The following is a 144,179-nucleotide window of genomic DNA, read 5'->3' as shown; positions in this document are numbered from 1 at the left end:
AAGCCAGACGAAAGTGGTATCACATGCTGCTTCAGTGATATAATCGTGACTACATACTTTATAGGTGTAGTTTATTGGATTTCAACTTTGTGTAGGTAGAACTGTCACCCCAAAAAACATTAATCATACGAAGTACGTTACACGATTCCCGGTTGACCATGAGTTTGTAAACAGGGCCCGTATTCTCGAAACGTTCGTAGCCCTACGAATTCTTATCTTTGATCGTAGCCAATGTGTTAATAATGTGTTTAAGAAGTTCGTAGGGCTACGAACGTTTCGAGAATGGCTAGCCTGCTATCAAAAGTAATGATATCAGGTGTTCGCGAAATACCTGCCACTCTCCACAAACGCATGCAAAGGCAAAGCAACTGTTAGCCTAAATTCATAAAGTACAAGTCTAAATAAGGAAATGTCTACAAACGTGTTATGAAGTAAATATAACGATCAGTTGCAAGCCGTAAAGGGAGAGTCTAATGGTATACAAAAATACGCTGAATAAATACGGACGAATAACAATTAATATCATCTACTGGCTGGAGTTATAGATGCGATGTGTGGTAAATATCAGTACTTGAGATATGTAAACTAATAATGTCCAATGTCTAGACCCACAATGAAAATAGTAAGGAAAACCTGGAACGTTCCTTTTGATAGTCAGAGAAGAAAATGATGACCACAAAACGGAACCAGCAATATTTCCTCCCCTGAGAACGAGCCTCTGTTGAAAAATAGATTGCGGGAAGCCGAACAATATATTTACACGATGCCCAAGCGTTTTCAGCGAATGTTTTTCAAATATAAAATAATATAAACCTTATAAAATCAATATAGGGTTTACCAATTGTAGCTCGTGTGGAGGGTTAGCCAGATGATCAGCAGACCAAGGCTTAGTCTCTGAATATATATAATTTTGATAGTAACAAACACACCCATTTTAGGTGAAAAGGAGACCCAGGGAGACCAGAGATTATAACCTGAAGAAATCTAGACTTGCTTCATTTAAGGCTTTAGCACTGCAGAGAAGGCTTGGCATTTGGCAAAAATAATGTGGTTCAGGGGCTGTGAGACAGACTAGGTGATTAGTTGCTCATAAAGAAGACCCGTGTTCGATTCCTAACGCGGGTACAATGTTCCAGTGTCCCATGCCGTTATTTTGAGGGAATATTGTTTCAAGCAGCGTACAAGCATGTAGTCAATCACCCGCAAGTTGCAGTTCTCGTTTGGTTGCAGGCGTTGCCTATAATGGTACGATCGATCTTCTTGAGAGACGTATACAGGTTGCTGGGGGCGGTGGGGTAATCTGGTGTTTGCTCGTCTCGCTGAAGACCGGGTTCGATTCCCCACGTGGTAACAATGTGCTATGCCCATTCCTGGTGTTCCCCGTTGTGATATAACTGGAATATTGCTTAAAGCGGCGTAAAACCCAACTCAGTCAGTTACAGGTTACTGAACAGAGACCTTATTGTTCGGTGGAGCGAATTCTTTATTCCAACATTGTTTTTTCTTTGTTGTTGAACGACGCATTCAGCGATATTCCAAATGCAATGCTGCGATCGGTGCCAGATAATCCAGGGATCAACAGCATGAGCATTGATATATTCAAGTGGAGTACGGTGACATAAATTTAACATGATTCTTACAGTGAGGGTAGCTAAACGCTGCTTCAAACAATATGTCAGTCTCATGGTGTGTCAGGTTACTATGGGAGGACAGCCCGAAGTTTACAGTTTTGCTTCAATGAGTTTGGTACAGACAAATCAAGAAACATTAATGCAAATTAGGGATTCAAACCAGCGACAATTGTGTGCTTTGAGGAGAGTGTCGGCGCATTTGTACTCGTTTACAAGATGCTAGACTTCAAGCTATTTCGACCCTATTTTGGCCCAGTGCTCCGACGATTTCATCGAGGTCGACGGGTCCCGTGGTGCAATAACGTTCGATTCTGGAATCTCCAACACGGACGACGTATATGGTTTAGTGACGAATCACGCTGACGCCTTCACTTATTGAACAGGCAGTCTGCGACTCATCCAGAATGTGTTATCAGTTAAAGTTGGCAGAATGAATTCATGTAAATACAAGTATGCGTTTCTTTGATCAGAAAGTATATCTGTAAAAGTCAATGAAAGTTTCAACAACTCCAATCTTTGCTGACGACTTTTATGCCTATCTTGAGGTGTGTTTTTACATTTGATGTCAAATCATCAGTACACAAGCTGAAATTCTATTTATCATCAAAGATCATTCTTCCAACCGTTGCATTTTGTATACGTCAGTAAGAAATGCATTAAACGTGAGAATGCTGCTATCTGATTTCGATAACAGAGACATTGGTAGTGTTATTATTTGTTTGTTTGTTTCTTGTTTCTTGTTTAACTCAGCAGTGTTTTACCTATATTCCAGCTACATGATCGAGTCTGGACCAGATAGAATTGAGAGAACAGCAATCCCATCGATCAACGTTACTGGGATTTGGATGACATGTGTCAACCAAGTCAGCAGCATGTCTATGCCGTTAGTCGCCTCTTGTAGGCAGATCACTAATGTATTTTATTCTGACGTCATTGTTACAGTGACGCGACAGTGGATTGAAAAGTGTTGTGTTTCCTTGCAACACGGGCACAGTAGTGATGCCTTAGCATGAACCTCTGGTTTGAAAGAGGTGCAGCGACATATCTTATGGTGGAACACCCCCAAGCAATATACACGGTGTTGACCACAGTGTGTGTGACAATAAATTTGAGTTGCTTTTCTGTCTACTAGTCCATAGCTCAAGCACACATAATGTATCGTATCTAGAATATCGAATATCGAATGTGCACACATATCACTTTTGCCAAGCAACCATTGTGCCTGTATTTCGTCGCCTGTGACGTAATTAAACAATTGAACGTGACGTCAATGAAAAAGGCCGTCACAGTTTCTTACCGTGCTCATAATGTGCATGAATAAAATGGATAATGATGAAATTATTACACTCGCGTAGACGTGTCATGTGATGCTCACTCACACACAGCGATGGCTAAGTATGAAACGTGTGCAGCGACATCTCCAATGCGAGGTGCTTGAACTCCCCAAGCAAAATCCACGGTTGAAACCAACACGTGATGATATGTTTGTGGAGTTTTTCTGAGCACAAGTCCATAGCTCCAGCTTATATATAGACTATCGTAATTTACCCTTAGAATAATCACTTTCAGCAACGAGTATTCTTTACTTGATATGACGGATGTATACTCAACCACTACGGAGCGCTTGTAACACTGAGCTCGAGGCCTAGACAAATAAATATCCTATACACTCATCTAACGTATATTGTATGTCTTTATTATTGATTGATTCTTGAGTAATATACACTGAAACTGGAGTTTCATTCATGTCACCATTCTAATATTACTCAAAAGGCCAATACTGGAAATCAATCTGAAATATCATAAATGTTTTGGTAACAGCGCGGATTGAAACATATTACAGAAACAAATTAATTTCGTTTGGGTAGTTGTTTCAGGACGTATAGTCTACCACCAAACAAATGTATCTTCTTGATTGAGATAACAAAACGGAGTTGTTCCCCTTCAACCAAACACCAAATGTAATCAACGGCTGATAGCTATTGAGGTTAGTTATCTTTTTTATCCCTTTATGATAATGGAAGAAATCCGATCGTAATGTTTGAGGTAAAATCAGCTAAGAAATCTATCGATGTGAAAATCTTGGTCGACTCCAAACATCTGCATGGAAATATCAGCGGCACTAGAGGGCACTTGTTGTGACGTCATCTTTACATATGGAGGCCAATCGCACCTGGGGATCAGATGTGACAAAATAAGTGGCGAGCACAACACAGGTGAATATTTTCTGTGCATCTACGTTTGGAATGTGAGAAGCTTTGTTGAAAGTTAGTTCAGTGTTTAGTGTGTCTTAGAAGGATTTACGGTACACGCAAATAGAGTGGATTGGTATATAAACAAATCTCTTGCGCAAACTGTCAAGGAAGCTCATGTCCTGCACAGTGTCATTCGAAGCTTCATTGTAGACTTTGTATTTCCGAGTCTTTTGATCATTGTATTTTTTATGTCACCTGTCAGGTTAGCTTCTTCGCACTGCTAAGAAAGACATAAACTATTGATGTTGATGACGTACTCAGTAGTGTTAAATTTCAGGAATATTTAGCTCTTGTCATAAATGTGAAAACAAAACAGATTTCTAACAGCGGCCAGAATGCAGAATGTATTTAGAGGCAATGAACCTTATACGATCCTTAGAGAGCTGACACTTCTGTAGAGGAACAAAATACATGTCAATCGTTGGGGGGTTATAGTTAGGTTTGCCTTTTCAAACAACCATTTAGGATTCTTAGAATTGAGGCTTACCGGTTAGGGTTTTTATCCAATTTGAAACCTGTTACGTACCACCAGAACTCATTAGTGCAGTCCCAAAACATTGCTCTAAAAGATGAATTGGTCAGGTATAATGTTGTGCAAATGACCCTTCAAGCACATATTAACAAGTGTTGTTGTTTACAAGACAAAATATCCTCTTTATGTATGATCTATATCATTGTGAATGGTTGAATTACTTAACCAACCCCTTTAACACAGTGATGGTTGATCTTACTTCATAAAAGAGAACAAGATTCAACAGGACAAATCTTTTATGTTCAGCCTGCATTATAAAATGTCGAGTGATAACATTGTTACGTTTCATATTTTTGTGTGTGCATATTATATACAGTATTATGTTTTGATTAAGAAGTTGACTGCCTGATGTTGTGTGGTCTGACATTGTGTGTGATGTTACAGGAACGCTGTATTGTTAGTTGACACCATAGAAGTCATAACTAGAGATGGTAGTTCATTTCTTGTGTACATAAAGATCACTATTCATAGTTTCTTCAATAAATAGAGACATATTTTCAGTGTAGTTTTCATAAGAAAGTCAGTTCAGTGATACTTTCATCTTTCATTGTGTTCAGAAACAAGACAAGAAGAAAATTTGATGTCACCTGAATTCAGATAAATGCAACAATCTTAATCTCTGAAAATGTAGCTGTTCATGTAATTAATATGCATCATGTTGTAACAAGCAAACATTATTCATTGAGGGATGTTAAAAAACTTAAAAGCAGGTTTCTGTTATGGCCAGCATATACAATGTACAACATTGTACCAAGTAATGCAGTATTTGAAGTAAAGTTAGAAAGATCTCTGTTGCTACATTAATGTCAAAATTTAAAAGGGTCTCAAGATTCAGATACTGTTCATATTAAAAATCACAGGTCCCCATCTGACATTTTAAAAATGTGGAGGTAAATATGTCCTAGTTAACTGTAATTTGGTTTTATCATGTTGGTAGCAAGATTAAAATACCTAATCCATTTCCTCGTTTTCAGACTACTGAAGATCCAGCTGTGATCCTCAGTATGTAGGGCATCTAGAAAAGACATACATGAGTATAGCCACTTGGAAGGACCGTAAAGTTAGTATCTGGATCACCAAACTGGAACAGATGTATACCATAGAGAGTACAGCAGTATGCCAATACAACAAATAGCAGTTAGACCACTCGGAGTTATGAAAGACAGGAAAAACAATGTGTCTGGCCCCAACAAGGGGAAAGAGAGTACACGGGTAAGTATTTCATTGCACATGCAGCGTATGGTCCCTGATATGGATGTCACCGTACATAAGTTTCAGGAATTGATGATACTGATATCACGATACCTATTTACGCAGAATTATTGCATCAATTTTGTTACGTTTTTTAACATAACTATTTCATATTTTTAATAATTGTTCATGAAAAGATAAACATTCTTTTTCTCTTAGAGATTAAAAATTTCTGAATTCTCAACTTTATGCATGAAAAATAATCATCTGAAAAACCAAAATATCAAAAATACATGATACAATTGTAAAATGTAAGTGATGCATAAACATATTTAAACAGATACTTTCAAAACAATATATTGAAACAATTTTGAATGTTTTGTTAATTGGAATCAAACCCGGGTCTTCCATGTGGTGACCAATCTGTGTATTACCCTTTTTAACAGTTGGTAAGCAAAGGTGAACCTTTTACAATGTTTTTTCACACTTCAGTTTTGTGTAGATGTTATCATGTATACTTTTTAGAGTACATGAATTATTGTAATACCTGATTGATGGTGTGGAAGTATCAAAATGTCTACTCTGCCAGGTTATTGACACCAGTTCATGTATTCATTTCACAAAATCTGTTGGTTATTTCGTGGTGGTGGTGGTTGTGGATTTCTGAAAAACATAACTTTATACGATAAGTTAGTTTCATGGGGCAGAGGTCAACCAGATAGAGCTTTTGTTTTCAAGATTCCTGCTGATTTTTAATTTATTTTTCAAAATGCTGACATCAATATCCCATGGTTATGATCCTGATGTGTAAAGTATTGTTTTGTACTGCATTACCTCAACTTGTTTTTCAACAGTAGTTTATTCATGTACTGTTTAACACCTGCTACCCTTTTTGTTTCAGTGAAATATTTTCACTCATTGAATAGATTATTCTTGTTTTGTGTAGTAGACACTGTGGCAGTTGTAATAATGTGTTATGCATTGATGTAAATAGGGTTGTTTCGTTCAGCTGTTCAGCATTAGTTGAGCAGCAGATATTGCTTTTGTTCATATCATTAAGTTGTTTGTGAATACATGGTGCAAATGCATACCTTTCAAGATGCCAAGACTTACTATCCTTTCCTTCTTTCAATTCCAAACTGAGTAAGTAAATGTAGTAAGTTTTTCTCAGCTTTAACCAATATTCCTGCACTATCATGGCAAGTTACAACCAAAATAGACTTTACACATTGTACCCATGTAGGGAATCAAACCCAGGTCTTCAGTGTAACAGGGGTGAAGGCTTAATGATTAATGTGCGGGTTTGTCACACCAAAGACACAGGTTTGATTCCAGACTTTGGGCACAATGTGTGAAGCCCATTTCTGGTGTCCCTTGCCATGATATTGCTGGAATATTGCTACAACCAGTCACTCACTCACTCAAATGCTTCAACCACGAGGCTACCCCACTACCCCCTTTGCTTCAAAGGGTCACCAGGTGTGTTAGTACTGCAGGACATGCTTAGATTGTTCACCAACACCTGGTGTTATCTGAACTTGATTGGTCAGCAGAGTAGGGGAAATATATGAATCATGATTGTTCTGATGAATATTGATCAAACCCATCTTTGATTAATTTGGCTTACAAACACTGAATATTGTTCCAGTTAAGATAAAAAAGAAGATGCTTTCAAGTATTCTTTCACAATGAAAAATGGGAAAGAGTTTTGTATCAAATGTTGATATGTTTCAAGAAGATTATGGCACATACTTACATTCATTTTGGAAAGCATACAAAATATAATTATAAAGGGTGCTTATTTGAAAACATTTTATATGTTAAGAGCATGCCTTGCTGTGTACTGTGACATTCAGTTTACTGTGACCTTTTTGTCAGAAGAAATTCAGGTCATAAAAGTAATGTAGAAACATCTCAAAGATCAGTTCAACAGGTGAACAATTTTCAGAATGCTAATATGCCATCTTCCCTACCCAGTTTTGTTGCCACTTAGTGATTAGTTATGGTACAGTGTTTCTTTCTCAAGGCAAGTATCATCAGGACATTTTCATCATGTTAGTCAATTCTTAAGAACACATGCTGGCATCACCTTGTTACTTGTGATACAATTCATCATATAATATGGACTGAATATACACAACAAACAGTAGGAAGTGATAAGACACTAACATCCAAGTTAAATCTCTTCTTAAATGTATATGGGGCGGTGGAGTAGCCAAGTAGCTAAAGCGTTCGCTCGTCACGCCTACGACCCGGGTTCTATTCCCCACATGGGTACAATATGTGAAGCCCATTTTCTGGTGTCCCCTGCAGTGATATTGCTGGAATATTTGCTCACACACTCACTCACTCTTAATACATGTATTGTCTTATCAAATTTCAACCCTTCCTGACCTCAACCCCCACCCCCATCTCATTCTGTCCCATATTAATGATTTAATGAGGAATAGTAACTTATGATATATATGATGTTAAGAAACTAGAACTGAGCAGTTTTAGTGAAGGAACTTTTATTAGCACTAGGTCCTCGTATTCTGCTGTAGTTAAAACGACATTTTCTGCTTCTGTGTTTGCGGGAGGTACCCGTGTCAGTTCCTTTTGATAAGCCGACAGTTCAAATATTTGTGTAGGTAAGCAGCAAAGATATTGTAGGTATAAGACAATCGTTATGATCATATACACCGTAGGTTAACTGATCAGGGCCTAGATTTTCGAATCTCTCTTAGCTCTAAGATAGTTGTTAAGTTAATGTTTATGTATGGCACTTACAACTATCTTTATGCTAAGAGAGCTTCGAAAATCTAGGCCCTGATGGGTAATCAGTATGTCTAAGAGATAAGTCAGACCTGGGGCCCGTTTCACGAAACTCTCGTAAGCCTAAGATCTCGTAACTTTTCTCGTAGCATCCGTAGCTCCTTTGTTACAGTATAGGAGGTACAATGGCTACGAGAAAACTTACGAGATCTTAGGCTACGAGCGTTTTGTGAAACGGGCCCCAGCAATCTGCGTACTTCTTATCATGACCATCACAAACAGAGTATCAGCAAATCTGTATTGAATGACACAGCGTTAATCCTGGTATCTGGACTTAAGTTTGTAGTCCAGTTTATTTTACTCAAAATCGAAATTGTGTGTCCCGATAGTTACAACATTTGTTTACATCATTCACTCTAAGAACTGTCACATGTGTTGAAACAAAGTGTTGTTGACAGAAAATACACAAGTAATATTATTTGCTTTGTGAAAGTCATGTTTCTTGTAACTTGACATTCACTTGTCAAACTGACAAACTGTTTTCAAGATCACATGAACCATATGGTGACAGGTCAGCTGATATCTGACAAAACACCAAAGTGCTCCCAAGTTACGATTATCTTTATTTTACATTTATAGATCAAAACCTGCAATTGAAATAATGTAACGTCAAAATATATTTCTCTGTTGGTAAATTAACTGTCAGATACAGATACTATTTTCCTGATTTTATCAAAATGAAAATTCATTCTGTATTATTAAGGTTGTTTAAACAAAATTACCAATAAAAAGGGATAACATGCATAGTTGATTGCCATTTAGACACATATAAGTATAAATACAATGCCTAGCCAAAACAAATTGGAACTTCACAAGGAACAAAACTAAATCATATGTTTAATAGCAGAAAAAAGTGTCTATAAGCCAACACCTTTCTACAAAATGCTTTTTCAGCCCTCACCATGCTCACAGTTTGGCTTATCTGCAGTCACACAGTTCTTGAATGGTCAATGCGGTGAAGTGAGCAATACTGAGTGTAGGAAGACAAACATACAAATCCAATCAAACTTATCAATTATGTAATCATGGTCAAATGACTCTATCAAACTTGATTGAGATATACCCAAGATTTATTTGATATTTCTGTTCTGATGGTGATAAATACAATCAATGTACGGTCAGTCTATGTCAGGTTTTCTTCATACTGAGTTTCAATTCAAATAGGGATTCACCTTCTGTGAACCACCACGTTAAAAACTTGTACATTACTTGCTTTTGACATAATGGTCCCCGTGGTAGCCTTATTTTAATACCTGCAGACAAGCTGTTTGGGGTGGCGTGGTGGTTAAAGCTTTTGGTCATCATGCTGAAGTCCCATGTGCGATTCCCTACATGGGCACAAAGTGTGAAGCCCATTTCCGGTGTACTCAGCCACGATGTTGCGTGAATATTGCTAAATGCAGCATAAAACTAAACTCACTCACTCACTAATACTTAATACCCTCAAAATATGTTACTGTGGGTCCCCTGAACTAACAAATGTATAGACAGTATAACTTTCAGTCGTGTATTATCATGTGAGAATTAATGGGTATTATGCTTCTCATTCCCCTGTGAAGATTTGGTCAGAATGTTTGTTGTTACAGCAAATAAATTTGATTTGGAGGTCAGACATGATAACCTTATTGATGCATGTCATGAAATCCTAATGGTGCTCATTGATGTTCTTGATGTCTGTTACAAGATTGTTTTGTCTAGACTTGATTAGTAAAATTAAAGACCTCTTTCATCTGGAGTATTGCTGGGTGCAGAAAAAGCAGACAGCATTACTTACCACTGCAGAAGTCAATGATTGTTTTGTGTTTGTAGAAAGAAGGTGAACCCAATAGTACTCCTACACACTGTGTGAGAGTGTGCGGTTTAGTGTCATGTTTTGCAGTATTCCACCAATATCACAATGGGGACATCATAAATGGGATTCAGAGATGGTAACCATGTGAGGACTTGAACCCAGGTCTTTGCCATGATGAGCAAACACTTAAACCACTAGGCCACTTCACAGCCACCACCACTACACACAGGATGTTGTGACTTTGTTACTGTCCAGACAGTGGGTCAGTAAATGTTTATGTTTAGTGCCCTATCACGCTCTGACCGTCATGGTTATAGTGCAGGCATGCACCAGAATAAGTACATAGAGACGCACATGCCTTTTATGTGTCTTTTAAATCAACATGTATTTATGAAAATGGGATGTGCATGGTGAGTATGAAAAATCATTAGCAGCTTAGATGCATGCCTGTCCCACAAAGCCTACAAATTTCAGGACATAAAATTCCTACAATGGTAGTCCTCTTACTATCTTAGACGACACTTTTAAGAACTATCATTATAAACCAGTTCACAGAGATTCATGTTTGCAGCAAACTGAAAATGAATATTTAGAATGTTTAATCAGTAAAAGCATAAATGGTTTTAAACTTTGGACAAGCCTTAAATGAATTCCTAAGTATTAAGCACTAAATGAACGTTTTATGAACTTAGTTTTTACTTTTTGTGTATAAAGCATTTAGGTACAATGAGTCTGTTGTTTTCACTTTCTGTACATGTAAGTGAATGTTAGCATTATATTAGGCAATAGCTTGTAGATAATCAAGTTAAAAACAAGTGTATAAAAATATATGATACCATTGTGGTGTTTTGTGCTTGCATGTTTCAAAGTCTATGACCTATGCCACTTCCTCCAACATACAGCTGGCATGTTGTAATATAATATAATTACTGTTCATTATGATGCTCGACCATGTCACACACAGTGAGTGTTTCCTGCTGGACCGGCTGCTCCAATGAAATGTTTTCTATCAGTTTCCCATGGTAACATAGATATTTTGAGATGCACGTTACGACTGTCATACACTACAAATGTAGACTTTGTTACCGCTAGTGTGTGGAATTGTGTCATTTGTCGAATATTCCTGTTATGTTTGTTAATGTGTAAAGGTTTTTGGTTACTTTTTGCAAATTACATAATATGCACACAATTTTCAAAAGATGAAATCTCATCAGAGTAAACTTTCATTTTCTATTCATAAACTTGACAAAAAGCCAGGGTTGTTTTTCTTTTGCTGTTCAGTTTCATCACTAAATCAGCAGTTAACTGCTGAAAGTAGGCACTATCAGAATGTGTTGAGAACTAACTGTATCTGTAGAACCTGTTCAGAAATATTATTGGTCAAGTTTACCCAATTTGTTCTGAACATATGTTTAATGATGCGTATCAGATTGTAACTTAGGTATATCGAGATATGCTGTGTAGCACAACATTTGTTATAATGGTCACTTTACACAGGGTTTATCATCAAAGAGCTGGTTTGACCATAATATTTGCAAGCAAAGTAAGAATGGGCCCATTCTGCTAGAATGTAAGTCATATTGTTTTGTGTTCCTTCCTGCATATTTTATGTAACTATGTACATGTATATCTATATTCATAAATACATAATAGGTAGCATATGACAGTGCCATTGATTGAACGAGCTCTTGGATTTGGACTGAATGGATCATTGAACTGTGGCAAATATGTTTGCTTGTCTGACAGTTGGTATTTTAGACCATCCATAGTATATGGCAGGGGCCATATAGGGCTGCCCTCCGTCTGTCCATCTGTCCGAAACCAGGATTGTACTCTACCCACTACTCCTTAAAAAAACTTTCTGTGGAATTCAGGGAACTTATAGATGGGGTTTCTTGGGACTCTAATTGTGTGCATCTCGAATTTTGTTTTTGTACTTTATTGTTTGTTTTGGTTTTTTTTAAGTTTAGAGACATTTGAACTTAAATACGTTTTGCTGAATTTCTGAATTTTTTATGATAGTGTATTGGGGACGAAGGAGTGGATGTACGTTATCCACTTCTGCTCAGAAACTACTTTATGGAATTCATATAGATTGTGCATGTGCTTTATAGAGACTCTAAAATTGTGCATCTCATATTTTCATTTTGTCTTTTATTTATTGTTCCAATTTTAATGGCATTTGGACTTACATATATTTTGTTGAATTTTCCTCTGAAAAAAGTGTTATAGGGGATGAGGTCTATCCATAAAAGCTGCTCAACAGAATTGATTAAATCTTTAATTGGGACTCTAAAGATGTGCCTCTCATACCTTGTTCATCCAGTTTCTTAATTTTGTCACTTCTACAGATGTTTCAGTTGAATTTTATTCTATTCATCCTGTACATCCAATACAACAAGAGGTATTGTTTATCCACTTCTCCTCAAAAACCATGGCTCAAAACTCAGTTTGCTTACATATGTATTTTATACAGACTTTAAATAAAGGTTTGTATCTCATATTTTGTTTTTGTATGTTATAGATTTTTGTATGTTTAGAGACATTTGAACTTACATACATTTTGTGGAATTTCTCTCTGATGATAGTGAAATAGAGGATTGAGTCTATCCACTTTTCGGCAAAAAATGCTCAAGAGAAATGATTAAGCTTATACATGTGTTTTATAGGGACTTGAAAGTTGTGCATCTCATAGTTGGATAGATGTTTATTGAACTTGCTGAGTAGAAATTAATCACCAGAGCACGCTAAGTGTATTGAACGCTTCCTACAGCAGTGGGAGACACTGGACACAGTTTTCTCTTGTTTTTGTATAAGTTAATGATGTATTAATCTTTTACTGTCAACAAGCTCAACTTACGGAAATGATTTTTGTTTTGGATGCTTAGTCATGTTTTTTTCGCACTTCCTTGTTTTACTGGATCTGTAAGACACTGGGTATGAACATTTGGACACTGAATACACACAAAGGAACTTGGACAATGAATTATGTTACTTGTATTCCACCAGCTTGATACAAACACCTTGTGACAGAAGCCACCTGGAGTTAAATGAACTGTACAAGCTGTGAACTCTGACCTGTACCACACAGGAAACTACAACATGTCCATTACAGTCTGTGACTATGTATGTGGATCTTGACCAGGGCAAGTCTCTATTTTGTGAGTGCAGTTAATGAAGGAGGGAAGCCTTTATCAGCTTTAGCATGTTTAATCGTGACAGTCGAAGGTTTGTTTGTTTGTTTTCTGCCACACTTTGCAAGTCCAATAGTATGATGGCGGTCAGTTAATATTTTTGTGTGAACCAGACAGTGATTGACATCATGAGCATTATAATGCACTGCATCCAACCAAGTGTCAGAGCTTCTCTACCACGTCTCATTTGATCTCCTTCTTAACAACCATTGATGACTTAGGTCTTATGTGTCACCCAGAATCCTTACAAGTCAGTGTATTTCCCATTAATTCTCCAGGCACACCTGCTGTCTACTGAACACAGAAACTGTGTGTCAGAGGATATTATTTGAAAACCAACTGAGCACTAACTCATTGTGCGGCACAGTACTGAACAGAGTGAACATGCGAATATAATGTACTTACAGCCCCAATAAATGCAGTTAAGGTCCGTCTGTGGCTTAGTCAATCTGTATTGAGAAGTTCGATAGCCTGTGTTAATGCTAGCTAGTTGTTCGCTTGTGACAGCTGTGTAGAGAAGTTTTTAAACCTAGGGTATCAAATTACTCTGCACATTATTGTATGAAATGTTGATGGATAAGTTTGATTTGCACTTACTGCATGAATGTATGCAGCCTGATATGGTGACCTGCTTCTATACATGTAAACGAATGCTTAGTCTCTTAAAATAAATAGTTTTGATGGCAACAAATCTCTGTTTAAATTGAGAGGGATCCTTGAAATAGGAGATTCAGAACATGGGGAAAATCTAGTAAGGACTTGGCTGAAGCTAAAATGATATGGTTCAGGGACTCTGAGATAAAGCACAACATAAGCTTCTGCTTTAGTTCCAGAGATTGTAAACAACCAACCCACTGAATTATTGCATATTCTTCATTTTTAAAACATCTACAATTTATGTACAAGTATAATGCTGAAGGTGTATCCTAGTTTTTTACTATACTGACCAGCAAAAGAAACAATTTTCGTCAAAATGAAATCTCATTAAGTAAGCAAGAACGTGTCATGTATTTAGGCTGTCCAACATGGTGTAAGTTTTTGTTTGCCAAACTTCTTAATGTCTTTCAAGAGCCTCGGATGACAAACACTGGGTAATGCCACGGCTAAACTTACGCAGGGATGTGACAGAGTATTCTCTACAACCGTGTACAGCTAACACATAACTTATGTGTTTGTGGTCAAATAAACCTGAGTGACACCAGGAAATAAATATCACCTTGACATGTTTGACCTTTAGCCTTTAAGGGTGATCCATTTAACAATACTCCTTCATCATTAATCAGCACCACTATACTATGCTATGCCATGTGTATATGTTCATGACCATTGCCTACAGGCAGAATAGTTGAGTGAGTGACCTTGACCTTGACCTTGACCTTGACTACTGAGTGTTCGTTGGGTTTATGTCATGGCCCAAATTGACGTGCATTTAGTGTCCTCAGTGCCAAGTGACATTGTATCAAATGTGCTTTTGTTCGCCCAGCAGTAAATGGGTACCAGATAGGTTTATGATGTGACTCTATACCTTTTCGTATGTCTCACAGGCGACTTGGTTTGTATATTCCCAGGGAAATTGAAATTCGATTTTACTGTTTCATTGACTAGGGAATTATTTGTTCATCATAATGAGCATTCATTTACTCAATTTACTTTGGCATATCTTGGACATGTACAAACAAGGTTTGAACCAGAAGTTCCGTGTTGTGAATAGCAATCATGATTCTGGTGAACCTGTGGAATAATTATGTAAAAGCCCAGTTACGAATGATCACTAGTGAAATCTACTGTAATTTGTGGCAGGTGTAGGATCAACTGACAGTATCTTCTCTTATAAACTTCATTTTGGCAGGGTAAAAACATCAGTATCAGGATGTTTCTTTCTTAAAGAATGGCCACCTTCTTAAAGGTGGGTAATGTGACAGTTCCAGTCTGTTTTATTTATGTCATGAGAATTACATTTAATTTCAAAGCAAATTTCCCAGTGGATAATAGTGAAATAATGGCTGAGAGACAGCAGTCTGCATCAAACACTTTTAAGTCTGCAAGTGCAAACACACCACTGGACATAATTTATTTGTTGTGTTAATACCTCTAGTATTTAGTACTAGTAATATTAGGAAAGGTCAGTTGACTGTAAGACAGTTTACTAGAACCTGCCTTTGGTTGAGTAGCAATCTCCAGACTGAACCAATGTTTCACACTGGACTGTTACGTGTTCCTTAGATGTCTCTGTGTGATGACCGTTTGTGGTGTCCCCTACTGTGATATTGCTGGAATATTGCTGAAAGCAGCTAAAGCTAAACTAACCCACTGTTCAGTGTATATGTCTATCTGTGTATGACGTTGTTTTGAGGCATAATATCAGGAAATTCATAATGTTTCAGGAAACAATGCATGCAGATGCAGTGACAACACGTGGAACCGAGCGATGTGAGTCACAGCTTTCAACAACCTCAGCTGGCATGGATATCTGTCGAATATGCCACTGTGAAGCTGAGCCCAACAACCCACTTATCTCCCCTTGCCTCTGTTCAGGCAGCCTCAAATTTGTCCACTCATCATGTTTACAAAAGTGGATCAAAAGCTCAGAGAAAAATGTCTGTGAACTTTGTAAGTTCCAGTACGTCATGACAACGAAGACCAAACCATTCAAAGAGGTGAGAGTTTTCATGTGACAATGTCATTAATGTTGAAGTTTCTGTCTGACAAAGAACACAATCCTTCTGATTTTTTTCTTTGTGTGAAGATACAGGCTCATTTAAGTATTATGAAGAAATGATGGAATCATGTATCAAAAGTTTTCGCCATGGTTTTATCGAAGGGTGAAACCGAACTTGAGACCTTCAGACCCACTCAGTTGCCTGCTGTGGCAGAGGAGCGATGGGGTAACCTTGGAATTAAAGCATTTGCTCATCATGCGGAAGACCAAGGTTAGATTCCCCACTTTGGTACACCGTGAAGCCCATTTCTGGTATCCCCTGCCACTATATTCCTGCTATATTGCTAAAAGAACATAAAATACTCATTCATTCATTCATTCACTCACTCACTCACTCACTCACTCACTCACTCACTCACTCACTCACTCACTCACTCACTCACTCACTCACTCACTCACTCACTCCAGCGGGTAGGAAGCATAGGATTGGGCACTGTAATATCTACCTTGTTTGAGTCATTGTTTTCAGCATAAGCGTTTTCATCATAAATGAGTCAACGTCTTACTGCCTATGATTGTGACCCAGGTTTTGTGTAACAACTGAGTAAATAAGAAAGTAATATTGATTTATGAGGGCATAAAGTTATCTTGGCAATGTGAATATATTTCTCTATTTGTAAGCCAAACATTCCACAATGTGTTGAGATACAACTTGGGTGTGGTTTGGGCCCCCCCCCCCCCCCCCGCTAGCTTCAGTACTGTATGGATCTAAGGAGACCTAAATTCTATTTGGTGTGAGACCTTGGCAAGGGCCCTTCGGATTTTGAACTCTGAACAAGACTCTTTTTGTAGCAGCTTGTGGAAGGAGGATCTGATCACCCAACCATTGCCATGACAACATAACTGCGCTATTACTGTTTACAGTTTGTTATTTGTTCTACCATTTTGGAAGTGCACCTTACTCCCTGTCCATGTATACAATATGTATAATGTATAGAGCAGAGGGAATGTAACACTGAACTCACACTTACCACTTTCAATTCATGTGTTGGAAAAAAAGGATTACCCTGGAAGTTTTAGTATTAAGTACTTTTGATTACACGATGCCATTTAGAAAGTGGTCAAATGCAACATATGTCATATTTGGGATTTCACTTTCTTAGTAAAGTACAAATTCTAGTACTTTTTTTCGGTTGAGTCCCATCCGGGATTCGAACCCGCACCCTCAGAGTCAGGCACCTAATCACCAGCACACAAAGTCAGCCGCCTAGCCCGCTCAGCCACCGCGACTTCCACAAAAATGAAAGTCGGACAACTGGTAGTCTAGACTGCGTACTTTGTGTACCCCTCTGATGAGTGTAAATTGGCACGGCTCCCACGGCCGAAAGCTATGATTACACGATGCCATTTAGGCGGCTGACTTTGTGTGCTGGCGATTAGGTGCCTGACTCTGAGGGTGCGGGTTCGAATCCCGGATGGGACTCAACCGAAAAAAAGTACTAGAATTTGTACTTTACTAAGAAAGTGAAATCCCAAATATGACATATGTTAAGTACTTTTATCGGTATATCAGCACATAAGGACTGTCTACAGGCATTGTTGGGAGTGAGGGGGTATTTTAGCAATATCCAGAAATACCACACAACTATTGTAAATGAGGGAGAGTTGCACATAACTCTGAAAGCATCACTGTATTCCCTGTGCTGAGTAGAAAAAGACACAGTCTCAGAATATTTGTTTGATTGTAATATATAACTCAGTTTGTATTGAAATGGAATTGTAGTTAGCTCTGAGATTCACACTGATTTCCTAAAACAGAGTGGTTGAGTTTTGGGCTGCTTTTAGCAATATTCCAGCCATATCATGGCAGGGGACACCAGAAATGGCCTTCACACATTGTACCTATATCGGAAATCAAACTTATGATTTCAGTATGACGAGCAAATGCATTAAATAATAGGCTACCATGCATAATAAAGCCTGAACTACATGATAAGGTTGCAATACGCTATATTGCAGTTATGGTAAAACTATTGTTATGATATGATGATATTGCTTTTAATTGAGCCAATTGCTGAAGTGCCCCTCTAACAGCTACTGGTAATTTTGAATATATTACATTGTAGAATAGCCCTGTATTATCAAACATAGACTTTGTTATTATTGTCGAATGAAGGGTTGTTACATCATGTTTTTTGTGCATAGTATGCACTTGAGTATATTTCTTTGTTTTGATTGGTGTTGACACTGTTGTGCCCTTTATAAACTTACATTTTGAAGTTATAGAATTACTTGCCCCTTATCGAACATCTTCATGTCATTAGAAATAAACATGACCAAATGAGCACAAGATAATCCTGTTATGATAATTAACTTGTCTAATGTACAAATAGTAAGTGTTCATTGTATATGCCTGGATTTGGGACTTGCATTTGTAGTTTATTTGATCATTTTTAGTCATATTTTCATCCATAAATACTTGTTGACATTGATGTGGGTGAAGTCATATGCAAACGACCTGCTTATTTTTCACTTTGTTCCCTCTAATGTAGTCTGTGATACAGACCCTGACACAAATGTATCCAAGAAAGCCCATGCTAGTCAGGAATATGTGTCAAGCCTAGTTAACTGTAGTTTTTGAAAATGAAGAATGTCTCTGGGCTCCTTTTCATAATATCTCAGGATATAAATTATATGCACCATTTTCTCTGTGAAATATGTTCATTTAAAAAAAAATAGATGTTAAATTACCTCTGATATGACCCTGTTCACCACAGTCCTGCTTTATCACATACAGTGACAGCACACACATTATTCACCACTAACATGGTCAGATTTTTTTTGTGAACTCTCTGAATGAACAAATATAATGCCATGCTTCAAGTTAAACAACTTTATAGTAGTTTCACTATTATGTATCAGACTTTTGTTTTTGTGACATATTTTGTATATCAACACAAGAGGTTAAACTCCATTGGTTCCAATACAGAATTGTCAACAGAATATTATCAAAAAATACTTTTCTTTTTAACTCAAATATTCACTGAGTGATCAATGTGAGTTCTGTAATAAACAGAGATAAACTATCGTGCACTTGTTATTGGAATGTAACTTAGTAAGTTTTGGAATGACTTCCTTCACTGGATACAAAAGTGTACACATGTTTCTAATTTGAATCTGTGGAATTGGTCTTGTTTGGTGTCAAGGAGAATGTTATTAGAGATAAGATATTTGATTTCATTTTATTGCTTGCCAAGGTTTTGGTTTACAAAATACAAGTTTCTTAAAGTTAAACCTCTTTTTTGTGTCTTCAAAAAAGATGCCTTTGCCAGATTTAAAATTGAAAAGACCATGGCACTTATCAATTGCTCTTCAGCAAACTTCCAAAATCTGGATGCTTTACCACACTCTGTTTTCTGAACTGGAAACAACAGAGCAGTATTTTTTGCCAAATTTCAACCTGAATCAAACTGTTTGTTTTTTGTATGTAACTATCTTGATCACATATCAAACTAAATCCTTTTTGTATCTGCCTGGTCTTGTAATAGTCATTATGCTACAAATGTGTGAATGGTGATGTGTGTATGTGAATTTTTGTGCATGTGCATGTTCAACTCTGAAAAACAGATATTCACTAGTACAATATACTGCCTAAGATCATCTGGATCTTTGATGTATCATGTAAGAATTTGATCTGGAATTTTAAAAAAAACAAAAACAAAAAAACAACATATTTTGTGTATTGCGCCCAGTCAAAAACTACTTCCTATCATGTGAACAAGCAAGAGAAAACAAACTTTATTACTGATATGTGGAATTTATCATACAATGGGTAGTGTTCTCAGCAGGATAAAACCAACGGATATTTTCGGTATCCGTAGGGGTCATATGCAGATACCAACGCAAACGATGGAGGTCATATGCAAATTGTAGGGACTACTTTCACACTTTAAACAAACATGACGTAATGCTCATCTATCAGCAGTCATGTCCAGATTGACAGCCGTGGTTATGGTACTGTGAGTACCTTGATGAGAGAAAATTGTTGTCTTGTAATGATAGATGGGACTGATTACACTAGCACCGAAATGCAGGCGTCTTGCAATCATTGACTCTCGAAAATCTCGAATCAACTGTTCGACACTTTGTCAGTTGACAAGTGTGCTTGCAAAATGCCTCACGAACATTATAATTATTGTTGGGAAATTTTCCCAAATTCCATATGTGATTTTTGTAATTTTTCAAACTAAGTTAATATTTGTTGACAACAATACGCTCTTTAACATAAAAGCTGACTGGGAACGACATGACGTAACATAGTTAAATGAGTGATCAGTAGAAAACTGTGTCACCGACCATGTGACGTCACGTATTACTACGCACATATTTGTGACGTCATAGATATGTGGGCACATCTCAGGAAGTTTAGTTTCATGATCTGTGGCAAATGAAATCACATTTTTTAAAATTTTAAAGTAAGAATGACATTGTATGATAAATAGGTTATCACACTCTTGTCTTTTTCAATGGTTAATATCCTGCATTAGGAATAAACACTATGTATTCAGCTCATCAAGGCTCCCTAAATACAACGTTTATACATTTATTCTCAATGCAGGATATTAACCATTACAAAACACACTCGCGTGATAGCCTATATATATGATTCAAAACTGCTAGATATGATGATTCAGCATTTCAGTTGTATTTTCAGTTGTGCTAGGCATTGTGTTACAAAAACAAAAATAACCAAGTACATTTGTACCAGCAAGTAACAGGAAGTAGCAACCAGCTGTTTTCGTACAGAGCTAACCAGGATTCAGTTAGAAAAGGAAGCATCATAAAATTTATGGCGCAAGTAAATTCTGTGTGATTTACAATCATGACTTACAGGTAAGACCTGCAGTAGTTTTGAAGGCCAGTAAAGGTTGTTCCAATAGTTTGGTGGTTGGATAGCCCTGTGGTTCAGGGTTTGATTTCCATCATGGGAACAGTGTGTTGAGCCCATTTCTGGTGTCTCTGGCTGTGATATTGTTTGAACATTGCTTTAAAGTGACATAAGACAATAATCAGTCTCTCCAGTAGAGGGGTTTTGGGTAGCCTAGTGGTGAAATTGTTAGCTTGTCCGAAAAGAAAAGGCAAAGGCCCAGATTTGATTCCCCACGTGGGTGCAATATGTGGAGTGCTTTTCTGTCCCCTGCGGTATATTTCTACATTATTGCTAATATCAGCGTAAAAACCCAGCCTACTCACTCACTCCAGTGGAATCGAAATGAGTCATATGTCATAACATCTAATACAGCCATTCTCATGACAGTAAAGTTCGGACTGCATCGTTTATGGGGATTGTCATAAAATATTCAAAAGATTTAAGTTCAAATACAGACATGACCACTAATCATCATGTTGTTTTTTTCATATTTTTCGTTTGGAACTGTACTGTAGGAAAAACTCTTACTGACCTAGACGTTTTGTTGGAACTTTGTGGGTGTGTTAAAAATATTTATGTAATAGCCTTATGATTTGTGTGATTTTCTATCTAAAGTTATCCCAGTTTGGTAGAGTGTCACAAATGACGTCAAGTCACTGAGAATAAATATTTTTATCTACATAACAGTTTTGAGCTGTTCCCTAGGTCTTATTGCCTTACCATGACCATCCAAGACAGCTCTTACGCATGCTTAATGTAAAGTATCCTTGCTGTTTATGAGATTAGCCAAGGACCTATTTTTTAAAGATGGGTTTGTGAGAAACCATAGTAGAACATGTTTGACTCATTATACATTGTCCTTGGTGCATTCTACCTACTCAGTGGCAGAACGACCTTACTATGACATGTCACCTAAATACGTCACAATGCTGTCCAAAAGTTAAATAGGACACCATTAAATACAGTTACTGTGAATTACCTAGACTTAGCTAAACCTATCAAAACTTGATTTTTGACAGAGGCAAGCAACTACGTTAAAACTGAAAAGAGTGCCAATGAGATTGGAGATTCAGAACCTTCAGAGAATCTAGACTCTTTTCATTTTGGGATGAACAGAATGGAAAAGCAATTATGTACAAACTTTGGCAGTTTGGTAGCTGTGAAGCAATATGTGAGGCCTTGCATATGTGTTTTGTATTTTCAGTTGTGTTTTTCTAATGCTGTTACCTTTGCACTTCAACCATTCTGAAAGTTGACACTGCCAGTACATTGTAAACCTATTTATGGCCATGGCTATGGTATTTCTGCAGCCGTGCTGTAAGTCTGGCGATAAGTCCATGTATGTGTTGTTTGTCTGTCCTTATAACAGACTAGCCTGGAAAATGGGACATTTACATCAGTCGTATATGAGGACCACATGGTTTAATTATGTATATATATGTATGGATGGATTTAAATATGTATGGAATTATGATTTATACCAACACATACTGGCTTGTACAAGTGTACAGTTTCTACCATTATACAGTTTAGGTTCTGCTGGATTTGTATGTTTGTTGTTTGTTGTCAGTGATATTTCATTTATCTGTAAATATTTGTGTCTGCATTAGACAATCCAGTCAGGTTGTAGTTATAAGCATCAGTCTATATAACTGGTATACAATGACATGTAACAGGCAAGTCAACTAGCCTGACCACCAGAGCCCCCAAGTCTTCTCTTACAAGCAGATGTTACTGATGAACTTCACAGGTATTTCTGGAGTAGCTGGACGTTCTATGGATGTCATATTTTGTTCATATCATACCAGTCTAAGTAAACTTAGTCTCTGTGTATTTCGTTACACTCCACCACTGATTCTAACAAAACCTAGTAGAAGGTAGCGTCTGGTAACCTTTGAGCGACCAATGACCGTCCAATCAAATGCGAGACGGCTAAATAGATTTAACCAATCAGACAACGCCTACTATTTATTGATCAGTCACTGACACAGATCTCTCCACAAACAAAAATCTGCATATAACACAATTATTTGACCTGCAGTATATACACTTTGGGGTTTCTGTTGACATGGTTTTCCATGAGCTAATATTTCCGCAAGATGACATCCTTGAATATTGCCCAAAACACCATTTTCAGCGACTGTTTACTCACCGTTTTCAGGGTTGTACGTATGTCGTGTGCATCACCCGGAAGCGAGCGTACGCTAAATAGCATTCAGAATCGTTCGGGTACAAACCTTTACGAGATAAAAATTCAAAAGGTATGTGCTGATGTCGACTTTTGTGGTTTGGTAAGCTGTGTTCTGATTGGCCAATCTCAGAGGTTGCCTGATGCGACCTCCCATATGGTTTTGTTGGACTCAGTAGTGGAGTGTAACGAAAAGTACTGAGGATAAGTTTACTTAGACTGATATCATACAAGTTTTGGCTTATTTTTGTTCAACATTTGTGAAAGTTGTGTGATATTTTGAGCTGTTACTAAAATTTCTTAGCAGCTATTACTAGTATTAGTATTGGCTATTGACTACATTTTACATAAGTGTATCATGATCTAAGTTAATAGTTATCTTTGTGGCCATTTTGAATTGGTTCGTACGAGATGGAGCTACAGTACACTAGATTTTGATTCATATTAAGGCTAGCAATTAGCTAACTAACTACTGCTTGACAAGTATTAGATGAGCCACAACCTTACAAATAACCCCAAATTGCATATATGGGAACGCCCTCCAGAACAATCCATTTGAAGAGGGAAACAGGTTGTTGTATAAATATTGAAAAGTTCAATTTCCTAGTGCGAATCATGTCGTGATGGGCTTTTGCTGAACTGAATTGCTCCAAGAGACACATGTTGAACAGCAGCAGGATTGATTTCACACCATGGTCAGCATGTATTACATGTGCTTAATTGCCAATCTACTTGCAGCAGCCAAATGTATTTGTCCAGATTACTTGCCCCGCCTGCTTGTCACAAATGCATTCAGTGCGCCGGCTTATCTAATACTTGTCAGTAGCAGCATTCATTCATAACCATGCTTCTTAATTTACTGTGTCTATATTTTCTTTTTGAATCTTTTTAAAAACTTTATGCATATGTGATACAGAATTTTTGGTCTTGGAAGTCTCTTAATTCCAATGCTTGTAGGGTTGAAAACTAGTACTGAGTAGCTTATTGTTATGTGGCCACAACCCATGGAAAAATCTATCCCTTACACCTAACTGATTTTCCCCTTATAAACCCTTGATTAAAGTGGTCCCATTATATATTATGATATAGTATTAAGCTCCGTCAGTCCGTGTGTACGTAGGTACGAATGTACATCCATACATATGGATTGGAATATCTTAAGAACTGTTGAATAGATTGTTTCCATATTTGGTATCTAGGTTTATCACAGTACAAGAAAGACCTCAGGTTTGGTGACCTTGACCTTCATCTCAAGGTCACAAGGGGACTTTAGCATTTTACCCTGTCAGTGAAATATCTCAAGAACCGTTCATTAGAGTGTCTTCATATTCAAAACAAAACTTTATCTAGGGGAGGTGCAGGACCCAGTCGATTATGGTGACCTTCAGTTAATTTTCAAGGTCACAGAGACTGTGTTTTTCAGTAGTTTCATACACTGGTCAAGGTTTAAGTGACTCTTCAAAATATTTTTGTGTTTGAACAACTACAGTGCTTACAGCCTTACTTATTGCGCTACTTTGTGGATAAAATTAATACAATCAACCTTTTTTAATGAAGGAGAATGGACCAGTACTCTGAGGTATCACAGGTATCTGTGCAAGTAGACTAACTCTTACTCTTTGAATATTTGTAACTTTGATTGAAACAAATAACTATTTGAATTGAAAAGGAACCATTCAGATTCCTGAACTTGCTGAATTCTAGCTTTGCTTCAATCAGATTTTGCATTGCCAAAAGCTTTGAATCCAAGTGTAAATAATGCGTGCAACAGACATGCATGTGAGTTTGAATATCTTATCAAAACGTAATCCATACTTTTTTCATCATCTGTTAAGAAACTTAAATGCACTTGAAATCGTCTTCATTTGAGGTTGTAGGCTGTGTTTTCAGGCCCAATTTTCGGTGGAGTCTTCAATGTAAACATCAAATCTAGACAAGTGGGAAGTCCAAGCCGACATGAACAGGCGTCACTGGCATTCTGCGCAGAGTGTGTCCGTGTTATTTACAGTAACTCGTCCCCCGATAAAGAACATTAAGCTCAACTATTTGAGACATACAGTTCCCTGTTATTCACAATCATCCTGGCAGTTGTTTGTGCCACTCCTAATTAAATGCTCCTTGTTAGTTCTATAGGAAAGCAAAATATTGCTTTATTTTAATGATATTTTCATTTTTTAGAACGTGGGTAATAAAGAGGCTACAAAACTCGTTCCCCTTTCATATCAAGTTTATGTCCCTCGCTAAAGCTAGTGACAAACCAAAATTATTTCACTTGGGACCTAAACTTGATATGAAAAGGGTAACTTGTTTCATATCCTGTAAATATCACACCATACCAATTTCAGACAAGTCATAAGGAATAATATCTCTTGCTTTAGTAGGAACCCAAATTATATGCATATGACCCAATATAAATAATGTGGGCCAAAGTATTGTTGAAAATGTGTGACATTGTTCCTTCAAAATCTGCAACAACCTGCCATCAGGCTGCCATGCCATGATACAATAGAATTTTTTTTGATGGCCTTATTTGAAGATCACTGTAATTCTAACTGACATTTTTTTAGACAGCTCTTAAACAAGCCGTCATTGTGGTATGATGTTGAGGGAGACGTTTTGCTAATTATTTGTAGAAGATAATGAAATCTGTGAGTTCTGTGAGCAGAATGAAAACAGTAAGTTGCTTAGCCCTTCGAGTGATCAGCAAACATTAGATCAGTGTAAATAGGAGATAATTTGCTGATGATCTCCATGCCTGCCACTGTCATGGAAAACTTGCTATGTTAAATTCACAGAAGACTGACAACTGTTTGAAATCACATTAATGCGAGTAAACAAAGTCAGTGTAGAACTGAAGAGAGATGGTTGCTGTTTGTTGTATGTCAATCGAATTTGGCCTTGAATTAAGAAGTTTTGGCATGGGGACTGTGTCACAAACCATCTTGTTCATTATTAGGTAGTACTTAATGTCTATATTTGAGCTGCTTAACTCTCCTGGGATTCGCCCACTATGTTTTTCGTCAAGTTTGTGTTTAAGAATTGTTCTGATTTATCGTTTAGTGAATTCATTCTTGGGCCAGATTGGTTTTATGTCTTGTTTTATGGATCTGCTGCTCGTATTTTTACAAGAATAAGACAACCAACAAAAATTTATTTTCCCTCTCAAAAAACAAAAAAAATTTTTTTTGGCACAAAATATTTTGGATTTTTTTACCCTATAAAAACTTCATAAATTGCCAAAAGAAAATAACTTTTAGTATTTCAAAGGAATATTAATTTGACTGGTGATTTAAAAAAAAAATGCCTCCTGCCTTTCGGTTTTCGGAGGAAAATAATCCGTAAAACAAGAATTACAATTGGTATGGCCTTACATAGGTTTGATGTCAGTAAAGTGTAATTTTACCCCGAGCCCATAGTTCATATTTCAAATTTAGTTCACATTACTTGACATGTGTTCATCAAATTAATTAAAAAATATATCTCATGTCGTAACATAACGTAAATCTAATTATCTGGTCTCTCTTCTGAATGAATATGATTAACCTTTTTCATCATTCCGTATGTTTATGATTTTCGGATTTGTAATGGACAAATAAAGAATGTGGATAACATGAATTCTCACAAGATATAGATCTTGAACTGTTTATTATATATGCGAAGCGATTTAGGACTGGTAAGAAGTGTTGTTAGGTAGAACCAAGTATTTGGTTTCAGGTCTCTTAGAAATGACTTAGCATTGTGACAGAAATTTGATTTGTTAAATGTTTCATGGTACAGGACACTGCCCAGACATGATCAAGCAGAAGGATGAGAAATTCTCTGTACAAATAACTACGTATATGGGTTAATGATATTTATACGTGTCACCCAGTTCCTCATCAGCTCTTGTGTTGTTAATTTCAGACATTTGTATAGATGCTGCCATGGTTACCTTAACGTCAGTAAGATTAGGACAAACTTTAGTGATGAACGACTTCTTTATTCAGATGATATGACGTTTTGTTACAAAATCTTGTACTGTTGTCAAGCATGTGTCTCAAAGAAGTTAACGTTAGTGACTCTAAGCAATAGCTTTCACAATGGCTTTTACATAGGTCAGAGACAGGAAAGCACATTCAGTCTGTTGAGGCAAGGTGTGTCTTTCATAATAACATTCTGTAATTGATTAACTGAGGCTATAAGGGTTTAGATTCCTAATTAAGAATATAAAATGTCTATCTTCAGATTCTGGTCAATGTTTATTCATTCAAATGAAATAATAATTTTGTCTATCATTGGTTTAGGTAAGTTGTCTTTAAACTAAAAGTAATTCATTAGAAGAATCAGGAGATAATATTGGTTCATTGGTAGCCAAAGAGTTGAAGTGCAAGCACATCACAAGCAAGAATTTGGACACTTTTCAAGAAAGTGATTATTTGATGATACTTACCTAAACTATGACTTCAGACAATTTAAGAATGCTTTATGTAATGGAGTCAGGCTTGACCACCTGATTTGTTACAGCATGTGAAGTTGGTTCATGAAGTCTCATGTGAGGAAAGGTTGGCATATTGTGAGAATCAGCTCACTGTGAAACGTGATCACTAGTTAAAAGGGACTGAGGGTAACCTAGGGGTTAAAGTGGTCGCTGGTCATACCAAAGACCTGGGTTCGAATCCCCACATGGGTATAATGTTTTAAAATTATTCATGGTGTTACATCCGAGATATTGTTGGAATATTGTTAGAAGGTGCTTAAGACCCTTAAGGTGCTGACTCGATGACTCACTAGTTAGATGTTACTCCGTGATTTGTCTTGTACTCCTCCAGTTTGCTTAACAGAATTTTATGAGTCACACTTTCTTTGACACAACCCCCCAGTGCAATATTTATATAAAGCCCACTGCCAGGATGTATTATCACAGGCTGTGACAGCACTTTGTCATTGCTGCACAAAATTCAAATACTTACGAAAGGCCTGTTTCACCAGTTGGTATTTGACAATAATTCACTGTGTTCATGTATATCTAATGAGGTAAATGTTCTTTAAGACACGGTGAATAAATCATGGATTAGCAGCTTGATTCCATGCCACACCATACCAATGGAATGGGTGGCGGCAATGTTTCAGTACACTTGGTGTTATAATACACCTACCCAAGTATCGATTTGTTTTTCTCTATTGTTTTGATTTTCATATGTTATAATTTGCCATGTAAGCCAGTAAATATTCCATGTGTTTTAGTAATAATAATAATAGTAATAAAACTATGTGATAGGCAAAATTCAGGAAAAACATGATAAATATGCTGACCTCGCCTTTGAAATGTCTCTCTTGCATCCCAAGTACACTGTCGTCAGGCTCCCCATTGTTCTCGGTTCCCTTGGTTTGGTACCTCCTGAACTCTTGGCGCAGACCAAAAGAGTGCCCGGGATCTCCACCGGGTGCACAGCCCTTCTCACAATTTGGGTAATGCAGAAGGCTGCAGTGTTGGAGAGCCTTCATCTTCTCCGGGGGGTTCTTGGTGGGTTCGACAAAGCAGCATTTCCTGGGAGAGTCCCATTCGTTGTCTGGACTGCGTGTAGAGGGAGCGAGGGCTCTGAGCTGATGATGAGCTTTACCGGCCTGACTGTGTCAGGATCACCCAAACCCTCTCCGCTGCACTTCTATCTCAGTCTGCAAAACATAATAATAATAACAATAACTAGGATTGCCTCATGGGTAATACTTACAGTCTTCAGACTTCCCCCATATACCCACTGTGGCTCTCTTCAGTTGAAAAGTTTCTCTGGACACCAGCTGGACTGTACATTACAGTGTTTTTGAGATTTATGACATTTTTATGAATCCTACGAAAATGCATTTTGGAAAATTTGACCAACTTTCAAGGGCGATAACTTCAAAACCATTTAAGAAATCCACATCCCATGAGTAAACTTTGTAGTCCTGAATGTTGGCTTTACAACAATATGTCAAACAAGATTGTAGCATTTACTGTTCTGGAGAAGAAGATTTTCAAAGACAGGCATCATCAAAATGTGAAAATTGGGGAAAATTTCAGTTTTTTCAAAATGGTGGAATATCTGTTGCATAACTTCCATTATGCATTGAATCAATGGACAAAGATGTTGTCTACATTGAGTGAAAATTGGGTTAATTTATCTCTTATAGTTTTGGAGATATTCAGATTTTCACATTTTGGGTTATCTGCCCTTACCAGAAGCCGGGAGTTGGAATTTTGTAAACTGTGTATCAGTTTCAGCATACAGGCTATCATCCCTGAAAGTTACACCAAAAACGACCAAGTGGTTAGGTCAGGAGAGCTGGGACAATATAATAATAAAAAATAATAATAATATACTCATAATAACAATAGGTCTTCCAGACTTTCATCTGAAGACCTTATAATAACATTAAGATTATACTTTACAATCTATCCTAAACCTAATGGTATTATGAGATAACTCAGTGTAACTTGTTGATCCTTCATGTGATGCTTCATGCTGGTTGATTGGTTGCGATCTTTTATATTTTTGAATGTTACCACACGGAATAATCTTTAAATGATTTCTATTGCACCCTGAAATATGTGTTTTACTCTGAACTCTGTGTCACTTTGCAACTCTAGAAACAAAGAAAACAGTTATAAACACAACCCAAAACATAATACTGGTAACTAATGAGCAGCTATGTTGACTTGGACTTAAGCTTTCACTCTGTGTATTCAGTAGCTCAAGATTTAACTAGATCTTGCATTGAATTATTGAATGGTATCCAACCAATTTATTTCAATATCTGTCAAACTTCCCCTGAGTGTTTTTGGTTAGGTTATCTCCCATGAAGCTTTCACAAGCTTTACAGGAATTAGAAGTATGACTGAGAGGTGTACAATTTTGATTGAGAGGGTCAGGTGTGGGTGAACTCTGAAGGTCAAGTTGTGGGGACTGGGCTGAAAAGAGAAGCATATGGAGGTAGACAGGAGGGATCAGGTGTGGGTGAACTGCATGTTGGGCCTGCACTGAAAGGAAGAGGGTGTGGGTGAACTAAGAGGGTCAAGGTGGTCGGACTATATTGAAAGGAGGAGGGTGTAGGTGAACTGAGTGGGTCAGGGTGATGGGACTGCACTGAAGGGAGGGTGTGGAGGTAGGAAGAAAGGATCGGGTGTGGGTGAACTGAGAGGGTCAAGGTGTTGGGACTATACTGAAACCAGGGTGTGGGTGAACACAGAGGGTCAGGGTTTTGGGACTGTGCTGAAAGGAGGAAGGTGTGGAGGAAGGCAGAAAGGGTCAGGTGTGGGTGAAATGAGAGGGTCAGGTTTAGGGACTGCACTGAGAGGATGAGGATGTAGGTTGAGAGGGTCAGGGTGGAGGGATGGACTCAGAGGTCAGGGCGTTCGGACTGCACTGAGAGGAAGAGGGTGAGGATGTAGACTGAGGGGTCAGGGTGGAGGGGTGGACTGAAAGGTCAGGGTGTTCAGACTGGGAGTGGGAGTTGGGGTGGGGTTTGGGGTGTGGAAGTGGACAGACAGGTGAGACCTCCTGTTTCATGTGCTTCATTGTGGGACAGGAGTAAAGTACACTCTTTCTGCCATCATTCTCACCATGTCTGTCTCACATGGGATCAAAAGTTCTAAAGCTCAGCATTTGATGTGCAGGCAAGACGTCTTAGACTCAGTGTCTGGTATTTTCTCTCTTTCTCTCTCTTTCTCTGTGTGTCTCTTTCTTACTTTTTCTCTCATTCTCATTTTTTGTTTTCTCTCTCTCAAGCACACATAATAGTTTATAACTATATCACCACTCAGTCACTCACTCACTGTGATGTGGGTTGATTCCTTAGTAATATACCTACACAATGATTAGATGCAAATAGGCAGATTTCCCTCATTAAGGCCAGAACCTGTACAGGTGTGTTGTGACATGTGGCCTCATTAAAAGAGCTTTAGGTATGTAAATGATGGAAAACAATCCATAATTCTGTTATTTCTTACCGACTTCCCGCACTGTGAATCCTTGGTAGGTCAGGCAATGCACATCACCAGTAGATGGTGGCTTGGCCCAGGCTGAGATTGATCATTAGGAAGATCTATAATGACTTGTGGATATACATAGCTCACAGGGCAGTGTGAGATAATAAGGTATATTTAGCTCACCTTGGAGAAGGTGGACACATAGTATTGCATTGCCAGAGAATGACACTAAACCTTGTTACGCCAGTAGGTAGAGAACAAGGTACTTCAGCAGCTTGAGCACCTTTTACCCCAACAGGTAGAGAACCCTCATTGAAATGTAAATGGGTCTGACAAAATTCTTTGCTAAGAACACTCTCTAGTTGACTGACATTGAAAATCACAGAGATGTGATCAATATTGCTGTTTGCAATATTTTATCAATATCATGACAGTGGACACCATAAATGGACTGGCATATGTGGGGAATCAAACATGGATTTTTGACAAATGACAAAATAACCACTAGGCAACCAGGGATTAAATGATGTGTATGCAGTGATATATGTCAGGACCATCACTGACCAGCACCATGCACATGCTCATGGTTTTTATCAAAGCTGTGAAAGTTACAACATGCTTGGTTACCATAATACAAGTTTGCATACAGTTTTCAAAAATATTGAAAGAGCTATTTATTCCCGATCTGTTTTCCTTTGAAATCTAATTAGATGTAGTGCACATACTGTTAGTAATGTTCAAAAGTGGTTTTAGTGGTTTTGACTGATATGTGATCCTTGCACTTTGACAATGCGATATTTGAAAAGGGATTTACTGTAAACATCATCTTAGAAAGTATATTTATGTGCCTATAACTACCAATGATAAAACAGGAATTTGTTCTTGAGATTCAAATACCCTTTTCAAAATGGCCCCCATGGCAACCATATTGAAGAAGTTTTCTTCTCCCCAGCTGCAGTGTGGAATGGGGGACTATATATTCATCCATGTCCGTACGTATCCCCCGTTTCTTGTTGACGCAATATCTCATAAAATGTTGTGCCGAATGTCTTCAAATTTGGTGACAGCCTACATAGGGGGATTACACAGACACCAGTCAATTTGGTTGACCTTGACCTTATTTTCAAGGTCACCACGACTCTTTGACAACTATTCAAACTCTTATTGACGCAATATTTTATGAATTGTTGTACCCAATGTCTTCAAATATGGTCACAGCCAACATTGGAAATTATGCAGACACAGGATATGTTGGGTTACCTTGATCTTATTTTCAGTATAATCCCCAACACTTTGTCCACTTTTTGAACTTATGTTTAGGTGATATCCCATAAACATTGCAATCAATATCCTTGATTTTGTTGACAGCCTACATTGGGTGATTATTGCAGACACCTATCATTTCACACATCTTGTGTGGGAGCACTATGTAAAAAGTAGTGAATATGTATAAATATTTCATTCTTCTTTAGCGGCGGGGGAAATTGCCATGTTAGTGGCACTCACTTGTATTACCTAAACTCAATCATCCTTGTTCATAATGTAATGATGTTTTGTTCCAGTGGAGATAGTAGTTCTAGATATATGTGTCCAGTTTTTGTGTGATTTATTTTTGACCTTGGTTAATCATGCTCTGAAATTCTCAGAACATACATATCAGCTCCATAGACAACTTGGCATACTGAGGAAAATGAGCTTTTGTCACATACATAATGACTACATGTCATGACAGCAATAAATCACTGAATGTTAGTATTACTATTACTATGTATCCAAAATATACTCAATTATAAATGGTGATGCCCTTTTAGTCAATTACCCATTTGATCATTTAGAAGCAGGTTTCTGTTATCATGAATATCATATATACATTAATGCATGCTTTTTTCCCATGGTCAGTACCTTTCTTGTTGATAGGTCTATAATACAATGTATCTTTCAGTACACATTAAGGTATACAGCACACCTGTTCTTTGCTAGCATATACTCTCTACTGATTCCTGATCCCATCTGTGCAGAATGCATGGCTCATGTATTTGTATACGTAAGGTTTATCCTGATTGTAGGTAGATCACCTTACCTGTGGCTGTGGGTCTAACATTATGTCCAGTATTTCATGTTATCAAACAAAGAAATCATTATTCAGTGTTTCCAGATACGACTTGATATACATTAGATTTCTCATCAGATAATATACTCCATTTTCCATGTCTAATTTTGGTCCATTATTTAGGTATCCAATCTTGTAGCATCAACTGTATAAATGTATCTATACGTATCTGTCTCATAATGGATTTCTAAATACACAAATAGTGTGAATTACGGTACTGAGATGGTGTTGTTACATTTCCTAATGAGAACAATGGATCCCTGGTGTATGTCTCACCAAAGAATTATGATGTGAAGGCAACTGCTGTGATAGCTGTATCTTCATTACCTGGCTCCACTCAGTGGCATTGTATGTAGCTGTGTGACATAACTTTCTTTTACCTGCCCTTGTTATAGTCTTTATTAAATTTTTAAATAAGGATGCAAAATATGGCCATTAATCTTGAAACCTTGACTTAAGTGTCATAGAGCTAAGGAGAAATCACATGCACACACCTGTAATGCTACTGAAAGTTTAAAGTTTGGAAGATAGCATCATTAGCTCCTGGACACTACGTTGTGGAGTCCGGTACAAATGTAGAATAATTAGGCTAGACAAGATTGCTTCATTTTAGCTCCTGACTTGCTCCGGACCCCTTTTATTTTGGGGTTTTAGGTAGATATTTTTTTAAAAAAGATTTTCTACCTGGGACTAAATGTCAGTATCTGTGTCATCATTACTCGTTGCTTAATGATATTTCCAAGAAAGTATTTAAGAGATGTGTAATTGGTTGCACAGATGAATAAAAAAAAATTAGATTATGCAACTCTCGAAATCAAAGATATATCTGCAGAACTCAATTCATCCTGTTATCAGTCCACACTAGATTATTTACTATAACCACTGTGATATAGCTGGAATATTGCTGAATGCTGTATTAAACAACAAACGAATTTGCTCAGGTGTAGCTATTTGCTGGTCACACCTCCTTTATGTTTTGGCAAAGTGTATAAGACCTGTATCACTCAAGTCATTCTTTCCACATGAAGCAGCCATACATCTGACTGTCATAATTTTCAAAGTAGCATTAAGCCAAACTCACTCAAACATTCATTTTAATTTGTGTAAAATAAACTTATTAATTACTCACCCGTTGAAGATACTGCAGTGTAATATTTTCACTTCATTATTACACTAGTGTAATACCGCTTGACGTATGACGTCAAAATGGTTCAAAGTTGTGACGTCACAATGCTAATGTTGATGTCACGATTTTACTAGACCTTGCTTGACTTGAAAGCTGAGTGTCCTTACACTATAGGCAATTTCGCCGCTGTTTCTGTCAATTTATGTTGGCGAGTAATAAACAGAATACTAAACTCGCTTCCGCGAAATACCATTTTCAATAAACTCTTTAAAGATTTCGTATCAAACTCGCTTTCGCTCGTTTGATACCAAATCATAAACTTGTTTAAAAAAAATGGTATTACACGGAAGGTCGTTTAGTATCCTCTATTGACGTCATAAAAGCAAACATGCACTGCTGATGAGATCTCACATGACATATCTCACTTTTGAAAAAATGATGTTCTGAAATAAATCTAATAAAATGATAAAAATGAGTTCTGTGGGTTCTGATGACAAAACGGACTAGTTAAGATACTGTACAGATCAATGATAAACCCAGCTCATTCTTTAACTGCATCTGTAACTACATCCATTGATGAAATGGCCCTCAAACCAGGTAGTCTTGCACCAAAATTTACAAGGGTCATGTAGAAAATCGTAACAAATATTAAGAGAAACATGAATGATGTTTTCAGATTAATTTATTTTTTTCTGCCAACTGATGTACTAATTGATCTTTTCAATTCTTTCAAGGGCTAAAGTAATAGAAATCAATTTGATTTGGGAAAAACAATGCTTTCACACACCTGTGTATCCCTTGAAGGAAGACCACATCAGAGTAATTATTGCAGCTTGTACTTACACCTTGTTAAATACACAGTGTGATCAACTTTTATAAGCCACATGTTAAGGAAGTTCGGTTAGCTGGAGGAGACTGATTTCCTATATTTCCTGGCTATTTATTTAAAGTTGTCTTAACATGAGACACTGTCACTAACTTTAGCCACTACCCGAAACTTCTTGAGCTTGCTGCAAGTAATTTTCACAGCATCTGCCACAAGCTAAATAAATGATGCTGTGATAAAGGTGTATGCATGTATCTTTTCAATTCCGAAGGAAACAAGGTAAACCAACTGTTGATTTGGCTATTTCTCTGAGCTTACACAGCAAATATTATTTATTATAATTAGGCTGATGCAATTGTAGAACATGCAATGTGCAGAATAAACAGTATCACTATCAGATCCACTGAGTTATCTTGATGATTCATTATAAATTTCAAGCTCTAGTTGATCTGGTTAGATCATTTGCAGGTCACCCTCATATATCAGGAAAATTACCAATAGCAACAAACAAACAACACAAATATACTGCTTTGGCCATGGGAACAGTTAGGACAATGCTTATTTTCTAACACAAAATAATCAGAAAACGTAGCAGATATGCACCAGAGCAGTGGTGTCCGTGAATCATTTACGGATGTATCCCAGTGTTAGGGATTTTTGACGATGTAAGACAAAAACATAATTTTTGTCTTTAATATCATTTAAAGTTTTGATTTTGCTAACCTTGAGTGATAAAGATATGTTCATCTATTTCACACAAAAATATCATGTGTCTCCTACAAAAATAACGTTGATGACATTGTATTGGTGAAACTGTAGCCTCGTGCCGCATCCGGGTATTTTGTATGCGTTTTCGACGATGAGCCTTATGTTTCCCTGTGCACTGCGAGAGAGTGTTTTGATCACATGGCTTCTTGTTTTATACATAACCTGTAATTAGCAGACGACTGATCTTGATTAATTTTTATCGCTATTTTTTGTTATAGATGTAATTGATTTTGCATCTGAGGTGGTATTAACGATCTCGGGTAAATAACATTGATGTATATTTGTACTTTAGACAACGTAACTTCTGGAATTCACTTGTCAATAAAACGTCTCATTTTGAAACTGGGTATCTGCCCTACCGATGAAACTGTTTGTGTACTCCGACCGCGTATGTACTTCCCGGATATAGCACTAGCAATGCAATCGTTAAAATCACCAGAACGTCGAATTCAGCTAACTTTGGGATATATGTCTGAAAAAGTATTGCTTTATTGTTTATTGACCTGTTTACACAAGAGTAGCAATGTTGTGCATATATGAAACGAAACACGAGATTCTGTACTCTGTCTTTTCCCAATTTTATCTTATATCGAAAAAATAAGGCATAGGTACTCATGTTTGAAAATTATCTAGAGCCCTGTGAACAGTATTGTTATTATTAGCTTTATTGAGATAAATTTCTCTCTGTTTCAGTGGGAGAAGCTAGATATGTCATCAGCAGAAAGAAGGAAAATCATCTGCTCAGTCACATTCCACATGATCGCCATCACATGTGTCATTTGGTCTTTGTACGTCCTCATCGACCGCACCACAGAAGAAGTGGCCAATGGCAATCTGAACTGGCCCTTCTGGACCAAACTGATAGTGGTTGCTATCGGTTTCACTGGTGGACTTGTTTTTATGTATGTACAGTGTAAGATGTATGTACAGTTGTGTTTAAGATGGAGGACCTTCAACCGTGTCATCCATATTGAAAATGCTCCTGAAGATGAAGAAGTCAGAGCTCAACTCGCAGCACGTATCAAGGAAAGTACATCGGAGCAAGAAGAAGGTGGGCTCACTAATACTGCAGCCTTCAATGATTTGGAGATGTTTTGAGGGTGTTGTGACCTTCGGGTCCTACTTTGAAAGATAGGACATGCTCAGTGAAGCACTTTGGATCATAACTAGAATTGATCATTCTCACACGGGTCTTGTCCTTTTCTCTGAAAGACTTCCCAAACAATTTGCAATGGGACCACAGATTTTGTTTATTTTCAAATTTTCTGTGTTTTTACAAACTTTTGTATATATGATGCTATTAGAATAACAAGTCCAAACTTTCGTACAGTCTGTGATATTGAATGCTAAGTGTAAGTCTTTATAGTGAGATATGAGAATCAAATGTTGCAGGTGACAACGCATTGATGCTACCGTGGTGATGTACATATGTCCTTATTGTACAAGTTTACAATATCTGAAGTCAATTGATGAGAAGTGAAGTCACAGAATTTTCCTGCTTTTCCCCAAATGAAGTTAGGAATCCCCCAGCATTGTTTCAGAATATTTCATTAAGGATGTGGATAAGATTCAACCCACCTTGAAAGTCTCACTACAGTCACCAGCTGAAGATCATCCTTGATTATCTGCAGTATCTTTGTTCTGGTATGATAAATGGCCACATATCTTTGTTTTGAGTTTGGCTCTAATAACTGCACGTTCCGTCAAGATTGAAATATCTTAATTGTTAAACTGTTCTCTGAAAATCATGCTGAAGAGCTTTGTTCAATTCCCAACACGCTTACAGAGTGTGAAGCCAATTTCTGGTGTCCCCCCACTTTGATACTGCAAGAATAATGCTAAATGCATAGACAAATCACGCTCACTCACTCACTGCAAATCTTTAGTGACAAATGGGTATAGGATTTTTATCATAATAGAAAAGAGAGACAATAACCTGCATATTCGAGGATGTCTGAAGTTTGGGGGAAGCAATAACTGGTAATAAACTATACATGTACAATGATGAAATAATATTTTTGTAAGATTGTTCCACATGATGTGTACATTTAATTGTAAACAATCCTGTTCTTTATTTATGTGTTTGTACCATGTATTTATTCCTGAGAGTTCAATGCAGGATGAATGACACCTGGGTGACCGCCATGTTTTTATCCCGGAAGACTGACTATAGGGCACAGTTGGAAGCAAGGGCTCATGGGAAACTGGACTGGTATTGTCTGTCATACAGACCCCGAAACAAATATAGCCAGTACATCCCATGCAAAGTTTTTACATTCAGCTAATTTGAATTATGTTTAAGATTGAAATATTTTCTTAATTTATTTGAATTACTGGTGTTGAGTTTATATCGTGTTAAACAGATTTTAATTTTTTCTCACAGTGTGCACACTGCACAAGCACGGTTTCGTTTTCCATTGTTGAAGGTATCGTGAAGGCATGTAGAAGTTGAGCTTTAAGGAGAGTCGTTATTTGGTATTCACTGATCGTGATAATACCTGTATTTACTTCTGTCAGCACATCACAGCGTCACAAACATATGTCCAGAATACTACTTGAAATAACTGGGGTAAGATCAAAGAGGTACATATGCATATCTAGCTAGATAGTGTGATCCTTGGTTCATAAACATGGTACATGTATTGATAATAATAGGTCTGTCTGCAATGTGCTACACTCCATTCTCTAGGTGAATGCTCATAGTTGTAACAAGCTGAACTCCCAGTCTCATGTGTACCACAGATAACACTCAAGCTGCAGGTGCCCTTTTTTTCTGGGTGAACAGGGGCAGTTTTATATAAAAAACGAAACATCCAGTTTGATGGATGACAATTTCTTGTTTATTGCATAAAGCACTTAACACAATAAACAAGAAGTTGTTACCTATGAAGTTGAATGTTTCATTTTTGACTCCCAACTTCTGGAATGCTGATCAAAATTTTAGCCAACTCCCTTGCCTAAGATGAGACCACATGTATCATTGTAGTGCTTCGTTGTAGGTCAGGACTGACATTCTAGAAACTCTCAGGAGTCAAGCTGCCAAACACCCTCACCCTCCTTCTTAGAAACTGCAGGGTTTACCTTTGTCTACAAATCTTCGGGTACAGAGGACTCTCACTGCTTCTATAAAGTATCTTTGCAGGACATATAAGGGTACTGTAAAAAAGGATGTGTACTGTAAGATGTTATTACATTTATAAAGGAAACTATATATTTAGTATATGACATTATGCATCCATGTTGGCGTGGTATGCAGTTATTATGCATCCATTCTTTACATGTATTTTCTGCGTCACGCTGAACCCTGAACTTCTGCTACATGTGTTGGTACATGTGTACTCCGGGACTGCATGACCTGTACTTGAGACAAAGGACACATGCCCTCTGTTGTTGACATCAAATCAGTTCATCACCAGGAGTCCATATGATACAAACATGTTCTTATGAAGTAGGTTCGAGTGACAATAACATATATGTAGATTAGCATCTGACTCAAAGTTGGAACTTTAGAAGGGGAATTTTGAATAGCAAGTGATATCATATCCGACATGAAATCACAACGTCATCACACCGAGGACCCAGTTCTATACCCCACATAGGTACAACATGTAAAGGCCATTTCTGGTGTATCCATCATGATATTGCTGTCACTCTCTCTCACTCACTCACTCACTCACTCACTCACTCACTCACTCACTCACTCACTCATTCTCACTCAGTCACTCACTCACTCACTGTTTTGGGCCCAAAATTAACACTAGACCAACAGTTCAACCTTTATTTTATTTCCTAGACCTAAATACATATGCAAGACACTGACAAGGGGACTAGTATTGGTGTTAAAACCTGGCTGCCATACATAACCTAAATCTTCATGCATATGTTTGCTCTGAGTTGAACCAACAACTGTGTACACAGCTCTACACATAGGACAAAACAGTTGACATGAGAGGCATTGAGGTAGCCAAGCAGTTAAAGTGTTTGTCATGCTGACAACCTGGTTTTGATTTCCTCCATGTGAATTTTGACTGTCATACCAGATGTTAAAAGATGGTGTTTGTTGTTTCTTTTCCTGGCACTATGGGGATCAAACAAGAGCTGGTCAGGCTGGGGATCAAACAAGTACTGGTCAGGCTGGGGATCAAACAAGGAATGAGCAGGCTGGGGATCAAACAAGGACTAGGCAGGCTGGGGATCAAACAAGGAATGAGCAGGCTGGGGATCAAACAAGGACTAGGCAGGCTGGGGATCAAACAAGGACTGTTCAGGCTGGGGATCACACAAGGGCTGTTCAGGCTGGGGATCAAACACGGAATGTTCAGCCTGGGAATCAAACAATTGCTGGGCAGGCTAGGGATCCAGCAAGGACTGGGATCAGTACCATATGACAAAGTAGTATGGACACAACACTTCCATGATGTAAAATATAGTCTGGTTCAAGCATCAAGACTTGGAAGCCACTTACATTTACACACATCACTGTGTAGGTATATCATCCTTATCATCAGTGTTTGTTTACAATTTTCTTTCACTTATAACATATTTTTTTCTTTCTATAATTCAGATATAAATTTGCTCAAAAGATGTATTCCTTGCTCCTTGAGTGTTCTCAGGTATTTGATAAGGTCTGTGTCTCACCCATGTGTCATTACGTCTTGGCTTAAAGTTACTATGTTAATACGTATGTGTGTAACCAAGGTGAGGATTACGTGAGTGAGCAGGATGCCTTGTACATAGCAACCTCTGTATATACACAATGAAGTCTCACTCGGTGAGAAGTCCGTAACCATGGCAACACAAGGAGTACCATGACAGGGCTCAAAAGCAGTTGGAAAGAGGAAAGCAATGCCATGTGAACAACAATGGTCATACGTCATCGTTTCGATGTTATGTTGGATGATGGACGAATATGATTACATCCATGCAGTTAATGGTATTTAGGGGTTTTTAATTTCGATTTTTTGTTATTAAAATTGTTCCTGAAGTGAATTTGTATGTATGTGTCAAGGACAAATTGACATCAGAAATCTTGCTTTAAAGAGGTTAGTGTATGTTAGGAGAAAGTGTGTCCACAGATGATGGACCTCGACTTATAGGATGTCATAACTGTGGTGTAATTTGGTGCCCATTTGAAATGTAGTTCAAGGGCTGTTTTATTTGTGCCTTGTCTAAGATTGAAACATTGTGTTTGTGCATCAGTCTAATCTTGTTATCATGAAACATTAAAGCAGATAAGTCCCCACTCATAATCATGGTAAACAAAATGTTGTGTTTATTGATGTGTACTAGTTTGCTGTCATCTGTAGCAGTGCTGTGTCAACTTTGTATCATCTTCAGTTAAAAAATCGGTGACATGTCAGTGGTAGTATGTTGAACAATATTGCCACTAAAATATTTTTATCTCTGTAATCCTCCTTTCGTAAATGAAAGCTTGGACAGCTGTGCATTGATTAACACTGACATTGTTTTAACTGTGGCACAATTTCACCAAGATCAATATGTCTGACATAGTCTTCAGATCAATGGTAACTGAACCCACTTAGGCCTGTTTTACGTATTGAATGTACCGAGTTAATTACCTTTGTGTGATAAGATTGTATGGCCAGTATTGTAAAACATCAAGTTGTATCTTTTCAGAATTAGACACCACTTCTCGTGTGTTGGTCATGAGCTTTAGTGAAAGTAGTAGAGGATGCTCTATTAATCTCGACTGATGTTGTGAAGCTCTTATCACCAAGATAGTTGTAAGTGCCATACACTAACAATAACTTATGACTCTCTTAGCATTAAGAGAGCTTCAGAAATCTAGGCCAAAGTGGCTATGTATACTCTTCAAAAAAAGTTTCTGCTACACCCAGTTCCAAATAATCTCCCAGCAACTGGGAGAAATAGCAACATTTTTGAGGATGTTCATTGCTGTACAAGATGAACACATGGGTAAGTAATCAAACACAATAAGGCATGAATAGTTCAGTACTAATAATGACCTGTTGGTGCAGATGATGGCAATGTAACGATGGCAGTCCGCTGGGTTCTGGACAGTGCGTTGTCGGATGTTCTGCCACTCATCCTGCAATGCCTAGAAGAGTTCTTGCAATGTATGCTGCAGTGGAAACCTATTGCATATAATGATGTTGAAATTTTGTCGGCGTTGCCTAAGCCACTAAAGGCTCCTGCTTGGTGTACTGATACTGTAAAGCCACCATGATGAAGGTCCCTTCCCACACCATAACACTTCTGCACCAAATCTGTAATATTGTTACACAAGGTATGCAGTATTACATGTATTTCAACGACAGTACATGCTCATCCATCTGCTAGCAGTGAAACTTCACTCAAAACAACTGATCTCCTTTGGGCATGATGACACATCTGGTGCTACATGACATGACTTATGCCATGCATTGTACTGTGTTAGGTAATGGAAGAGAAATCTGCTTACTGTGGCAATGGAAGCACCTGTTTGCCTGGCAACTTTGGCTTGCAGAATACCAATATGCAAATGTCCATTGAGACTCTTGCATTGTTCATGCTTCAATTTTGGCATTTCACCTGTGACAGTGCGGTCATCAGTGTGAGTGATCCATTGATGTTTGCCTCTGAAATCCTGCTGACGTCACAGCATGCATGACGGATCGTTCACATTTTGATCATGCTGATTGCTTTTTTACCAGTTTGCATTTCCAAATTACATCAGTCTGGTGGCAATGTTTTGGTGCTTTCCTCATTTTCTTGTTCCAGCTCTCTCAGCTTGCATTTTGTTGTTCTTTTTGAGTGCATCAGGATGCGTATCTCGTATCAGAAATTTCAATTATTATGTGTGTAGCAGACATTTTTTTCTGAGAGTATTTATATCCCAGATGTCGCATATGGCTGTTGTCTTACATAATTTGCCATACTGAATATTGCATGATGGTATGTTATGTTTATTACACAGTAACATCATGGTTGAAATGTATGCATATTTTCATATTTGACATAATACATCATGTAATCATGTACATCTGACATAATGTGATTGTTTTGGATGTCTTACTTCATTTCATGCCAGGTTTCATGTGATATGATGTCACATGGTGCATTGTGTCAGATGTCTCGTGGTGCATTTGTTTTGGATGTTTTGTGATGCATTGGGTTGGACATCACATGATGCATTGTGTCAGATGTCTCATGGTGCATTGGTTTGGATGTTTTGTGATGCATTGGGTTGGACATCACATGGTGCATTGTGTCAGATGTCACATGGTGCATTGTTTTGGATGATGTGTGATGCATTGGGTTGGACATCACATGGTGCATTGTGTCAGATGTCACATGGTGCATTGTTTTGGATGTTGTGTGATGCATTGGGTTGGACATCACATGGTGCATTGTGTCAGATGTCACATGGTGCATTGTTTCAGATGTCACTTAGTGCATTGGGTGAATATCATGATGCATAGGGTCAGATGTCATTGGGTCACATATTGCTGGATTTTGTGTGTGAGATAGTGGGATACTGATATCAAGGGAAGTAGAGTGGAGTATTTACTTACTCTGGGAAATTTGAGGCTATACATATCACTTTGGCATGGTGTTGCCATGGTTACGGACGTCACATTATCAGTGGAATAGTTACTTTTGTGACTGTGATATAACCTGTGCTTTTGGTAGATTTTCTGAGTTATTTACTTGTGTTGTTGCATAATGAGTGTGTTGAACTTTAAAGCAAGTCATGTACAGAAATGTGAAAAAATAATGTACATATGGATTATTGTTGAACATTGATAGATTGGTATTTACACAGCAGATGAGGTTGAAGTATAAATCCTGATTGATGCTTTAAGAATAAATAGGATTAACTAGGCATTATGTGTGGAACAACACAGATACTGGACAATTTGACTGGAACCAGTATTATAGTGAGAATATGCATAAAAATTGCCAATGATGGTTGGTAGGGTATTAGGATGTATTAAACTAGTTTTTTGTTGATGGCTGATTGGAATCTTTCTTTGATATTTCTTATGTGTAGTTTCCCGATTTTGCAGTAGAAATTATTTCTGTTAAGTATTGTTATAGTCTGGATGTGTTTGGATATGATCAGAGGTACAGTGTTAATACACAGTTAGAAATACACCATTTCGAAACTGGTCAAATGTAACATATGTTAAATTTGAGTTTTATGTTTTCTCAGTAAAGTTCAGACTTTAGTACAGTTTAAAGTTGAGTCCTATCTGGGATTCATCCCCACACCCTCAGAACCTGGCTCATAATCACTACCACACAAAGTCAGCCGCTAAACCAGCTCAGCCATCATGCTGTAGAAATGCATATGTTGCAGAGATAGTGTTCTGGAGAAGAAAACCCATCCAGAACATTCTGAAAGCCAGTGGCAGACGGCCACGCCAGATGACCACATAAATGCAGGGTATCACATTGTATCTGATTGCGACATTCACACAGTAAACTAAAGTTTGACAACACATGTTGTGGAATTCAAGTTTGAAAGTGTGAACATTCCAACAACAAACTGTTAACAAGAAAAAAGATAAAATCTCTATTTTCACCAACCTTTCCATCAAACTTTTGGTGTTGTTTGAAGTGATGTGAAACTGGTGGTGTTTAGAAACAACCAATCACAGTCATCGAAATTGTGACATGACATGACCCTCAAAATGACACAAAAATGTGACAACCTGTGTTTGATGTGTGAAAATGTGAGTTTGACAAGTTTTAGCCATGTATTTCCAGACTTGCTGTGTGGAGGTTGCTTTATGGTGGAAAAAACATCTCCTCTCTCAGTGAGAATTAAGGAAGAATACAGTAGAAAGAATCCAAATTGGGCATCTGCATCAGTTTTCTGTATATTACTTTCTTCATAATGTTGTTAGTATCAACACTTGAATTGCCAGTCTTAGTACTAGCTAAGTACCAACTTCATTTGTACTACACCTAAAATATTAAGTCCATGTCAAGTATCAAAGGTGTTAGTATTGTCATCAGTTTGTACAAGTGGGCCCAGATATACAGCCGCTGTTGAACATATTTTGACATGTTTTAGTGATTTTCAGCAGCGTTCAAACCCCATTCCAAATTCATACTCAACTCATTTGCATACTGTTGCTGTCATTCTTTGCTACAGAACAACTGCAGGTTCAGAGGTCACTCTCTGGAAGAAGGTTCCGATTTCCACTTCACAGTGCAGCCTTAGTGCTATGACTGTCTTGCCATCATTCTCTAACACAGCATTATGACAGTCATAGCTGTAAGATCACAGAAAGTTTTCCGGTTCCTTTTCTGTGTGAAGCCCATTTCTGGTGTCCCTAGCTGTGATATTGCTGGAATATTGCTAAAAGGGTCATAAAACCATACCCACTCACAGACTGACAATTCCTTTTCACAATGCAGCCTTAATACTATGACTGCCTTAGCTCTCATTCTTTAGCACAACCCAAGGCAGTTGTAGTTTTAAAGTCACATTGTGGACTGAGCCCTAGCTCCAACTCACAGAGGCTACTGCTGTTGGGATAGGTAAGAGAATATTCTTGGATCACACTAGACCTAGTTTGAAGCCAATTATGGGAAAAGCTGTTTGGTTCCAAGTGGATTTGGTATTTCTGAACCCTATTGGGATGAACGTATTATGAGATAAATGCCACTTATTAATACCTTTTTTAGATGGTTTACAAATAAATAGGCTTAAAATTCAGTGAAAGTGGTCAGTTATGTATTTTAAAGAAATGGTACAGAAACTAGTGAAGGAAAAGTAAGATTCTAAGCCATATCATCACAGTATTACAATTGATAATTCATTGTATTTTAATTAATGATTATACAAGCCTGATAAGCCATATGTTGTTAACAACAGTCCTTTTTCCACCCATGATATTGGAATATTGCTACAAGCGAAAAACTAAACCAAATCTTATTTGTTAAATGTTTTGTTTTTATTTATGTGAAACAGTGTTGTAAACTCTCTAAAAAGAAATAAAAGGTTTAAGCTGCTAACATTTCTATTACTGATGTCTTAATCTAATATTACAGATTCCTTTTCCTCGAGATAAGTGTGTACTTTTTGTGTAGAATATGCCTTGAATCATTGTACATAAAACAGGGTTGTGGGGCTGTAAGAGATTTGGACCATGTTGACTGTTTGCGTTGGCTGGTATATTTATTTATAGTATCTTGTCTTTCATAATAGTAAGTTGTGTTCATTACTGTTCTTTCTGTACAATTTTGATGTATTGGCAGTGTTTTATTAACATGATACCCATAAATGATCGTATTACACGTTCAGTTTATATGAACTCTTATTCTTTGCCTGAATTCCTCTGATCTTGTGGGGAGGTTTAGCTTAAATTTTACAATCTGTCGTACAAAGACTTGAATTCATTAATTTTACATTTATGAATTATATTGGCACAGTTTTGTGTATTTGATATACGAGGTGTAAATATTTGTGTACATGCAACTAAACAGAAATGTGTGGCCATAGACCTGAAGATTATGTAAATATGCTATGGTAGGTTTCATGTATTTACTGCGTGGATATTGATAAACAGGAATATTCATTTTCTGAAAAATAGAAATTAATAGAAAATTTAGTATAGAAAATTTAAAACAATAATTTTGTAGAGACAGGTATGAGGAACAAGTTTTATTGATAGGCAACTTCTATCTTGTTGCTTGACAATGGCCTGAAGTTGTCTATGCATAAAAATTGTTCCTCTTCAATTTTAGTGCCGTTTATATTTTTTTTCTTTTTTGTAATATAGTTGTTAATAATATTAAACAAATGGACTGAATCATCTACAGTCCATTTGGGTTCAAATGACAACAATGAATGAATAAGTATCTGCAGATAGGGATAAGTGAACACAACATAAATAGACACGTGGTCCTGAAACAGAACATCTCCACCTAACAGGATCTGAAATCTGATGTTTTATGATCGATCATAGAAATAGTCACTGAACTATCATATAACATTGATCTATTTTCACTCTTTATATCAAGGAGTGACAATCAGCTGGTGGAACAACGCCTGCGCGCATTTCAGGTGCAGCTCAGCACAGCCCTTTCCTGGTGAGGAGATGGCCATAGCTGTTCCACCAGCCATTTGTCAACCCTTGGTGTTCAGCATGAAAAACAAATAATGTCACATGACAGATTCTTTAACAACTCTTTCTGTGATTAGGAATGAGGACTATTTTTATGAATATACAACCTCTTTATTTTGTATAGGTGGCGTTTCTATATAGATTCTAATGTCATCAAGCAAGTTATACATGAGAAGTAATTCTATGATTTTTAAATCTGTCGAAACATTGCATATGGAGGAAAAAGAAGTTGTATATCCATAAAAATAGTCCTCATTCTTTATCTACCAAACTTTTAGAATGCAAGTCAAAGAAACATTTTCTGTGATTGATCATAAAGTGAGTGAGTGAGTGAGTTAAGTTTTACGCCGCACTCAGCAATATTCCAGCTATATGGCGGCGGATTGATCATAAAGCATCAGATTTCAGATCGTGTTGGGTATAGCAGTTTCAGGATCATCTGTCTCATGTATATTTTGTGCACTTATTCCTGTTTCAGGTTATTTAATCATTGATCATTCTATTTGAACCCAAACAGGCTATATACACATAATTATATGTTAGCTGACTGACATGTGACAATTTAGCCTCAACTGTATATTACATTTTACCACTGTCTATTCAAGAATGTATTTGAACAGAGTATCTCAGTCATGTTATCTAAAGCTTATGTGACACAGGCATGGCTGTGGTTTAATTTAGATGTTTTTTTACATACTGAGGGACAAAAGATAAAGGATCACATAAAAGCACATGTGTTCCCTTATTTGTTTCCAGGTTTTCCACAAGCTATGCGATACACAAGCTTTTGAAGACTTAGGAGAAAATAAAGGAACGCTTTTGCTTTCATGTGATCCCTTATTTTTTCCCTCAGTATATATATGATATAGTAGTATTAACTATTTTAATGATTTTGCTGTGTTTCATTAAATATTTCATCTCTCTTTTAATAATAATGTTTGCCAATGGTAACCCAAATATATAATATTATGCTGTAATGTTTTCACTTCATATTGAATGACAGGTCTGATAACTCAACATACACTTCATGTTACCATTTGAAATATGAACTTATGTTGTATCAATGCCGTGATACTTACACAATCAGGATAAGACTAACCCTAGTGTTGTGTTGATTGTTGATGGGGAATATATCCCAAATATAATATGGATGACTGGGCCATATCCATATCCTTCGTTCAGTCTTGAGGCTTGTGTTCTCTGGAGTATGTTTTTCGCCTTAATGGGTTGTTCATAACCAACAATGATCTCTTTCACTTGACGTTATTTGCATGAGCTCTGGGAGGTTGGGATTTTTCTATTTATTTTTCTTGGCATGTGGAGATTGTTTTATCTGCGCACTACATTATTATTCAACACAAACACAAAAATATGTTAATTATCAGGAGACAAAATGCCTGCTTTAATTAATGTAATACTTTGTTACTTTCATTCCGTAATTCTGAATTCAGTTCTGTAGTTTTATGTTGATAAGATTTTGTATACATGTTAGTAAAATGTCTGATGCAAGATGACCACTGGTGGGAAGAGCTTTAGGTGAGTCTGCAAGAGTTGTCTCCCTTCCTCTGTACTAGCTACTTTTGCAGTGAACTTTAACATTTTTGCAGTTAATCGAAATGCTGTGAGACTCTAAAAACAACACTGAAATAGAGATGTTTTAAATCTGTTAAGTGTATTTAATATTGTTGTTAGTTAGGAATAGTTTTCTTCAGTTTCGGTTGTGAAACATGTCAAGCTCAATTCAAAGTAAAGGGTCTTGTGTCCCCAACACCTTGTCAAGCACTGACTATTTGAATGCCAGTTCCTTGCCTTATATCCGTCCATTCCATTGAAGATATTTTACATTTACACTCTTTTCCGTTCACAACATATAAAAATGTAAGTGATTGTTCTCCTCCTCATAACCTTTCCTATTTTCCAAAAACTCTTTGTAGCAGAAGCTCAGCTTTTGGTTTTGGAGTCTCATAGTATGTTTGGTTTCATTTAAGTAAATTTACAGAGATAGTTTTATCATTACTTTTGTTGACTGAAACAATGGCTTATTTTGTCAATAATATGAAATATTTAACATGGGATATATTGGAAGAAATATGTATTTCAGATGTCATACCAGAACATTTCTCAGCAAATATGTTTTGTGATTGCCTGGTATAATTCCTTAAATTGTATTATTAGTGCACTATACCAAATACTTACTGGTAAATCATGCTTGTATTGGATTAATGTTCACATACATTTGTAAATCGTGTTAAATATTTCAAGGTTGTGACTGAATCATGGATTCTTTGCACAATTTAGGCCAAACAATTTGTTCGTTTCTTTGTTCATGAGTAATTAAGGTTTTGAAAAGTCAACACTATGTTCAAAGTACTGCTGAAAACCTATTTCAAATGAATATATATATTTATTCACAATATTCTGAAACAAGTTTAATGACCTACTGAGAATGCATGATGATTTTGTAAGCATCTGATGTGATGTGTTTTTTGTGCTCAAGTTCATGTCGAAACATCGAATGTGATTCAGACCCACACAATCACATTGTTGTGTTTGATCACCTCATGCTTAAATAGGTCCAAATTAATTTCATTTTTGTGGCCATTTTGCCAAATAGTGCAAAATTCTGAACATACATTTTTGAAGTGTTTCAGCAGAGACCAAATACTGATGAGGTTGTCTCTGGTTGTTGTGTATTATGAAACCTGCACAGTGTGTAAATAGCCATGCATGTATATGCAACATGTTATTTTGTCAGCTAAGCTAGATTTGTCAACTGGTTTATTCCACTGAATTGATTTCAATTCTACACATCTGTAAATCCAGGAAATAAAAATTGTGGTATGTCGATTACATTTTGCATTTCTAGAAAGATTTCAATTTTAAAATCAGATATGGTTTCATAACTGTAATTTTATTTGTCACTTTATAGGAAACTGTCTTGGAATGTATGGAGTGTTAATCGCACAGACAGATAGGGTCACAAATGTTGCTGTTGAGTAGTGGCTGTCACAGTTACATGACAAGTTGTGTACTAACACTCTGCTGTTGTAATTGTATAAGAACACACAAGTGGCATCAGGAGCAGAGTTGTGGCCCCTAATCATGCCAGGATCCTCTGAGCATTTGAGTCCCATTACTAATAATCTGTTGCAGTCATCACCATAATTGCTTGTGGGTTTCATGTTAGGGATAATAATCTCAGGACTGCATCACTTCACCCACAAAGAACAAAGCCGTGACGACCAGAATTCTCAGAGTCCACACTTGCCCTCATACTGATCTGTCAACTTATTGAAGTCAGTTCCTGTTCTGTGGACAAAGGCATGCTATTTGTTACCAACTTGTTATTGATTTATAAGTGCTAGATGCTGTCAATATTATATTAATAATGCACTCTTGTTCAAATGTAAATTGTAGACAGTTTTGAGTTGGATGCATGTGTTAACCTTCTGAATGAATGTTTCACTGCTGTACTGAAAGCTCTCACCCTGTCCACAATACAGGCATCTAACAGCCGGGCTGGTGGTCTTGTTCAAAAAGGCATTGTTCACAAACCTTTTTCTGCAAAATAAAAACAGGAAAAAAAGAACAAAGCATTGACTTATTTGTCAAGTTGTACAAGTGTTTCTTTTAGCCATATCCCGGATAGGTTTCTGGAATAAAATGTTACTTAACCCAGAAAGTCCAGGGCCTTGTTTCACAAAGCTCTTGTAAGACTAAGATCTCATAGCTTGACACATGGCGTTCCTACCTCCTGTACTGTAACACTGACTTAGCATAGTTGTAGCACTATGAGAGCTTTGTGGTATGTTCCTTTTGTGGCAGGAAACTATCCTCACACAGAGTTACTCACAGTTTTGTTGAACATATCTCCACATATGTATGTGTATGTGTTTTGCACTCCTCCAAACAATGTTTCAGTTATATGTTAGTAGTCTGTCTCATCCACAACTGATTATTTACATTCAGTGATTGACATAATGAGTATCGATCTATGCAGAAATAATATGTCACATTCATGAACCAAATCAGTGAGTCTGTGCATCCGATCCCATTTGATTCATCTCATAACAAGCATTGGCTGCTGAAGACTTTGATAAGGGCAGTGGGGTAGCCTTGTTGTGGTCCCACCAAACACCCGGATTCGATTCCACACATGGGCACAATATGTGAAACCCACTTCTGGTGTCCCCTGCTGTGATATTGCTGGAATATTGCTTAAACCGGCATAAAACCATACTTGAATACTCAAACCTTGGTCTGTATATGTTTATCTTTGTGTGCAGTTGCAGTTTAGCATGGTTTTGTATGATATTGGGGGACAGGAGAACAGAACTTTCTCCAGGCAAACACTCTGGACCCACAAAACAGTCAAATGTGTCTGGCATGTACCTGTATTTACACAGATATAGTTATTTAGGTTTCACATGCATTCTGTCCACTCAAGGTTTCTTCTGTTCTGCATAAGAGTAACTGAGACACTGGCACTAGAAACTTTGTGACATTCATGAGGTATGAGACGGGAAATTGTGTTGAGGGAAAGCCATGTTAGGAAACTGGAAGCAGTATTGACTATTCAAGGCATCGTTACATGGCTCTCTGGGGTGGTTGGGTCTTCACTCGTCATTCGGAAGACCCGGGTTCGACTCCCCACATTGGCACATTGTGTGAAGTCCATTTCTGGTGTCCCCTGACATGATATAGCTGGAATATTGCTAAAAGCATCAAACTAAACTAAACTCACTCACTCACTCACTCAATGACTTTCTGCCCTTGTTTGGATAAGTTATATTTGAGGTCTCCATGTCCTCTTAATGTCCTAAGGGCGCTTCAGGTGGGGAAAGGTTCCCGGCAGTCTATGTATGTTTATTAGAGGTAACTTTAACCAGTAATGGAACTCTTGTCATATTTTGTGACTGATTGGCTGGTTGATGGTGTGTCTTCATGCCTAATGTTGTGAACCTATGCTCATATCAACAATCACTTGATTGTCTAGTCCAGACGCCATTATTATAAGCACCATGAATAATTCATGAGGGTGAGTGCATAGCAAACCACACAATTAATGAAACTGTTGGTAACACACAGACATGCTGCTGCAAATTGAAGAAGATGAAGAAAAACGTTTTGGTCAAAGGTTGAAAAAGCCAGGTAGATTTCGGCCAAAATGCAAAGACCGCAGAAGAGACTTTGGAAGGACATCAGAGACTTTCAAACCTGTTACTTAATAATAATAATAAAGGTTATTTCTAAAACACCTGTGTCCACACACCTGTGCATGCTCAAGGCGCTACCTAACAGACGCGTGAAGGTCCGGGGTACAAGAACATACCTTCAGCAACCCATGCTTGTAAAAGGTGACTATGCTTGTCGTAAGAGGCGAATAACAGGATCGCGTGGTCAGACTCGCTGACTTGGTTGACACATGTCATCGGTTCACAATCGATGAAGATCGATGCTCATCCAGACTCGATTATTTACAGACCGCGGTCATATAGCTGGAATATTGTTGAGTGTGGCGTAAAACTAAACTCACTCACTACCTAACACATTATTGCCATGGGTAACCCAAGATGTGTGTAAGGTGCTGGAAGGTTCGTCATATCATATACCCAAGCAATTTATGAACAAACCCATTAGCTTAAGGTGACACCACATGTGACCTGTGCTTTGTTGTAGGGCAGGACTGAGTGCTGGAAACACAGCAGTCAAGCTGCGATAGTCGCCCACCCAAGGAGTCTTTTCGACTAAGTTTGCTTATTTTCAACTGTTTTGTGACCTGAGCTCTAAGCACAGGACCACACCACCAGTTTACCATAAAATACAAAATGTGTCTTCAGTAACCCATGCTTGTCGTAAGAGGCGATAAAGGGGATCGGATAGTCAGGTTCGAAACGTCATCGCATCCCAATTGTGTAGATTGATACTTATGCTATTGATTACTGGAATGTCTGCAGCAGGCACCGCCATTTAGATGGAATATTGATGAGTGGGGCGTAAAACAACACACCAAGCTAATCCCTTAAGAACTCTTCGCGCAGTATTCCAGTTATATCACAGCGCCAGCGTATGTAGCAGTACCTGTTGCAGGTCTTTGACATTTTGTTTGACATGAAACCTCCCCTCCTACCCCCCACCCCACCCCTGCATCTATAACATATGCCCACATATGAATCTGGGCTCTTATTCTCGAAACGTTCGTAGCCCTAAGAATTCGTAACTTCGATCGTAGCCAATGTGTTGAGAATGTGCTTAAGAAGTTCGTCAGGCTACGAATTTTTCGAGAGTAGCTAGTCTGGGCATCATTTCTCGAAACGTTCGTAGCCCTTGGATTTCTATACTTTCTTCAGAATGGAACTTCTAAACGCCTTTCAAAAAACTTCGTGTTAGGAATGGGCTTAAGAAGTTCGTGGGGCTACGGTCGTTTCGAGAATCGCTAACATACGTCCTTATTGTCGAAACGCTCTTAACCTCACAAAGCCCCTTCTTAACACATTGCCTACGATCAAAGATAAGATAGATAGGGATACGAACATTTAGCTAGCTAGAATAGCTAGCTTGGACCCCGTTCCTCAAAACGATCGTAGAGCTACGATAGTCGTAGGTGTATGTTAAAGTATGAGAGTTACGATCATCTTAACTCGACGATCACTTTGTGGAAGGGGTCCCAGATACGCTTGACATCACTTACGAAAACTGTCTCATCTTCATTATTGACGAATGAATAAAAACTCACTGAATTCCGCTGACTGATATGTAATATGCCATACAACCAGCTACTGATGGCGGTTCTGATCTGCCTCTTCCTCAGATCCACTACCATGTCGGACCACGGTATCATCACATAGATTCACATCAATGAGTCATGCTGTAGATTCGAGTCACGAAGGACGGTTTTATGTCATTAATTAGCTAGTCATCTCTGACTGAATATCGCGGCCTGCTGCAGTTGAGCGAGCGTGTGGCGTCCGTCCTGGGAAATTACAACGAAACCGACGCCATGGGCAGTTGAGCCTATAAGGGCTGACGGCATGGTGCACTGGAACAGGTCTGACGTTGTCACTTTAATTAGACAGATACACCGTCGTCTGAGGGGTGTATATACTCTAAAAAATGCCCAAGCGTATTAGATTATTAACGCGGGCAATGGTAAACTTTCTGCATCTATAATGCAGAAACCGTGCGTACTATTTTCTCATATGTTCTTCATAGTCAGTTGTGGTTACCGCGTTTCTTCATCCATTTCGGAACATCAGTTTGTCTGTATTTTAGTTTTGTTGCGATGGGCGTTACGTCACGTCGGCATTATTCCAGCTATATAGTGACGAGCATGTCTGTACATCACTACTGGGGACTACGCAGAGTACAGCAGGAAATCTAGCATCTATGATATGAACAAATCCTACAAATTATACGAGACGGTGGGGTAGCCTAGTGGTTAAAGCGTTCAATAGTCACGGTGAAGACCTGGGTTCATTTCCCACATGGGTACAATGTGTGAAGCCCATTCAGGTGTCTCCCGCCGTGACAATGCTGGAATGTTGCTAAAAGCGGCGTAAAACCATACTTACTACAAATTACGCACGGTTTCTTAAAAAAAGACCACTTACCATTCTCCTTTTGATTAGTTACCTTCAAATGAGAATGCTTCGTAACATAAAGGTAACTTTATAGGCGGATTCCTTATTAAAAACCAGCTTGCTTCCCCGCGTTCTGTTCGCGATTCCTTGCTCAGTTCACGTTTAATGACATACTAAATACGTATTTTCATAGGTTATAAAAAAGATATAAGTAAATAATTTAAATAGTTTATGGTTTGTAGAATATCAGAGATGTATAAATGCAGAGCACGTATGCAGAGTTTTCGGAGGATCATCGCGACATTCCAAACAATATACAGTAAACTATGAATATACGGTAACCGCAGCGAATTTCCTTGAGTACAGACATTTCAAATTCAATAAGGACTTCTGAACTACATTCATACAGACCTACACATGTGGAACAAATTGATTTATTGTGTTATTAGCGTGGACATGCTTTGAAAGCATATTGCACTCTCCCACATTGACAAGAACACTGTTCAGTGGGTGCAACAACTGTTGGTCCTGTACCGAGGACACTGGTCATTTGTTCTAGATGAGGACAATCGACTGTAACCGAAAAGCTTGCGGAGTTATGAAATTACTTTCTTTTAGTGTTACGTAATGTCAACAAATGACAAACATTTGGGATGCTACTTATAAAACATTTGAGACATTTTAGGATACTTCTAAAATATTTGAGACATTTTAGGATACTTCTAAAATATTTGAGACATTTTAGGATACTTCTAAAATATTTGAGACATTTTAGGATACTTCTAAAATATTTGAGACATTTTAGGGATGTTTCTTCGATAAAATTTGAAACATTTCTGAGACATTTGTCCTACTGTTTTATTACAGGCACTTTAAATGTATTGACCACAGATCACACTGAAAGCTTCCTTAAACAAAATGTTGTACATGACCTTGGCTAAACGACGCATACTTTCTCATTTCTTTCTCAAAAATTGCTTCGGATATAAACATTTCGTAGCTCTCTTTGAAATCACAACGTGGACCGCCCATGACATAGTTCCTTCCAAACTGGCATCAAAGGAAGGTGTCTGAAACAGTTTACTAATGGATGTCTTTTGTTTACTATTTGTGCAAAATGGTTCCATGTATCATATGTAATACGTATATGCATCTCTTTTGTTTTGGAATATCTAACAGACATACCTGAACTAACAACATCATATTGGTTTGATATTACCAATCAATCCATGCATAACCTCTTTCGCAAATTATTTTCATCAGATTTTAAAGGTCAAGGTCTGCAGAATTCAGAAAAGGCAATCATCAAATATATGGTTTGAAATGTGAACAAATGACAGCTCGAACATTCCCTTTAAGAGAACATCGACTCGCCCAGCAACGTGTATACGCTGAACTGGGGTAGATCCAAATTATCGCTTGAATTAATATATAATGGTGTATACAAGATTAACAGGCTATTGTTATCCGAGGCCACTGTTTTAGTAAGATCTTATCTCGTTACATCACGCGGCCTGGTAAATCTGGAAGTTTCAGCCGAATGTATTAAAAATGCATCCGGCATCGCCTATGATGGACACCGCCTACACCCCATGGGAATTTAAAACCTACACGTGTTTAAATATGTTCTTGAAATATTGCCATCGAGGCGCTCTCACAACTGTCGAGTTTTACGGGATTGAATGTTGCATCAACCCATCTACACCTCTGCTGTTACCACGGTACCAATCCGTTACCAAGGATCCAATATGTAGGTGGTAACAAAATGATTTTGGATTTGTTATTGAGCACTTGGTACAAAGAAAGTTAGGGGGTTAAACAATGCAGGCATCAATTTTGAAATGTTTAAATGTTTGCCGACATTATAAAATGAAAAAGGTAATGAGAAGTTGGCATCCAAAAATCTCTCTTCCTTCTGTGTACCACTTCTAGATGCCATTCAAAGAACTAAACGTAATCTGTCAGCCATGTCTTTGATGAAGTTAGGAGTGCGTGAGTGAGTTCAGTTTTACGCCTCTTGTAGCAATATTCCAGCAATATCTAGACAGCGGACACCATAAATGGGCTTCACACATTTTACCCACGTGGAGTATCGAACCCGGGTATTCGGCGTGACGGTCTGACAATTTAACCACTGGACTACCCCGATGAAGTGATGAACAGACAGATATTCGGTATCGTTATCAGAAAGGTCTTTTCCTTCCCCTATCTCTTTCTTTGTAATCGATTGGAAAATATTTTTTACACGTGAAACCAATCCATTATTTAATTTACATAGCCTACAATGGAGAAAAGACAGGCATGCTGACGTGCACGAATGACATATCCTGTGCCGTCAGTACTGTTTTCTCTGTTTGTTTCAGCTGTGTAATGGCCACCTTGAAGAGCTAGAGATAACTAAGGTTCCGGCGTTTGATTTAGTGTTTTAAACTGTTCGCAAACCATGCTGGTCGTTCTGAAAATAATGTGCCGTTAAAAACAGTAGATATATTGGCCCGATTTTCATCAAAGAGAGAGTGAGCGAGTATGGTTTTATGCCTCTTTAGCAATATCAATGTATTGCTAGTTGCAATGTTTTATTAATAACATGACAGTGGACACAAGAAATTGGCTTCACACTGCACCCATATGAGGAATCGAACCTGGGTCTTCGGCGTGACGAGCAAACGCTTTAACCGCTAGCCTACACTATTAGCTATCTCCCTCCCCACATCCCACCGTTAAAACTGTCTTTGAACCACTAATAAAACAAACCATGGTTAGTGATAGTTATTTCGGTTATCGCAGTTGCACGTTGACAAGAAGTGAGTGAATTCAGTTTTACGCCACACCCAGCAACATTCAAGCTACATGGCGGCGGTCTGTAAAGACTTTATGTGAACCAGACAATCCAGAGATCAACAGCATGAACATATATCTATGCAATTGGCCAACCCAGTCAGCCAGCCTGACCACCCGATTCCGTTAGTCGCCTCTTCAATTCTAACCCCGGATTCTTACAAGTACGTTGACAGGGAAGTTATGGTGAATATGACCAGAGGAAGTGAAATATAGTTCACTTTTCTCAATATTCCCAGCCACTATGAAATGTAATACTCTCAGTCTTATCCTTGCACACTCACAAATATCCCAGGTCGCTTTGGACTTTCTTCATGAACTTTTATCATTTTTTTTAAAAAGAATTTACATGTTTTTAATTTTTTGCAACAATCTCTAAAAAATAGTTACCTACTTGGAAAAACGTGGTTTTTAGCTTTTGATACTTTCACACGCCCGCTCTTGTACTGGATAGGTTAAAGATGAGAAACACACAGACAAACTGAGCTAAGCCTTATAGCATGAATGACAGAACACTTTCATAAAGTCCAAGAAATCTCAGTCCTTTATATGGAGTATGTGATTCGAACTACATCACGAGCAAGTGTTTATGAATAGCTGTCAATAAGTAATGATACTAGGTGTTCGTACTCTTTGTTTCACACATTAAGTTAGTAACACAAATACCATCAAAGGGACAGGACAGTCACCTGCTTCTGCGCATGCTCCAGTCAATCATCATAACGCCCTTTAAGTTCCCACTGATCAAATGAACATCGTGCGTCTATCCATGACTTAATGATGAAGGCAACATCTGGAATCTAGGTACATTTAAATGCTGAAACAGAATACCTTGCCCTCCGGATCAACACATAGTCATTAGCATATTGGCTGGCGATGTAATTTGTTAAAGAACCACCAAGTTGAACGTATTCCGTTTGTTCCTATCACGAATGTGGAGCTAATATCATTAATGCTGGAGACTAATTTTGCCATGATGCAGTAATGTGTGTAACAAATGTGTAACAAGTGCGGAGGGGGGTTGCACGGGAAGTTACAAATGTTCTGTAGCTCAGTCGAGGGATTCTTCATATGATGAACAGAATCGTACCTTGTAAAGGGCAGGTAATTATGATACTGCGTGCCCTATGTTGCAAGGATGTGAGTGAGTACAATTCATCTATGTGGAGAATCGAACCCGTGTCTTCGCCGTGACGAGCAAACCCTTTAACCTCTAGGCCACCGCACCCTATTTTGTAAGGAGCATGTTAGGGGTATGGTGGTGACAGCGGTGGTGGTGCGGTGGAGTTTGTCAGGAAAGTTGTTGATTTGGATGGGGGAGTCTTGGGGCTTGGTGCGCGGGGCGGTCTGGTAGGTTAGTCAAAATGAATGTTTGGCTTCTCCTCTTGTAGATAAAGGTAGTATGTCAAAATGCAGAAGTAGGATGAAATCCACCCTAATACAGCTATTGCCGAGAGCCACAGGTAGCTTTGTTTATTTGCTGAAAATGAATCTCGAAATTATAGTAGTGTTTAGCAACACTGATGCTTCAGTTACCAAATGTATATATGTGTTTAAAATACTTCAACTAACACCTTTGACTATGTTATTAACTCGACCGTAAGTTCATCAAAGACTCTTGGCGAGGTCGGCCCTGTCATCAAAGACGTCCAGTGCTTATTGGTCATGAAACAATAATCGCAGGTTTGAATCCAGATTCACTCGGCTTATATTCTCGGTTTGTCGGCGCCAAAACAGTGTTCGTGGTTTCACAAAAGTAAGAAACGCCTGAGACCTTCTCCCTTTCTTTTCTTTTTCCCCAACATAAGTGAGTGACTGGGTTTAGACTTCCGCCGCTTCTAGCAATATTCCAGCAGTATCACGGCGGGAGATACCAGAAATGAGCTTCAAACATTGTACCCATGTGGGGAATCGAACCAGGCTCATCGGGGTGACGGGCGAACGCTTTCACCACCGCCCTTTTCCCATATTACTGACGACCATGTTATGAAAGAAATATTGTTCAGAGAGCATTAAACCCAGTTTACAAACTCACTGGCACTTTGCTAGTGTTGCTGTTGTTGCAGCCTGTCACGGGATGTGGTGGGCTGACCTTTATCACCAAGGATCCATTATCAATTAACTCAGAAATAAAATCAACAAAGCCTAATGATGAATTGTGCATGACTCACACCTGTCCCTCGTCGATTCAAAGGTTAACAGAGCGGTCGGTAAAGTGTTGTCACGTCAAAGAGCCTGTTAAGTTACCCACACGGTCACACTGTCGTAAACCCATTGATACAGTCGCCTGCGTGACTCAACAGAATACTCCTACTTATTACCAAACACCTAATCTTTTCAAAGGTTAACTTGGCATCCGCTTGGAGTAGAAGGTGGGGTAGCCTAATGGTTAATGCGCTTGCTCGTCACACTGAAGACCCGGGTTCGATTCCTCACACGGTTACATTGTGTGAAGATTCCAATGATTCCAGTTGTGTATCCATGTAAATCAGCCACATGTTATTTCAGCTGGCTGGCACTTGGAATCAAAGTCTGTATATTTCATACACGTTCTATTAAACGACATCTAAACACACTGTTCTAAAAAGGCTATCTAAGGAGTAGGGGTGGTGAGAAAGCCTGGTAGTTAAAGCGTTTGCTCGTCATGCTAAAGATCCGGGTTCGATTCCCCACATGACCACAGAGTGTGAAGCTATTTTCTTGGGTCCCCGTCGTGGAATATTGCCGCAAACGGCGTAAAACTCATGCACCCACACCCTCGAAGTAGAAATACTGTACTTTTATGTTATGGATAATCTAACGAGTAAGATCATTATGCAAAACAGGTTTGACGTCGTTAACAAACCTACCTAAGTGCCACCAGTTCACCCTTCTTTGTCTTGATCTAAAAACCGTTTTAAATGGCCACCTGTCAATCTGAAGTCAAAGTAGGGGAGGGTTATCTCACGTATCAGCACCAAGATGACCGACAGTCAGGTGTTGTCGCCATACTTACCAACTTTGGACAAACAGATACAGTGTATGAACGATCACGTAGCTTAATACGTATATACAGCAATATGTAGTGTCGGTGTCAACAGGTAGGGCATGGACAAAGACTCCGAGGTGTGGTCTCTGCCATTAAATCTGACAGAACAACGTTGCTGTTTGTTCTGTCTTTACTCGGCGAAGTGACACCCGTGCCATCTAACAAATCAGGGTATTGAAGGTAGATGAAAAAAAGAAAATAACCTCTTTGTATCGACGCACTTATGCAGTACATAAAGGCACCCCCGGTCCAACACTGCTAATTTCACGGGCGTCCATTACGCTTTAATTCCCCTTGCACTATTTATCCAGTGCACGTCTCCCATAACCCGTGGACACTGAGCTCTGGTAGAGAATAAAAGCTGCGTGCTCGAGGAACGCTTCATTGATACCGGACAAACAGAGCTAGTGGGCAATCGTCCAAACTTGTCTTTAATATACAACGTCCAATCGTCCACACTTCACTTCAGCTGGTGAAAAAAATCTGATTACCCAATGCATGTATGTGTCAGCCCAGCGATCAAACTGCCGTGACTTGAAGCCTGCGTGAACATACCTACCCTCGTGTTGGGCAGCTACACCATTCAGCGGGATGGGGAGAATTGGGGGAGGGAAGGCCATTCCGAGTCACGGAAAAAGGCGGGAACAAGCAGACGTCAAAACTAAATGTCTCACGACGCAGAAGAGATGGAAACGGTGAAACTGCGCGGTGTGTTTGTTGATACAAGCATACCCGTGGATGTCCAAAGGATATTTATCAAGACAGCGTTACATACCTTTTGAAGTTCAGGATCCAAGACCTTTTCGATGTAAGTATGCAGTCTTTACAACAGTGCCAACTCAGACGAATATTAGCCATGTCACTGGTGAATATATTTACATTTGAAAGCGTAAATGTAACACCAAACGGTATTAACGGCTTGCCTTGGTCTTCACGTACCTATAAATCCTGATCCGCCCAATGCACGTCCAGTTATTATGAGTAGACTCTTTGCATTATTTAACAAAGGTAAATTAATCTGTCAGATCTACCGTAAATCTCCATATGACCGCTGATTAACGTGTCTTAAACCCCAACGATAGGTTCAAGGACAATAACAACAATTACTCAGTGCTGATACAATAGTAGAGTGTCTTCTTGAGTTGTAAGTAGTTCAAACATCGAGATGCAAAGAAAAAGGGCTTGTACTAAAGACGAACTCGTGATTTTGAACAATGTACAAGTTCCAAGGATTGGTCTTCACGTTCTGAGACAATGGTAAATGACCATTGCCTATGTATCTGTTCTGTTGAGAAACTCCTTTCAACCTATTGCAGGTGAGTTATCCGATGTGTGGTATGTTGGGGAAACGTTGAACTGAGCCTGGAGTTATCTGGGCAATACCGAGATAGCGCCAGAGCATGGGAAGTAATTATTGTCTTCGTTCGTATGGAATCTAATATTTAGAGTTACTAACAACAGCTTTGACACAAGGCTACCCTAAGACCTAAGAACTCCTAGACCATATCAGATACGATGGAAAAGCACCTGAATTCGCGTTAAGGACTATTGCCTTTATTGACAGACACGCGCGCGTATGTGTGTGTCTGTGCGCGCGCGTCTGCCTGTGCGTAAGAAAGGGATGGGCGAGATTTCTGGTTAACACTTTTATATTAATGAATTTAAACTGAAGTTCAGTCGAGCATTCAGGCTGCACGTGCTGGACGTGTCCTCGGAACCAGCCCTGGTACCTTCGGCTAGACGTACTGCAGTAGAAGAGTGGCTATTTTTATGGGCGACGATCAACGCCTTGTTTGTGCAACACGGGGTGCATCGTAGCCAACCAATCCTCAAAAGGTTACCCCAAACAAGCATAGCATACCGGGGACATGCTGTTCGTGTTATCATGTAATCCTCTATTGGAATGACTCACTTAAATCAACATCACCATAATGATGTTGCCAATATTTGATGTATGAGTTGCCGCCATGACGGACGAGTGCAGACATACTCGTGGGATTCAGTGATAATTGCGTCATCCGGCGGGAGGTGTCAGGTAACACGTGGTCAATTAGTTGGGTGTTACGTCTTCAGAGATTGGTCAGAGTGACCCACCACTAGGGTAATGCATGTACAAGTGTATTCACTGCAGGATATATGCCACCCTGGATTTTTTATGGCCACATAACAATGGGGTGCTGGGCTGGTACCACTGTACATCTTATCACGCTCGGAGGATGCATACCTGCAGTCATGTGTGTCGTAATTTTGTAAAATTTCAGTGTTTGCTGCCCATAAATGGGTTTAAGTTTTTTTCAATTCATTAAAAGTTAAAATTCTGCTGCTTTTGATGGAACGGTTTCTTTTTCAGTTCTTGCAGGTCATGATGTCAATCTCTGTATTGTCTGTTCCAGACTCGATTATTAAGATATTTAAACCGGCTTTATAAAATTAGAAAATTGTTGTTGGGAACATAGTAAAACAATAATCGTAAAAGATAAACAAACATGAAAATGTCAGACCTATGTATTCCAACAAATGATAATATAATATTATTTATTCCAAAACTCATTAAAACGGCATTAGTCTTCTTGTGCGCACTCTCACACAACCACACGCACGCGCACTCACGCACATAACCGTTACGTTATTCACATATAGTCATCAATATATTCAAGAACACCCGCTTTTTCTTGAATGCAAAACGGCGTATGTATGGAGGGCCGATATCACTAGGTACCTGTGACTTTTTAAGTCATTTTTTCTGGAACAGTTATTATGCCTCATGCTTTATAATCCGTTTGGCTGGAAAGCGGACCAACGAATTGCAATCTCGAAAACTAACAAACATAAAATACTTAATGAAATGTTGATCATACTCAAAATATTATAACAGGTCTGTGAGGTTTTTGCAGAATTTTTGTCAAAAAGTGAAACAAAAGGTGTTTAACAAATTATCATAAAAATATTGATAGAGTTCATCGTTCGTTACGAGGGAGGAATGCAGAGAAAGGAACAGCCAGGTGTACGAGAAGGGATGGAGACAGCACAACACTGGATAATAATAAAAAATCTGTCGACACTTGTGCTCGTGCTTCTCGAACACCTGGCTGTCCCTTTCCCTGTACTCCTACCTCGTAACAAACTGTGAACTGTGTCAATACTTTAATGATAGTTTGTTAAACAACTTTTTAAGTTTCAGGTCAAAAAGTCTGCAAAAACCTCACAGAGATGGTCTGATGGTTTAATTACGATTTCATTGAATATTTTACGTTTATTAGTTTTTGAGTTAGAATGCAATTCATCGGTCCGCTTTTGGGCCAAACGTACTATACAGTAGATATATATTCACAGGATACATTGAAAATGGCAAATTTCTGGTCTTAGAATTAAAATATTTTTGTCAGCGTGAGGGCATTTCGTGGTAGTGGTATGGGTGTACCTGACTAACTGCACTTTGGTAGTGGACCCCCTGTTCTCGTGCACGGAGCAAGTACACAGTTTACACGCAGGGACCTATCTGGTGTTAATAACTTCCTCAATCAAGTGACTGCTATACCAATAGAATCTAGATGTACTTATCGTCACTAGGTCAGTCGCGAACTATAAGGACCGACAGGAAGTTCACCCTGTATGGGAGTCAGTTTGATTCATGTGAAGTTTGTGATATTTACTCGTTGCATGATAACCGTACTTATAACCTCTGTGATTCCAGGCATATTGTATCTCAACCAAATTAAGAACAAAATGTTTCAGTATAGTGTAACTTCGTAAATACGGAGTAAACCTTTCACATTTCATCCTGAACAGAAGGATGGAGTATTAACTTGTTCTTCTGGAATGTCATAAATTAATTAATGAATTAATCAATTAAAGACGTTGATGAATATTAAAAAGCTATTATGACATTATGATGCCATGTTTCTGTATAGATTCTTATACTGTTGTCAAACTTGACTCTGTACGATTCTGTACCAAAACATCGCATCATATATGATACAATAATGGCTCAGTGCATTTAGTTTTACACCGCTATTCAAGCAATATCACTGCGGGGGATACAAAATATGGGTCTCACACACTGCATCCGTGCCCGGGCCGTCGGCATGACGAGCGAACGCTTTAACCTCCAGACACCCCACCGCCCCCTATATAATATAATAAAGAAAATGACTTGTTCTTCACTATTCTTCTCATTGCCTAACCGGTATTCGGCTCGTCACGGAATAATACAAGCTAGGAATATGTGGTGCAAGAGTAAGAAACGTCTCCAGAGCATGTTTCGAACATAATATGATGATGACTTATTTTCATGAGAAATACTCAAAGCGGCGTTAAACAACTCACTCATTTACACTAGTCAAAAGAAGGTAAAGAAACCTGATTCTTTCATAAAACATCATAACAAATTAACTATAGTGATATGAACGAATCAAGAGTTCCTTAATTTCTCTGGGTAGTATAGAGTGAAAAATTTGTTGTCAGGCTTATCGTATAAATGGGATTGGCATTTTGATTTGGCTCTTAAAAACCTGCATTTGTGTGAACATAGCAGCAAATCCCTGCCAACACCAGCATGGTGTCAAAACACAGATTCCGACTACTTCATGTGAATGTTTTTAGCATGATTCACGATGGAACAGTGATGACACTTGGCGTCAATGTGCGAAATAGTCAGTAAATCTCCACAGTCACTGGCCCGACTGGCTAGTGAATTATCACAGGGTCATTTCGTAAATATATCACCCTCTCCGACTTGTTGAGTTATAGCACAAAACTAAATCATGCAAGATTAGGGCCTGATATAACGTTCATCATGTTAGCAGCTTAATTAAGAAACCCTTGTCTACATTCAAATTTCGGACTAGTGAATTATTTTGTGGGTTCGCAACTTTCAGGTACAGCAAGCTTGACTGGCTAGCAAAATTCTGACACTAATTCGCAGACAGCTTGACGTGCGTAAAAAGGTAAGCGTATCCTCCATCACGGGTCTCATCCATCATAAACACACTCAAAGGCTAGACAATTGTCCACGTGACAAAGGAAACAACATCATGTAATTCAAAACAGGAAATTTTACCGGCCATGAATGTTGTCACAAAAATGGAAATATTCTCCACATGATCACATGTTTTGAAAGCTTTTCCGAGGCCTTGAATGCTGTAACCTTTATGGAAGAGCAAGGGTGATATGAAGCCCTTTGGAATATTACTCCATACAATGTGAAAGCTGACTTTTAGAAAGTCAGGTGATCCCTCTGGTCAAACAGCCTTGAGAAAAGTGTATATGTCACTCTCAGTCTGGTCATACAGCCTTGTGAAAAGTATATATGCCATTCTCAATCTGGTCCTACAGTCTTGTGAAAAGGGTGCATGCGACTGTCAATCTGGCCATACACCCTTGTGAAAAGTGTATATGCCGCTCTTAATCTGGTCATACTGCCCTGTAGAAAGTGTATGTGCCACTCTCAATCTGGTCATACAGCTTTGTGAAAAGTGTACATGCCACTCTCAATCTGGTCATACAGCCCTGTGGAAAGCGTGCATGCCACTCTCAATCTGGTCATACAGCCCTGTGGAAAGTGTATGTGCCACTCTCAATCTGGTCATTCAGCCTTGTAGAAAGTGTATGTGCCACTCTCAATCTGGTCATTCAGCCCTGTAGAAAGTGTATGTGCCACTCTCAATCTGGTCATTCAGCCTTGTGGAAAGTGTATGTGCCACTCTCAATCTGGTCATTCAGCCTTGTAGAAAGTGTATGTGCCACTCTCAATCTGGTCATTCAGCCCTGTAGAAAGTGTATGTGCCACTCTCAATCTGGTCATTCAGCCTTGTGGAAAGTGTATGTGCCACTCTCAATCTGGTCATTCAGCCTTGTGGAAAGTGTATGTGCCACTCTCAATCTGGTCATTCAGCCCTGTAGAAAGTGTATGTGCCACTCTCAATCTTTGTGCAAAGATCTGAATATGAAACACATTAAGCGGTCATGATAAGTCCAGGAGTTGACATCAGAACGATAACAGTTAATCGATTTACCTGAAGTTCAAGTTAAACGTCATAACCAAATTAGCCTTCTTTTTTGCCAGCTTGCCAACCTAAGCAGAAATTCTGTCTCGTATGCAAAAAGAACATATCCACAACGAGGGAAGTCTTTTTGTGCCCATGGACATTCCAATTTCTTGAAAAAGTATTTAGAAGTTGTACGAACATGAATATCTGGCATAATTTTACGGAAAACATCTTCTTTTTATTCTGCATACGACGTTTCAAAGCTAATTCTTCCCCCTTTATCTTGTTTAAACGTTTTACTCCAATATATACATATATGTTATCACTGACGTCCTTCACAAACTTTTTTCTAAAATAACTTCAGATAACTGCTTCAATTTGTCACAAAGTGTCTTGAATCTCGGAAGAAACCGTAACTGTATTCTCTGGCGTCCGAATGGCATGGCCCATCCCGGTCATCTACACAGAAACGTCATGAGGAAAGGCAGGAAACCCTTTAACATTTTACCTGTTTCTTCACTGGGACAGTGTCCCAGTGGGCTCTTTGGAGTTAAATTTGCCCCATGGAACCTTTCGTTTGTCGTGTGATGCGATTGTGGATTAGGTGGTCAGACTTGGTGGTCGAATTCATCGTATCCCGACGAAACTCATCGTTGCACACAATCAGTCACTGGATTGTCTGGCTCGTAATTACTGCAAGCGATGATAAACAAAAAGCTCAAATATTAATCGTTTTCTTTTTCTTTTTTTAAAGAACCTCTTCTTGGGGAAGTGTAGGGACCCAATAGTATACATATATGAAGACAGGGTTTAGAGAGAGAGATAAAAATAGTAATAATGATAAATAGATAAATAAATAAAAAGATAAGAAATAAAATAAAATAATAGTAAATAAAACGAAACCACCCCCACCCACAACATGCACACACACATTCACACCCACTCATACAACCGAACCCATGATGATTGCAACACACATAATTAATGATACCGACATTTAATCGTTTTCTTGTTGACGTTGATTCTTCATAAAGTTTGCCTAAAAGTGCCTATTTGTAACATTGGTGATGTATAATTACTATAAAGAAATCAAACCCGTCCTCACGAGAAACGAACACACCGACCACGGTCCCACTGTACCACGTCCAGTCTTTCACACTTCAGATGCTATATATATATTTTATTCATGTGGACAAGGCAATATATATCTCAATGACCAGAGTGCAGATGAACCCCAGATTACTTCACGCTCGGACACATCAGTCTGTTAATCAATAAACAATGTTTTTCACTGTACAGGAAAGCAAACTTGATAAAGATGATACCAGAGGGATGTAATTCGGATCCCTGTTAGCCTCTTCCTGTGAGCAATTCCTTACATTCATATTTTAATGCGAAGAGGTATGCATTATTAAAATGAAACGAGAATACAATACCCTAATTCTTTCTAGGGAGAATCTGAGTCTTGCTGAATTCATTATTTGCATCCAAATATATGCCGAAGGGAATAAAGCACTTGTGTTATATGGACCCGTGTAGGTCCCGGGGTAGAATAGGCCTTCGGCAACCCATGCTTGTGTAAGAGGCGACTATCGGGATCGGGCGGTCAGGCTCGCTGACTTGGTTGACACATCTCATAGGTTCCCAATTGCGCAGATCGACGTTCATGCTGTTGATCACGGGATTGTCTGGTCCAGACTCGACTGCTTACAGACCACCGCCATATAGCTGGAATATTGCTGAGTGCGGAGTAAAACTAAACTTACTCACTCACTAACTCATTTTGTGTTTTATCTGTTGATTCGTTCAGCAGTTTGCCAGCCAGCAGTTACAGTGTCTGGCTGGGGTATGCATACGACGCACGCACACGCATACGCACACGCATACGCATACGCACAAGGGAACTCCAGCATACATGCATGACTTTCGCTATATGAGTGAAATACCTAATTTCCAATCCGATTTAATCTCACCACACTCACCAGTGTGCGAAACAGTTTGCACATTCTGCTAGCTAGTCGGGCCTGCTATGCGTGAAAGTAATAAAAATAATTCACTAGCCCCAAATCTGAATGTAGATACTAAGCAAAATATTACAGATTAAACTATATGAGAATAAGATATTGTCGGCATGACACGTGTTATTCAATGATATTGTCATCAGGCCATACTCTTGCATGATTTAAAAGTGTGTAATAACTTCGGAGTCGGAGTGATATAGATACAATGTGACAGTGGAGCTCTGGCACCATGCTTGTAGATTTCACCAACGAAGCCAACGTCAACGACGTGAAACCAACTCTCCTTCAACATACGTTCGTATTGATATATTCTAGTGGTCTTATTTCATGTTTGAGGGGCGGTGGGGTAGCCTAGTGGTTAAAGCGTTCGCTCGTCACGCCGAAGATCCGGGTTCGATTCCCCACATAGGTACAATGTGTGAAGCCCATTTTCTGGTGTCCCCTGCCGTGATATCGCTGGGATATTGCTAAAAGCGGCGTAAAACCAAACTCACTCACTCACTCATTCACTCATGTTTGAAACCATGAGTGTAACCAAGGGGTGCCTTTGTCCATGCGATCGTCCATAAAGAATAGTAGTAGTAGTAGTAGTCGTCGTCGTGATAACGATGATGCAGTGTAGTAGTAGTAGCGATGGTGTTAGTCATGAAATATACAATAGTATCAACAGTACAAGGCCATTAAACCTCCTCTTCCTTAGGTAAAGCGACGCCATCCTAACACTGAATGTGAGCTACTGTACCTAAACCATCCACGCATGTGGCCAATCGGGAACGCGTCATTACCCTGTGAAGCTGTCAGACCGATGGCGAAACACTGTACTGTGGGTCCAATACGGGGCCAGTCAGACAATTCTCTTATCTGCTTCTCCACCAGTGAATTTACACTCCAACAATTAAATATACCCATGACTGCCCAGCTCTCCTCCCGCATCTGGTTTGTGATCACATTGTGACGTTTGAAGAACAGGTCACTTCCATTCGACATCATTTATGCACGACCGTGTGAAACATCAGCCTGACTTGATATCTGCTGGATTGTACACCGTCAGCATATTGGTGAGCAGCGTTGACGACGTGACCGGCTCTTAGCTTGTCACTGCAACATCAACTTAACAACGCAGTGCAATCCAAGGTGTTGATGGTGTTCTAAGAAGACGTATGAGCGCATTGTCACATATTTGTTACAGACGTGTATGTATGTTGACCAGTTACTGAAGTTTACTTGAAGTTATAGTTCAGGGTCTAGATTTTCGAAGCTCTTTTAGAGCAAAGATAGTCCTCAATTCATGTTAATGTATGGAATTTACGACCACCGTAACACAAGGAGAGCTTTGAAAATCTAGGTCCAGATTATCATAGTGTTCTTTTATTTGGAATCATTAGTGGCTAAGTTTGAAAATAATAGTTCTTGTGGGCTAGATTTGAAAACTGTATGGTTCATTTTTTCAAACATTTGGCAGCATAATTTGTCTAAATTTATACAAATTAGAAATGTCAGTTCCTGATTGTCGTCTGCTTTCTTTCAGTTCTTCCCGCCTCTGCTGCTATGTCTGAACGCCCGCCGTCCTTCAGTCGAGCATGCCGGGAGAGTTCACAAGGCAGTTATCACGTCGAGTTCAGGAGTTTGAACTGTACAAAGATGACAAGGACGTGTTTAAGGACGTTGAGTACGCCAGACGACGTGCCGATCGTCGCCGAGAACTGAAGAGGCTTGAGAGCGACAAACGTCTGAAGTGTTGGAAGAAGGTGTACGTGCCTTCCTTGCTTGCCATCTTCGCGAGCTCGGCTGCGCTGCTCTGCAGCTCAATATCAAGTCTGGGACAAAATTCATTCTTCTTTGCATATAAAGACATATTTCATATCGTGGGACCCATCGTTCTTATTGCTGGCATCATAGGGCTAATGATAGCGGCTGCCTGTTCTTACCGCGAGGAGGAAAGACTCAGAATCGAACTCGGACTTCCGAGTCAGTTTCCGCAGGGAAGATCAACCTCGACAGTAGGTTCAATCAAAAGTGAAGCACAGTCTATGTCTACATCTGAAGTCAACGAACTGCTGTCCAGAAGAAAGAAACGACGACGGTTCTGGAGAAAGCCTTCATCAGATTCTTTGGAAGCATCAAATTTCTTAGAGTCCAGTTGTTCCTCGGATGCTACGGACATGACGTGGATGCAGCACTCAACCTCGCGCCCAATAACGCTGGAGGTTGCAGAGGCGCACGTGTTTGAGGAGTGTGAGGAGGAAGGGGACTTTGAGCGTGTTGTGGACACGCACATTACAGCTAGACAATACACCATGATGCATCCACAGACTTCAAAAACCATCAGTGACTCGAATGAGTGTTTTGTGTCAGAAAATTCGTCAGGGTATTCCACCGTGGCGGGCAGTGAACCCGACAACGCGGGTGTGGACGCAAGTAGGGCTGTCCTTGTCGAGGTGACGGGACAGACTGGAGATGTTCAAACAACGGAGTCGAACAGTGAGTTGAACTGCGAAGAGCAGAGATGAGCCTTGGATATTACTGCGTGAATGGATAAAAAGATAATCAGTTTTCAGGACACTTTATACGTCACTGCTGAGCACATTTCTTGGATATTCTGAGAACCACAAATGGTGATTCTAGTATAAACATTCAACATAGTCGTCATGACGTCACTGAAAAAGAAACTCGCTTTGAACTGAAATTTGTGATTCATTGAAGATATTTCTTGGAGAGGAACACTGGTTTATGGATAGACAACTTCATAAGGGTGGTAACGCTGCTAGGATCTAGACAGAAATTTTGCATCTATTGCACTTAATACGCTGTCTATCCATAGAATATGTTTCTCTTCATCATACCAGCTTCTAAATGCCGATTAAAGATAAGTTTGTCAAAGAAATGACAACTAAAATGACTTTTATCAGTGCTGACACCCCGAAACAAAAAAACAAAAACAAACAAAAACAAGAAACAAACCTGTAGTAAAATGAATAACTTCTTTCTGCAAGCTCTTCATCGCGAACCTCATGGCGTACCTGACAGGTCAAAGGACCCTTTTGCACAGGTGTGTGTCTGAAGTGACGGTTCTCTGTACTGTTCCCTGATTTTCACTCGCAATATTTCACAATTTTTACGTCGTGCATTTTATGACGTCATGTCTCGTTAGGCTATAACGTCATTTGAATCTTTGTCATGGCGGTGACCAGAACTGACGTTTTAGGAGTCGTATCGTACGCATTTTCAGTGACAAGCGTTTTTTGTCTTACACTTGCCTAAATTCATGGCGTTTTAACCACACTATTTCTACCTCAGCGATTGGGTCACTTGTTGAGACTAGCCGCATTTATGTTCAGTGTTCTGGGTCAGTAACGTAGCCAACAAGAACGCCATTGAACAATGGCGACAACAGCATTATGAGCACGTTTTACTTCACACTGTTTCAGTATTTCATATACATGTACAATCGACGGTGTCGATTTCACGGGGAATAAACTGTGTGTTTACCTCAATTTATGATTGCAATGGGAAAAAATAAAATCACATTTTTATATTTTTAATCGTTCATATTGTTCTGGACCTAGATGTCTGAGAAACAGAGGAATTATCGGTGTATGTATTGCAACTGAATTTCAACGCGTAAGATGTTGCGGCTGAATCCTTTGGGCCACGGCTTTCAGCTTTGGGACCCCTGGGCGTGACAGGATTGGTTGAATGGTAGCTCGAATTGCCCAGATATGTGTGTCACGACGCCTGACACAAACCATCTTACCGTCACACTGCGCTTCTTCAAAATGCACTAAGTAACAGACATAATGTGAAAGGTACCTGTAACCTGTAACCACCACCACCACCCCCCCCCCCCCCACACACACACACACACCCACACACACACACACACACATACACACACCCATGATGATGCTAACATGGAGACGCCATGGTAGTATTAAGCAACATATTCTGTCCTTAGGAGGAGACTTAATTTGACTAGGTCGGTGACCTGGATCACAATATTGACCACGCCACTGTTGAGTCCAGTGCGTGCGTGCGTGCGTGCGTGCGTGCGTGCGTGCGTGCGTGCGTGCGTGCGTGCGTATATGTGTAAAACTATAGGCTATTTTGGTGGCTTAAAATGAATCATAAAGGAAACGGTTAATTGACAGTGATGCATTTATGTTTTGGACCTAATGGTAGCAGTGTTTCAACGTAAGTAACAGCTGACTGACGTTTTGGTAGCGCGTGCCTTTGTCCACTATCTAACTGTTCGCTTACTTTTGCCCCTCAGTATATTTATATACGGCTGATATTTTGGTCGCTTAACAAGAACCTATCGCTCAACGAGAGCTGTGAGATGAACAGTACAAGGTGCCTGGCATCGGGGAACACTGAATCGATATTTTAGCCATCAAATGTAATATTTCGCTTTACATTTAATTCAAATGCAAAAATGGTTTCCCTAGCTTCCAATAAACATCTCCAGTCCCCCCGTGTATGGGACACGAGGGTTTGTTAATCGTTATTGCTACAAAATAAAACAACATGACCGTAGTTTACGATACAGCCTCCTAGAATCCCCCATCCACCATTCTATGCTGCTCAACTTTTGATAGGGAAACTGCTAAATGTCGTACTGTTGTAATTAGAGGATTATGCTTCAATTTACAGATTCATAACCGGAGGAAATATAGACTTAATATAGACCCTTTACAAAACACGAGCAGACATGATACCATGGAAGCAGAGCAGATATTATCGCACTTTTAATCTTTCCAATTTCCAGCCATGAGCGTCGATTCCAATCAAAAGAGTATTTGCAGGACTCTGGGAGAATGGTTGAAACGCCCCGAGTCCTGGTTTGGTTGGTTGTTTAAGGCCGCACTCAGCAATATATCAGCGGTCCGTAAATATCTGAGTCTGGATCAGACAATCCAGCGATCAACAACATGAACATCCATCAACGCAACTGGGATACGATGACGTGTGTGAACCAAGTCAGCAAGCCTGTGCACCCGATCCCGATAGTCGCCTCTTACGAGCATGGGTTGTATCGACCCTAACCCAAATCTTCACGGGTCCAGGTACGATGAGGTATAGTACTCCTGCAACAGTGCGTTCAACACGAACGAGAAAGTTGAGTCGGGCTGCCTGATCAAAGTCTAAACGTTCATCATTGCTTGAGAGACTAACATCTAGTTGAAGCAGATTCATTTGAACGATTTGTAAATGTGTCTCTTGTTCTCCACTAACCGTGACAGAGTGAAGAACCGTAACAGCCGAGTACGCATCTTAGATCTCCTCAAACGAAGGCCAGTCTACTCCATCAGGTGAGACGGTAAATACTTCTAATGGATCCAAGAGCGGTACTGGGTTGCTTCTCTATCACTAAAAAGTGCATCGTTCCACCGCCACAATGTACCTGCTAGCTATCCTCGAACCGTTCACAGCCTTACGAACTTCTTAAGCCCATTCTTAACACACTGGCTAAGATCAAAGTTAAGAATTTTGGGGCTAAGAACATTTCGAGAATAGGGCCTCTGGTGACAAATTTGGTCTGTCGTCAGGGAGTAGTCGTAGGAGGCAGAGATGCGTCTTTCTTCTGCACGTCAATACAAGACCGTTGGTTCGTCTTGTCGTCCTGGGTTTGTCAAGACCATAGCCATGATCGCTGTTTGAAGAAAGTGGTACAAGCATCACCTGCGTCACTCTCCATATAAAGCTGACAAACCGTCATATAACTGGAATAATGTTTAAAGCGGCGTTGACCCTAACTAAATTACATGCCGTTGTCGCCATGGCTGCAACAGATGACTGGCGCTTTGGCCTCATTGAAGATCATCTGTATTCACCATATTCACGGTCACAATTCCATTACCGACTTCAAGCACAGACTAAGCATTAAGCAAATGACGATGACGTCATTTCTGCTTTGGGAGACTTTTGACAACACGAAGAGAAAGCTTTCTACACTAATGGGAGACAGACACTCCAGAATGGTTGGACCTTGGAGGCGATCGTGTTGAAAAAGTATTACCTCAACCAACGCAGTCAGGCATAAATTTTATTAAGCTGAGAACCTTTCAGTCTTCCTCCGTCACTTTACTGACGTGTGTCATAGTTTTACCGAAACTCTAAATTACAGACGAGAATTTCTGGTTGAAATAGTTCCCAGTTGGGAAGGATAACAATACATGGATGTAGAACCTCTTTATTGTTGTCACATTATATAAAGACGTTTTTCATCCATATATCTTTATCCTTCCTTACTGCGCCAACTTATAGCTGCCTCTCAAAAGAGGTCCCTGTTCTCACAACCTTGTCGAAAGTTCTAATGACTGGTTGCTCAACTTTAACCACGTGAAGCAGAGAGGTCTCGTATCTCTGTAAAGGATTAAAATATGAGATTATACAAGCGCAGATTCTCTCATCATAGAACTTTCTCCAAGGAACTTCAATGCATCGGACAAAACCGTTCTGTTCAAATGTGTTTTGAACAGGATGCTAGATTAACATCACAGAAATATTTTTTTGTTTTGATAAATCATTTTCTAATGAAATAGTCATAATAAAATCTAAATGAAGCCCAAAACAGTGCACACTGTCCGGAGGCAATGTAGACGTGCACAATCATTCTAGATTAGAGTTTGATTGGGTTTTTTAATTGCTATTTATATATGTTTTAAACTGAGAGGCAGACAAGTAACGTGATATCAAGCATAGCTGTGATAATCTCGTTTTCGGCGACCTTCCTCCCATTACTCAAAAGGTAGCAATATATTTTGAGTTCCTGCAGTCCAACAAAATTCAACTTTCCTTCAAATCAGACAAACACCACACCTGTCATCTGCTTTCAACAATCGTCCGAGCTCGATCCACGTTAACCCTTGTCTAGGAACTTAACCAGCTTTAATCACATGGTCGTCAAGTTTGTTCCTTGAAAGCTATCATTACCCGGTCGAGAGGTTCGTGATTTCAGAAGATCAGGACTTGTAAACATGACAGGACCGAGTGAAGTTGAGGGGGCCTAGGAGCTCGCTCGGGCCAGCAGACGACCATAGCTATGATTTATTGATGGCCTGCAAGCATGTAATTCGATTCCAGCCACAATAAATCAATGCGAATTCACACTTCACCCTTCTAGTTGCAAACACCATGAAGGGTACTCCCGCCTGCATGTCAGTTGCATAAGCCGCTGCAGGCATTGCACGTCGCCCTTTCATTTGCAATTGCTATCTCAATTCGGAGACATTCTGACGCATGGAGTTAATTTCTAACGTAACATTAATAACCAATGTGTCTGACAAAAGGCGAGAGCATTTTCGAAACTTACCAACACATTTTCGTTGAAGGTGATTCACAAAAGCAAAGGTAATGTGATTAGTCTGCAGAACACACAGACATATCCATCAGTGAATGTTGGGTAAAGGAGTAATGGAGAGTTCCAAGATTTGTGCTGTTAGTTCCCTCACCTGACAATATGCAAGGCCATATGTGCAAGACATTGCGCAGATCTGTTTTGTACACGTCACGTGTAATTCGCAATTACTGAGACTGGGAAGTTCAGATTTCGTGAGATTTTGGTAATGTTGCCTGCGACAGCGACATCCTATCAGTGTCAGGTGTCGCGTGTATACTACCGACTCTGGTCCAGGCAGACAATGAGAATCTCTCAGTGGTCTCTTACGAACATGAATCAAAGGGAATGTTCTTCATCGCCGCATTTAGATCTACTCCAGTGTGAGTGAGTGAGTTTAGCTTCACGCTGCTTTTAGCAATATTCCAGCAGTATCAGAGTGGGAAAATATCAGAATTGAGCTTCACACTTTCTGCAATAGAACCCGGGTCTTCGGCGTGACGAGTGAACACTTTAACCACTAGGCTACTCCATCGCCCCTCCAGGCATATGACTGTGGTCTATATATGATTGAGTCTGCCCCGACAAATCATAGAATGATAGCATGAACGTCTATCCTCTTTATCAGAGTTCATAGCTTATTTTCTCAGAAATACATCTTGGGAAGTTTTGCACGTGCTAATGAGTTGTAGATTCAGTTACACTTGCTCTTACAGACATTCATCCTTATAGTGGGCAAATGGACGCGGCCACGTCAAAATTATTTATTTAAATGGCAATAAAAACTTGTTACGCAAACAAATAAAAGCCACGCGGACGCCCGAGAAACATTTCACTGTTTATTTAGCCTAATAAATAATAATCAAAAATATTTAAGATGTGAGGTAATAATGAAGTATGCTTTTCCAGCATCATCATGTCTTTGCTTATGTGAATATGAATTGCAAGAGATTCCATGGCTGTTTGTTGTGAACAACTAATTGTGTGTACATGTATGTCTCTTCACATGATTAGCTGACGACCCCTAATTTCTGTTTTTGTTAGATGATACTGGTATGTGCGGGTCCCGGATTGTATTACTGTGCTAAACATCACTGATTGGTATTGCTGTTGAGTCTGTCTACTAATGACAACCTGATATTCCGAAATGGTTTCATTGTAATATGGTACATACTACTTCTCATCAGCTTTTGTGACCTTCTCCGCCTCCTGATTGCATGCCTTTACGAACATTTGAAGCTGTTTTGATGGCAACATGAACACTGACTGATGTCAGCTAATTCAGCATTACACACATGCTGACAGACCAACAATCCTGGCATGATAAAGGGGGACAACTCAACAAACACAGTTGCTGTGACTTACCACAGGAAATGATGAAGGAAACTAAGTAAACTTTTATCAACGTTCCACCAATATCATCTGTGAGGGCAATCTAACTTGGTCCTTCGAGTTGTGGGGCACACCACATATGGGCTTCACATATTGTTCCTGTGAGGGCAATCTAACTTGGTCCTCCGAGTTGTGGGGCACACTACAAATGGGCTTCACATATTGTTCCTATGACGGGAATTGAACTGGGTCTTCGGGGCACATCACATATGGGCTTCAAATATTGTTCCTATGAGGGGAATTGAACATGGTCTTCAGAGTTGTGGGGCACACTACAAATGGGCTTCACATATTGTTCCTATGACGGGAATTGAACTGGGTCTTCGGGGCACATCACATATGGGCTTCAAATATTGTTCCTGTGAGGGGAATTGAACTTGGTCTTCAGAGTTGTGGGGCACACTACAAATGGGCTTCACATATTGTTCCTATGACGGGAATTGAACTGGGTCTTCGGGGCACATCACATATGGGCTTCAAATATTGTTCCTATGAGGGGAATTGAACATGGTCTTCAGAGTTGTGGGGCACACCACAAATGGGCTTCACATATTGTTCCTATGACGGGAATTGAACTGGGTCTTCGGGGCACATCACATATGGGCTTCACATATTGTTCCTGTGAGGGGAATTGAACTTGGTCTTCAGAGTTGTGGGGCACACTACAAATGGGCTTCACATATTGTTCCTATGAGGGGACTTGAACTTCGTTTTTAGAGTTACGAGTGAATGCTTTAACCATTGGACCAGCCTTCTGACCCCACAGTGGTTAATACAGGAGTATTTTATATTAAAAAGTGATTCTTGGTCAGTAAATAGTAATTTATTACAAAAGGTCAATCATGAATAATTTACACAAAGTTATACACATAATGTTTGTGTCAGCACAGACTCTTCATCTCTTCAGACAGCTCCCCAATCCACTTGTACTTCTGGAAATACAAAATAAAACTAACAGTCACTTATATGGCACTCATATCCACACACATTACCTGCTCAGAACACTACATACATTAATATCCCAGTCATAGGACACTACTGTACTTTCAGATACTTTTTCAACTCCCTGGGGGACATGCTGCCTGTTAAGCAGAATATACTACACACTCACATTTCCAGCACAACTTAAAGCTCAGAGAACTGAGACAATGTGGATTTAAGTACCTTGTCCAAGGATACTACATAAATGTGCCCACCTCGGGACCTACGTCTGAGTTTCTCCACTGGGGAGAGAACCTGGGATTTCAGCATGATAGGTAGACACCATACAACTGCACTATTGCGCTCCAGCTATAGCAGTGTGGTGAAAGTATTTGCTCACACCAGAATAGGCCAAGGTCCAATTCCCTATTTGGGTATAATGTTTTATGCCTGCATAATTTCTGGTATCTTCAACTGGAATAAAAATTATTGTAAAGTTCGGATTTAGAGTTGGCCTTCAGTAACCCATGCTTGTCAAAAGAGGTTGACTAAAGGAAGCAGGGGTCATACTCATTGACCTGGCTGACACAAGTCATCTCATATCAACTGTGAAGATCAATACTCATCATGTTGAGCACAGGACTGTCTGGTCCAGACTCAATTATTTAAGAACATCTTCGTATAGATGGCATATTTGCTGAGTGAGGCATTTAACAATAAACAAACCCAAACAAGCAAATATCTTCTACTGTGATCAGCTACTCATATCATAACTTGGTCCATCACACCTCTGTTTAACTCAGATGTGCAAGAGATAAAATATGCACTGATTTATTTCATTGCTAATTCTTTTCCACAAATATCTCCAATCTCCAATCTCACAATCTCTAAATCTACATCCTCTTGTGATGTCACTCTATTGTCTTGCCAGGTTGTCATTTTACTAAATAAACTTCTACAGCCAGTTTCGTGGGCATTAGTGGTAGTCACAGTGACCAAACAACCAAGCAATAAATCACATTTTCTCAAAATCAAACACAAACGATTTTGGAACTACTGTTTTAATCTTTGAAACACTTGATGATGGAACATATCTTTGACGTTGTCAGGGCCTGAAAATGTGTATATATCTCAGAAAACTCACTGCACTAACTGAAAAGTCATGACTGACTATTTCTTGAAGGCTCCAGGATGTTTATGTTCATGATATATTAGTTATCACTTTAAACTAGCATGTTGCATCATGTTACACTTATCTGCAATAACAACCTGGATTGGCAAATCTGAAAAACTGATGCTAACCAATTTTTTTTTTATCATTGTTTGTTGGTAATGATCAATCATCAGTTGTGAAATTTCATTCTTATATGGGGCCAATGCCTGGTTTTGAACCTGCAACTCTTTGTTTACTAGCACAGCAGTTTTGAAGAAGAAGAAGTCACTGTGAGATTGAGAATGAGATTGTTTGCATACCAGTTGATTTCAACAGTAAATACCAGATCTTAAAAATATATCTTTGATCATATACCTTTGATCAGTTCATAAGTTGGATCAAAACCTCCTCCTTGATTTTGTTTAAAAAAGTAAGCCCTTGGCCTCAGGAAATTGGGTCAGGGATGAGAGTCAGTTTTGACCCTTTACATACCTTTATGTCCTTTCACTTTGGACACAGGCATGGATGTACTTTATTCTAAACTTTCTATGAACTATTTTTATAACAATCAATCAACTCAATTGTTAGTCCTAAAAAATCCTCAGCATCATTGATATCAACAACCAAGTACATTCTATATAAATCCATGAGAGAGACATGATTTAAGATACAATTAGCGTAATGCATTGTTGAAGTGCTTCTCATCAAATCATTACAAATCTAGTTAGTGTCGGGCCGCCTGTTGTTTGCATTACACGAGGGACCTGACAAATACAAATTGGCATAGCAAGGTGTCGGGTGGATGCCAGTTGTCTTTTTACCGATTTATAATTCATGCAAGTCTTATTCCCCAAAGTCCCTTGGGAGGGTTGTGCACCAGCTGCCTGGCAGCAGTCATTGTTTGGGGAATCAATTTCTCCCCTATTCCGACAAGTTACACGTCTCTCATTTGAGGATATACTTGCTATCAATATAATGTCAACCAAAAAAAGCGTTGGTGATGTTTGGTTTGAGTTGTATGGGTATTGTAGCTGTAGCTCTATAGATGGTGCTAAATGATATAAAGCAGGGGAATGTGTGTGGAGTGCTGGAGCTCACCGCAGAAGATTTGTTCTGTTTGTTGTGTTTTTACATATTCAGTAACATATAAACTTTATGTGAGAGAAAGAATTAAGTTTTACATTGCACTGACCAATATTCCAGATGTATGGCAGTGGTCAGTAAATAATTGAGTCTGGTCTGTGCAATTCAGTGATCAACAGCATGAGCAGTGATCTACGCAACTGGTATGTATGACATGTGCCAGCCAAGTAAACAAGCCTGACCACTTGAACCATGTCAAGTATGGGTTATTTGGAAGAACACCAGAAATGTGTTTCACATGATGTACCCATGTGGGGAACCAAACCTGGGTCTTTAGTGTGATGAGCTAACACTTTGACCACTGGGTTACCGCACTGCCACAATAACATGTAAGATACAGTAACATGTAATAATAAATTCTCTTTTTGTGAACAATATGTGATTGTCATCAAGAGAATCTGTTTATGCGTCAATTAAGTCAACAAGGAATCCTCTCAGTCTCACACTCCTGTTAACTGTCTCCCATAATAAGCATGATTTGAAAGCTTGATTGTCACAGGAAGTGTGGACCCGTGAAGGTTGCAGGGTAGAATTGGTCTTCAGCAACCCCTGCTTGCCATATAAGGCAATCTATGCTTGTCGTAAGAGGCAACTGACAGTATCGGGTGGACAGGCTCGCTAACGTGGTTGACACATGTCATCGGTTTCCATTTGCGCAGATCGATGCACATGCTATTGATCACTGGATTTTCTGGTCCAGACAAGATTATTTACAGACCGCCAATACATAGTTTGAATATTGCGGAGTGCGCCGTAAAACTAAACTCACTCACAGCAATATTCCAGCAGTATCACGATGGGAGACACCAGAAATTGGTTTTGCGTATTGTAACCATATGGTGAATCGAGCGAGCATCATGAACATCATGGTGAGCGAGCATCATGAACATCATGGTGAGCGAGCATCATGAACATCATGGTGAGCGAGCATCATGAACATCATGGTGAGCGAGCATCATGAACATCATGGTGAGCAAGCGTCATGAACATCATGGTGAGCAAGCATCATGAACATCATGGTGAGCAAGCGTTCTAACCACCAGGCTACCCTACCACTAATCATCACAGGGAAGCTAGCTGACCCTAAGAATGGAATACTACTGCAAATGTGTCACTGCTCCATCTGACCTGGTGACCCTCTCTGGATTCTGATATCTGACTTATCCCACCCACATGCCATGAGACCACCAAATACACATTTGGTTCAACTCTTACACGTAGAGGGATCCTGTAAATTGGATGTGAAATTTCAAATTAGCTAATTACTTAATTACTCTACTACCCTGGAGAATATATTGGTGCCATACTTTTTTAAAAGAAATTCTTAATTAGCTTTATATATATTCCTTTCCTGATCTGACAGGATAATTCACACCATTTGCTTCAATGATTTCATTTACTCCATGGTGCCTAGATGTGTGTCATCACATGAATATATCCTAGACAAACTAAGTTAGGGATATTGGTATTTTTATTATCGTAATTTCGTAACAGTGTCAGTGAATAAATAATTCATTTTTCATAATTTCAAATTTTGCACATATCCCTAACTTTTTTGTCCGGTATATTATGGACACAGGCCAAAAAGATATGAACAAGGTTCCCTAATACCCATCACTGTTACTCCCCACTTCAAGTGTGCAGCAAGTAATAATGCTGATTACAAAACATCTGTAGCCAGCTTTGGACTGCACCTTTCCCATAAACAGAATGCCATTACCCAAAGCTGAAAACAATCCATTAAACAATGATTAAGTATTTGGTTGATAAAATGGAATTTGGGGCACAATCCATTAAACAATGATTAAGTTATTGGTTGATAAAATTGAATTTGGGGCTTCTTCCCATTTTCAAGACATGTAATTAGTGATAATTCTTGATCAATTAAAAAGATCAAAATATAACTTAGCACTGCATCTCTCCATTCAAACCAAACTGTTTAAGTTATTGTTAGAAGAAACTTTTTGAGTTTCACATTTTTTAATTGCTATAATTCTGGAAATGAAATTTTATAATCAAAATTTGCACTGCACCTCTAGTTTAGACAAAGGTGATGTTTAATAGTCAGCAAGTTATTGGTTGAACAAAATGTCTTTGGGCAGATGGTGTAACAACGTACTTATGAATTTTTCTAATAAATGTACAAAAAAAACCCCACTAAGCTGACCTGATTACTATTAATGAGTGAAAAAGGGCAAGATATTTTCTTTGACAGTATTCTTGGTGACAGCAGGCTGTAAATAATCCAGTTTGGACCAGACAATTCAGTGATCAATTCAGTGAGACTAAGCTGACCTGACTATTACTAATGAGTGAGAAGGGGTAACAGTATTTTCTATGACATTATTCCAGGTACATGACAGCAGGCTGTAAGTAATCCAGTCTGGACTAGACAATTCAGTGATCAACAGGAAGAGCATCTATCTACAAAAATTGGGATAAGGTGATATGTGTCAACCAAGTCAGCAAGCCTGTCCACCTGATCCTGTCAGTTGCCTCTTATGACAAGCATGGGTTACTGAAGATCAGTTCTATCCAGGATCTTCATAGGTTTGGGAAAATACAACTGATCTATAGTCTAATGTCAAAATGGTCTCTAGGCTGAACACAGATGAGTGCAGACTCAACCTATGCTGCCACAGATGGAACTGCTATTTTCTTTTTAGTGCTAGCAAGAGTGAGTGAGTTTAGTTTTACACCACACTCAGCAATATTCCAGCTGTACGGCAGTCCAGTGACCAACAGCATGAGCATCAATCTGCACAATTGGGAACCAATAACTTGTCAACCAAGTCAGCGAGTCTGACCACCCGATCCTATTAGTTGCCTCTCATGAAAAGCATAGTCGCCTGTTATGGCAAGCATGGGTTGCTGAAGGCCTATTCTACCCCGGGACCTTCATGGGTCTGGACTGTTTGGAGGTTTAAACAATTAATACCGACTTCCATTACTCTACAAGCACACTATGTATGGAACTTTTGGAGAGATTTTGAAATTCCTTTGAGACTTAAAAAAAATATTTATATCTACTTATTTTAGTGAATTAAGTGGGAGCTTTTGAACATCAAACATATCACATGGAAATGACAGGATGAGCTGAAATAAGAACTCAACACTATAGCCATGGCAAAAGAGACTGATGATCAGAAACATCATTGATGGTATAAATTATTCTATGAACATTGATATGAAAATTGTCATTGGTTTTTATCTGACATGGACTACTGTGATGAAATATAGTTTGCAAACACAATAAACAAAATTACATGTCAATTCAATACCTGTTTTTAAACTATTTTCAGATTACTGTTTTTCTTTTTTTTTTTGAAAAGTAGACATTAAGGGAAATCCTGTTTAAATAAGAATGTTTTTAAACCAGTCTTGCATGAACTTGGACAAGGGGAACTGCAGAGTTCATTTGGAAAAACACTCCGAACTGAGGGTACACTGTATTTGAAAGAGCACTGTCCTGCTGACTTTAAGTTGTATTTTTGGACTTTTTGGACAGTTTCTCACTGGAAGAACTGAGAGTTCGTGGAGCCTGGTATGTAGAAAGTTCTCTGGACAGATATGGCGTTAATGAGCCATCAAAATGGCGAAACACCAGTGTTGCAGTCTTGTATTTGCATCGAAATGCGATAGGCAGCCAATGCAGATGCTGCTGCATGGGAGTTACATGATTATGCTTTTGTCTCTTCATCAGACCAGCTGCACTGTGCTGTACTCGCATGACTCGAGCAATCTCGTCAAGAGGGAGACCAAAGGAAAATGAACTACAGTAGTCCAACCTTGACGTGATAAAGCAATTTACAAGACTGGCTGCTGCGTCTTCAGTGAGATATGGTCTAATAAAAGCAAGTCGGCACATCTCAAGGAAGCAAGCACGTGGTACACTGGTGATGTGGTTACGGAGAGTTAGTGATTGATCTAGGTGCACCCCTAGGTACTTCACACAAGGTTGAGAGGGAATATCACTTTCTCCTACCACAGCTGACTCAGATCCAATAGAGCCACCGAAGAGCCATGTCTTTCATCAGCCTTTAGTAGTAGGTTGATGACAACTCTAAGTACTATTATTGATCTCTATCGATAGCCAGACATACAACATTGCATTCAAATTGACTGCACTCATACACTAATGAGTGAATTTACTTTTACGCCGCACTCAGCTATATGATGGGGGCCTGTAAATAAATGAGTTTGGACCAGACAATCCAGTGATCAACACCACAAGCATCGATCTACGCAACTGGGATACGATGACTTGTGTCAGTCAAGTCAGCGAGTCTGACCATCAATTTCCGAAACACACCATGGCTTATCTTCACTAAACGATGTAGTGCCATTTTGTAAACAAAATCCAGTATGGTTCCACGTTCACCTTGAATTTTGTGTTTGCATGTTTTTCAGCAGTGTTTCAGAATAATACCGTGTGAACATTATTATTCATTTGTTTGAAATCCAATTCTTAGAGAAAGTATTTCATATGAATATATTAAAATATACACTAAATAACCCTGATGGAACAGAATATGTGTGTGTACAATGTATTTATGACTTTCAACATCAAAGTGAGGGTTGAAGAAACAGACATGTATGACACTGTGGCATCAGGAGAATTAAAACTGTACATCAAGGTGCATGAATTGCACACCAGAACTTGCACCACCTAAAAGACCTCTAATTAAGTCTGATGAATTTATTCATTGATAAACATTATATTTCTGTGTGATAGTTATGAGGCACATCTCACATCACATATATCACATATATCACATATATTACATATATTCAAACTCAGCTGTGATAGATAACTCCAGGGATACAAATGCAGTGTTTTCAAAGGTTGCCATCGGGCACTAGATAATTTGTGTAAATATGTGTGACCATACCTTTTGAGGATATATTTAAACTTCTAACACAACAATTATGTTTCAGTTTATTGTTTAATAAATCAGACACTTCATGTGAGCCTGATAACTGTATTTCCTGAACACTGTCATGACTGCAAGCATAGTTCATCTTGACTTGTCCAATACCCTTACTAGCAAGCTATGTTATCATCCAAAACAGGATTTCCTGGCTTGCATACTGGCATTCAAAACATCCACGCCCACGTTAAGCTGTGAGGTTGAGAATGCAACCAATAAACATTTGAGCTGGCATTTTCCATTAAAATGAATCATGGTGAGTGGTTTTGGGGTAATTTTGTCATTAAGTTGCAAATATAATGAACATTTTTATCAGGCCATAATCAGGCATGATTTGAAAGTGTATTGTAGCTTACCAAGTGGGAGAGAGTGATATTTTCACAAAATGGCCTTATGAAAATTCACTGGTCCAACTGGATTTTTGCCAGCCACAGGCTAGTGGTCCAGTGGCTATATTGGACGATGATCTGGATCAAAAACATACCTGAAATCCTCAAACTTTTGACACCAATGAAAAGTGATATACAGAGAAATTAAAAAGGTGTGAAAATACATGTTGTCCTCAGAAAAATGCTTGTTTCAAATGTAATCAAAGATACATTTAGTTTGCTTATGTGTCACATTTCCTTCGAGTTTTAGAGAAACTTCCATCAATTTCTTTCAGACAATCGCTACTTATTTATGAGCATCTTGCTAGCAGACCCGTGAAGGTTCCAGGGTAGAATAGGCCCTCACTGGCTTTAGCAACCAATGCTTGTCACATAAGGCAACTATGCTTGTCATAAAAGGCAACTAACACTATCGGGTGGTCAGGCTCGCTGACTTTGGTGACACATGGCATTGGTTCCCAGCTGCGCAGATCGATGCTCGTGTTGTTGATCACTGGATTGTCTGGTCCAGACTCGATTATTCACACACCGCCGCCATATAGCAGGAATATTGCTGAGTGCGGTGTAAAACTAAAGTCACTCATTCACTCTTGCTAGCACCAAAAAGAAAATAGCAATATATAGACTTTCAGAATATTTCCGATTACTTACATGACACACTTATTCATATATAATCCTCCCAAGTTCCCATGTAAAATCCTGTGTACTCTTTGTCAGCAAAAAAACAATTTGTGAAAGTCACCTATGGTGTAGTTACCCATCACATTGCTGTACATACATATCTGGTATTGTCCTTGAGGTGAAGGTTCATAAATGAAAGCATGGACTGTCCTGCAGTTTCAATAATAATACAGATTTTGCTTATCTTCAACATAATTTTTCATGCAATTACTTTCACTATGGCTCTCTTTCATAGGACTAGTTAAAATATCACCCATGATGTGTTGGCAAGTGAGTGAGTGAGTGAGCATGGTTTAGGATACAGCAGAAATGGCCTTCACACACTGAAGCCATGTGGGGAATTAAACCTGGATCTTTGACATGGTAAGCAGACGCTTTAACCATCTGTCTACCTTACTGCCCCAATTGTGTCATAATTAGTGAAGGGAGTTCTAAAATTACAAATAGCGTGCTCTTGGTCCACACCTGAATGTACCATGTGATTTCCTCATTCTCATGAAAACTTAAACTTCTTACAGTTGCAAGTTGACAAGTTCTCATTCTGAACACTTAAACCTAAGTAACCTTATGAAACCAGACAAGTCACAGCAAATCAGTGATGTGGGGATTAGTCTACTTGACTGAACAGCTGCTATTCAGGCTTTGGCAATAATGGATCTAAAACACCTACTGAAAGTGAACTTTGGCTATGACTGCATGTTAGGCATCATTCAATTTTCACCTGGGAGTTTCAGGCTGTTGTACACTGGCTTATAGTATGGATTTGGTAGGCTTCTCACACATGGAATGTATTACATGAGGACTACCTGTGAAGCCCTAGGTTAGAGTTGGTCTTTAGTAACCCACGCATGTCGATAGAGGCGCCTTACGGGACTGATGGTCAGACTAGCTCACTTGGATGACACGTAATTGTATCCCAATTTTGTAGATAGATGCTCATGATGTTGACCACTGGCTTGTCTGGTTCATATTCAGTCATTTAGAGACAGATAGCTGGAACAGTGCTGTGTTAAACAACAAACATGAGGACACCAATGTCTAACCTTTTGATTGTCACAAGAGTGACATGAATGGTCTACCTGCTTATTTCCACAAAACCAATTTCTCTTAACACAGAACACCAGTGAAGATCCTGGTTAGAACTGATCTTCAGTAACCCATGCTTGCAGTAAGACCGACTGACTGGATCTGTTGGTCAGACTCGCTGACTTGGTTGACACATGTCAATGTATTCCAAATATTACAGCGATGCTCATGATGTTGATCACTGGATGGACTTTCTGGTCCAGACTTGTTTATTTACAGACCATCACCATACAGCTCTGGAATAATGCTGGAATAAACTCTCTCAATTTTAACATCAAAACTAGTACCTTGAACCATTGCCCTGTGTTCATACCTGTGGTTTAGTTTGTCCAGCCTTGGACTTGTCCCATTCTCTCATGAGTTTCTCCGAGTCGTCCAGCCAGCTGTTGATGTTGATCAGATCCTCGTCTATTCCACTGGCAACCTGCAGCTTCTTCAGCTTGGAGGTCAGTCTGCAGAGACAGCAACGTCACTTTTAGTGGTGTGACGTTTCATCGATAAGCATTGATCCACATACAATACATGAAGCGATACAAAGATTTAAATTGTCGTACAATCTGATACATCAATGTTTAACTTGAAAAATGCTAAATCATGATATCTGTCAGGAAATATGACTAAAATATACACATACTTATTTTCCCTTCATGAGTAAACATTTTTTCTCAGAAATTCTTGCACCAAGAACTGTCAGACATAGTGCTTGCATGGTCTCTACATCCACAAAGTCCATGATTAAACTTAAATATCTCGTTTCCAAATGAACATTGAACAACGCTGGTGGAATTTGACAAATACTTTTTGTTTTGATCTGAAGGTGTTCTGTGGTTGGTGCTTTTAGTATTGTGATACGTATCGCATCACCACCCTTGAAGTATCATATCGGAGGTTAAGTGCACAATGCTTTGCCAATATATGGGCGTGACTACAATTTTGCTTTTCTGATGTATCATATTGCTTGTTGTATGCCAAAATCAGCACTTATCATTTTACATTACACCTGTGATCCTACATGTCACTGAGAGTGAACAACTGAAGATACGAAAGGATCATCAAAACAGAAATGAAGTGGACAGACCTAGACAACATGGGTGATTCGGTCCCCGGCCACGCCATATTATTTAAAATGGTTCTTGATGAGGAAGGAAAAAATAAAATGCGAGGATCTCATTCTTGAAACACATCTATCACTTGTACAAATTGTTCACTGAAACAGTTGAATATGATACGATGATGGTATTCAGCAATAAGAAACTCACTTGAGTTTGTCTTTTTGTTTTTCTTGTAGGTCGACACGCATGTTCTTTACTCTTGTTCGAGCCTGTGGACAAAAAGTACACGTATGATACTTGTCATTACTTCACTATATATTTCTAAAGATGCTTGAAGCATTAGTGAACATAAAAAGACATCAGACACATACATAATTATCATAATCATAGAGAATCTATCGTTCAGGTCCACTGCATGAGATTCAGACACCTAGGGGACATAACTCCACCACAAACATTGCTCTTTAAACAATCTTGTATAGACTTTGTGTTCTGTGCTTAACGTAAAGACCTTTGAAGGTACGGTTTAGAACTGGTCTTCAGCAGCCATGCTCGTTGTAAGAGGCAACTGACAGGATTCGGTAGTCAGACTCCCTGATTTGACTGACGCATGAACATAGAACAATGCTGATGATGTTGATCACTGGATTGTCTGGCCCAGATGTTACAGGCTGCTGCCATATAGCTGGAATACTGCTGAGTGTGGTGTTAAACAACAAAACATCAAAGAGGTGTTGTTATAGGTAACTTCGTCAGACTTGGTACCTTTGTTGATGTTGATCCATAATTTGGCTGATCTAGTAGATGACTGTCAATGGATTGTCCAAGATTTGATTGTTTGAGATTACTAACATTGTTGAGTGTGTTATCAACCAACAAAACATCTCACCTTTTGACTCTCCCTTTGTCTCTGTTTTATCTGTTGAGCAAGTGATATCTGAAAAACAGACAGATAAAACATTTGTACTAGTGGTTAAGGGGTGGAGGAGTCTGCACAGGGTAAAAAAATAACTAACTTTCTTGGAACTAGTGCACGTTTTTCTTAAACACCTGACTGTCCCTTTCTCTCAACTGCTCCCTCGTAACAAACAGTGAACTGTGTCAATATTTTAATGATAGTTTGTTAAACATCTTTTTTATTGATTTGTACAATACTTATGCAAAAACTCACAGAGCATGGTGTTTTGATCATAATCAGCATTTCATTGAGTATTTTATGTGTATTACTTTCGAAGTTAGACTGAAATTCATCGGTCCGCTTTGAGCCAAGTGCATACAAACCCTTGAAGGAACAGGGGAGGTAACTCACTGACTTATGGATTTCCTTCCTGACGTAAGCAGACACTTTCTGTGTGGCCTTCTCACAAGTTCGAGAGTCAGCATCGGCCCTGAAGAAATACGACAGGATCAAATACAGTAGAGACAAACAAAGAGAAATAGCTCAAAGATGAAACAAGCAGACAGTGTAGATGTATGACAGAAAGATGTCTCTTATTGTCTGAGGTACAGTAGCTGCGTCCTTAAAGCGATTGCTTGTCATGCCAAAGACCCGGGTTCGATTTCCCACATGGGTACAATGAGTGAAGCCCATTTCTGGTGTCCCCTGCTGTTATATTGCAGGAATATTGCTAAAAGCAACACAATACTCGCTCGCTCTTAATGTCTTGGGTAGAAACATGTGTCTGCTGAGTGCATGTACTCACAACATATCTCGCTCCGTGGTCCGCAGACACTCAAGGACAATGTCAAGATCCATGATGTCTGTTCCTTTCCGTGGCTGGTCATATGTACTCCACACAGACACTGACCGACCTGTCACATAAACATTGATGTGAACATCTGATGTGCAAGTTGCTCTAAATTGAGAAGACACTTGATAACAATGTATTCCCAAAATAGTAGCAAGTTGGAAAATTTTGAAGTTTTAAGTTATAATTGTGATTAGTTTTTATCAACAAAAGTTAAAGATGGATACAAAAACAGATTCGTTTGAGCAGATCAGTACCCTGGAGCATCAGGCTGAATAAAAACAAGTACCATTGTTTACTATCTTTAGTAATGACACTGGTGAGGATTGAACAAGAGATGGAAAGACAACACAACTACAACCGATGGACTGACAACACAACCACAAAAGATGGACAGATAATTCACAACAGATGGTCAGACAACGTATCACAAAATATGCCCAGCTGACCTTTAGTCCAGAATGGGTACCAACAATTAGGGTAACAATAAACATGGACACATCTTTTTGCTGACCTCGTGGCCTCTCCTCCTCTTCCTCGTCATCTGCGTTCTGTCTCTTCTTTGCGTTCTTCCTTTTCACAGGGCTAGGCTTGCGAGACGCTTGTGAAGTTGATGGCTTTCTTTGGTCTTTGGTCTGAGGCTTCTTCTTGGCAGGTGCAGGAGATGTGGAAACAAAGCCCTAGGTAGGAAGTATAGGACCCACAGTTTAAACTTTGTAATAACACATCATAAAAATTCATAGCGTAGCTGAATCACAGCTGCACTTATATGATCACTGGACAAGGCATACCAGTGACCTAAACCATGGTCAATAAAACCGTGCCATAATCCCAACATGCTTAACTATTTCATTTCTAACATCCATAAATATCATATCTAAAGAAATGCATGGTAGTCTACTGTCATAATGAACTCAAAGTGACCTCTAATAATAGTTGTTATAACTGTAGTTCATGGGTTTAAATGAGAACCATGATTGATCAAATAACTTGAAATAGGAGTAAGTGCACAAAACATAAATAAGACACATGATCCTGAAACCTCTGTACCCAAAAGAATTTGAAATTTGATGCTCTATGATTGATTACAGAAAACGTTTAGGAAACTATCTTGTAACAGTGTTGTATTTTCACTCTTCACACTGGAGGGTGACAAATGGCTGAAGGAACAGCCCCTACACACACTTCAGGTGCACCTCAGCAACTATCATTGCTGCCCTTGCTAGTCAGGATGTTTCTGAAGCCTTTTATTTGGAAACAGACAGTTAAAAAGGCTTAAAAATATAGGACATTGGTAATATTTCAAACAAACATAATTAGGATCAAAAGTTTGAATATCTTACTGGAGTATCCTCCTCTCTTGATCGTGTGGTCTGTACAAGTTTACGAGACGTCATTCCTCTTTTTGTCAATGCTGATATCTTCTTCCCTTTCCACAGACTCCCAGTCAATGCTGACGCATGTCTGGCACCTCGAGGCGTGACCTCCATATCATCCATCTCCAGCTGCAACGATGTGTTCACCGACGATGCATCAATGTCACTATCATTTGTAGCCTCACCACCTTCACCAGCTGAAGTGGCTAGTGGAACACCTGGCAATGTCCTGACATCGATGCCTGTTGACTTCATCCTCTGTTGCTCTAACTCTTCTTCTCCCTCCTGACCAGCAGGAGACCTAGAGACTGATCTGTGATATCGTTCACGCCCTGTAGGTTTGTCAATGTCTTCTTCTCCATCATCCAGATCAGCAGATGGTGACAAAGATTTAGATCTGCCATACTTTGGCTTAACTTGAGATTTCACATCGTGTTCTTCCTCTACATCTTTTGCTGATGGAGACAGTGATTGGGATCTGTTATTCTTTTCCCTGTTTCTAGATATCACATCGTTTTCTTCCTCCACTTCTCCTGACATATCAGCTGAAGGAGATAGTGATTTTGATCTGCTAGGCTTTTTCCTCCCTCTAGATTTCACATTGTCTTCTGTATCCAACTTAGCATCTTTGGTTACTTGGCTATGTGCTCGTCCGGTTGACAATGTCTCTTCCAAAATGGGCATGCTTTCTGTATATCTCGATCTTGCTTTAGTAGTGTTTGCTCGTCTGTATGATTCATCTACTTCCCACTCTTGACTAATTTCAGAACTTGAATCTTCATGTTGTTTCAGCATCTTAGGCAATTTTTTTCGAAGTGGTGTAATTCTGTGTGGTTTCACTTTACCCGATCCCGAATCTGATGTTGATGACTCAACATCTGGTGATAAAGTATGGTCTTTAGCACTTCTCCTTACCTTTTGTTGATAAGACGATACTGTTGCTTTTGATTGTGGTGAAGATTCAGATTTGGGGCTTTTCTTCCTTTGTTTGGCTGATTTAGGTTTGGAGACTTCAACTGCAGCTCTTTTTTTCGTCACTGGCAATGCATCTCTATTGGAGGTATCAGACTCAAGTGAACTGCTATCCCTTTCTATTTGTGATTGATTCTTCTTGTTCCGCACAGATGCTGATTTTATCAGTGGACTTAATTTACTTATTTTTCCTGCGTGTTCCTTCTCAACATTTGTCACATCATCCACAGGCTGGAAACTTGTTTCAGAATCCATGGTATCTTCAGAACCAGGAACATCATCCTCAGGCAATACTTTTGTTGATTTTGGCCTCGCCTTAGTTGTGCTTTTCTTCTCTGATGCTTTTGGTTGCAGGTGGCTTTTCTCCCTTGGTATTTTGTCCACATGTGTACTTGATGTTATCCTGTCTTCATCATCAGATGTCGATGCATTATTTCCTTTATGCCGAATGATCTTTCTTGATGTCTTGGATGTTTCTTGTGAGGCTGAACCTCTATTGGTCTTGATCTCTAAATTCCCCTTTCCATTACCTGATGACAAATATTTTTCAACTTCAATTCTTTCAAGACGAATTGAAAATTCCTTTGTTGGTGAACTTTGGATTGGGGCACTGTTCGTCTTCCTGGAAGTTAATTCTGCGACCCTGTTTTCATTTACAATCTCTGATGATATAGATTCAGATATTTCTTGCTCACTAATGTTGACACTGGAGCTAGCTGGATCAGCAGTTTCCTCAGAGGATGATGCTGTAATGTCTGGCATCTGTTCCGAGACCGGAACATCAAAGGGCACATCACTGATGGTGTGAGGCCTTGCTACTTCCACCACCTGTTCCGCTACTAGTGCTTCTTTCGAAGCTTGCTCCTGAGTTTCAGGATTTCCAACATCTGTCCAATTCTTCACGGTCCATCGGTCAACATGACCAAGTGCATCATCAGGCTCCACATCTTTCAACCCTGATTCTCTACAGCTTTTGGGACTTGCACCTTCTCCAAGACATTCAAGTCCAGATTCTTCTATAATCTCCTCACTTGGCTGGAGCTCCAAAATAAGAGCATCTTGGATGCAAGGCATTTCAACATCGTGATCAGAGTCCCGGTGGTCCTCAGTGCACACTTGCAGGAGCTCTTCTTGTTCTGGTTCTGGTTCCTTTGGGAGAACATCATGGTGCAACTCCACTTTGGTGGTTCCAGGTTGTGTCTCCTGGGTGATTGGTGGCTCTGCCTCTTCCAAAGTTGGCTCCGGCTCTGCTTCGATGTCTTTCTGTTGTCCTTCCTGGCTCTCTGCTGACTCTACAAGAGGAGGGTCGACGGAGGCCTCGGGTGCTTTGGAAGCTGCTGTAAACTCTGTGTCGCCATCATCTGGGCTGGAGGATTCCTGGATTTCATTCTGTATTGTACTATCAGCATCTGATGTGCCAGGGTTGGACTGCAAAACAAGCATAAGGAATAAAGACAGGATATTCATTGTTCTTCTTGTATTAATACTATTTGAAACTAACCACTAAAATCAAGAGGTCTTTGTCATTAGCCTAACGCCTAATGAATCAGTAGGTGCTTCCCCATTTTAAATATTGATAACAAATGCGAGAGCTAATGATTTGCAAGTACCTATTGATGTACAGATCTACAGCACCCGACACTCAATCGGAATGCAACGTCATATCACATAGAAAATTCAGTAGGGGTAATGGAGGTTAAGAACGATTTGAATACCACGAGTGGCGCTTAAAATGTTGAATAAAACATATTTTACGTGAGTAATTACTAAAAATGGGGTAAGAAATGTGAGAGCACAGCCAAGTGAGGAAATGGAAGTGTACTTTTGATGGTGACGATATTTTATTTTGACATGAAAATATTTTCCGATCCGAAGCGAGGAAAGTATGTTGCCAACCTTTGCTCGCTTCGCTAGCATACAAGACGGCTGGTCATATTGTCTATGCTGTACAGCCTAATTTGTGCTACAGGTTGCCTGTGAATTAATCCTCACTGGATAAAGTTAAGAAACTGATATGCATACAAACCTAGCGTAACAGATACTGTTGGAAATTGGTTAAAATAATTGATTATTGTTAAATTACAACCAATCAATCATCGAAAGTAATTGGGTAGTTTCATTTATCAAATGTTCCCTGTTGGGTTTGTTAAAACAAACCAAAAAATTAAAGAAAAAACTTATAGGTCTTTGGGTTTTTTTTGGCAAATTGCACAAAATGCATCTGCAAATTTCACATCTTTAAAGGATGAATAGTATGTTAGGAGCATAAATTTCCTGGAGTCTTCAAGAAATATTCAGTAATGTCTTGCAAAAGGATTGTAGTGCTTATGAAAGGTAACATACAAAATCAACCTTGGGATAAATATTGTTAAAGCAAACAAGTGTTCCAAAATTGTTTTTGTTCAGTTTTGAGAAAACATGATTGATTGCTTTTAGTCATTTAGTCATAGCAACCAATCCTTGATTATTTCAATTAATCAGACCACCACTAGAAACAAAGTAAATGAATGAGTGGGATCTAAAGGGGCAATAATCTAGACTATCCCCTGTGACCAGTTGTTGCTGTTATTACTGCTTTTCCCTAGGTACCAGGATCCTTATTATTGAAACATTCGTAGCCCTAAGAATTCTTAACTTTGATGGATACAACTGGATACAAAACAATGTCCATCCAGTTAATGATGATAAGGTTTCCAAACATTTTGAAGTTTACTTTCCTCTTAAGGAGATTAAAAGTGTAAGGAATGAAAAAAAATGGAAGTCGAGTTACTTCTTTATACATCTGGCTCATAACCTCAGCATAATTAATAAATTCCTTTTTATGCACTTTGGAACTTCATAACATTTGTTAGTCAATCCAGTTCTTTTGGTGAATTTGTACAGGCCCCCCCAAAGTAATTGAAGGAATTACAGCAAATGTGAAGGAATTGCATCTCAAATGTAAACAAATGCAGCCCACTCACGAAACAATTGCAGCCATATCGGTAGTTTAGCGGTAATAACAGAGACACATTGCCCCTATCGGAAGCAATGTTGGTAATACTGGAAACATGTTTGGCCATCTTCAGAGATTTTTCGGTCGCGAGCGGAAACTCATGCAGCAAAACATGGCGTCGTTGGAAGAAGCACCCGTCTCGGTGAGTTTTGTTTTTAGTTCCTACTTTTACATTTTCATACTTATCCATCTTTGATCACCCGTGTTGAATGCGTTTAGGTATGAGGTGTTGTCGGGGCAATAGCTTATGTTTTTAGGAAAAGATTGTCACTGCAGAAGAGTGTCATGCCCCTGAAGGTTGTTTACATCTGAACATCGAAGGCGTGCTGATGATTACAAACGTGCGCTAGATATAACATCATTTGTTTGGTAAAATGTGTTTAAATTTGTCATTTGCACTTCATAGGAAGAAAAATTACGGCTCATAAACTTCTTCATGGCGCACGTTCATGATGTTCGTAATCATCGGCACGACTTTGATGTTCAGATGTAAACAACCTCCAGGGGCATGACTTGTGATACTCTTCTGCAGTGACAATCTTTTCCTAAAAACATAAGCTATTGCCCCGACAACACCTCAAACCTAAACGCATTCAACACGGGTGGTCAAAGATGGATAAGTATGAAAATGTAATAGTAGGAACTAAAAACAAAACTCACCGAGACGGGTGTTTCTTCCAACGACGCCATGTTTTGCTGCATGAGTTTCCGCTTGCGACCGAAAAATCTCCGAAGATGGCCGAACGTGTTTCCCGTATTACCGACATTGCTTCGGGGGCGATGTGTTTCTGTTATTACCGCTAAACTACCGTTATCTCTGCAACTGTTTCGCGAGTGGGCTGCGTTTGTTTACATTTGCTGTAATTCCTTCAGTTACTTAGGGGGGCCTGTTGTAAAATGACTGCAATATCTAGGCACTTCACAAATTGCCTGTCAGTCATATTTTACATGTATATGCCTACAACGAAAAGGCTTGTGAAAACGACTTTGTGTTGTCTGTCTACCATCGAAGAATTTCCCAAAGATAATGTAAATGAGGTGAAGACCGATGCTATATCAAATGGATGAAAGCGAGAGTTTTATCAATAGTATCAGGCAGTTAACTTGTATGAGGGATATATCCATCAATATCCACATGCAGAAACAACAGCCAATCCATCTGCAGCTGATAAAAAGACATGTTCCTTGTCCTTAAGAGTGTAATACAGAGGAGTTGTTGCTGTTTTGAAGATATGAACATAAATTCATTGTTGCACAGGGAACATGTACACATACATCTCCCACATTTGGTGTCAACCATGTCTTGACTATCTGGAAAGGTCTTTTAACAGTTTCTCTTTTTCTGAAACAAAAAGGATAAACACGATATCATTATGGACGTGTCTTACTGTTTTAATATTGCAGGTCTATACACATCTGATTTTGTTTGTTTGTTGTTTAAATGGCACTCAGAAATATTCAAGTTACAAGACAGCAATCTGTAAATAATCAAGTCTGCCGTCACATTTTACAAAAGATCCATTCTAAACTCATGAAAATTATTTATGCTACACTTATATAACATGTAAGTCTATGGAAATATCGTGAGGCATAAGTATATTGACATTGTCTGTCTCGACAACTCTCCAGTTACAGACGTATTGCTTATAAATATATGGTATGATGGTTGAACATTAATTTAACACTTGAAACAATGAGTGGCGAACGGTGTGTCTGTGTATGATGTTAACAACATACGCATATCGACGTGGAAACTGAAATCTGTCTGACATCGTTAACCACTTCCGGATTTTGATTTCGCGCGTCGGTAGTCTAAGGGAGATGACTCCAAATTCCCAAAATGAACTCTCGCAAAGGCTGCAGTTACGAAAAGATCGTTCGAGTCTCAAGTTGTCTATTTTGTTCCTCATGAAAGTCAATAAATAAACAGTTTTGAAGAATTATTTTTGATGGAAGGAATACAATACTATTTATTGTAATGCTTCAACAGATGTTCATTTTATGGGATGAGACTCTGTTGTGGTTCAATTTTGATTGTTGTAAGGCTGCTGTCGAATGCAACACTCATCCATCTGGACCCATTCATAATGTTCCATCTCTGTTACATAGTCTGGTTTTAACTGAAAGAGATAAATACAGAAAAATCTGTGTAGGTTACATTCAACTTGGTCTTCAGCAACCCATGCTTGTGGATCGGGTGGTCAGGCTCGTTGACTTGGGTAACACATTTCAGTTGTGTAGATCGATGTTCATGATGTCCCCCCCTCGACTGTCTGGTCGAAATTTGATTATCTACAGACTCCCACCTTAAAGCTGAAATACTGCTTTGTTCAGAAGCTCCATCCTCATTTCAGGCAGAATATGTCTTACATGTATGTGTTAAACTCATGAAGATTCAGCTTGGAACATCCTCAGTAACCCATACTTGTTGTAAGAGGCAACTAATGGGGTCGGATGGTCAGGCTTCGTTGACATGTCATCATATCCAATTGCTTAGATTAATGCTCATGATATATTAATCACTGGATTGTCTGGTCCAGACTCGATCATTTACCGACCGCCACCATATAGCTGGAATATTGCTGTGTTAGTGCACTGTTACACAACAGCAAACAATACCTGAGTTATTTGATTGGACATCTATTCTCAGTGTAACAATGTTCTATTTTCAACAGACTTGAAACCAAGACATGATAGTAAAATGGCCCCACGGAACTTACAAAAAGAATTAAAATATTCAATCTTGTCAACAATGAAAACTACCAATTTTAGGAAGTGTGAGTGAATATTCCATGCCCAGGTATCCTTTAGAAGAAGCTACAGAACACTGGATTCTTTCATAGTATTGTATTTGATGTGTCATCTGGCAGGCTAATTACAGATTAAGTAAAGTAATAGTACAGAGTGACCGGGTATGGATTTAACCATATATTTGTATAAGTGTGTGAAATAGTATAAAATTTTGCTATCCAGTCACACCAGCTATGCCTGAAAGTTTCTAGCCCACAAAATAATTGACGAGCCCGAAATTTGAATGTGGAAACTAGGAAAGATTACAAAAAAGGTAAAATACCACCATTTTCCAGGTCATAATCATGCATAATCTGAAAGCGTATCACAACTTAACAAGTCTGAGAGAGTGACATATTTACAAAATGCCCCCATGAAAATTCACTAGCCAGATGGGCTGTTAACTGTGGATATTTACTGACCCAAGTGGATGTTTACTCGCCATGGGCTAGCAGGCCAGTATCCATTTTGCACACAGATGTATATTCCTGTAGGGGACGACAGAAATGGGCTTCACAATTCTAGTAAGTAAAGATTTAAGCCACATTTAGCAATATTCCAGCAATATCATGGCAGGGGACACCAGAAATGAGCTTCACACATACCCACTTGGTGAATCAAACTTTGGTCTTCAGTATAACAAACCGACCTTTTAACCACTAAGCTGCTCCGCCACCCTTCACTCATTATACCTAGGTGGGGAATTGAACATGATGAGCAGATGCTTTAAATACTAGGGACCCATGAAAGTCCATGGTAGAATAGGCCCACAGCAACCCATTCTTGCCATAAAAGGCGACTATGCTTGTTGTAAGAGGCTTAGTAACTAATGGGATCAGGTGGTCAGGCTCGCTGACTTGGTTGACACATGTCATTGGTTCCCAGTTGTGCAGGTCTATGCCCATGCTGTTTATCACTGGATCGTCTATTCCAGACTCGATAATTTACAGACTGCCACCATACAGCTGGAATATTGCTGAATGTGGTGTAAAACTAAACTCACTCACTTTAACCAGGTTACCTCATAGCTCCTGTAGTAATATGAAAGAACTGGATGTTGTTTTGCTTTCATTTGAGTAGTACATTAAAACATAACACACGCAAACACCATTTATCCGGATGTTTTGGTTACTGGATCATTTTCAGTGAAATCTGAACAAATGCTTTGAACATTTGCTCTTTGGGCACGGAAGTGCGCAGTCCAGTTAAGTGAGTACGCTAACTTTAACGTAAGTTTCGTTTCACATAAAAATCATCCGGAAGGTTGGGTTTCCGGATATGAGGGGTCTGAGTAAACCCCAATGTTTCCCATATGACATTTCAGCAAACAACCACAAAGGCAGAAAGTGGCTAATGGTTTATTTATGACCAATGTATTCACATCCATTCAAGTGAAGTCGGAAGTAACATGTTTTGCAAATTCATCACATTTCCATTTATCATGTAACAGAATCAGTCTTAACAGAGAACTTCATAATCATCATCACAGACTCCATTGATAACAATTGCAAGGTAGCTGTCAGCAGCCTCATATAGCTCACAAATATACACGGGAATACTCAAACCTTCATATATACTTCACTAAAAACAAGAAACATCTTGCTGTCAGAATTACATAGTACTCCCCTGTAAACATTCAACTAATCAGATGCTATATGTGTCTAAAGAGTTTTGAAGAAATGCATGTCATGGTATCAATGATTTGGAGGTCTGAAAAGTCATCCTTTTTAATCATTTGATCAGAGAATTATTGAGCTGTTTTGAGATGCTGTTCAGGATAGTGTAACTCTATGAGATACACAAAATGAAATGAAAAAGAAAACTTCATCACCTGAGCATTGTTTCCTGTCCTGGGCCTAGATCTTCGAAAGCTCTCTTAACCCTTGGAGAGTTGTAAGTTAATGTTAATGTATGGCACTTATGACTATCTTAGTGCTAAAGGGAGCTTTGAAAATCTACACCCGGGCTGATAACTTGCCCCAATGTTGAGAAAAAAAACAAATTTAAGCAATCAAATCATTTGTTCATAAATCCTTTCAAAAAGATTTAAAATGGTATGATTAAGTGGTTGTGTGTGATATAACTACATGAAAGACTAATATTATGGTTATGTTAGCACAAAAAGTTTCAAAAGTGAATCCAGATAAAATGACTCAATAAAATGTGTTATTTGCAGATTTCAGAAAAGTGTTGCACCAGCATGAGTTGAGGTATTGAAACCATGACATTAAATTTAGTCAAATCTACCTAAAGTGAATTATTGACAAGTGTAAAAGTCATAAATGAACAAGACAAGAAGTGTTTACATTAGCAGTCAACTAAAGCTTAAGCAGAATAATTGTCTGGCATTCACACCTAAATCCAGCATGGACTCCGACAGTTGCCAGGGGATGCATCCACTGATAGTAATGAGTAGTACCTTTATAATCCACATTAGACCAGACCAATTTTATTTCTTGTCTTTTTTCAGATTTTTGTCCTCATAAAGCCATAAGGCAGGAAAGAAAATCACCAGTTGAAGTAATATTCCTCTTAAATTCTAAAAGCGTTTCACTTTTAGCAATGTATAAAAAGTATATGGGGCCAAAAACTTCCAAAACAAATTTTCAGTTTTCATAAGTTTGCATTTTGGGCCAATAAAAGCATCAGAATTTATTTTTTGCAGGGTGGGGGGAATTATGTTTTTTGTATTTTTGAAAGAATTTGACCAACAGATCCACAAAACAAGAAATAAGATTGGTCTGACCTTACGTACTATTTGCAGTGATGCACATGCCACCCTTCATTCATGGAAATGTTTATACATAACAAGTTTCAAATAACTGGTTCATCAAATTATATGTCTGACAAATGAAAAAAATACATGGATTTTTCAAATTTATATAAAAGAGAATTCCAAGGCATCCAAAGAATTTGATAGGCAACCAATGTAGTTTGATTAGCTGTAAGTACATTAAGGCCAATTAAAGAACTGGTACCTTATTGTAGCAGAATGCTTCAGACTATTTTTGTATCATACTGCTCAAAGGTGTTGTATTGTCTACTGTTTGTGAGTGTTTAACTGCAGCTTTATGCAGTTTGTACACTGTTTTTAAAGTCTGTACCTCCAAAACAATGAAAAATCATAACTGCAGTTAATTTTTAATTTAATTCCACTTCTGGTAAAAATACCCCTTTATTGCCAGACATCCTACATCCTTGTTCCACTCAGGAACATGCAGCTAGGTAGAAACTGCAAAATGAGGTCCAAGAAGGAGTTAAGGACTGTTGGTTCATATTTCTGTAAGTGGATATCCTTTTCAGAAGCATGCATAAAAAAGGATTGGATTTAGGGGATTGTACTTTGTAGTGCCCCAGTTTAAAGAGTTTTGACTTAGTGACAGATCAGCTGGATAGATCATTCAAATCCTGAATGCATATACAAAATGAGAAGCAAAGGTTCCAATGATAAATGGAACATATTTTATGGACATATTTTACATAAAGGCCTATTTGTCACCTCTCTTGTAGTGTTTATGATGGTGTAGTGACAAAATTAGGAATATTTGTGAAACTAGACAGCACTTGCAGACCACTGTCCTGTCCTGTTGCTCTTGTTCAACTGCTCAAGATGAATTGCTACCCCCAAAATCCAGAGAAAACAAATGGTTCACAAATTTGTGAGAGCATATGATAAATTTGAGCTGGAACGTTCAAGATCATTTGTTCATTATAACATGCGTAACTATCTGAGCTTCAGAAGGCAACATCCTGATGATGGCATTGGCTGACCAATATGTTCAAAAGGGATAGATACCTGTGTCACAGCAGATGTGCCTGAAATAAGCAACTATTCCGCTTGAAAAATTTACAAAATGTTTGTTGAAAGAAAAATTTAATTTCAGGAAAACACCAATTCTCTAGCTCACCTTCACCTTTGTCTAGTTTGTTTTTATTCTACCTATATGGCTGACCTTCACCTTTGTGTTCTTGCATATTGGACAGTTTAATACTTTGAGGGCATATCACAAATGCAAACACAACCACTGAAATCAAAACACATATAACTGGTTCTCAAGAAGAAACATCATAGAATTTAACAAGGCTGTTATTTGCAGCAAGATCCAATCTTTTTGGTATCTGTTATATTTTCTGTTACAAGCAGATACCTTTCTTTGTGTAATGTAACAGTCATTAGTTTAATTTAAGATTTACCTTGATAATAATCTAAAAGCAGTTATTTTACTCTGAAGCCATTCTTCTCTGCATAAATATCTTATGACACCTTCTTCACTTAAAGGGCATTTGTTTTTTGCCATGTATTTATTATGAGATATTACCAAAATGCTCTCAAAAGCAAAATATTGTATTCTTTCTAGCAGATGTTCACATCTTTAAGCTTGTTTCTGTTTCTGCTGAAGTATTATATCCACAGTGTTTTATATGGTTTTACTTTATTGATATGATTGGATAAAAGTAAAAAATGACATTTGGTAGAATCAATATAGAATATGCACACACAAATGATAAAGTGTTCTTTGTAAACTTGTAACAATTTGTCATCATGCTTTCACATAAGCTCAAACTGACCTTTGAGCCAATGAGCTGAAAATCCATTGGATCTGCAAACCCAACACCATACATAGCTTCCAACAAGCTTCAACACTGTTGAAACGATGCGAATGAAGCAAAAGACATAAAATACATTCATGACCAACTCATAACAGCACATGTGAAACACTTTTGCAATTTGGTAAGCTGTGCTCTGATTGGTCAATCTCAAAGGTAACCTGACCTGTCCTCTACTAGGTTTTGTTAGACGCAGTGTAAAATAACACTTGGGATAAGTTTTCTTAGCCTGTCTGTTGCATAAACATGTTGCCTTGGTGATGTTTTTCCCATCTGAAATAATCTCACCTATTTTTTAATAGCAAGATACATTATAAGAAACATAATTTGTCCATTACAAGACTGGTTATAACCAAGAAACAGCGTAATCAAAACAACTGTCATATTTACAACTAATAGTTAATATAAGCCATACTTGTATATAAGTATGCTAAAAACTGGTCACCCTTTTACTATCTTACTCGGGTATTCACTGCAGGAATCTTCATGGTTGATACACTGTCAGGACTAGGGTTTTATGGAACCAAATCCAGTAAATCACTTTGAACTTACACACTCTTTGAGATTAAAGGATCCTTGTTTCTTGAGCTTTAAGCTGAAGTCAGCAACTTGTAAATAATCAAGTCTAGACCAGATGACTGAGTGACTGACATTAAAAACTCAAAGTCAGTTCCTCTTAAAACATAATAATTCACAATTAACAACAAAAAATGTTAGGTCCTCATAAAATATCATGATTAGTTCACACACACACCTGATCCATTGAGAAATTGAAACATCCATTCAAAACAACATTCACAGATCAAGCAATGAATGAGTAATGGGATGAAATAAATTAACCAAACAGGCAGCGTGGTATGTTGAGTATTGTTTTCCTTGATATTTCAATGGGAAATGAAGAATTCTTGATATACGCTACAAAACGATATAATGTCATGATTCTTACATTTAGGTACATGGGCACCTGGAATGGCTTTGATCTTAAGATAATGCTGCTTTTCAAAAAGAGGTTCATAGTCTCTGAGGTATACAAAACAGGTGGACTTAGATCAAAATGGGAAATAAGCTTTCCTCAAAACAAAATCTCTAGTCATAATTAGACTAAAATGTTAAAAAATTTTAACGCATAACAAAACTTAATAAGGTAGAATTATACGTAAATGCAAACTGTTCTAAAAGAGCACACAAATGTAATAATTATACAACACAATTGGAATTTTTTTCCATTAGAGACCAAGATGGTCCAGATGATTAACGGTATCCATGATGAGTGCTACACTCATATTTCAAATGATGACGGTTGATGACCACTTTCAGCCAGTCAGAGTCACACAGAGATCTGGGAAGCCTCTCTCTGGCGACAATGACATCACTTGATGTCGGATCAAAAATCCTTAACTCATCGTAGTACTTTGTGTCTCCAACTTGAAGTATGAGAATTTTTCTGTTGTGGTTGACAATGCGGAAATATTCGCAGTCTAGATTCTTGATGACACTGACAATGGCTGGGTAGGATTTTTGTGTGTACTTGATGACATTTCCATCTGGACTGACGACATATATGGCATCATCGATAGTCAACGCTTGACTCCAGCAAGTGTTGACAGGTAGATTGCCCAAGACAGCACTGGTTCGTGTCCTGGTGTTAAAACTTTGGAACACTGCTGTCTTCCTGTCTAGCCTGTCCTTCTTGCCTCCGAACATGTAAATGGTATCCTTCAAACTTGAAGCTGAGAGCCCTCCCACTGGGAGGAGGAGGTCACCAACCTTGGTCCACCTGTTAGCATGAATATTGTACTCTTCTATTCCCGATACAGCAGCATTAACAACAAATCCTCCAACAGCATACAAGCTATCGCCGACAGATACAAGCTCATGGTAGCATCGGCCTTGCTGCAATGGTGAACATTCAATCCATCTGTTTCTCTTGGTTTCATATTTGACAAGACGGTTCTCAGCCACTCCTGATGTTCCTCCACAGACATATATATCTCCTTTCAAAACACAGGATGCTTTGCCATCAGCAAAGTATGGAAATTTGGCAAGAGCAAAGGATTTCTTTCTCTGGAGACTGAAACAGGCTACTTCTTGTCTGCGACCATCAACCATCACAAGGACCTGTTCGTTGCGTTCTCTGAACATCTGATACTGTGCAGGGGTGAGTTCCTGTCTTTGGCCACCTTGTTGCATCTGTAGGAGATGATCGCAGCAGTCAGGGTTCTCTCGGATGCATGGTTTAGTCTCCAGCAATGTACTGATATAGTTGCTGTTCATAAGAGGCAGTCTTAGGTTGTGAAAGATCTCATTGATGTCTGCCAGACGCTTGCGGTCATGTTCTAGCCAGGGCAGAACTGCATCACAAACTGTCTCCTCATTTTCCACATTCAGATTGTCTTCATTAATGATCTGGAACAGTTCCTCTTTCGTCAGCTCCAGGAAGTCCTCACTGCGACATACAGACTTGAAGTTATCGATGATGTAGTTCCAAGCATGCTCTGTGAGCCTTGTACAGCTGTAAGCCTGGCTGATCCTCCAGATCGCGATGCAGGTCTGGGGAGTCAGGTTCTCACAGAAGTTCTTCTCACACACTTGCTGCAGAGTACTGATTTGAAAGAGACTGGCACCATGGAGAATGTCCATGGTATTCTCTGCGGTGATGACAATGTTACCGCAGTAGATGAAGTTCAGGATGGACTGGAACACACTGGCCTGGATGTTGTGGATAGTGACAAGCCCATCCAGAGATTCACGCATCCCTGAAGTGTACATGGCGTTGAAGTAGGGTGACACAGCAGACAAGATGACGCGGTGGCATGGGAATGTCTTCCCTTCTACGGAGATAACAGTGTCACAGAATCGGCCACTCTGCCAAAGATGAGACAGTCCCTCAGCGAGGTGACTCTTGTGGACGTCACTGTGGAAGTCCTGCATTGTCAGCTGCAAAACAAAGGAAGTAGCTATCAGCAAAGGTTACAAAAAATTCTAGTTCTTAGTTCCTCCTGAAAATTTAATAGCTGTCAGCAAAAGTTTTAAATATTCTTGTTTCTAGTTCCTACTAAAAATGTAGTAGCTGTCAGCTAAAGTTTAAAAAATTCTACTTCCTAGTACCTCCTGAAAATTGACTTTAACATTTTTATATTGAACATTCCAGTGTTGTTCTTTTGATATTACAGTTTCATGAAGGACTCAAAATATATGAAAGTCAATATTACTTTCTTGATTCTATTTAATGGGATTACTCTGTTGCTGGGTTGTTTTACTGGACAATAACATAATCACTGATGACATATTTCACATGGGAGTTTATGCAATAAACACATAATGCCTCAATTGTTGTCATATTTGTTGGATCAATGTCACAATTAGCCTGTAAAATTTAAGATTGATTATTTTAAGTTACCGTTTTCAAACAATGCAGGATGTAACTGCATATTTTGTTTAGATTGTTGTTTATCAAACTCTTATGTCTGAAAGTCACAGCAACTTCTTAAAGCAATTAAAGCGCACGATCTACTTACAGGCTCTAAATATTGCTGTTATTTAAATATCTAGGGGCCATTTATACAAGCTCCCTTGGCTGGCAATTAGAAAAAAGTTCTCTTTCTCAATGTTAGGATTATTCATTTAAGCTTAGGGGCATTGTTTACACTGTATTTCATATACAATGTAGAAGTAAGTATGAAAACTTCTTTAAATCTGTAAATGTTTGGAACATGAGCCTCCCATAAAGCAGCTAAAGAGAACTTTGACAAACGCTGGATTTACAGTTTTCTCTATCTAGGACATATTGCACAAGGTAGAGAACCTGCACCTGATGAAGGACTCACACTGCAGCAATACAGCTGATATAGATCATGCAATATTCATCAGGTCATTCAATCTTCATACAATATGTTGTAATGAAAAAGCAGAATAATCAATAACTGTATATACCTGTTGCAGAAGATTAATGACATATTTTGCAGTTAGAAATGTTCCAAATGGGGAGAGAGGGACAATCTTATTAGGAGGTGCAACACCTTACTACAAATTATATCATCTACTCAATGAAGCGTAATATATTACAATGGGGCATCATTTCATCTTAAAGGGACATTGTCTTATTACACTGGGCCATGATCTTATTACAAGGAGCATCATCTTATTATAAAAGGACATTGACTTATTACATTGGATGCTGTCTTATGATAGAATACATCAGCAAAAGGAATTATTGTTTTATTATAACAGGCATAACATATTGTGCAAGTGGTCCCATCATATTTGAAGGGACATCATCTTATATTATCGGGACTTTGTCTAACAAGGGGTACCATCATATACAAGGGACATTGTGTTGCTACAGTGGTCATAATCTATTACAAGTGGCACAGTGTTATTAGAGGGGCATCATCTTATTACAAGACAAAGAGCCTAAATTGATCACTGGCACCTTGAACAATTAATAGGCATATTTATACTTTTTGAATAATGTCCTTTAACATTTTTTCAATACAATGGTCACATTTCATTCCTTGGGGCTTTGTTTTGTTATTTTCACAGGGGGTGTAATTTTATAAGCAGGAATGTTTTTAATTACTAGCCATGTCAAATTACTACTTGTGGTATCATCATATCTTGGGTACTCTGAAGGGCAGGTCAAGGAGATTTTATGTCTGCTTCAGTACATGATGGTCTTTTTATATGAACATGAGATTTCATCATAAACAGATCTACAGAAACATGTTTTGCACAAACTTTATGATAACTGTATATTTTAGGATTTAATTTAATTTTTGACAGAGCAATCATTATAAAATTAAACTGTAATTTTAACCCATGTTGACTCATTAAGATATATGTCTTGAAATACATTATTTTCATTGACCTAAATTAGCTGGGAAGGAAACTAATAACCGGCTGCCTCATCAAGAAAAAAGGCTTTGGAAATATTAAAGACTCCTGGATCATTACTACTACGACTGCTGCAACTGATTCTGAGGTAGAAGTTCATTAGTCATTCTGAAGGGACACTGGTCATTCTACAAAATTAAATAGAAATTATATCTCAACAATAAAACTAAAATCTTCTTTTACCCATAATCATCTTGCCCCAAGATTCTTATGACACCCTTATTCCAGATCACAGTTACTGACCTAACTTTCCTTTCTGTACAAGAGTTACTTCCCCTTGTCTATTAATCCATGAGTCCATTTGAGTTCATTAATAAATTCTAACTTGACATCAACAAATTGACCAGCTTATAAACCAGTTAATTTTTTCATGTGCAACATCTGAAAAAAAAACTACACTCAAGCACTGGAGTTTCCACTAAAATGGACATGTGACAGCAGGCACTTAGATCACATAGTTAGTGTATTTATCTCATGAGTGTAAATTGGCATGGCTCCCATCACTGAATCTATTACTTAATTGCATCTACCACTTTATAAAGTGTAACATGTATTCACAGTTCATTTGTCACGGCAATAATCAATAATAAACTTTCAGTTTAAGTAAAACCTTTCAGTGACACATAATCAAATCATATGGAATATAAATACTCGAGTCATTGTAAAGAATATAACATTTGTGACTTTCCTTGGTGTTTTGAGAATCACTTGTAAAATACTTAAGTCAGTCAAAAATCCTCACATATCTAAATCTAAGAAATGTTAAGAAAATGTCCTGATTTAACCAAGACAGAACAATACCTGTATATTCATTAACAGTCTTACATAACACTGACCCAGGTATACGATTCATCATTTGTTGTCGTTATCTACATACATCATTCATCTGCAAGATAAAACAAAGCCACAGTTTATTTAGGATTTCATAAGAATATCATGCACACTATTTGGAAACAATACATAAAATGTGACAGATAATGTAAGCAATTACTTTCTATAGGTTGTTTGTTTTACCTGTAACTCAAATTTTGCAATTTCTTATATTTTTCCATTTTGACCAAATATCCATAGTCAATATGCAATAGTTGCATAATTATAGATCCTGAATTTACTAATCAGGTTTAGTCTACAACACAAAAGCACACAGTAATCGTAATATCTTTACATAAAGTCATGTTTAATGCAACAGGAAATACAGTTACAATGGTAAATCATCATGCATAGTAAATTTTTATCTCAACTATCACATTTTAATTGACAAAGTCACCTGTCCTGAAATGATGCACTCTTTGACTTTCATCGAAAAGTGTGCTTAATGTGCCATAAAGTATGACATTATACAACCTATGTTGCATGTAAGGAACAATGCTGGTGCCTGTGGGGCTCATCAGTGCACTCCATCAACCTGCATTAAGTGAGGGACGACAGTACATGCATTATATCTTGTCACATTGTCATATATTCAAGATTTTATTACAGAGGTCCATGTTATGCAAAATTATGTTGAAATGACAAAAAACAAACATCTTAAAAGACTAGAGACAGTGATGTGATTGATGCTACATAGAAAGACACACAGATGTTTACATTCAACATTTCTTTCAGAAACATATGAATGGCATACATAATTAATTTTAAGAAGAGCTTCAGAAACACAAATATGATTATTTGGTTAACAGATATATTGAATGCATGATTAATTAATGCATTGATAGACATTACTTGGAAAGCCATTTAGGATAAACAGCAGTAGGATTTAATGCAATCGAAAATGTGCAAAGGTGCAAAGGTTTAGTTCTAGAGACTGAGGGCATCATAAGTTTTTCACCACACATTCGATATCAAATTAATATTTTTGAACTATTTGGTATATGAGAAATTTCACTCTAAAGAGAAATGACAATATGTAAATAATAAACAATTGGTTAAAGTATAGGTATTTGTGAAACACTATTTTGAATCTATTCCATTGAATTGTAAGACAATTTTTTTGCTTTAATTATATCTGTAGCATTTTGAATGCTACAAGATTTTATTCAAAATTAATGACATTACGGAGGTCATGCGCATATTCAACACATAAGTCAACACTGAACATGTCTATTTATACACAAAGACCTCAATCGCGAAAGTGCACCACTTTGAATGGTCAGGTGAAAAAAATGGGCGTGGTTTCCAATGTTATGAGACGTCGATACAGTCATTTGTCATTGAACTTAATCAATACACTCCAGCACTGTCAATGTCAGTCGAGCAAAGGTCAGGCAGAACACACTTACACACTGGCAACAACACTAACATTCGCTGTACGTTACCTTAAACTGTATACAAACCGCAGTTAAGCTCAGCTAGTCGCGAGCCCAGCGAGCTATTTATAGCACGCCCAGCTCCGGGGCCAGCTGATGTACTCCATACATAGCTTCGTATAATATATTTCATTTGGCCACAAAATTCATTATTGAAGGTCACTTTTCGCCAGGGGGACGTTATCAGGGTTCTAACTGAGACATTATATGTCAGTAATACAACTTACTGTTCCTAATTCAGCACGACATAGCCAGAAACCCTGCTCTCTGACAGACTTCCAGATGTAAACAAACCAGGGTATTTCTGATTGTGACGTTTATGAGTCAAGGGAAGATAACTCTGTCCCTACTTTGACCTTCATGACGTAGAAATGGGCAGTAGTGACACCTGCGTGCATTCCAAATATAAACATGACAAAAAATATCAGTTGTATCGTCAGGCAGGGGAGGCCTATTTTCTAACAAAGCATTACTCAAAATTGCTGACTATGAAAATATATGTGGGAACATTGTGTGAGTGTGTGTGAGAGAGAGTGTGTGTGTGTGTGTGTGTGTGTGTGTGTGAGAGAGAGAGAGAGAGAGAGAGAGAGAGACAGTGTATGTATGTGTGAAGCGGGAGGGAGGAGACGGGGAGAGGTTGTGTTTAACCACTAGTGAATACTGTTTTGCGACACCGACACTATACTACTTAGTACGTTTAGATATACACTCAAGGTACAGAGCACAGCTGCTAAATAATAATGAATGTGTTCATTTTGGGGAGACAAGTGTGTATTATATATGTTTGGTTGGGTTAATTCTATTTTGTTTTGCTTTTGTCTGTTCGCAGAAACAAATTAATACAAAGACAACGAGCACCATGGAGAAAATGCAGGATTAACAACAAAATGGCAGGCGTTTCACAAATGAACAGTTGTCTTTCTGTGATAGTATATGTATACACGAAGGTCGCTGCTGCATGTAGTCTCCCGTTCATATCTACAGAAATTCCCAGTATGCCATGGATGGTTATTGTGACTCTTTTCCTGTTACTTTTATCTAAGCCAAACTTTTCCCCGTGAATTCTGTTCCTGTGACTTTCTTTCCGATCACCCATTAGAAGAAGTGGACTACAGTAGTCTATCTTTCTTCTATGGTGACAACTGTGCTATGTTCAGGCAATGCAGGAGTGGCCTCCCTTATGTGTTGTCAAGGTTTCCAAATTTCCAAACAAATAACCTCCACTATATTTATGTAAGTTTTAATCGCAGGAGGTATCTCCAAATATAAAAACAACCCCCAAAACAAATTTTAAAACCCCAAACAATGAATGATCTCAAGATCCATGAATCACTTAGCCTCTAATGATTCAAATACAAGCAGTCCCTGGGAGTATCCCTGCTCTATTATATGTTTATGTTCATATATTTCATTAATGCACACACACACACACACACACACACACACACACACACACACACACACACACGGAGAGAGAGAGAGAGAGAAAGATATATATATATATATATATATATAGAGAGAGAGAGAGAGATTGTTTACAAAATATTGCAACCAACCTGCCAACAACGCAACCAGTCAGCCAACCAACTGATCACCAACCGACCAATAACTCAATCAATCAATCAATAACATATTTCCGCGGAAAGGAAAGTTTAAGAATGCAGTTTAGTTCAGTTTAGTTTAACTTAGTTAATGAAAGTCAGTTGTGGCTGTCGTTCTAATCTGACCTGTATTGTAACAGGAAATGCTTCACAATGTCACCAAAAAATCTACGAAACTGAATATTTCGTTTGTTTGCATACCATTTGCATCAAACAAACTTCCTTATCAGAATGAAGATATATATAAGATAAACGCTTAAAGATCACTTTAGTTTTTTTCTCAATACATGGCCTAAATGATCTGTTTTAGATACTCAAATATACAGGTGCTAGCCTTTCTTACGTGTTATGACCTGTGAAGGTCCGAGATAGAATAGGCCTTCAGCAACACATGATTGCCATAAAAGACAACTATGTATGCTTGTCGCAAGAGGCGACTAAAGGGATCGGGTGGTAAGGCTCGCTGACTTGGTTGACACATGTCATCGGTTTCCACTTGTGCAGATCGATGCTCATATGTTGCTGATCACTGGAATGTCTGGTCCAGACTCGATTATTTACAGATCGCTGCCACATAGCTTGAATATTGCCGAGTGGGGCATAAAACTAAACTCACTCACTCTTACGTTTTATCAGATAAACGTTTTTTATAAGATAATATACCATCTCGACCCGTGAAGACAATTTTAAGGTTTAGAATAGGTCTTCAACAACATATATGCTTTCAAATGAAAAGTGACTATGCTTGTCGCAAGAGGCGACTAACGGGATCGGGTGGTCAGGCTCGTCCTGGTTGACACATTTCATCGGTTCCGAATTGCTAAGATCACTGGATTGTCAGGTCCAGATCCGATTATTCACAGAGCGCCGCCATATATATGTTGCTATATAGCTGGAACATTGCTGATTGCGGTGTAAAATTAAACTTATTTATACCATCTTATAAACCTATTTAGAACCAACGTATTGACTGGGCTCCTGTCTAACAATAAGGTGAAATCATAAGTGGTTCGCAGCACCAGGTTACGGCGCGTACCAACGATGCAACCAGATTAATTTTGTGGAAGCTCCATAACAAGGTGTGCGTCAAACTGAAACTTGTTTGACATTTTCATTGCCAATTACACCCTGTAAGGAGTTACAGGCACATTATTGTCTCCCTTGGATTATCACGTGACGTTTTGCAATAACGAGTGATAAGGAAATGGAGTTGATGTTCTGAAAAAAAATCCGTGTTCCCATTTTGTTGAAGAAAGTATGAGTGTTTCGACGGGGCTTCTTTCAGCTTTGCTGTCTGTCAGTCTTTTTGATACGGCCTGGGTGAGTGACAATGGCAACATGTTATGTTATTACCGTCAGGACTGTTAACTAAACATGCTGAAGGACTGTTACTGAGACTTACTGTTAGGTAGTGTGATGAAACTGTTAGGTAATGTAGTGTAACTGAATGTACTTTCAGCTACAAAACAAGGTCTAACTCTAAGATCCGCATAGTATACTAAAGGTGTCAGACCGGTGAAACAACGTTATACATAATTTAAGAAAAGTGGATCAGGTCAGTAACATGTTTTCGGGGTAGTGCAGCATATGACTAGACGACTTCGCACTACACCAAGGTGTGCTCAACGTCTATCCGGGAAGTATGTTTTCGGGGCATTTCTTTTTCCCGTATTTTTTTTCCCTTTTTTTTCGTACAGTGAGATAATAGCGCCATCTGTAAACACTCTCGTGTGCAGAAGCTTCCGTTTCAAGCTGGGCACAAAATGTTTGAAATATCAAGCTGTCACGGAAGTTGTGCCCTAATTTTCGGTCTAGAATGTAATGCACTTTCAGAACCTTCATAAATGTGATCATAACTGTTGAAATAAAGCTCACAACTTGTTAAATGCACCATCGTCTGCTCAAGTGGAAAGCCAAACGTAAACATCAAGTGGCTAATGGAATGTTGCCGACATAATAAAAAAGATTATAGAAAACTGAATCAGTCATTTCTTGCATACTTCATGTTGCATGATTCATAATTGGGCTGTGACCACTGGATTCATTTAAATACTGCTGCAATGTCACTGTACTGCGTAGACAGGTAAGAGTTCTGCCCGTACCCCCTGGCCCTTTCAAAAACCAAAAGTACAAACTCACATGCATTCCTCGCCCTAAATATACATTCAATAAACGAGAAGAGGTATAAAAATCAATCAATTAAAGTATTTCAGTGATGGAATATTACTCTGAGGAAGGACTCCCTTTTATTGTGTACAAAGATGGGGTGCGAGCGGAACTCTTTCCCGTAGCCATGTCATGTATTAATGTCCCTTCCATGGCGCGCTAAGCAGACAAGAAGAATGAATGTGCATATATGATTGAATAACTAATCTGTAAATATGTTTATTTTCAACCATTTTTACAGAAAAAACACATTCACATAATCAAGAAAAACATTACCAGTTTGCTTGACTTTTTATTAAAATGACACATGTTTGTTGATTTCCATGAAAAAGAATTCATCACCTGGGTCCCCATACAAAGTATTAATCCCACGCTATAACAAGTAACATGAAAACATGGTACGTTATATCTCCTGCTTGTGTTGGCGGACAGACACAAAATTTTTGCTGCATCGTAAACTAGTGGACGACAGAACATTCTGACAATAAATTAATGAAAGCTGAAATGATCTTTCAATTACGGAATTACAGTGTTGATAATATACTGATATGCAATAATGTACATGATTAGCTTTTGTCTTTTATTACCCTGAAAACATGTTACACCATGGCACATATTTTACATCATGTGTGTACATGTACTTTCGGTCTCGTGGAGTGCCATAAGGGTTTGGTAATTGAAAGTTGGGATGCATGATACAGCATCACGGCTTTCTAATAGTGGTCCAGTGACTAGCCAGTGACAGCTATTATTAACATTAATCATGACAAATCTGCTTATTTCCATGAACAATGTTATAAAAAGGACTAAGTGACAATGAAATGATTAATAAGTGGCCTTGTAAAATGTAAGCAGAAAAAAAATCAGGTAGAAATTGTACATGATGTCTTTGGGCTGAGCTGCATGAAACTGAAATGTAAGCAAAGATACTTTTTGTAACAGCGAATTTTTTCCTTCATTCCACTGGCCCTAGAGTTTTAGATGATGTTTATCAAACAAACACTTAACACATTATTTCTAAAACAAGAATCACCAAGATATTTTTCAGCCTTCATTTGCTTGGGTCATTTACTAGCTATCCACATAGCTGAAGGCAGTATTAAACATTGACTCACTGCCATTACTGATGTTGAGAAATGTCTAGTTCATATTTTGCTGTTTGTTTGGAAATATTTGAGCATTTCCTGTATCATCCCATCTTAAAGAGACACTGATGTGAATCAATTAATGTTTCTTGCCAACAATCTAATTACAAAACCAAGCTGCAAGCTCGTTAGCACCTGCTCCCTTGACTGTGATGGAGACAGGGCCAGGGCTACTGTCAACCTTGGCAGAATTTCTTCAACCTAAACCATGGGACATTAAGAAGGGTGGATGCTGATCACATGCCATTATTTTATAATATATCCTTGGTATATCTTGTCTGATTGTAATAAAGTATACCAGCAGTGTATTCTTTTTCAGATTTTCTTATGCCTGGATGGTAAAGTGACTGTTCCAATTTGATCCTATTTCTGTGTGTTTTACCTCAATATTTAATCATGTCATGTGAAAATATGACGTCTACAGGCATGTTGCAAGCCACTTGTTTTGTAGAAGTCCGATAGATAACAATGCTTTGTATTTAGGTAGTATTGAAGATTGGCCCAACTTCCATAGCAAAAATCATGTCTAAGCCCGGACTTTCTTAATAATGGTAGCTGTGTCCTGGGTCCATTACCTATGATAATAAAAACACACATTTGATTTATTTAAATCCATAAACTAATAACAACCCCTTTGTCATTGGCAGAAAAATCTAAAAATTTTCTTAGGTTAAAAACTGGTTTCTAAGGTTAAACACTGATTACACCAATTTAACTAAGTACACAGGAAATGTTTATGTAACAATGAAGTTTTGCTTGTATCCTCAACACAGTGTTGGGCACTTTGTACACTTTGTAAGTGTTTTAGGGCGATTAATATTGCATGCAATACATTCAGTACTTCTCCCTTGCTGTAGCTCGGTGGTATATACCTACACACGTTACTTGTCATCATTCATTTGATAGTATGTTAATGAATTTATAACAGGTTTAATTATTGGTAACACCACTCATTGCACAAAGGTTCCCATTTCGCATTTTGTCCTGTCTGGAGTAAATACTCAACATTATAAATCAAGGTCTGATGAGGCAAATGTGTTATATGTTATGTAATATGTGTATGGAAGTGCAGGAAGAGAAATTATCAACTGAGTTATTAAAAACAAACATCAGTCAAAGGGTTAACTGATAACATGCAGATTGATTTATTGCTTTATCTTCCACAGCAGATTTGTCGAAAGGAAGTGTTCATGTGTGTGGATTTACTTATCTGTACTGAATACACCCTGTCATAAAGTGCCTGTGAAAAAGAATGTTCTTCGTTCAAAGGATTAAGTGTCAATACACTGATTGCTTGATTGCTCATTATTGGGTAACTGAATTAGAATGGCGGGCATCCAATAGTAAGTTGCCAGGTGTGCTATCTCGGGTGACCAATGAGACTATACACCAATATGAAAAACCTGAAAGAATGTCACTTTTTTTATATTAACTGTTCAAATAATCATGACATTGAGCAGGATTATTTACCAGCTGCAGATGAATGGCATATCTTTCTTTTATGTGGAAATTGATGGATACATTCCTGAACAAGGTAATAGCCTGACATAGTTGCTATAACTTTACTCTATTTTATATATAATATTTGCATTTAGTTTTGATTCAATTGTTGTAGCATTCAGCAGAATCTGTATGACAGACAACATACACTAGGTCACGCATAGGACATGTGTGAAATATGATTCACATTGGCAATGTTGAAATATTACAGTTAAGTTATAAATTCATTATAAGTATAGGCAGATTGTGTGCTTTTTTTTAATTAAGTTTAAAAATGCAAACAAATATGATGATAAACTAATTAGGATTATAAGACAAAATACAAAGACGTGTGTTGATTTTTCAGTCCTCACAGTTTTTACCACAGGCACATGAATAAACTGCAGAGTGTTTTCATTTGTTTTCATAATATTGAAGTGAAAATGACTTCATCAAATTGTTGAACAGTCTATACTTATGCTATCAATTGCACATGTGGGTGGTGCAGCAGAGGTCACAAACCAGTCATAAAGTTTGGGATATCATGAGAGAAACACAATAACAAAAGAAACAACCTCTCAACGGAAATTGCTCTGGATCAGTGCCCTTTTAAATATGGTAATTTTATTGGCAACACTGATATTAGAAATATTTACTTCTGATTTCAGTGTTATGCAGAGTGTGGAGCTACCTTTTGTACAGGTTTGTGTGATGTTTCTCATTATACTATCGAAACATGATTTTAAACAAATAATAATAAAAACTTTCTGGTAACATGCTATAGACTAAATCTGTTTCATAGGTTATACAAATTAATGTGTGCTGACGGTGATTTCAATATTTCTAAAGATATTTTAAAAATACATGGGAATAATATGAGCTACCTTTCTCTTGAAATAATTTTGTAGATTTGTGAGATGAAATATGAGAACTTCAATGCTTGTAATGGAGTTTCTGAGTCTCTTGATGCATGTATTTGTGTTTTCATGTTCACAGCCTACAGTGCTTACTGCTGTACCTTTGATAGGTCAGCCTGCTGCTACCATGCAGTCTACAGTTTTTGGTGTAAGTATTTAATTGTGAGTGGCATATGAAGGTTACAAGGTGTTTTGTACCTCTGTTCCATTTGAATCCATGACCAGTCAGCATTCAAAATACCTGCTTGCCCAACTGCCAGGTGATGAGATGTTTTGAACACAGACTGCCAGATTCTCAAACTCACCTGCGATTTACAATTTAGACATTTATATTCATGAATAGGTTTGAATGCAGGTAAGTTTTTGTTAGGGCTAGCAAGTTTTACATCCAACCAGCCCTGTGGTTTGTCTGAAAATTTTCATACCCTGCCATTACATCAGTGTACATTGTGGTGTGTGCACAGTCTTGAGAAAAGGGGGCGGTGTGTGCACAGTCTTGAAAGGGGGTCTAGATCACGGTTTTGATATTATATAGTTTATATATTGGACATGGTCTCATGCAACCATTAGTTATACTACTGGGGGTGGTGTGTGCAGTCTTGAGAGAGGATGGTGTGTGTTCACAGTCTTGAGATAGTGGGGTGGTGTGTGCACAGTTTTGAGAAAGGGGGGCGGTGTGTGCACAGTCTTGAGAAAGGGGGGCAATTTGTGCTCAGTCTTGAGAAAGTGGGGCAGTGTGTGCACAGTCTTGAAAAAGGGGGTTGGTGTGTGCATAGTCTCATTCACATCGAGTACAAGTTCAGCAGTGAAGCGTCATCAGCTGGCCGTTTCAGCTGTCTCCCGTCGTAGCATCTGGAGCTGCTCATTTGTGACGTCATTCTAACTTTACGTCACAATATGATTTGAATGACGTCACCACTGTTGATGACACAACAAAACAATTGTTTACAATGTGTCAATGTGTCAATATGCAGAAATTAGTCTTGCAGTTTCTGGGAATCAAATACCATTTGATCATGTTTTTCAACCAATCAGATTACAGAACACAGTGACTTAGTTTACAATTTCAGATATTTACCTTTGAAATCAACATGTGTGCTTGTTTCTCTCATTTGCAATTTATGTTTGTGCGGTATGAAACATGTTTTCATGCTGTTGGCTTATAAACAAACCTGACAACATATCTCCTTCAACATCATCCAGGGTTCTGGTTTATCTGGGTGGTCATCTTCCTTCTGTTTGCGTGCTGCTCTATCTGCTGTTACCGCCGACGCCGATATCAAACCTCCTATGTTATGGTCCCTGACCACCAACCACCAGCTTATGGGACTGTGTCTGTGTCTGTGGCTCCGCCTCCCTACCCAGCTGTACCGCCCCAAGGAGCCACCGCCCCACCCCCATACCAGCCGGAGCAAGTAAGACTTCATTTTCTGAACATATTTCAGTAGTACCTTTGATTATTATCCCCCCAGCATGTAGTGAAGGAGCACACAGTCAGCGTCTCATCTGTCCGTTTTCATTTTGCTTCCAAAGCACAGCTTAAAAACTGGGGGTTTTTTTTCAGCAAAAATTTGTAGCTATGTGAAACAGAGCCCAAAGTGGTGCCATTTGCTAATTACAGCTTTTCCTCATTTATGTTTTCTTGGATTCCAAGGAAATGATTCAGGATATGGAATGTGTGGGCTTCATTTTCGGATTTCAACTTGAAAACCATTCAGTATCTTTCGACAAAACTTGGTAGACATATCAAACGTTTGCTATATGCAGGTTACACTCTTGATTTGGCTAGTACCATAACTGCCAATCAGCTTGTGTCACAGGCATTTTGTAAGCTTACAGTCAGGTGATTAACCAGTAACTGATATACTATTCTATTCTCCACTTCTAATGAAGATCTAGGTTAGAGCAGGGCCATCATATACCCTACATATCATAAGAGGCAACACAAAGAAGTGGGCTGTTGTGCTGTTTAGTATGTACTGTTGCTGACGTACAGCTGAAATATCAACTTGAAACACTTTGGTTGGTCATTGTTAATGGATGTTATTGTGTTGTGATTGTGTAGGTCAGTAGTTATGATCAGTAGATGATCATTAGACTAATCAGTATAATCCGTAGACTATAATTCACAGATTGTCACCTTAGGCAAGTGAGTTTGCTCAAAATTGCACCTGTTCATCAAGCAGAAAATGGCTGCCTGGTGGGATATGTCGTATGACGATTAACCTGCTCACGCTTTGGGTTATCCGGGGTAGTAGTAATCAGTGGATTGCAAACATATTATATCTATAAATTCGTGTAGCACTTTGAGCACACTTTTGTGTAGTGTTTGACCATATTAGAATCCATATAGTTACTATTATTATTCATGTAAAATGGCATACAATTAAAGTCACTCCCTTGAACATACTGGTGAAGATCCAGGTTAGAACTGATCTTCAGTAACCCATGCTTGTTGTATGAGGTGACTATTGGGATCTGGTGGTAAGACTTGCTGACATGGTTGATGCATGTCATCTGTTCCCATTTGTGCAGATCTATGTCCTTATGCTGTTGATCAATGGATTGTCTGGTCTATTTACAAACAATTGCCATTTAGCTGGAACATTGCTGAGTGTAGCGTTAAATGAAAATCAAACACTCAATAACTCCCACCAACATGTTTCATTCTGGTGTTTGTGTTTCAGAAACCGCCTGCATATGTCCCATAAGATTTCTGCTTCAATTCATTGTGAAGCATCATCACTGAAATTGAGGATGTCTCAATCTACGGGCATGTCACCAGTTTACACCTGAAGTTCTATCTCACAATACGCCAACTCATTTATGTATTCATGTTTTGAATCTATTCATATTTATGAACTTACATGGACTGTGTGCTGCAATAACCTTCCATGATAATGGGTAGCGTCTATATGATATGTACCAGGAATTGAGGTAGGCGTATTGTCACATTATACCCAGTAACTTGTTTTTAACGGTCAATCTGTCAGACTCACAGAAACACTTTTATGTACAAGATGTTGATAATCAAAGGCTCAGTTTTGTGAGACCTATCTTTGATGGATCAAGGTTTGAAGACCTTTCTTTTCCACTCAATCCAAGATGAGTTCTACCTCAGCAAATTGTTTTAAGACGTTTGTTTGAATGAGAATGAACCCCTTTACACCTTAGGTAAAAAAAAAAGAAAAAAAAAGAAAAGCCAATCGATCTTATAAAAGCTTATGTAAGAGGCTTTAGGAATGCATTGCAAAAAAGCAATTTAAAGTATTTGAATCACACAGATTTTTTTGTTATGGGTAAAGGCAACTTGGATAAAAGTTCATTTTCAATCATGGCCCTGCTCAAAGTTTGCCAATTTATAGAAGTTAGGAAAGTGAACCATTTTTCTCTTTATATGTGAGTAACGTTTTAAATGTCACACCAACATACAAGTGATAAAAACTCTAAACTTGTTGTCAGCATGTTAAATTACTTTGAAAACAGATTTTAAAACTTTTGACATTTCCACTGTCTAAAAGATGCCACCATACCTGATCCTTTTATATTGAAGAAAGTCCAATTTTATGGTTATGATAAGACAACTGATTGTGAAATGCATTACCATTCCATACTGTATTGTTTTATCATCTGTTGATTGCATGTTAAATACTGTAATGGTGCTTGCAAAATCTTGGTAAAATTTAGATGTGATTATATTATGTTTGTGTTTGTAACCAATCATATCATGGCAACAGGTGTATCACTGGCTTGATGTACTGGAACTCCCTTTATCTGTATTTATAGCTTGTTTAGCTTGACCTGTGCTTCTCTTCACATGCATAACCCGATAGGTCAGTAGACACAAACAGAAGGTCGAGTTAACTTCATTAAATAGGGGAGCAGAGAATGCTAAATAGCAACTAAGTCTTGGCTGTTATGATACACTGAATATCAACTGACAAAGATGCAGCCCATCACAATGATAGACCAAACCAGTTGTGACACGGTGATTTGTATTCACTTGATCGGTGACCCGTGAAGGTCCCAGGGTAGAATAGGCCTTCAGCAACACATGATTGCCATAAAAGGCGACTATGCTTGTTGTAAGAGGCAAATAACGGGATCGGGTGGTCAGACTAGCTTGACACATGTCATCGGTTCCCAATTGTGCTGATTGATGCTCATGTTGCTGATCACTGGATTGTCTGGTCCAGACTCGATTATTTACAGACCGCTGCCATATGGCTGGAATATTGCTAAGTATGGCGTAAAACTAAACTGACTCACTCACTTCATCAGGTCAAGCTGAACAAACTGTTGCTTTATATATAGTAAGCAGAGATTTCTGAACAGTCATAAATTTTTACTCTAGATGTTTCATTTACCCATGGCCTTAATTTATGTCAGGTGGTCAAATTGTCTTCTGAACTACATACACAATGTGATAAAATTAGTCAAAAATAGATTGATATGGTTCCCTAAGATTCAAGTAGAAATTTCTTTTACATCAATGCAATCCAGGAAGATCTGGGTTACAACTGGTCTTCTGCAGCCCATGCTTGTTGTGAGAGACGATTACTAGGATCGGGTGGTCAAGTTCGTGGACTTGGTTCACACATGATCCTATCTCAAGTGGCTTGATTGCTTCTCTCGCTGTTGATCACTGGATAGTCTGGTCCAGATGTGGTTATTCACAGTTCGTTGCCGGTTAGCTTGTGAGTGACATCAACACCAAATAAAAAAAACCAAGTCATCTCCTGCAACAGTGGAATTTGGAAGGGTTTTGCCAACAACCACATTTCAACTCAAGCAAACATTTTCTAGTTGTGCCTTTTGATAACAAATTCCTGATTGTCTAATTTTGATCTAGATTCATATTTTTACAGAAGCATTGCCACTGGTCCTTCATGTTCATTATCTGCAATAAAGTCACATAGGAGATTTATGTGTTCAGTGATGCACTACTTTTGGTTGATCATTATTAACGACACCCACAGACCATTTTCTGACAAGTATACATGTATTTAGCTGCAAGTGTTTTGATATGTATTAAGCAGTGAAAATATGCTTCACACAAATTTCAGGAAGATTGGTGAGGGGGTTCTATGTGGAGAGGGAAGTTATGCTTGGGGTTTTACCAGCTTCAATCACCAGGCCAGTCCCACAAACCAAGCAGTGAGATGGTCTCCTAGATCTTTGTTATTTATGTTTGTGATATAATCGAGATATTTATTCAGAATATGCTGATTTGATACCTCCTTTAGTGAGCGTTTCATATGGGCATAACATGTTATTACAATACTTTGAAATGCATATTTGTAAGTTCCAAGCATTTAATACGGAAATGATCACTGACCATAAATCTCCAATTAAAATGCATATTTTCACAAAATTGTTTCATTAATTCACATAACTAGTGAAGTATGACACTTCCCTCAAGTGTGTCTATCACCTCACATAAATAATGCCATTAAGTCTTGACTGTATTTTGCTGTTTATATTATGAATAACTGATAAGCATTTCATGAAATATTTTGTTTTCAACTAACTGGAACAGCTATGTGGGATAATTGTTTGTAAATATTTTCATTGCAGTTTTTTGGGTATTGTTGATACTCCTGATCAGAAATCTTTGTGTCAAGAAGGTAAGACTTTTGGTCATGACTCTAGACATCTTTACTGGCTTTAGTTCTGAAGAATCTACAGTGCTTGGTTTCCTCAGTGTCAGAAATGGAACTTCCCATTGGTTGAAGTCCCTATGTTGTATTTGTATGGTGGTTATTATTTCTGCACTATATGCAGAATAATCCCAACACCAGATGATACATTTTGTGAAATTCCAGTTAAGATGGAAATAATTTGACAAACATTTTCAGTGTGTCCCTTAACTTGACATAATGGATATCTCCAGGGTATGTGTTCTGATAAAATCTCCACTATATCCTGACTGCATCTACGGCCTAATCAATTTATCACCTCCCTTTGTTGACTTTTTATCCAATCAGGTGTCTATCCTGGGAAGTTGAACTTGCCAATTGCAACTCACTTTTGCATTCTAAATTACCTGATTAAACTTGGCAACACAAATGATACAGAGGTTCTTGCATATTTTGTGAAAGTTTTGGACGTGTCAGGTTGTTTGTATGATTTCCCCCAAATCTGAATCTTGGTCTTGACACTGGCAAGCTTGGTTGCAACAGTGGTTTGGCTGATTCGCTACTGTGAGAATGCAGAGCCAGCAAAGGGAGGTAATAAAATTATCAGACTTAGCTGTCAACGTAATCCTCTATCTCCAATGTAATACTGTAATTTTTTTCACCCATTGAACTACCAGGCAGAAATTAAGATGTTATAACCCTCATGGGTGTGAATAGAGGTCTGCTACACAGCACATTTTCTTTTGGGTCTGCTATTTTTGTATGTTGATTTTGTGAATAAAACCAAATGTATATAGATGATTGTGTGTCTGAATTGCATGGCAATAAAAGGCAGGATCAATCGTTAGAGAAAACTTTTAAACATGCATGTCTTGAACAGTAACACTAGTGAAGACGTGCTTTGATTCATAATGCGTTTGTTGAGCAACATTTGTAAGCCTATGGTAAACAGAGCCTACAGCGTTGTTGATCGGCACCCTGATTTTCAGTCACAGTAAGTTGCCAACCGACTGTCTTGGTCAGATATTACACACAAATATTAACAGTGCATAGCTGATTGATTTGTAGATACTGATGCCTTACTAAGTCCTTGGTTGACTGAATACAGCCTGACAACATTGCTGATGATTAATCATTGATCACTTCTCACTATCCATCTAGTACTCATTCACTGTGATTATCGCTGCACTAGTACGTTGGTGGAAATAAGTTTCGAAGAACAAACATCAAAGTGTCTTTGAAAATTATTTATTTTACATACATAGATATAGCATGAGTTGTTGGCAACCAAACAATTCTGAACAGCTAGACAAAATCAAATGAACTGGGATGATCTGGGAGCACTGCTACATGGGAGGACAAGTTGGCTGCTGCTGCTGCTTGTGCTAAATACATCATTACATTGTAATCCATTTACAGATTTCTATATACATGTATACCACCCATAAATACTTCCACAAATCCACAGAAACAGGTCATCTTTGCTGTCCACAGATTTACAACAGTGTCTATCTTTCATGACACAAATGAATTACACAATCAGTGTGGATGTTTAAGAGGACAGTTGGTGATTATTTATAATAAAAGGGAAATGAACATTTAAGTATCCTCCTTGTCAACCAATCATTCTGTTAGCAATATAAGCAAGTCACAACTGATTGTCACACCTAACTACACAACAAAGATGGTAAATGGACTCAAGACGAATAAAAATTTGGTGGAGCAACAAAGTGTTTGTGTAACAAACATTTTTAAAAATATAACAAAAATTGACAAGAAATAATTACACAATTGTGAGATGAGTCTGTATCTTGTCCTTTCCTTAAAAGAAAATAATTGTTTAACTTCATGCATTGTTCTATCTTTACATCACATTTAATATGTAAATCCTTGTCAGATAATCTGATGGCATAATTATAATACTCCCTATTTTTGACATCTAATTACAAGAGATCCCACATTAGAATCAATAATTCAGAAACAGTATCTTAAAGTATCTGGCAGAGAAAGCACTACATAGGCCACACAAGGTTCTGCAATATGGCCAGCGGTGCAATATTGCTCTATAAATTCATGAAAGGATGTATTTGTTCGATTTTCAAGGAAGAAACCAATGACAAACACAAGTTTCCTGCGTTAATTAGTATCAAGAAGTAAGCACAATTTGTACTGCCTTCGTGTCAAAGTCTATGTATTGAAGAATTTAATATTCCTCAATTCCATCTCTATAGTCTCACTTCCATCACACATTACAGGAAGTAGTCAGGTGTCCGGCGGGTAACATGAGGTTCACCTCGTCGAGGAGCTGGGTCAAACTGCAAGCTGGAAAATGAAAAAGGACATAAAAAAAAGTTGGAATTTCTAAAGATATAAATACATCAAAGCTGTTTTCTTTACATCCACATTTTACAATATATTTGTAAACACATTTCATATTATGCACACAGATTAGATACTTTTCAATGGTAATTAACATTTTCCAAGCAGTTAAAACTTGCCATCAGATTAAATGCTGGAACCACGAAATACCAGACTTACAAAGAATATTTGAGTGAATCATCCAGTTCCATAATTGCAGCTTGATTGCCACATCGGTAACAGTAGTTGGGTGCACTGAAGATGGTTACTACATTTCTGTCATGACACCAATTGTAACCCTGTTGGACAAAAAATCATACGTTATGACAGAAATGAAATTTGCATTGTTTACCTATCAACCAGCTAACATAAGCAGAGCTACAGATAATTTTTCAAGAAACTGGGTATTTACTCCCATGTGGGTTTAGTTTGAGCAACTGAAATGTTTGAGATGTAACTATCATTTTGTATACTCCCACTTGTTTTAAGAAATGAGTACTTTCACAGAGTTTCTTACCCTTCCTGGATAAGTAACACTTCTAAATACTTAACTTTAAATACTTCTCAATAACCTTCTCAATATGTTTTTAGTAAGTCTTATATTGCCAAATAAATTGCCTTTTTTAAGCACTCAACATTTAAGTCATGTGACTACGACAGTAGGCATCATTTAACATTTGCTAACGCTGTTAGAGTTTGGGTGCCACAACAAATTATCATACACAAGCCACTTCAATTAAATGAGTAAAGTATGCAAGGTATTATAGACCTATTGGGTTTTAAGTGACTCTTACAGGTTTTTTGTACTCACAGGTGTGTAACTGTCATTTTATCAAGTAAAATATGCAAATACACTCCTTTGCTGGAGTTCTGTCATAATTTAGGAATACATTATATGAGGAATCTACTTTTAATGAAATTGCATCTATAGAGTATGACAATCAGGCTAAGTATTGGTAGTTTACTCAGGTACTGCAAGAGCAGTGACTTCAGGGTTACACTCAGCTGTCAGCAAAATTCATGACTTGTGACATATCGTCCCAATAAAGGGACCACATGTTCAATCAGAGACTCACAGTTATTGACTGAAGTGTGAAACGAAGGGAAAAGAAAGTCTTAAATTTCATGTTTTTTTGTTTTTGCGTTATAATGGTAAAAATAATCTTATTTCTTAGGTGTTCACTGTCAGAATTACATATTGTTTTGAACAAAAGCCTCAAAACTGAAAATATTAAAGGCTGGTACCTTCTACACAGCTTAAAAACATCAAACGAGCAAAAGGTTTCTTTACTAAGTTATACTTTACGTGCGCTTCTTTAGGCACATTTCATCAAATCTCATAGTTTAACCGAGTACTTCATCGCAACTAACTTGACTGGTATTTGGTCCGACCTTGCCTCTGGTGGGGGTAGGTCTGCATGACCTGGTGCTTGAACATTGAATATTCAACGTGATTTATAGCTACATGATTAAAAAATCATGTTTTACATGGGTAACTATACAAAGAAGATATGACTATTCAATTACTGTCCAAAACTGAGTTAAATATATTTTTCTCTCTGACATTGTTTAGCTAAAACCAACATGCTTATTATAACCAGCTGGTCCTTTGTTTAAATAGATGTTTTGGTTACTTCTTTATTCCATTAAAAATAAAATTTAATCTCCAAGAAAGATCCTCTTCTGTAAACAATTTTTATAAACTGATTTAAACATTGGAAAAAAACACAAGACAACATTTGTATGTTTGTTAAGATGTGTAGATCCCTGGAGGATTTGAAACCAAAATCATTTCAACAAGATACAACCACTGTCTGTTCCAAAGTCTTTGTAACGTCAGAATGCATGCAATCAACGATATCAAATTAATATTACTTAGTTTTGTATGTCTAGGCGTCCAGTAGTTTGTCTTAAATAGCCACACGTTTATGACTTGTTACCTACTAGGTGACTTTGGTAAATAAATATTCAGGCATAATCATTAATACTTAGCTCAAAATGGACCATCACCCATGCATGTGTTACTTGAGCAGATGAAAATAAAATTTCAGACCTGATCAGTTACAAGACACATTCAACTGAGCACAGGGTAACTCCATACTAATTATTGTTTTATGATCGAAAACATGCATCACCTTTAATCTGTTTTTATTACATGAGCATTTCTGTCAAATTCTAACCCTACTGTCACTTAACTGGGCATTACAATGTCAGTGTAAATATCAGGTTAAAAGTTCTTCATTTTTTGAGGAAAATCTTGTATATTATGAATCTGTTCTTATCTCAATACTGACCATGTGATCCCTTTATCGTTACCCTTCCCCATTTATTGCATGACAACTCTGTAAAAGTCCATTTTTTAAGACATGTAGAAACACTCGACTCCCTGAATCGAACAGGATTCTAATTCCCAAAACGTAACTGATAGAGATAAAGTGCAATTGTATGAATTCAGAAATAGCTATGAACATAAAGCCTTTAAAGTTCAAATATAATTAAGTACCTCCATAACAAGCTGATGAGCTCTTGATACAAGCGTGAGACCATTGCTGTGATTAAACGTCTCTGATATGTCCTGACCAAATGTGTAGCCAGCTCCACGAGGAGATATCCCCCAGCCACCACGATCATCAGGGTCAGACCACAACAGATCGCACATTGGGCCCTGAAAGATTCAAGACAACATCAATTACCACCAAAGACTGTAGCAAAGACGCAGTTCATGCACTGATTATCCACATTACCATTTCAAAAGCACTTTCATAATTGCAGGACATAAGTTTCAGTACCTTTTGTTCAATTGCATGTAATGTCTTGTTTGTAATCATCAAGTGCTCAAGAAAAACTGTAAATGGGTACATCTGTTCCAAGGCTGCAAAAGGAACATGGAATGATTGCAACATACCTCATGAGGAACTTCCTGTATTCTGTCTAATGCCCTGATGTGATCTAGTGTGTCTATTGATGGAGAGAGGCCACCATGTAAACAGAAGATCTACAAAATGAAAAGGGTGGTGATGAGAATATTAATCCTTATACTTACATATCCAACTATATGAACAGAACATATTAGAAACATTGCATTTACTTAAAAGTTCTTAAAAAAGGTTACAAATACCTTTGTCATAATCTTGGCCTTATAAATTTTGTTCTGAGCAAACTTGAAAGCAATTCAGTGTTTGTTTTTTTTGTCAGAACCACTACTCCAGTTCGCAAATCACAGTAAAATAAGAGGTAATATATAGATCACAGTAAGTAAGAGGTAATATACAGCTATGAGTGAGTGAGCGAGTTTAGTTTTACGCCGCACTCAGCAAATATTCCAGCTATACAGCGGCAGTCTGTAAATCAAGTCTGGACCAGACAATTCAGTAATCAACAACATAAGCATCAATCATGAAACATGTTGGTGGGAGTTATTGAGTGTTTGATTTTCATTTAACGCCACACTCAGCAATGTTCCAGCTAAATGGCAATTGTTTGTAAATAGACCAGACAATTCAGTAATCAACAACATGAGCATCAATCTGCGCAATTGGGAACGGATGACATGTGTCAACCAAGGCAGCGAGTCAGACCACCCGATCCCATTAGTTGTTTCTTAAGACAAGCATAGCTGCCTTTTCTGACAAGCATGGGTTGCTGTAGGCCTATTCTACCCTGGGACCCTCACGGGTCTAATATATAGCTGTGGTATAAATGGTATCAAACTGTGGCAATTTAATTTGTAAAGTCTGTAAATCTGCATGATGAATAACATTGCTTACCTGGCTATCGACAAGTGCTGTGAGAGGGAGATAGTCAAAGAGGTCTGTGAAATACTTCCATACATTGGCATTGCCATACTTGCGCAAACACTCATCATAAAAGCCATAAACCTGTGTGATTTGTCTACTTTCATGGTTTCCTCGTAGAATTGTTATTCTGTCTTTGAACCTAACCTGTAAAGACAGGAGTCTTTGTTGTAGATTTGTTGGCAATCACACTGAATGAAGCAAAAACTATTGACAGGAACACCCTAATGTTGATGTATCAGTAAAAAGTACAGTACAAACAATTAAAATGATCATAGAGTCTCATAGACACAGTCACCAGTAAAAATATTTGGCTTATCAGGTTTCACGTAGTTTCATGCATTATGATGAAATTATGTAGCCAATGAAAACAACATCATTTCTATCAAGAAAAAAAATCCATTTCAGTTGTGATTGTCTTTGCACATTACATCAAGTCATCTAAGGTTCAACCGAACCTTTCTTTCAAGTCTGTTCGGGCACTGTTAGCAACATCAAAACTTCATTTCATCACAATAGTTTACGCATGATATTGTTGATGACAACTTCAAGACGGATTATGGTTCTTCCCATTAACAATAATTATGATCTTATATGAATAGGATTTTGTCTATGATAACATTCAGACAGAAATTACCCATTTTTTCAAACATACAAGAAGAAATGGAAAACATGAAAGGTATCAACAATGCTTTGCTAATATAACAGCTAAAACATATTGACCAGCAAAAGAAATGCAACTCTCTCTTATTATCAATTGTTTTTAATAGAAGACTTACAAATGAAGGCTTAATTTCACGAGATTTCATATTTTTTAAAAAACAAATATTGTGTTTCTTTTGCTGTTAAGAATTTGTTCAAATTAGCAGTACATCCTATACGATAGGAGTGAAATACTGTACCTTTAATGCAACTAAAAGTGTGACTGTTTCTACAGAGTAGTAACCCCTGTCCACATAATCCCCCATGAAGAGGTAATTTGTGTCTGGGGACTTGCCACCTATCCTAAACAACTCCATCAGGTCATGAAACTGCCCGTGCACATCTCCACAAACTGTGACAGGACATTTTACTTCTTGGACATTCGACTCTTTAGACAAAATTTCTTTTGCCTGCAATAATAAAAAAACCAAAACAACATTTGTCAATAAAGGATCAATGTAAAAGCAGATGAAACACTTAATGAAAAAGTATGATGAAACTTGACAGAGACTTTCCAGGGTGTATTGTTAATAATTCATCGGATAAATGAATGCTAAGAAACAATTTGCTCATATATATCTGTGAAATCAGCCAATTGGCACTGAACGATAACCAAATGGAAAATTGGAAATCAGGAAGAAAGCCTGGCTTAAATAGTACTGACAGATAATTAAGTAAGCACTGTAATGGACAAGAGGGTGAGGGTGTAACAGCACAAACTGACAATAGCAATGACATAGGACCAACTGGACAGATACTGGCACAAGCAATCATAAAGTTGGTACATATAAAAAATATCTACATACATAATTCTGCAATTCCTTTGAAAATTAATTCCCCACTAAATGAATGCTTCTCAACTCCTGATAGAAATAACATCATTTGCTCAAATAGGTAATCTTAATTTTGTTATCAACAGGCAGGTGAGTTTAGTTTTGTGTCGTATTCGGCAATGTTCCAGCTACATGGCAGTACTCTGTAAATAATCGAATCTGGACCAGACCATCCTGTTCAATAGCATGAGCATCAATCTGCGCAGTTGGGAACCGATGATGTGTCAACCAAGCCAGCTAGCCTGACCACCCAGTCCCATTAGTCGCCTCTTACAACAAGCACAGTCGGCTTTCATGGCAAGCATGTTTTGCCGAAGCCCTACTCTACCCTGGACCTTCACATTTTCCATTGAAATCAGAAAATATAAAGTATCTTGTAATTATAAATAGGTTGTTTCATCAACGTTCTAGATGTTTTCGGTTTCGTTTTTTCTAAGTTAGTAAGTGAAGTGACTGCGAACACCACTGATGATTGCTTAAACTGAACAGGTTGTAGTAGGCTATACATTAAGGTCTTTCATAGACATATTTTCAGATGCAATAATTTATTTCATTTCAGGGACTAAGTGTCAATCAAGACCCCAAATCCTTTTTCACTAATTACTTAAGTCTGCACAAATTCAAAAGCATAAAAATTAGCAAATACTAGGTAATCTGCTGGTGATTACTTAGAAGATAAATAGTTTGGATTGTTCAGTTTCTGGGATTCATGGGAATTCAACATATACAAATTTAGACAGCATAGTGAGCTTTTTTTCAAGCAGCTCTTTGAATGTAGTGCGATTGTGGGTCACAAGGCAGTTAGCCTCTTCTTCGCTGTCGTCTCAGATACGAGAAACGATGCAAGGGTTACACCATTATAGGATGGGGTCATGTTCAAAATAATAACAGTCATAACATACTAAAAGATGTTATGACGAAAAAGAAGATATTCACTATCTTTTAAAAAATAACCTTGATAATATTTGCCATGTCTTCGTGTTTCCAATGGAAGAGGAAACTCTTGGAGTTCTGGGATTGGTGTATCCAGAAATAAATACCATTAGCTTATTCTTTTGGTTCAATAATAATAATCTTTAAACTTGCAATATTTTAAATACACAAATGTTTGAGAATTGCATAATTGTTCATTTGTGAACAGAGATCACTGAATGTTATTATTTTAAGGCCCTTTAATCACTTGAATATTATCTGATCACATAATTATGTGTCATGGGATTGTACTCCCAATCATCTGTGAATAATTCGTCCAAGAATGTGTTGTCTTTGAAGATGCTTATCAAAATTTGAGAGAAAGAAAACTGAGGTGGTAATCTTCCTCCATCATGCAAATTCATGCACCAAAAGAAGTACAGTATTAGCGCCAAAGTATTAATGTGCAGTTATTAGGCCATTGTTTTCAAGTATGTCAAACACTATTTGACACAGGTAATAAACCCATCTGACTGCGGGAAACACTAATGGCTTACAATTTATGTGTGGTGGTTTGATTCACAACTGAGCACTGATAATCAATATCATACCAACTAACATTACCCCTAACATAATCAGCGCATCAGTTATAATGTACTTCAGACGATAAAAAGATCAGTGCATGCAATAAACATACTGCACATGTTGGTTAGTTGGAATACATATATTTGTGTGAAGGGCTATTCTGCAGAACAGTTAGGTGTTGACGTCACATTTCATAATGTTTCCAAATTCCAGTAGACCTGTTTGTGTTGCAGACAAATATAATATCTGACAATACTGCTAACTTATTGGTACTTACAATGGAGATTATAAGAATGAACATTGTGAAAATGTTCACCCTTTTGATGCCTGATTCAAAATTAATCATCAACTGTTTTCAGGAAAAATCCCCACACTGATCTCAACAGATGAAGGATCAATACTAAATGAAGGTGGTACACGATAAGCAGTAAAAATGCCCAACAAAGTCTAAAGTTGAGAAAAAGAAGACAGAGTATCATTTCAATCAAGCACTCACAGACAATCCTAATTCACTGCCGCATTGACCTACAGTTGATCACAATTGAGTGCAATGCTATTTATACACTTTGTGTCATGAACATGATAAAGAATGAGTAACAATAGAACTAGGTCACAGTATGGACTTGTTGAATGTTTTTTGGGTCACCTAGTTACCAAGGTGCTGATTAAGATTCCTACACCAATGAGATACAACAAAACAACCTTGCAAGTACAGTTCTATGTTTAACCCAGTTGAAGGCCAGCATGAGAAATATAGGATATAACATTATTTTTTACAATAAAGAGGACACTTCAACATACAGATGCATTTACCTACAGCTACAAGGAAATATAACAACAAAACAAATGTAGTCAGCCATCACCATTACACACCCTGTAACCAACAGCATGAATACCTGGGGACTTCCAGGTCACATTATTTGAACACCATAAGATTTGTGGGCAGTTTTACCTCAACGTACTGACAGCGATGCTAACCCTGAATCTAATGAAAGTGGAATAATACCTGCCAGAGAGCCACGTCTGAGCACCAGTGTGTGTGTGTGTGTGTGTGTGTGTGTGTGTGTGTGTGTGTGTGTGTGTGTGTGTGTGTGTGTGTGTGTGTGTGTCTGTGTGTGTGTGTGTGTGTGTGTGTGTGTGTGTGTGTGTGTGTGTGTGTGTGTGAACAAAATCACTTTTAGATTACTGTGCTTGCTTTTTCTTTGGTCACAATGGACAGCTTCTCCAATTTGTTGCACTTACAATAAAAGTAAGTTACATGTGGACTGTGACATGCTACATTGTTGTCAACAACACGCAACACACAATCGAGAGCAAAAATATCACATGCTAAGCTTCCAAATGTTTTTACCAGTGTTCACTCAAATCAATCACTGGTGACTTACGAAATTGTATACTGTGAAAAATTCAGTATTTCTCTCAACAACTGGAGCGTTTTTGTCAAGACAATTTGGAGAGCAGACCTTGCATATGAAAATCGGAGTACATTGCATCAATAAACTGGGTACTAATTGGCGGCTGTGAACAGGAATGTACTTTGCGTTTAGCCGCATACAGCATTCCAGCTTTATGACAAGCACCAGTAGATTATCAAATCTGACATATGATCAACAGAAAGAGTAAACATCTATTCCCCTGGGTACAATAACATCACAGGGTCTGATATCTGATCCCTTCGGTTGGGTTTAGTTTTATCAATGTATGAATGAGATTGGCAGATTAAATGCCACATCATAACAAGTTGCTCGTGTGGTCAGGATGTCCCTCAGACAGGTCTTTATATTGAAGGCTTTTAAAAGTGCCGTTTGAATAAATCATCCAAATAATAACAGGCTCGGTTTTCAGAATAATAGTAATTAGCTGCAATGCCTTTGAGAACAGTATTCTAACTAAATTGGCCTGATAATAAAACGGATAACTGAATATCTTAACATATGAAACAATGTTTTCACCATTGCTGTCTGCTTGCGGCTACCCATTGAAATGGTGTCGTGCTTGAAAGCAATGTTAGCACGTAAATGGGGTTTTGGAATGTGCAATAACCACTATCTATACAAATTACACAACATTTTATCAAGAAAACGCGAAACACACATGGACTATAAGCATATACTGTGCATAGTTACGTTACCAACACACCTTTTCACAGAGTGTTTTCACTTGGTTTTCTGACAGTTGCTTGCACTCGTTCAGTTGCTCTATCCATTGGTCAAGTTCTTTGGCCGAAGCCCTATCTTCCACCATCATCTGGACAGATTTGATTTAAACCGCAGTTTTGGAAACAATGTCTGAAATAAAAGAAAAATGTGAAGAAACTCCTAAGTGACAAACTGAACGCCGATAGTATGATCAGGACCAGACAAAATGGCCGCTGATTTTCCTTTTCGTGAATGACGTCATAACAACATGCACATAAGAAATGTTTCCATTAGATATAAAACAGGGCTGCCTTTTAAGACGCAACTGTTTCCAGTGGGTTACTGGAACTCTTATATATCTAACTACAGAGGAAGAAAGTTGTTAATATTGTAATAAAGACAGAATATGATAATTAGTTTACCTGCCGCCCCGGCTTCGAAACAGGAGATACAAATCGCAGCACCCTCTGGTGGACGTTGGATGCGCAACTTCCGCCCTACGTACGATCTTTTTCCGGTCGGCCATATACCTAAATGGCCGTGATTCCATAGGGGCCTTTGATAATCCATTATTATCAGTAAAAGCTGCTACTAAATCGCCATGGCGGCGCAAGAACAGATGACTTTAAAGGGTAGCCTTGAGGGCCATGGCAATTGGGTCACACAGATTGCCACAAATCCTCAGTACCCGGACACGATTTTGTCGGCCTCCCGAGGTAAATAAGAGAGAAACGTGACTTCACTAATGTTGTAATATTATTGTAAGAGTTTAAGTCGAAAGCATTGTGATATATTTGTGGTTTGACAACGATGTTGATTTTAGATTTTGTTAAAATCTGCTTGAACACACAACGGTCAATGTCATTTGATCATCAGAAGTTGATGAGAGACCATTCTGTTCAAATCGGGAAACTTTTTTGGCAGGGTGGCCAAAATCCCACCACATCTAATTTGCAAGAATGTCTACATATGTAACAAAACTTGAGGTATAATGTGTCCAATTCATCAAACTATATATCAGTCTCTGTTGGCAACAGGCCATTATGACATAGTAGATACTGATTAGCCCATAACATTATGGTCCTACCTGTTTGCAGCAAGGCTATATACTTGCGTCCCCTGTTCTCACGGTACTTACAGATATCGGCTGAAAAAATAATACAAACAGTTGTTTTCGTATGTATGCTTGTTGTTTTTAAATGAAGAGATTCCTCCTCTAGCATCTGCATCTATCAACCACTTAACCAGGTGCAGACCCGTGAAGGTCCCGGGGTAGAATAGGCCTTCAGCAACCCATGCTTGCCACAAAAGGCGACTGTGCTTGTCATAAGAGGCGACTAATGGGATCGAGTGGTCAGGCTCGCTGACTTGGTTGACACGTCATCGGTTCCCAATTGCGCAGATCGATGCTCATGTTGTTGATCACTGGATTGTCTGGTCCAGACTCGATTATTTACAGACCACCGCCATATAGCTGGAATATTGCTGAGTGCGGCGTAAAACTAAACTCACTCACTCACTCGTCAGGTGCATAATTTCACTTGAGCTAGATGAAAAACATGGTTGTCCGCCGCTGACTTTTCAAGACGTCTTCTAGTCTTGTGGCATAACTAGAAAGTAACATTATTAGGTGTAAGGAAGGGAAATCTTATCGGAAGGGAAATCTTATCGGAAAGGGCTGGGAAAAGTTAAGATTTTTCCAAGTTACATTGCAAAACTTTGATTAAAATCACAGACGTGGTCCACTTCCTAGTGCCTGGTCAATGATGTAAACAACCGCTAAGTATCATGCATCAGTGATCTCGGCAGAAAATGTGTTTACTGCGAGAATCGGAGACAGCCCTATACTATACTGCCTCATCCCGTCTCTTGACTAGATTTTGATAAGTGTTGATGCATGTAAGCTATTAGTGTTGCAACGAAAGAAGGCTTAACTTATGCATTGTTAATTGCATCTCATAATCCTTTATTAACTCAAAGATGCGAGACCTTCCAAGTCATTTTTGCTTTTAAGATATCACCAAATGAATCAGGTGGTCAGACTATTTATTTTTATCAAAGTATGATGATTTCTTGGATTTATGCTCATGATTGGTTATTTTTCATATGATATTCATTACCATGGTTACCATTGTTAGACTAGTATGACATGACAGTATGATCATGTCAGTGAAAGTATGAATTTCTGATATTTAATGTGTGTGATAATTTGATGTAAAGATAATAATGTTGGGGATTTTATGGTGTAAGCACATTTAAAATCAAGTCAATCCATTAAAATACTAAAGATGTCTGATTCTCAGGTTATATGTAAACTTTCATTAAGGTTGTGACATAACAACAAGTTATAATGGGTAAAAAGAAACCATTGAAGAATTGGAGAAGGACTTTTGTTGTGGACTTTTGATGATTAGAAACAAGGAAGGCCAGGCAGTGAAAGGGTATTATGGTTTCAGATAAGAACCTGCTCCTGTGGAAGCTGACACGTAATGAGACCAACTACGGCATCCCATATAAGCGGCTCCATGGACACAACCACTTTGTGTCTGACGTTGTGCTGTCCTCAGATGGACAGTTTGCCCTTTCTGCATCATGGGATGGATCCTTGAGGCTCTGGGATCTTGTTACGTGAGTTGTTACTTCAAATCCTTTGTAAGACAGAATTATGGATGCATGGCAGTTATTTACTTCCTGATAGTCTAATACACACACTAAATATGTATTCTAATCAGAAATGTTTCCTTTAGTAACAGTTGCTCTGAAGAAACACCTATTAGATCTATCAACACAATTGTTTTATCCCATGTCTGTGTGCCATGTTTGTTTGTTGTTATTTTTGTTGAGGCAGTGCCCATTCACAACAGTCATAATGAGCATTCACAAACATACCCCCTGCTGTAATCCAAAGTTTGTTCAGGGTCAGATTCTTGTTATCTCAAACTCTCAAAACTCTGGATATTATGGCTGTTACAGTGAAATGATAGATCTTTGCCTTGAGAGTTTGAATCCTGTTACAGATGCAAGACTACACGTCACTTTGTTGGCCATGAGAAGGATGTCATGAGTGTCGCTTTCTCTGCCGACAACAGGCAGATTGTATCTGGTTCACGGGATAAGACTGTCAAGCTGTGGAACACTTTGGGGGTTTGCAAGTACACCATTCAGGTGAGAGGGCAGACAAGGACTATGTTTTTCATGAAAATGATGTTACAAGTCATGCTATGACACAGGCTCATGACCAAGTGTTACAATGACTCTGTGAAAACTGGCCCATGACCTAAGTCTGAAAATGTGGAACAGAATGTCATCAAAGTCAGACTCTCATCTGATACCTCAATATGATGCTAAGACAAAATATCTCATATTTCATTGATGTTTGTGTCAGCTGCCTTTCTAATGAGACAGTTGGCTTCTACGCATTTGAAACCTCATAGCTTTTATTGTATTCTGCAGTAATGCAGCTGTGGAATATTTTTGAAAGATGGCCACTTGGTGCAGAGATGTATTTATCTTACATAGAATGAAATGTACAGCGCTAGTGCCGACTTCTGCTTTTTTACCTGCCTCAAAGAGTAAAATTTGTCATATACAGTCCTAATACAGAGATCAAATGTTTTTTCTTCAAGTGTGTTTCACAGGCTTTGTCATGATTATTTAAGTGTGCCATTTCATTTATGGATGTGCCATAAATTAATGGTCTGTTAAAATGAACTTCAAATGACTAAAAGTGAATGTAAAAGTTGTAATTGCAATATACACTAATAAGTCATGAGTAATAAAACAATGCTAGGCATGTATTTTTCAATCTGAACCATTTCATATGTAATATAGCACTAATAATTTTGATCTCTCTGATTTGACAAACTTGATTTCCTTTTTTTTCATATGCATAAAACAAATGTATAGCAGTCTTCAAGGCAATGTCTACATTTTTGTATGATAACAAGAAATTAAATTTTAGTATATTGGGGAAAAAAAACCATAGAAATTTACGTCTTAATTCAATGTAGGCTGGACAGATAAGTAAGAAGTGGTATTCATGTTCAGTTATGTTAAGTTACATTCATCTTTTAAAAATTCATCTCAAAGTATGATTTCAACATTTGTCACTGTTGGAAATTGATCTTTTGAACCTTCTGTCATTGCAGAAAAAAATTAGAAATGAACTTGCTTGAAATTGTGTTGAATCAGAGGTTGCTATCGATAGAATATGGACAGATATGCTTACTGCTGTCACTCGCTCATCAGTGAAGAAACATGATAGCAATATACCTTCAAAAAATAAAATATATAAATAACACAGGATGCATGGAAAATGAATTTTCCATGGTTCTTTCAACAAACGATCGTGTGAAGTGAGGCTTTGCTGCAGTTAGGCCAACCAGTTTAAACTGACATTCATGTCATTGTTTGTATTTCTGTTTGTTCTCTGAACAGGTCAAATAATTAAGTAGCTTAAGACTTCACATGTTAGTATTTCTCTTTAGACAATGACCTTATTGATGTCTGAAGTACAAACATTTGGCTATAGTTACCTTTCTAAACATTTTGAATAACATGGAATTCCCACTTACAACATTTGTTATCAAAAGGTGATAAGAACTGTGTTGTGGTATGTTTAAAAAATACCTTGGAAATCAGAAACTTTACTTGCTTGCAACTTTGTTTTTGACTTTAATTTAAGGTTTGATGTTGTATTTCCAGGGATGGTCCTGGGATACGTTTCTGTGGCCTTTGCACATCAAAATGTGAATTTCCTCGAACAGAAATTTGGGTTTTATCCTTTGCACATAAAATATTTGAAAACTCAACGAACCCAAAATACAAGTGTGGCCTAAGTAAATTGAATTGCAATATATATTGTTATTGTTCGCGAGAAAGGCTATGAAGTTGACCAGTTTTAATGCACATGCAATAATGTCCGAGATTGGATGTTGTAATAAGTTCACCCAAGGGAAGCATCCGTTTCTAAGAAAAATATTTCATTTGGTAACTTTGGGTTTTGTTGTTTGTTCATGATCATGAATGATCATGTCTCAGAAAAAAATTACAAGTTTATTAAAACAGTTTATTAGCATACAAATTGTGTAAGTACATTTAGCTGATAACTTCAAGCACCCAGATCTAAAAGGGGCCGACCTATAATTAACCTTGCGGGGCACATAGACCCTACTATCATGGTATCAAGTATGGGGCACACCCAAATTTTCCCAAAGGACATTCCTAGGTTTGTCCTTCGAATTCTTTGGTTTGCTCTTGACATTCCATGAAAAAGTTTATTTTCTTCTGTGAACTGTTATTGTTAAAAGATCAGTGAATCTCATTTTGCATGCTTTTTGATGGCATTGTATTTTGTGAAAAGTATAAATAAATAGTTACATATCTATCATGTGGGTGTAGTTGCATAAAAACTGCCTATTAAGAAGTGTTATACATGTTGAAAGAGCAGCATGTTCCTGTCACAACCCATTGATGTTTCATTTAGCTGTGAACTCAAATCTGTTTTATTTTTCAGGAGGACTCTCACAAAGACTGGGTGTCTTGTGTCCGTTTCTCTCCCAATTCAACTAACCCGATCATTGTGTCCTGTGGCTGGGACAAAACTGTGAAGGTAGTTTCTTTTGTTCTTTTCAGCCAATCATGGCAGACCAGGTAAACTGGTTTTGGTTACGTATGCAGATTTAGTAAACACCAATACTGGACAAATAGGTGGGAGGTTAAAAAATAACCACAGATTGAATGTGTTCATGCAGAGTAATAAGTATAGGTCTTTACTTCATTTCTATAGTATAGGTCTTTACTTCTTTTCTACAGTCACAAAATAGCAATTACTACAATATTCACGGGATAACAGTAAATAGGCATTTTAAATTTTAAGAAACTACAGAATTTAGAACCTGGTTCACTACTTGGGAGGTGGGGTGGTCTTGTGTCACGCTTTTGTCCAGGGTTTGTTTCCTCACAATGCTACATTGTGTAAATTCCATTTCTAGTGTACCACTCCATGAAATTGCTGGAATAAAAACACACTGCTGTATTCTGTATTCTGTATACTCTGACTAGTTTCTTCAGGTCCTCCCTCTGTTGCAATGATTACACATGTTCTAAGCTATTGGTGGTCTATTTTAGGTCACTAACATATGATTTTGCTGATGCAGCATGGAATGGTTCTAGTTGAAATGAAGTGGTATTTGTTTAGGTGTGGAATCTGACAAACTGCAAGCTGAAGACCAACCACTATGGCCATACTCAGTTCTTGAACACTGTAACTGTGTCTCCTGATGGCTCTCTGTGTGCATCTGGTGGAAAGGTGAGTCAATGGTTATCATTCATGCTGTAACCATGGAAGCAGGTTATATTGAAGAAAAAAATGTTCTATTATCCCCAAGTCGTTAGTGGTTTTACATTGTAGAAGTATGGGCAGGAGTTAAAGCATCTTGTATCTAAAACATTTCTACAGGGTGTAATGTTTCTAAAGAGCGTTTAGCTAGCCTTCGGTAAATTATATCAGCCATATATTGATACCTAAGTTAAATGATGAAGGATGAACCTAGGACACTGAACAGTGTGGAAATGAAACCATTGATATTTAACTTGCTTTTTATGTATCTCCCTGCAGTTTGTACTCAGCACTAAGTATACATGCTGAATTTCTCTCTGAATGTAGAGTTATAGGGGATGAAGTCTATCAACAGAAGTGATTAATCTTGCTTTTTATGCATCTCCCTGCAGTTTGTACTCAGCACTAAGTATACAACTTTCACGGCGATGCTACAGGAAATGTCAAGAGACTTTCTGTGACAGTTTCATCAGTCAGATCTGTTGACAAACACTTCACAATGTTGCTGCTCTTGAGTTCCCTCCCTTGGTTTATTTTAGCATGGCTACTGGATATCAGTCGACTCTAGTTGTGTCTTCAGGCAAATCAGGCCATTTTTATCACCCTACCATATATGGCTAGGGGTATATAGGGTTACTCTCCGTGTCTGTCCGTCCATGTGAAACAGAAATGCACTTGATCCACTTCTCAACTAAAAACGCTCTGGAATTCAATGACCTAGTACATGGGCTTTCTTGGAACTCTAATTGTGTGCATCTCATATTTTGTTTTTGTATTTTATTGTTGATAGCAGTGTTATTATGCAATTTCTTAATTTTGTCACTTTTATGGATGTTTTAACTTCGAATTTTGTTGTATTCAGCCTGTTCATTTCATCCAACTGGGGTGTACATAAACCCCTTCTTAAAAACTACTTAATGGATTTCATTTAGATTATGTATGTGTTTATAGGGACTCTAAAGGCATGCATCTCATATTTTGATTTTGTATTCTATTTACTTTTTCAAATTTAACGCTGTTTGAACTTACATACATTTTGTTGAATTTCCCTCTGAAAGTAGAGTTATAGGGGATGAAGTCTATCAACAGAAATGATTAAGCTTCTATGTGTGTTGCATTGAGACACTAATGGTGTGCATCTCATATCTTGTTCTTCCAATTTCTTAATTTTGCTGCTTCTACAGATGTTTAAACTTAGTTGAATTTCGCTCTCATCCTGTTCAGCCTATACAACAGGGGTTGTATTTTATCCACTTCTGCTCAAGGACCACTGCACAGAACTCCTTTAGCTTACGTATGTTTTTTTACAGAGACTCTAAAGGTGTGCTTCTCACATTTTGTTTTTGAAAACTTTGTAAGTTATAGTTTTTTGTAGAGATACATTTGACCTTAGATATATTTTGTGGAATATGGGGAATTAAGTCTGTCCAATCCTCCACAAAAACTGCTCAACAGAAATGATTAAGGTTATATATGTGTATCATTGGGACTGGAAATGTGTGCATCTCATAGTTGCATAGATGTTTATTATAACTTGTATAGTAGAAATTAATCACTAGAGCACACTCAGTGTAGAGAACTCTTCCTACAACAACGGGGGCATCTGTGTCCCTGGACTCAATTATTTTTTGTTATTCTTCTGTTTTGAATAAATGTTGTATAGGTATGTAACAGTCATGGTTAAAGTATTGCTAATTATTGTTTAATGTCTTGTCTGATGCATCTATTTTTTTTGGCAGGACGGTCAAGCCATGTTGTGGGACCTGAATGAGGGCAAACATCTGTACACCTTGGACGGCGGCGACGTCATCAATGCTATGTGCTTCAGCCCCAACCGCTACTGGCTCTGTGCTGCCACAGGACCCAGCATCAAGATCTGGGTAAGTAACACTATGAATGGTTAAATTGTACAATTTCTGTGAAACCTCCTCAACCTAAACAGTACTTAATTTTTGGCATATTTTCTTCTCTTTGCAGAATCTTGTGCAGGGAATTACACTATTTATATGCAGCTTGAAATAATATGTTTTTCTTGACAGTTTCTATTATTTTGTTGAGCTTCATGGAAGTTGCAAGATTTTTGTACTTTAATTGCCATCTAATTTTTACCACTGTTACATCAACATGTTGTAGATTGGCCTTGTATGTCACCATGTCATCTTTGTAAAGGACTTTCTGAGGAGCTGTGTGTAGCTGATATTTATTGGCAACTTAAGTACCAATGCAGATATTATTAACCCAGATGACCTTTGTTCTGACCCATCAATTGAATCAGCCGGCATACAAAAATATTTTAATGTTTCTGTGTATAGACAACTTGAGTGTACGGAATGTCGACAAGGGTTGCAACGATTTGGTTCATTGACAATCAAATCTGACAGTTCAGTTTCAAGTTTTGATAACCATTATCACTATTTGGATTTGATATTTGAATTACTCCCGCACAGTAATACTTAAAAACATAATTTTGACTCCAACTCAAGCAATTTCGACTACTGAAATAAGGCAAAACTTGATTCATGGATTTCATATTGCATTGCTTACATTTTGGATTTCCTTGTTAAGTGTTGGAGAAGGTTTCAGTGTGATATGGCTTGTTTAATAAAATCTGAGAGTTAAGTGAAATCAAGTGTTTTACTTGTATGAAGAATCAAATCAAAATTGATCGAATTGAGAGTCCAGTATAGAAAATTAATGTGTGGGTAAGTCGTTGTAACCCTAATGTCTACACCTCTGACAAGCCTTTTTTAACGTTACTCAAATTTAAAAAAAAAATTTTGCAGGATCTTGAAGGCAAGGTGATCGTGGATGAGCTGAAGCCAGAAGTGCTGGCCCAGAAGCAGGGACGTGAACCACCGCACTGCCTCTCCTTGGCCTGGTCTGCTGATGGCCAGACTCTGTTTGCTGGCTACAGTGACAATGTCATCCGAGTGTGGCAAGTGTCAATGGCCATGCACTAAACAACAAAATGACAAATGTCAGTCAGTGCTCTAGACGGAGCAAAATTTCAAGGCTATGCTTGAAATAAAAAAAATGTGATGTTATTGTGCGTTAGTTTTTTGTAATATATATATATATATATAGTGAAAGAATATTGTTTTATCTTCAGTTAGTTTTATCATATATTTTTGGTGCAGTTATCTTTCTTTGCAGTCAAGAAATCTTGAATTAAATTCATCTTAAATTCAGATCTGGACAACATGAAATGATTGTTATATATCCAGAATTGTATTACAGATACATCATACAAGTGTCTTCAATTCAATACACGTTTTATTAAA

At 38.3% G+C, this 144,179-nt stretch overlaps 7 protein-coding genes across 8 annotated transcripts; 4 read left to right on the top strand and 3 right to left on the bottom strand.

The window, feature by feature from the left end:
• Positions 1–3,771: 3,771 nt before the first annotated feature.
• LOC137284511 (E3 ubiquitin-protein ligase MARCHF1-like) lies at positions 3,772–37,797 on the top strand. The gene is made up of 4 exons (XM_067816336.1): positions 3,772–3,847; positions 5,393–5,630; positions 15,794–16,066; positions 36,655–37,797. The coding sequence occupies exons 2-4, from the start codon at positions 5,535–5,537 to the stop codon at positions 37,057–37,059; spliced, it is 774 nt and encodes a 257-aa protein (XP_067672437.1). The 5' UTR covers positions 3,772–3,847; positions 5,393–5,534; the 3' UTR covers positions 37,060–37,797.
• A 23,115-nt stretch (positions 37,798–60,912) lies between these two features.
• On the top strand, positions 60,913–72,050 carry LOC137284509 (uncharacterized). Of its 2 annotated transcripts, XM_067816333.1 has the most exons (3): positions 60,913–61,317; positions 65,387–65,455; positions 70,046–72,050. In XM_067816333.1, the coding sequence occupies exon 3, from the start codon at positions 70,098–70,100 to the stop codon at positions 71,025–71,027; it is 930 nt and encodes a 309-aa protein (XP_067672434.1). In that variant the 5' UTR covers positions 60,913–61,317; positions 65,387–65,455; positions 70,046–70,097; the 3' UTR covers positions 71,028–72,050. The 2 variants fall into 2 exon arrangements, with proteins under 2 accessions (XP_067672434.1, XP_067672435.1); XM_067816334.1 differs by lacking the exon at positions 65,387–65,455 and having other exon boundaries at positions 70,046–72,044.
• Positions 72,051–78,049: 5,999 nt separating this feature from the next.
• LOC137283460 (peptidyl-prolyl cis-trans isomerase G-like) lies at positions 78,050–97,510 on the bottom strand. Its single transcript, XM_067814967.1, has 10 exons — positions 97,430–97,510; positions 96,968–97,034; positions 91,693–94,125; positions 90,864–91,029; positions 90,305–90,413; positions 89,911–89,989; positions 89,491–89,538; positions 88,809–88,870; positions 87,863–88,001; positions 78,050–78,177 (listed from the first exon to the last, which is right to left on the bottom strand). The coding sequence occupies exons 1-10, from the start codon at positions 97,462–97,464 to the stop codon at positions 78,127–78,129; spliced, it is 3,189 nt and encodes a 1,062-aa protein (XP_067671068.1). The 5' UTR covers positions 97,465–97,510; the 3' UTR covers positions 78,050–78,126.
• A 6,762-nt stretch (positions 97,511–104,272) lies between these two features.
• Positions 104,273–110,590, bottom strand: LOC137284842 (kelch-like protein 24). Its single transcript, XM_067816859.1, has 2 exons — positions 110,517–110,590; positions 104,273–106,027 (listed from the first exon to the last, which is right to left on the bottom strand). Exon 2 carries the CDS (start codon positions 106,019–106,021, stop codon positions 104,342–104,344), a length of 1,680 nt encoding a protein of 559 aa, XP_067672960.1. The 5' UTR covers positions 106,022–106,027; positions 110,517–110,590; the 3' UTR covers positions 104,273–104,341.
• Positions 110,591–113,003: 2,413 nt separating this feature from the next.
• Positions 113,004–124,037, top strand: LOC137284508 (WW domain binding protein 1-like). The gene is made up of 5 exons (XM_067816332.1): positions 113,004–113,210; positions 117,349–117,382; positions 117,677–117,745; positions 118,801–119,012; positions 120,285–124,037. The coding sequence occupies exons 1-5, from the start codon at positions 113,148–113,150 to the stop codon at positions 120,306–120,308; spliced, it is 402 nt and encodes a 133-aa protein (XP_067672433.1). The 5' UTR covers positions 113,004–113,147; the 3' UTR covers positions 120,309–124,037.
• Positions 124,038–124,468: 431 nt separating this feature from the next.
• On the bottom strand, positions 124,469–135,062 carry LOC137284522 (serine/threonine-protein phosphatase 2A catalytic subunit beta isoform). Its single transcript, XM_067816356.1, has 8 exons — positions 134,981–135,062; positions 134,560–134,708; positions 130,291–130,500; positions 129,362–129,535; positions 128,500–128,589; positions 128,098–128,259; positions 125,775–125,893; positions 124,469–125,558 (listed from the first exon to the last, which is right to left on the bottom strand). Exons 2-8 carry the CDS (start codon positions 134,665–134,667, stop codon positions 125,486–125,488), a joined length of 936 nt encoding a protein of 311 aa, XP_067672457.1. The 5' UTR covers positions 134,668–134,708; positions 134,981–135,062; the 3' UTR covers positions 124,469–125,485.
• A 97-nt stretch (positions 135,063–135,159) lies between these two features.
• Positions 135,160–143,942, top strand: LOC137284521 (small ribosomal subunit protein RACK1-like). The gene is made up of 7 exons (XM_067816355.1): positions 135,160–135,274; positions 137,015–137,186; positions 137,576–137,723; positions 140,074–140,169; positions 140,758–140,868; positions 142,638–142,778; positions 143,682–143,942. The coding sequence occupies exons 1-7, from the start codon at positions 135,160–135,162 to the stop codon at positions 143,856–143,858; spliced, it is 960 nt and encodes a 319-aa protein (XP_067672456.1). The 3' UTR covers positions 143,859–143,942.
• Positions 143,943–144,179: the final 237 nt, after the last annotated feature.

This window comes from Haliotis asinina, chromosome 5, assembly GCF_037392515.1.
Source record: "Haliotis asinina isolate JCU_RB_2024 chromosome 5, JCU_Hal_asi_v2, whole genome shotgun sequence".
Classification (NCBI taxonomy): Eukaryota; Metazoa; Mollusca; class Gastropoda; order Lepetellida; family Haliotidae; genus Haliotis; species Haliotis asinina.
Note: the sequence above shows the minus strand (reverse complement) of the source record. Positions and strands in the feature narration are given on the sequence as shown.

Excerpts from the sequence above, each read along its gene's own strand:
- LOC137284511 (XM_067816336.1), top strand. The coding sequence starts at position 5,535 with ATGCCAATACAACAAATAGCAGTTAGACCACTCGGAGTTATGAAAGAC. Across the intron at positions 5,631-15,793 it reads AGGGGAAAGAGAGTACACGG|GAAACAATGCATGCAGATGC; the intron begins GTAAGTATTTCA and ends ATAATGTTTCAG. Across the intron at positions 16,067-36,654 it reads AGACCAAACCATTCAAAGAG|TGGGAGAAGCTAGATATGTC; the intron begins GTGAGAGTTTTC and ends TCTCTGTTTCAG.
- LOC137284509 (XM_067816333.1), top strand. The coding sequence starts at position 70,098 with ATGCCGGGAGAGTTCACAAGGCAGTTATCACGTCGAGTTCAGGAGTTT.
- LOC137283460 (XM_067814967.1), bottom strand. The coding sequence starts at position 97,464 with ATGTCAGACAGATTTCAGTTTCCACGTCGATATGC. Across the intron at positions 97,035-97,429 it reads CAGTTTCCACGTCGATATGC|AAAAAGAGAAACTGTTAAAA; the intron begins GTATGTTGTTAA and ends TTTTTGTTTCAG. Across the intron at positions 88,002-88,808 it reads AAACAAAAAGACAAACTCAA|ACTGACCTCCAAGCTGAAGA; the intron begins GTGAGTTTCTTA and ends CTGTCTCTGCAG.
- LOC137284842 (XM_067816859.1), bottom strand. The coding sequence starts at position 106,021 with ATGCAGGACTTCCACAGTGACGTCCACAAGAGTCACCTCGCTGAGGGA.
- LOC137284508 (XM_067816332.1), top strand. The coding sequence starts at position 113,148 with ATGAGTGTTTCGACGGGGCTTCTTTCAGCTTTGCTGTCTGTCAGTCTT. Across the intron at positions 117,746-118,800 it reads TGCAGTCTACAGTTTTTGGT|GGTTCTGGTTTATCTGGGTG; the intron begins GTAAGTATTTAA and ends AACATCATCCAG. Across the intron at positions 119,013-120,284 it reads CCCCATACCAGCCGGAGCAA|AAACCGCCTGCATATGTCCC; the intron begins GTAAGACTTCAT and ends TTTGTGTTTCAG.
- LOC137284522 (XM_067816356.1), bottom strand. The coding sequence starts at position 134,667 with ATGATGGTGGAAGATAGGGCTTCGGCCAAAGAACTTGACCAATGGATA. Across the intron at positions 129,536-130,290 it reads CACTTTTAGTTGCATTAAAG|GTTAGGTTCAAAGACAGAAT; the intron begins GTACAGTATTTC and ends CTGTCTTTACAG. Across the intron at positions 125,559-125,774 it reads GATTCACTCAAATATTCTTT|CTTGCAGTTTGACCCAGCTC; the intron begins GTAAGTCTGGTA and ends TTCATTTTCCAG.
- LOC137284521 (XM_067816355.1), top strand. The coding sequence starts at position 135,160 with ATGGCGGCGCAAGAACAGATGACTTTAAAGGGTAGCCTTGAGGGCCAT. Across the intron at positions 137,724-140,073 it reads TTTGCAAGTACACCATTCAG|GAGGACTCTCACAAAGACTG; the intron begins GTGAGAGGGCAG and ends TTTATTTTTCAG. Across the intron at positions 142,779-143,681 it reads GACCCAGCATCAAGATCTGG|GATCTTGAAGGCAAGGTGAT; the intron begins GTAAGTAACACT and ends AAAATTTTGCAG.